Here is a 121896-nt window from a genome sequence, read left to right as displayed (position 1 = left end):
CAGGGAGGGGCAGGTTGGGCTGGGGGGTGAGGGCTTTTCACGAGTTTTGTCCCACCTCTCAGGGCCATGAGTCAGGGCTCGGCAGCACAGATGCCCAGGCCTGGAAGCTGGGGCAGGGGCTGACTGGCACGGGAAGATAGCAATGTCTGTCAGTGCTTTGCCATTCCCCAGCCCCTCCGCAAGAGGCTGTAAGCAGCAGTGTCGCCATGGGACAGAGGAGGGAAACTGAGGCACAGAACCAGGATTTCCCCCAAGGTCACATGGAGATAGGGTGACCAGATAGCAACTGTGAAAAAACAGGACAGGGGGTGGGGGGTAATAGGCACCTATATAAGAAAAAGTCCCAAAAAACGGGACTGTCCCTTTAAAAACAGGACATCTGGTCACCCTACATGGAGAGCAAGAAATAGAACCCGGGAGTCCTGACTCCCTTCCCGCTTTAACCATTAGACTTTATTCCCCTTCCAGAGCTTGGACTAAAACCCAGGAGTCCTGACCCCCACTCCCTTCGGTGACCACGAATCCCCAGCTTCCTTAGGAAGTTCACAGAAACCACGGTCCCAGCATGGGCAGCGCTTGCAGCTTTATATCCCGGGAGCAGAGAATTGGAGGGGGCGGGGGGGGGGGAGAATGGGGGCCTCCCGTACAAAAAATCTGAGCTGGGAAGGCAGGAGCCTTTCTCTGAGGGGTTCTTGGGCCATGCAACGCCTCAGCCCCAGGTTCTGCGCTGGACCCACTGACGCAGCCCCAGGGTGCCCAGGCACCAACTACGGGGGATGCGATGGGAGGGTGCAGGGCTGGGCTAGAAGGAAACAGGCTGGGGGATGCAGGGGGCAAAAGGAGGGATAGGAGGTTGCGAGGGTCATGCAGGGCTGGGGAGATGCTGGGGTGTGTGCAGGGATGCAGTGGGGGATGCTGGGGTGGTGGGTGCAGGGCTGGGCTGGGGATGCTGGAATGGGGAGGAGGGATGCAGTGGGGGGATGCTGGGGTGGGGGGTGCAGGACTGGGCTGGGGATGCTGGAATGGGGAGGAAGGTGCAGTGGGGGGGATGCTGGGGTGGTGGGCGCAGGGCTGGGCTGGGGATGCTGGAATGGGGAGGAGGGATGCAGTGGGGAGATGCTGGGTGGTGGGTGCAGGGCTGGGCTGCGGATGCTGGGACGGGGGGAAGGGATGCAGCGAGGAGACGGTGGGATGGAGGATGCAGAGCTGGGGACAATGCTGGAATGGGGAGGTCGGGGGGACAGGGCAGGGCTGGGGACATGGGTGGGAGGATGCTGTGGGGGTGCAGGGACGCAGTGGGGAGATGCTGGGGTGGGAGTGGTATGGGGCAATGCTGAGCTGGGAGGCCGGGCTAGGGAGATGCTGGGCTTGGCGGGTGCTGGGCTGGGGGTGCTGGGGAGTACGGGGCGGGGGGGGCAGGGATGCAGTGGGGGGATGCTGGCTGGGAGGATGCAGGGTGATGCTGGGGAGTACGGGGCGGGGGGGTAGGGATGCAGTGGGGGAGAAGTTGGGGTGGGGGTGCAGGGCTGGGAGGACAGGGCGGGGCTGGGGAGATGCTGGGATGGGAGGGTGCAGGTGATGCTGGGGAGTACGGTGCGGGGGGGCAGGGATGCAGTGGGGGAGAAGTTGGGGTGGCGGTGCAGGGCCGGGAGGACAGGGCGGGGCTGGGGAGATGGGTGGGAGGATGCTGGGGTGGGAGGGAGTTGTGGGGGTGCAGGGACGCAGTGGGGGGATGCTGGCTGGGAGGATGCAGGGATGCAGTGGGGGAGAAGTTGGGGTGGGGGTGCAGGGCTGGGAGGACAGGGCGGGGCTGGGGATGCTGGAATGGGGAGGAGGGATGCAGTGGGGGGATGCTGGGGTGGTGGGTGCAGGGCTGGGCTGGGGATGCTGGGGTTTGTGTAGGGATGCAGTGGGGGGATGCTGGGGTGGTGGTGCAGGGCTGGGCTGGGGATGCTGGGGTGTGTGTAGGGATGCAGTGGGGGGATGCTGGGGTGGTGGGTGCAGGGCTGGGCTGCGGATGCTGGGACGGGGGGAAGGGATGCAGCGAGGAGACGGTGGGATGGAGGATGCAGAGCTGGGGACAATGCTGGAATGGGGAGGTCGGGGGGACAGGGCAGGGCTGGGGACATGGGTGGGAGGATGCTGTGGGGGTGCAGGGACGCAGTGGGGAGATGCTGAGGTGGGAGTGGTGTAGGGCAATGCTGAGCTGGGAGGCCGGGCTAGGGAGATGCTGGGCTTGGCGGGTGCTGGGCTGGGGGTGCTGGGGAGTACGGGGCGGGGGGCAGGGATGCAGTGGGGGAGAAGTTGGGGTGGGGGTGCAGGGCTGGGAGGACAGGGCGGGGCTGGGGAGATGCTGGGATGGGAGGGTGCAGGGGGCGGGGTTGGGGTGCAGGGGGCGGGGCGGGCGTGGTTGGGGGCAGGGCGGGGCGGGGCGCCTCTGCCGCCCGCCCGCCGCTATTGCAGCCGCTGCTCCTCGGGGAGCGACTCCTCTCCCCTGCCCGGCGCGTCCCTCCCTCCCCAGCGGCGGCGGCACTCGGCTGCCCGGGCAGAGGCGCCGAGGGTCCGGCCCCAGCGCGCAGCGGAGCCCATGGAGCCCGGCGGCGGCAAGCGGCAGCGGGACGGAGCAGGCAGAGGTGGGGCTGGGGGGAGGTTGGCACAGCGGCCGGGCGCGCACGCGGGGAGCGGGGCAGCTGGCGAGGGGGGAGCGGGGGGTATCGGGGCAGCTGGCGAGGGGGGAGCGGGGGGTATCGGGGCAATTGGCGAGGAGGGAGCGGGGGGTATCGGGACAGCTGGCGAGGGGCGAGTGGGGGGTATCGGGGCAGCTGGCGAGGGGGGAGCGGGGGTATCGGGGCAGCTGTCAGGAGGAGGAGGGGTATCGGGGCAGCTGGAGCGGGGGGAGCGGGGGGTATCGGGGCAGCTGGCGAGAGGGGAGCGGGGGGTAGCGGGGCAGCTGTCAGGAGGAGGAGGGGTATCGGGGCAGCTGGCGAGGGGGGAGCGGGGGGTATCGGGGCAGCTGGCGAGGGGGAGCGGGGGGTATCGGGGCAGCTGGCGAGGGGGGAGCGGGGGGTATCGGGGCAGCTGGCGAGGGGGGAGCGGGGGGTATCGGGGCAATTGGCGAGGAGGGAGCGGGGGGTATCGGGACAGCTGGCGAGGGGCGAGTGGGGGGTATCGGGGCAGCTGGCGAGGGGGGAGCGGGGGTATCGGGGCAGCTGTCAGGAGGAGGAGGGGTATCGGGGCAGCTGGAGCGGGGGGAGCGGGGGGTATCGGGGCAGCTGGCGAGAGGGGAGCGGGGGGTAGCGGGGCAGCTGTCAGGAGGAGGAGGGGTATCGGGGCAGCTGGCGAGGGGGGAGCGGGGGGTATCGGGGCAGCTGGCGAGGGGGAGCGGGGGGTATCGGGGCAGCTGGCGAGGGGGGAGCGGGGGGTATCGGGGCAGCTGTCAGGAGGAAGCGGTGGTGGTGGTAAGGGGGTATGAGTGGTGGGGGCAGTTAGCAAGGGGGAGCAGAGGGCCAGTGGGTATCATGGTGGCTGGCGGGGAAGCTGGAGAGCAGCGGGCGTCCCTGGCAGGGCAGAGGCCCGTGGGCCTTGTGGCACCCAACAGGTGTCAGCAGGGCACTGTGGGCATCGGTGGCAGCTGCCAGGGGAGGTGGGCCGAGCAGCGCTGCAGGTGTCACGCTGGTGGGTGCATGGGAGTGGGCAGAGGAGGCACTGGAAGGAGACTGGGACCAAATCTGGCTGCGATGGATGGCTTGAAGGGATCGCCCTGCATGCACTTCCCAGCATGCCCAGGGACCCGGGGACAGGCTGACCCCTCTGCTGGGGGCACCTAGATGGGTGGGGGAAGTTTTTACCTTCTTGCCCCACTTTGTCCTGTCCCATTTTGTTGACTTAGCAACCTGGTCTCTGGCCTAGTGTTGTTTATTCTGCGTGCCGGGGCTTGGTTTTGCTTTGTTGCCGTGCCCCTCTGCTTTCCTGCCTGGTGCATCGGCAGTGGAGCTGTGCCAGCCAGGAACGTTCCCTGGGCGCAGCAGTGTACGTGTTTGTATGCAACATTGCCCTCTGCCAACAGGGATCAGAACTGTGCAACTGTGTGTCATGCACCCTATACTGCTCGGCCAGAAGGGAGAGTCTCCTTTAGACAGGTGGTAGCGGGGCTGTGTGTCCTACCCCCTTGCTTAGGGAGGGAGGATGGCCTAGTGGATAAGACACTCTCCTATAGCAGGAGAGCTTAGTTCCATTCCTTCCCCACTCTGGGCCTCAGTTTCCCCATCTGCACAGTGGGGACAACGACTCTTCCTTTGTCTGGCCTGTTTACCTGTGATCTCTTTGGGACAGGGATGGTCTCTCAAAGGGGACCTGATCCCAGCTGGGACCGTCCTAGGTGCTGCCATAATCCAGCTAATAAAGGTTTTTTTTTTTTTTAACAGTTCAGGTCTCTCTAGTTTGTGAGGTTCCCTCCCTCTTCTTTTCTCCCTGAGTTGTAAACAAAATCAGCTGCTTCTGTCCAGAACCTTCAGTAAGTGATTTGCACGGTGGCTGCGGTGCGGCGTTAAATCAGGGAGCGTCTGACCATAGGCTGTTTTCTGCACTGTGAATACAGATCTCGTGGCGGCCTGTCCGGTTTCCGAGTTACTGTTCCTGGCTCCTCTGCCTCTTGGAGGGAAGCTTCTTAAACGCCTTCCGCGTGACTAGCCCCCCCACCTGGTGTCCTCGGGGGGCGCAGGGGCCGGCACGCTGCGGGGTCAGGGACGCCGGGCGGCGGGAACGGCTTACGGAACTTTGCCTGATGCTTGCAAACTCCCTGCTGCCTGGCACCTGACAACAGATGCTTCCCCCGTGCAGAGGACAGAGCCAGGCCTGGGATAGGCAAGGGCCCTGCGAGGCGTTTTCCTTGGTGGCCTATTGCTTGACTCTGTGGTGCCTTTCGAAGGAGCTGTGAGGAGGGACCACAGGTCCCAGGCAGATTTTACAGACGGCGCCGCCCCGATCCCAGAAACCTGCTCCTGGGGAAGGTCGGGGTGGAGGGGTATTGCTGTGGCGGTCCATTGCTAGGCTGGGGGTGACCAAACCTTGGCTGGGCTCTGAGTGAAACCCTGCAGAGGCAGGATGGCCCAGTGGTATGGCCCTGGCCATTTGGGTGACCTGGGTTCACTTCCCTGCTGTGAAACCGGGCAAGTCACTGAGCCTCTGTGCCTCAGTTTCCCCACTGAGTCAGTGCTCACAAAGCTAAAGTCAGTGCCTCTTCACCCTCTTTCATCCCCTTATGGACCTGCTTTAAGTGCTGCCAGCAGTGTTGTCTAGTGGCTAGATGTGGGGACACAGCTGTGGGACCCCCTTCCCGGAGCTGAGACGGGGGAGTGTGGTCAAAGGGCAGCGCGTTGGGACTCCTGGGCACTGGGCTCCTTTCCCAGCCTGGGAAGGGAGCGCGGTCTAGTGGTTGGAGCTGTGGACTGGGTTTTAGGAATCCTCAGTTCTGTTCCGAGCACTGGGATGGGGAGGGAGTTCTGGTGATTCGGTGTTAGGGCTTCTAGGTTCTGCATTGGTTCTGGGAGGGAAGGAGGGAGCTCCAGTGGCTAGAATGGGGCGGAGACTGGAAGTCAGGACTCCTAGGTTCCATCTCTGGCCCTGTGAGAAAGGGTGACCTTATGGATGGAGCAAAGGGGAGCTGGGGGGTCAGGACTCCTGGGTTCTTTTCCCCAACTCTTCCACTCTCTGTGGGGCTTGAGCAAGTTATCTCTCTGTGCCTCAGTTTACTACTTCCCTTTGTCACTGTCCGGGAGGGTAGAGGCGTGTGTCATGAGGCTAAGTGAATGCTGGTGAAGTGCCCAGGGATCTCGGTACATGTGCTTGCCCCCAGGGTGCCAGGGCATTGGCTAATGCCGCCATGCAGGAGCAGCAGGTGGGTAGTGGTGGATGCACTGGGAGGTGCCGGGGTTACTGGCAGTGGCTGGCGTTGCCTAACACCGGCTGAGTTGCTGTCATGCAGATGAGGCTGTTGTTTTTGGGGGTGTGTGTCTCCTTGGAAAGGGCCAGCGCTGGCAGTATCGGTGGAGAAATATTGCCGTAGCTGTTCAGTGCCCGGCCGGGGGGGCCGAGCCCCAACTGGGACATGAACATGTTACTGGAGGGGCAGGATGGCCCAGTGGTTAGCACACTAGCCTAGGACTTGGTTTGATTCCAAAGATTCCCTGTGGGATCTGGGACTCGTCACTTAGTTGCTCTGTGCCTCAGTTTCCCCATCTGTAGAATGAGGATAATACTCCAGCCTCACATGGGGGCACTGAGGATAAATACGTTGAGATCGTGCGGTGTTCAAATACTATGTAATGGGAGACAGGTACGTGACCACGGATAGCTCCCAGCCGATGGGAGATTCAAGTAACCATGAAGCCCTGAGCCTAACGCCTCCCTTGTCCTCTCCCTCCGCAGGGCCCGGACCTCTCCTGGGGGCTGGTCTGCTAATGCATAATAGCCTACTGCTGCCGGGGGATGGAGTTCCTCCTGCAGCCCCAGTGACAGAGGGCCTGGGAGGCTGTGTCAGAGACCCTGGGTTCAAGCCGGGGTGCCCTTTCCCATTGGGAGAACTGCACGCCCTGGACGCTCTTATCTCCTCAGGGCAGAGGCTTTGGCGTCTGGATTCCCTGAGCCCTTGGGGATACCTGCGGACTAAGTTTCTGGCTGCCCAGAAATAAAAACCAAACCCATGGCAAGAGGCTCCCTTACGCTAGGTCTCAAAGGATCCTGGTTCCTTTCCTAGGGTAGTGTCTGCAGCGAGAGAAATTAGAGTTAGCTGCGCTTGGATACTAGGCTGGTTTCATTTACACAGAGGGAGGCAAAGGGTTAGAGCAGGGAGGATTGGGAGTCAGGTCATATTCTCGGCTCGGGGAGAGGAGCGGAGTCTAGTGGTTAGAGCAGGGTGGGGATTGGCAGTATGGAGTCCTGGGTTCTATTCCCAGCTCTTCTGCTGGCTTGCTATGAGACGCTGGGGCCGTGCCTCAGTTTCCCCATCTGTAGGAAGGGCATAACAATACTGGCCAAGCATACTTTACAAGCAGCATAACGCGGCCTGGATGAAAGGCGCTGTAGCAACGTATTAATAACGCCGTGTTATACAAGAGCTAATTGATGTTGTGAGTAGCAGCGAGGACTGGTCAGCTGGCCGAGAGCATGTGCCAGGTGCAGTTACTGGCGCGGGCGTCTGTAACCACCTCTGGGATACACAGTGGCACATACCGCTAGGGAGGTGCCTGTGTTTTTCATCCCATGCAATACTCAGGGTGGGGTCAGCCCAGCACAGCAGGCTGGGCATTGCCCTCCCCTGGGATCGCCATTTTCCCAGGGCTTCATTTCAGCAGGGACCCCAGCATTTCCTAAGCCCCAGTGACTGATCCGTGCCCTCATCTCTGGAGCTCGACTCCCAGCGTCGCCCTGGGAGGGACAGAGGACCCGGCTTTGGGCCGGGCCACAAAATTTGCAGCCAGGAAAGAGTCAACGTGGCTAATGGCAGCACGACCGAGTGGCTGGGGCGCTGACGTGGGGGACCTGGGTTCTGTTCCCCACGTAGGCAAGTTACTCCCCTCTGTGCCTCAGTTTCACCTCCCACCCTCTGTCCGTTTAGACTATCAGATCTTCGGGACTGTCTCTTGCTCTGTGTCTGTACAGCGCCTGGCGCAGTGGGCCGCGCTGGTGCTACCATAATGAACCTAATAATGCTCTGGTGGAAACCGAGGGGTACCCCCAGCCTCGCTCGAGGCTGGTTTTGATGGCTTGCTTCACAAACAGGGCCAGTGGGAGCGGCACCATCCCCTGCAAACTGCACGTGCTCATGCACCCCCCCCACTTTTATTTTTAACCAGAGGGATGTAAGCTAATTATGTTAATGCGCTGGCTGTGGCGCGGGGCAAAGCCGGCTCATGGCGCTCGACGCTGCCTGCTGCATAATCCCGTGGTAATCCCCACCCAAGGATCGCCCCCATTTCAGCAGCTAGGGCCTGGCTGAGGTGGGAGACCCAGGCAGCACCAGGGACTCGATCCTGCCAAGTGCGGCGCTCCCCCAGTCGATGAAGGCATTTGGCAGGATTGGGCCCGTCTGCACGGCTCCCCCTTTGCCAGGAGAGAGCCGCCCACCGGGCGAGATGGGCCCCTGCTCCGCTCCAGCCTTGCCGGCAGCTGCTGAGTGTCTGCACCCCTCTCTCCGTCCCTTCTAGTCAATCCAGATTTGGCCAGCGTCGCTAGCGATGACCAGCCCCACCGGGGCTACGCCGGCCCTGCTCAGCCAGGTGCCTTGTCCGAGGCGCCCCGGGCTAGCAAACGTGGGGTGAGCTGCGTCCCCAGCCTGCAGCTGCAGCACGGCCCGTGCTGCCTTCGGAGCGCCTCTTCCACCTTTCTAGGCTTTGCGCCTTCTTTAATTGGTGTGAAACTGCGCCCGAGCGGCCCACACCCACTGGGCGGCCTGTTGCAATCAGCGTGTGGGCGCCTCTGGCAGATGGAGCTCTTTGTTTTCCTTCGTGCGAGGGGGACATCCTCCTCCGGCCTTTCCAGCCCCCCAGCTGCAGGGGCAAGGGGCTTCTGCATTAGCCCAGCACCCGGGCTGGGCCCCGGCATCAGACTCAGGACATCTGGAAAGGGCGGAGACCAGCTCCTTCCATCTTTCAGGCCCAAGAAGCCCATGGTGCCGTCATCTCACAGAGAGGGGAGCCGCAAATAACCTGGCATCACTGGGGGCTGAGATGGAGAGATGGCACCCCCTCGCATGCGTGGGTGCAGTTCACAGTGGAGAACTCCAGGGGGCGTTTAGGAGAGGTGGCAGCAGTGGGATAGCGGCTCATAATTATCGGAGCGAGTTAAAATAAAGAATCTGGTGTAATCAAAGAGGTTCTTCGCATGGGGAGGGGGTTGCTAAAGGTGGCAGGGCACCACCCGGCCTGGGGTCCCAGTATGGCAATGGGGGCCCCAGCGTGGAACGAGGTCGAGCACCTGTTGGCGTCGTGCCCAGAGATCTCACCACGCCAGTACGACAGGCCGCGATCTGACCCTCTATGCAGACGCTGCTTTGGCTGCTCCTAGTATGAGATGCCGATGCTTTGCTTCTCGCTCCCTTTAGCCTCGTCTCGCTCAGTTATCTGGGACTCTGCTGGTGCTAGGGGCTGTACAAGCCTGGGACAAAGGGCTGGTCCCTGCCCCAAGGAATGAAGGGTCCCTCCGTCAGATCTAGGCCTCCATGCGAGCCAGTGGGAGCCCTCCCATCCGTTCCCAGGGGAGTCGCTCTTGTTGGGGCTGGATTAGATGGATTTGAGCCCCCTCCAGTGCTGGCTAGTCTCTGTTCTGCCTCTACAGTTTCCTCCCCACATCAGCCCCCTGGCCCCTTACCTGTAGGGCTAGTGAATAGCAGCCAAGGGGGAGAATTCACAAGTCACAGGCCAGCGAGGGCAGAGGAGCTTTCAGCCGAGTCTCGGAGCGACGTGGTGTTTTGGAGAGGGGAGTTGGATGCGGAGGAGAAGGCTCTCGCCCCACAGCGACGGGCTGGCGAAAGTGGCTGGCATTGGGGGGTGGGGGTGGGGAGGAGAGACTGGCAGGGTGCTTGGGAACTGGATCCTGCAATGCTGGGGGGGGCAGCGGGTGGGTGGGTGCTGTGCTTGGCCCAGGAGCGTGGAGGGGTTGGCAGGTGCTGTCCTTGGTGAGGGCTTCTGGGCACATGCTGGGCCTGGCATGGGCTCGGCATAGGGGCATGGTGAATGCCACGTGGGGCAAAGGCCAGCAGGCAGGTGCTGAGCTGTGCTGGGGCACAGACACTGGCAGGAATGTGAGCTGGCAAGTGGGAGCTATGGGTGCTGTGCATGGCACGGGTGCTGCTTGGGGGCAGGGTGTGTAGTTGCTGCATGGGGTGTGGTTTGCTGCTGCGTGGGGTGCAGGCTGGCAGGTGGGTGCTGTGTGGAGGGCTGGCGGACAGTTGCTGTATGGGGTGCGGGCTGGTGAACATAAGAACGGCCACACTGGGTCAGAGTAATGGCCCATCTAGCCAGTGTCCTGTCTTCTGACCATAGCCAATGCCAGGTGCTTCAGAGGGAATGGACAGAACAGGGCGATTATTGGGTGATCCATCTCCTGTCGTCCAGTCCCAGCTTCTGCCATTCAGAGGTTTACGGACAACCGGAGCATGGAGTTGCCTCCCTGACCATCTTGGCTAATAGCCATTGATGGACCTATCCTTCAGGAACTTGTCAAGTTCCTTTTTGAACCTCGTTACACTTTTGGCCTTCACAATGTCCCCTGGCGGTGAGTTCCACAGGTTGACTGTGCATTGCGTGAAGAAGTGCTTCCTTATGTTAGTTTAAAACCTGCTGCCTGTTAATTTCATTGTCTGACCCCTGGTTCTTGGGTTATGTGAAGGGGGAAATAACACCTCCCTAGTCACTTTCTCCGCACCGGTCATGATTTTATAGACCTGTCGTATCCCCCCTTAGTCGTCGTTTTCCCAAGCCAAACAGCCCCAGTCGTCTTAATCTCTCCTCCTATGGAGGCTGTTCCATCCCCCTAATCATTTTTGTTGCCCTTCTTTGCACCTTTTCCAATTCTAATAAATCTTTTTTTGGGCGGGGGTGTGTGTGTGACCAGAACTGCCTGCAGTATTGCAGGTGTGGGCAGACCATGCCTTTGGATAGTGGCGTTATGATATCTTCTCCCTTGGTGCCGTGCTGGGGGGGGGGTGGGCTGGCAGGTGGGCGCTGCGTGAGTTCACTTGCTGCGCTGGCACTGTGTGGAAGGCAAGCGCTGCGTGGGGAGTGGTGCAGGCCGATGGGCAGGGACTGGTGACGGGTGTGGTCCTGGCAAGCAGAGAGACTCGCGCGGCGCCAGGGAACCCCGCAGAGATCCGCTGGGGTCAGGGTCTTCCTGCTGCCGGCTGGGATCACGTCTCCATTGGCGCTGGCCCGCCGGAGGAGCCTGGTGCCCAAGCTGCCCTGGCCGGGCTATGTCGCCAGGAGGCCGCTGGGGAGCGGGGCGGAATGCGGCTGCCAGCTGGGGATTAGCACTCCAGAAGTTGAGCTCTGTATCATCAGCATCAGCATCTGGGCATGCTCTCCTCCCCTGCTGCACAGACACTGCCCGCCCCTCCCCACCCCCACACCTCAGCTCTGCCCCGCCTCCCCCATCCCACCCTCGCCTGCTCCCACAATGCCCTTTGCCACCCCTGAGCCACCTTCCGTGGGTCCCCTGCCCTGGGGGCTTTGTCCACTCCCCACCCTCAGCTCCAGCTGTGCTGGGCCAAACGCCTCCCTGAGGATTTCAATTGCATTGCCTCAGATACAGGTTTGGCAAGCAGGGGAGCGTGGTCTAGTGGTTAGAGGGGGATGGGGGTCCTGGGAGTCAGGACTCCTGGGTCCTAGTCTCAGCACTAGGAGGGGATTAGTGTCTAAGGGGTTAAATGAGGGAGGGCTGTGGGGGGGGGTGTTAGAACTCCTGGGTCCCATTCTCACCTCTCGGAGAATATATGGTCTAGGGGTTAGAGCAGAGGGAATGGGAGCCAGGACTCCTGGGTCCTATTCCCAGCTCTGCCACTGATTTGCAGAGTAATGCAGGGGAAATCATGTCTGTCTGTGCCTCAGTCTCCCCTTCTGTAGAACAGAGCAGCGTTTAGCTTAGATTCAGAAATTCCAAGGCCAGCAGGGACCTGGAGCTGTGACCATCTCCTCTGACCTCCTGAATGATAACCAGCCTGAGACCTGCCCTGAATGAATTCCTCTTTGAACTAGAGCAGAGCTTTTAGAAAAGCAGCCAGTTTCCATCGAAAGCCAGGGGACCCTGGCAGGTTAATTTATCTTTGTAAAGGACTTGTTAAACCCTATGCTGTGTAACTACTGGGCATTTCCCCCTGGGGAGCAGATAAATGTGTGTATGATCATGTGGGGAGAGGGGCCCCTGCTTGCCAGCTCGTAACCTGCCATGCGGGGCCGTTCCAGCCCTGTTTGCTTTGCACTGAGAGGCTCTTTGTGCCGGGGGCTGTCGCTTCATCCAGCTGAAATAACAGCCAGCTCTGGGGTGGGACCCGGTCGCTCTTTAACAGCCCACAGCAACAGGCCAGGGAAGCAAAGATCCAGTCAGACCAGCAGGGGCGGCTTGGGGAATGAGGGTGTGCTGGCTTTGGAGAGTCGCCCAGCGCGGTGTCCTGGCGGGGCCCCGGCCGTTTGGGGAACAGGGAGGCTGTGATGTTCCAAACTAGGCGCAGCTGAGTCAGCGCCATGGAATGCTGGGAAGGCTGCCATGGAAATGTTGGCTGTAAAAGCCCCGGCGGGCCGTGGCAGCACCTAATAGCACCTCTTTCCTCCTGAGCCAAGTGCAGGAGCTCCTGGCGGGTGCCGTACGGGTGGCAAGCAAAGCAGGGGCTGTTTCGGGGAAAGGGCAGCCCCCGGGCTCCACCCTCCCCGGGCACCTGCCCCCTTGGGAATTTACAGCGCTGGATAATGTTAGGGATTGCGGCCTCACGGGTCCATACTTGAATGCCCGTTTCACAGAAAAGGAAACTGAGAAACGGAGGGGGGGGTTGAGGGGGTGGAGCTGAGAATAGAACCCAGGAGTCCTGGCTCCCAGTCCCCAGCTGTAACCACTAGGCCTCACTCCCCACCCAGATCTGAGAAGAGAAGCCAGGAGTCCTGACACCTGATCCCTCCTACAGCTGGGATCTGGAAGTCCTGGCTCCCTCTGGGTCCTGTCTGCAGTCCAGGGATGGAGCATGCCCTGGTCTCGGGCACAGGGGCCGGGAGTCAAGGCGCAAGTGTTGTAGTTCTGCCTCTGCCACTCAAGTCGCTCTATTATTCTGTGCCTCAGTTTCCCCATCGGTGACCAGACAGGGGCTGTTTTCCCATATTCCTGGGGGGATTGGGAGATTTGCAGTGTTCCTGTCTGTCAAACTCTGGTTCCCCCTCCATCAAATGATGGGGTAGGAAGGCAGAATGCCGTCGTCAGACCTGTCCCATCGCGGGTGAGTCTGGGGGGGGGCGGGATGGGCTCCGAGAGGGGACGTTGTGGGTGGAAGATTTCACCCCAGGAAGGGGTCGGTGCTGAGTGCAATCCCATGCGGGGGTTCAAGGCATCACGTGTTGCTTGAGCATTTCACAGTGGGGGCTTGGAACAGAGTGTCCCCGCTGCAGAACTGCTCTGCATTATTCCCGTCAGTTTCCCTGCGGAGACCAGCCCTTTGCCCTCAGCAGGGAGCGTCTCCTGCCCTGGCTGGGTGTGCTGGGAACCTGCGCTTTCCTTGCATTGTAAATCAAACCAGACGTCTCCCCCTGCCCCTTTTGCAACCAGGCCTTTAGCCCCTTCTCTCTCGCCGGCTTGCACAGCCCTGAGCCGCCCGGCTTGGGGAGAAAGGGGAGCTGTTTGTAAAGGGCTTTTGCCACGAGCCGCTTTGTGACGCCTGGCAAAAATCTTTCTACTTTCGTCCCTCTTGCTTGGCAGCAGGGGATTAACCCGGAGAAAGGAAAGGAGTTTACTGGGTGGATAAGTTTTCTCCACTCCCCCTGCCCCCCCGTCCCCCATCCGCTCCTGCAGGTGGGAGATTATTGCATTGACGTAAGGGAGGCAGGAGGTTAGTGATGGCTAAGCAGTATCCTTTCCCAGGTCGCCTGCCTCTCTCCGGAGCCCCGATCGAAGAGCGTCGGAGCCGCGCTCACATCCTCGAAGGCGGCAGAACACGGTCATGCCTAGATGGGAGGCCCTGCCTCGGAGAGCCCACCATCCAAGCAGAAGGGTCACGATCCCCGTGTTACAGACGGGGAAACTGAGGCTTGGGGGCATGAAGCGATTGGCCAAAGGGAGTGGGCAGCAGAGCCAGGAATCGAAGCCGAATCGCCCCTGAGCTGTAACCCCAACACCCCATATCCCTTTCTGCCGGCAATATGCCTGGGTCCCTGGGGAACCGGGCCTCCATCCCAGCATCCCCTTCTCAAACCAGGCAGGGCCTAGGGTGGTCATTTATCCCTGGCTGTAATTTCACCACCTGCTCCTAATACCCCTGAGCTGGTGACCGGGACCTTGTATTGTCGCTTGGCCTTCCCAGAAGCCCTCAGCAAGGTGGCTGCTGCACAGCTGGGCTGTGTCATTGCAAACATCTGGGCCGTGGGACCGCACCACCCCAGCCCCACCCCTCCCTGGGCAGCCCAGGACGCAGCAGCCAGCCCTAGGAAGCCAGAATCCAGCCTGTGGCAGTGGGGTGGGGAGTGTGTTTGGGGGGGGGCAGGGTGTTGTCATGCCAACTGGCGCGTGGTGTTAGCAGCTCCCCAGTAATTTCACTACAGGGCTTTTAGTTATTTTTTCCCCCTCCTTGATGTTGGCAGGAATTTGCAGCAGAGCCCGGGGAAGGGTTGGGCGGGAGGAGGCTGCGTCTGGCCTGGCAGAGCCATGCAGTGGGCTCAGTAAGGGGTCAGGTTTACATCCCGCTGCGCACGGTGAACAGCAGGCTTCAGCCTGAAGACCCTCGGCCCACAATCCCAGCCCAGGGTTCCCCACACAGCTCTGCCGGTGTCCCTCAATCCTGCTCCCCAGCCCTGGGATCCCACGCCCCTGCTCTGCCAGTGCCCCTCAGTCATGACCCCCAGCCCCCTGCTATCCCAGACCTGCCCGTGCACTACAATCTCCTCTGCTGTTCCTGCCCTAATCTCAATTCGGCTCCTGCGGTGCTATGGGAGGGAAGCAGCCGCTAGTGGGTAGAGCAGAGGGGGGTTGGAGGCAGGACTCCTGGGTTCCCACGCCGCCATTGACTCCGTACAAATACACAATACTGGGCAAGTCACTCCCTCTCTCTGCCCAGCTGTGATGTGGGGTGAGGTTCCCATTTGAAAAGCTCCCAGTTATTCCTCCCGGCAGGTTTCTCAGCTCGCTGGCGGTCGCCCTGGTGCAAATGACGACTGTTCGATGGATGGCGTCTGAGATGTGGACATGCACTTCTTGGCAGTGCGAAATCCCCGCCATCCATCCCAATTTACCCTCCTGCGTTGCAGCTAACGCTACAGCTGGGCTTAGGTCTCCAAGGGTAAAAACTGTGATCTTTCCATTGCCTGTCTTGTCTGTTTAGGCTGTGAGGCAGAGACTGTCTCTCGCTGTGCATCTGTGCAGCACCCGGGGACCTGATCTCCGCTGGGCAGGGCCTGTCTCTGGCTGTATGTCTGTGCAGCGCCTGGCACAACGGGGACCTGATCTCCGCTGGGAAGGGCCTGTCTCTGGCTGTGTGTCTGTGCAGCGCCTGGCACAGCGGTGCCCTGATCTCCGCTGGGCAGGGCCTGTCTCTGGCTGTGTGTCTGTGCAGCACCTGGCACAGCGGTGCCCTGATCTCCGCTGGGCAGGGCCTGTCTCTGGCTGTATGTCTGTGCAGCACCTGGCACAACGGGGACCTGATCTCCGCTGGGCAGGGCCTGTCTCTGGCTGTATGTCTGTGCAGCGCCTGGCACAACGGGGACCTGATCTCCGCTGGGCAGGGCCTGTCTCTGGCTGTATGTCTGTGCAGCGCCTGGCACAACGGGGCCCTGATCTCCGCTGGGCAGGGACTGTCTCTCACTGTGTGTCTGTGCAGTGCCTGGCAGAATGGGGCCCTGATCTCCGCTGGGCAGGGACTGTCTCTCGCTGTGTGTCTGTGCAGTGCCCAGCACCACGGTGCGCCGATGGAAGCTGTTTGGGAATTCTTTCGACAAAATGGTTTTTTGGCAAAAAACCCTAATTTGTTTAAAGTGAAGTTGTCTGAAACGTACCAGGTTAGATGAAACTTTTGCCAGGCAGGTGTCTCAGGTCCGGGGTGGAATTTCTGGAGGGGGCGACCCCAGAATAGCCAATGACCTAGTGGGTAGAGCACTCACCGGGGCGTACAAGAGACCAATTCCCATCCCTTCTCTGCCTGATTCAGAGCAGGGATTTGAACCAGGGCCTTCTGCGCCCCATAACCACGAGGGCACGGGGGTATTCTGGGGTTCTGTAGAAGATTCCCAGAGCTCTCTGTGCCCCTCCCGGCGTGGAATCACACCGAATGCGACTCATTTTGAGGTTTTGCCGAAACGTAATGCTCGTTTTCCGGCCCTGATCTCGGCTGGGCTGTTTCTACGCTTCCATCGCACGGCCAGGTAGTACCCGTAACAGTCCAGCTGCTGAAACAGCCCATCTGCCTCTGAACGGAGGAGCGTCTTGGTCGCTGTCCAGCTGAGGGACCAGCAAACCAGCCGTGGGGTCTGCATCCCACCCACCCCCTTCCAGCCGTCAGTTGCTACAGCACCTTGCACAGCAACAATTGGCACATCCCCGACTGCCCCGCTCCTACGGGATCCTCCCCCTGCCTGGGGAGAGGTCTGATCGCTGTGCCAGCGAAGCCCTGGGAGCCAGCAGGGCGTGTGTGTGTTGGTCGTTATGTAATAGCTGCCTACCGAGGGCGTGTTGTTTGCCTAGGTGTGAGATTATACAAGAGCTGTGGGTTCTGGATACTCCCTGTGCCGCTCGCAGGAGCCAGATTCCTGAGTGCCGTCCATTACGCCGTGGGAGCAGCTCTCCTGGGCGGAGAGAGGGTAGCCGGCCGCTGGCCTGGGGTTCTAGAGAGATGGGTTTGAATCCTGGCTCTGCCACTGATTTCTTGTACAAGCCCTGGCAAGTCCCTTCCTCTCACTGGCATCAGTTCCCCCGTCTGTAAAATGGGGAGAAATCCGCCTGCCTTTGTGTAGTAGATTGTGAGCTCTGTGGGGCAGGGATTGTCTTGACTTGTGTCTGTGCAGCGCCTGGCACGATGGGGCCCTGATCTCAGCTGGTGCAGGGACCGTCTCTTGCTGTGTGTCTGTGCAGCGCCTGGCACGATGGGGCCCTGATCTCAGCTGGCGCAGGGACCGTCTCTCGCTGTGTGTCTGTGCAGCGCCTGGCACAATGGGGCCCTGATCTCAGCTGAGGCAGGCACTGTTTCTTGCCGTGTGTCTGTGCAGCACCTGATACGACAGGGCTCTAATCTCCATTGACTCTTCTAAGCGCTGCCGTAATATAAATTATAGTGACCTGGGATGTGGTTCTCTGTGGGCTTTTGCAAGGGCCTCAGATCATGGATTTCGGCTGTTTTCCCCCCTCTGCCATGTGGGCAGGGCTTTGGGCTCCCAGCAGTGAGCTACTGGCAGTATCCCAGCTGAGCCTGGCTGGGTATGAACCTGGAACATTCTGTGCTACAAGCACCATCTTCTACCCCGGAGCTAAAGGAGCAACACCATTAGCTGGTACCTATAGTAGACTCTTATCCTAGACAGACCAGCTACTAGAAGGGGGACAGAACCCCACACTCCCCTAGCGAGGCGTTATTATTACTGACTGCACTGAGCTCCAGGCATGGACCAGAACTCAGGGCGCTAGGCGCTGTACAAACCCAGACCAGCAGGGGAGTGGTAGGAAGCTCGCCTCTTGTCTGCAGAGCTGCCAGTCCAGCATGTAAAAAGCCAGGCCAGGGCTGGGGGGAGCGGGCGGCAGAGCCCTCACTGCCTGTGGTAGGGGGCTGCAGAGGGCCGTGGAGCAGGAATTGCATCCAGACCAGTCCCCTTCAGCAGCCGTGGCACGGCTCTCCGGCCCAGGCCCGTGAGCTCCCGGCAGCGCTGCTGGCTGATGTGAGGCCGCTCGTATCAGGAGCAAAACCTCTTTGGTGCTCCCTTGGAAGAGCCGGTGCCCCCAGTCAGCTCCCGGAGGACGGCTGGACGGCAGGGCCACTTGGCAAGCAAGTGGGGCACCAGCCCCAACCAGTAGCTGGGACTACCCGGCAGGGGCAGGCTGGGAGCTGGCGAGTCAAGGGGCACGGCGCGGGCTGTCTGGGCCCGGCAGCCTCCTTAGAGCGTCACCCTCTGGGCTCCTGCAGCTCAGGTTGGGTCGGCGTCCCTGTCGCTCAGCTGGAGGGGAGCCCAGTGCTGCCTCTTCCCCCTGAACGTCTGTGCAGCGTTGCTGTGAGACTGCTGTAAAGCCCCTGTTCCTCACCCCAGAGGTGGCTGCATCTCAGCGCCAGGCAGGGGATCCCTGTATGAGCAGCCCCTGTTCCTCACCCCAGAGGTGGCTGCATCTCAGTGCCGGGCGAGGGATCCCTATATGAATAGCCCTGGCACCCCACCCCAGAGGTGGCTGCATCTCAGTGCTGGCTGGGGGGATCCCTGTATGAACAGCCATGGCACCCCACCCCAGAGGTGGCTGCATCTCAGCGTGTGGCTCCAGACTGGGATAAAAAGCTATAGGGAGGCAGTGTGGCTGCTGGGAGTGCAGGCGATGGCTGCGAGGGGTCCCAGGCCCCATGTCTGTTCAGGTGCCTCCCTGCGCTGTGACTCAGACACGTGTGGCTGGCAGGCGGCCAAGGCCCAGGAGCCGGATTATGTAAGCAGGGAGTTCAGGCGAGGCCAGTGTGGGGGTTGGGCCACGCTCCCCCACCCTGCCCTGCTTCCCCTTAGTCAAACCCCGCCCAGCAGGGGGCAGCAGGCAGCTGAGTGGGCACGGGGTGGCACAGAGGGTCAGACCCTGGGGCAGCGTGCTGCGCCTTGACCTAGAGCGGGGTCCCTGTTGTGTCAAGTGCTCCCCAAACCCAGACCAAGATCAGGCTCCCCATGGGAACCCAGGGGTTGTATGGGCTCCAGTTCCGAGTTCAGGGAGCCAGGGGCCATACGGGACCCAGGACTGGGCCGTACAGGCCCCAGGACTGAGACTCTGGACCGTGGGCGGCCAGATGAGACAGCTGCTGTCCTGCAGAGCCCCTAGCCCAGGGGGTACAAGGCCGGGCCGTGGGTGGTGGTGGGGGGAATCTTATCTCTTTCGGCCTGAGATTTTTCTCCAATTCTTCGCTATCTTGTGCCGCTACCTCTTGGCCCCGCATATGGCCGGTACGTGAGTCCTTCTGATTGGAGGCGGGGGCCGCCTGCCACTGGCTGGGCTGCCTGATTGGACGAGAGCACCGTGGTGCCTGCCACAAATTCAAAAACTGCCCCCCCCCCCCCCACACACACACACTGTGAAAGGCCCACAGGCACTGGCTTAAACTGGGCCAGCTCCGCTCCAGCCTATGAGGGTGGGAGGGGGGCTTGGAAAAGGGAAATAAACTAAAATCTGCAGGAGTAGACTCTGGGATTCTCTGCCCATCAGATACCTGGTGCCATGGCTGACCCGCCCTGAGGGGGATCGGTCCCCCTGTTACCCACCCCCCGAGGGGGATCAGACCCCTTGATAGTCCCCAGGAACAAGGGTCTATGTTGGGCTCCGTCTCAGAGCTCCCTGCTCCCCCAGGCCCACCGGCTGCTGCGAAGCGTCTCTGCCCTTGAGTGGGGAGCACGTCCCAGATGGGGAGAGGGCCGTGAATCGGGGGGCAGGGGTGAGGGAGGTCCCCACTTCAAGCTTCAGCAAAGTGAGCCAGGACAGTCTCAGCTCCCCAGCCCCCCAAACCACCAGCTGTTTGGGGGAGAAAGGACCAGTGCCCCTTGCAGCCCCAACTGCCCGCCCTGGGTGAGTCCCTCCGGGGGGAGCTCTGCCCGCCCGGCCAGTCCCGTCCTGGGGAACCGGCTCCAGCCGTGCGCAGAGATGGCCCCGGAGCCACGGGGGTTAAGGCGAGGAGCGAAAATAGCAAAGCTGCTTAGGAGGGTGGCGTGGCGAACGTGCGGCTTTCTCCGGGCCCGATGCTCAGCCAGCTAATCAGATTGATTTTCCCTTTCGGGGGTGGGGGTGGAGGCACAATTAACCCTTTGTTGTTGTCTGCAGGTCGGGATTGAGGGGCACTGACAGGAGCTGCGGGGGGCAGGGCTGGGCTAGCAGGGGGCTGCGGGTTGGGATTGAGGGGCACAGGCAGAGCTGGGGGGCAGGGCTAGGATAGGAGGGGGCTGTGGGTTGGGATTGAGGGGCATGGACAGAGCTGGGGGGCAGGGCTGGAATAGCAGGGGGCCGTGGGTCGGGATTGAGGGGCATGGGCAGAGCTGGGGGACAGGGCTAGGATAGGAGGGGGCTGTGGGTTGGGATTGAGGGGCACAGGCAGAGCTGGGGGGCAGGGCTAGGATAGGGGGGGCTGTGGGTTGGGATTGAGGGGCATGGGCAGAGCTGGGGGACAGGGCTAGGATAGGAGGGGGCTGTGGGTTGGGATTGAGGGGTACAGGCAGAGCTGGGGGGCAGGGCTAGGATAGTAGGGGGCTGCGGGTCAGGATTGAGGGGCACTGACAGGAGCTGCGGGGGGCAGGGCTGGGCTAGCAGGGGGCTGCGGATTGGGATTGAGGGGCATGGGCAGAGCTGGGGGGCAGGGCTGGGCTAGCAGGGGGCTGCGGGTCGGGATTGAGGGGCATGGGCAGAGCTGGGGGGCAGGGCTAGGATAGGAGGGGGCTGTGGGTCGGGATTGAGGGGCATGGGCAGAGTGGGAGGGGGCAGGGCTGGGCTAGCAGGGGCTGTGGGTCGGGAGTGAGGGGCATGGGCAGAGTTGGGGGGCTGGGCTAGCAGGGGGCTGCGGGTCGGGATTGAGGGGCACTGGCAGAGCGGGAGGGGGCAGGGCTGGAATAGGAGGGGGCTGCGGGTCGGGATTGAGATGTTTCTCCCACTGTCCCAGCTGTGGGCTCTCTAGGTCTGCTGATGCCCCCTCAATCCCAGCCCCCACCCGCTATCCCAGTCCTACCCCTGTCCCCCAGCTCTGGGATGTACCTTGGTTCCTGGAGTGGGAGGGGAAGTGGAAACTCTCTAAGTAAATTACAAAGCATGGAGGAGGGGAGAGGAGGGGGGTGGGTGCTGTGGGAGGCTGACGGGGTGGGTGCTGCGTCTCTGTGGCTCAGTCCCAGGGGGCACGAGGTATCGTGCTGCCCGGGTCCAGGTGCTGTGGGGCGCAGGCAGGCTCTGCCCCACATGATTCCTAGTAGAACTGACCCCGCAGGGTCCTAGAGCATCGCAGGCCTGGCCCTGCCAGGAGCCAGAAGCCCCGGGGAGTGCCCACTGCAAGTCCTGCAGCGGGAGGGAGTGGGGCCCAGTGGTTAGAGCAGTGGGACTGGGAGTCAGGACTCCTGGGTTCCATTCCCAGCTTTGCCAGACTTATTGTGACCTTGGGCATGTCGGGGGGGTGGGGGGGGGCGCTGATCCTGCCCCATGTTTTGTAGCGCCCTCGGAGCCCCTCCAGCAGATGTGCGAGACCAAGGGGTGTCGATGCTGATGCCTCTGTCACCATCTCTCAGGTGCCCCCAGAATCCGTCCAGTCCCACGCAGGCAGGCAGCAGGATTTCTGCCCCACAGAGTGCCCTCGATGCCCGCTGCTGGCTGGGAGCACAAAGCCTTTCTGTGTGGCTTTAGCATCTCTCCAGTCCCCGGGGAAGCTGGCTGACCGAGCAGGTTGTCCCTGCCTGATTACGTCCCCCTCCGCCCTGCCCTAAGAGAAAACGAGCCGTCCATCCCCATACACCCCCTCTGTCCATCCTGATGCATCTCCTCCTGTCTGACTGTCTTCCCATACAGCTTCACCTATCCATCCCCATGCAGTCTCTCCATCTATATGCCTACCCCCACCTGTCTGTCCATCCCCATGCACCGCATCTGTCTACCCATCTATACCTATAACCCTATCTATCTGTCCATCCATCTCCACACACCATCATCTGTCTGTCTGTCCATCCACTCCTGTGCACTCCCGTCTATCTAAGGTACTTACCTGCCCCCCCTTATCTTAGTAACCAAGTGCTTCATCCTCACAGCCCCCCTGGGAGGCAAGACAGTGCGGTTAGGCTCATTGTCCAGGGGGAAACTGAGGCACGGAGAAGCTAAGTGAGTTGCCCAAAGTCACGCAGGAAGTTTATGGAAGAGCAGGGACTTGAACCCGGGTCTCCCGATTCCCAAGCTTGCCCCCTAACGACTGTGTGAATACAGGGGGTTTCTGAGATCCGCTACCGTCCCGCCTGGAACAGTGCGGCATAGTTTATTACTGAGTTAATTATTAATCAGTCTGATAATGCCTACCCAGTCACTGAGTTATTAATCAGGGTATTGGGTGTGTGCTTATGGGGAGAGATCAATCAATAAGCGATGGCTCCCACTGAATAATGAAAAGCTCCGGTCTTTCCTCTTGGCTCGCCCCGGCCCTCGGTGTCTTGTGGCACCCCCCTGCCCCCCTCCTCTCTGGCCTTGGTGCATGCAGGCCGCTGCAAGCCTCGTCCTCCGAGCCTGGGGCTTTCCCATCTCAGCTCCCTCTCTGCTTCCCTCCTCTGGCTGCCCCGTCCACCACAAGCTGCTTGGCTGCCCTTCCAGGCCCTTGGCAGCCTGTCCCCTCCCTCCCTGCCATCCCGCATTCGCTCCCCCCTCCGCTCAGCCCATGGTCCCAGCCTCCAGCACCCACCTGGTCCGTTTTCACACCAGCCCCTTGGCGCTCTCTCCCGTGCTGCCCCATGCGCCTGGGAGGAGCTCGCTGCGAACGTCCGCAAAACGAGCTCATCTCCTCCCGCACGGCCCTCCTTACACCTTCAGAACTCCTCTGCCGGCTCTGGCCTGCGGCCATGCTGCGAGCCCGGCCCCCCAGCCTGAGCGGGGGGTGCTCGCTGCGCTCCCCCAGCTGGCTGGTCTTGCGTTTAGATTGTCAGTTCGTTGGGGCGGGGGCCGTCTTTGTTCTGGGTTTGTACAGCGCCTGGCGCCGGGGGAGCCTGGTTTGTGACTGGGGCTCCTGGGTGCTACCATAATACACCTAATCAATAATGTACAGCGCCTAGCACCGTGGGGACTTGGGTCACGAATGAGACACCTCGGCACTACCCCAGTGCAAACAGTGATAATAATATTGTTTTGACACATCGAGCGCTGCGTGTGGGTCGTTCCCCAATGCTCTGACTGGTCTCTGCTGTAAGGTCTGCAGTGAGGCCTGGCCCCTGGGGCATTTGCACTCAAAGCAGGAGGTGCTGGATAAATTGGGGTGGGGAATGGGTTGTAGAGCATTTCTCCTGGAGGGGTTAGTGGTTAAAGCAGGGGGCTGAGAGCCAGGACTCCTGGGTTCTATTCCCAGCTCTGGGAGGGGAGTGGTGGCTGGTGGGTTAGTTGAGGGGAAATGGAGGCTGGGAGGACTGGTAATCAGTCCCCTGGGTTCTATTCTAAGGTGCTGATGGGCCCTCTTGGTGCTTCAATTTCCCCATGCAGCTTCAGTAGCCATTTGGGAGAGGTGGCAAGCTCTTGGGGGGGATGCCTGCAGGGGTCCTGCTGCTGCTGCCGTCTCACCCCGTCTCTCTCTTGGTTGCAGGCCCGATCGCCATGAAGAAGACGCACACATGTAAGTACAGTTCCCGCCAACGGCCCTCTCCCCCTTTGCACTGTCCCAGGCGTCCTGCCCCAATGGGGATCTCGGGCCCTGCCCCTAATTGGGGCACAAGGGAGATCTGCAAAGCCCAGCACAGCCTAGACCCTCTCGGCTCACGTGGGGATGTGCTGTAGCAGAGGCAGCGTGGCCTAGTGGGCTGAGCAAGGGGGACTAGGACTCCTGATATTGCTGAAATCAAGCCAGGCACCCGCACCGTGCCTCAGTTTCCCTCCTGTACAGTGCAGACAGTGATACCTGGCTGACTCTCGGGAGTTGGGCAGTTCTTTGCTCATGACTACGGTTCTGTTTATAAAGGGCTAATAAGCAAGGGAGAGGTTGGTTAATTAATTATAGAGTCTTGTAATACCCAGGATCTCAATAGCTGGTTGATATTAGTCTGTGGCCCCTTCTCGCAATGTAGATGCAGCCAGCGCGCGCCTGAAACGGGCTCCTGCCGTCTGTTCACCCTTTGTGACAGCAGGGTAGAGTTACCACTGAAACTCGCTTGCCACTTAGCAGCCGGCTTTGTCTCAGGGCTGTAAAACCCACCTGCTGGCTTGGATTGCTGCTGGGCCTCGCGGGGGGGGGGGGGGGGGGGGGAGGAGGGGGAGAGGGTTGACATAGAGGGGGAGGGGAGGGTGGCACCTTGGGAGCGGTTGGTGAAAATGGAGCGGTCCAATGAGCTCGGCCGACACAAACTAATCAAAGCGGAAGTGGGACGTTGGTCCAGAGTGCCCCAGGTTCCTCCCCACGCAGGGGGTGCCAGTGCTGAGCGTGGGTCTTTAGGAACTGCCCCACGCGGGAGGGGCGAGATTGTTAGCAGGTGGTGGAACAGTCTTGTCCCAGCTTTGATGAGCCGGTGTGTTGGGCCACAGGCGGGAGCTGTCGGGAGAAGCAGGACGGAGGCCAAGAACCTAGACACTGCCCCCCCCCTCGCTCACAAGAGGAGTGGATAGATCTTGCATGTATTACACCCAGCTCCTCCTGTATTTGCTGTTCCAATGTCTCTTTGGCTGGGCCGACGAAAATGGGGACAACGCTGGGGATATTTCCAAACAGGGTTGGGTAAACACCATCCTTGCAATATCGGCTTCACAAGTCTCTTGCATGCCAGATTTCTCTGGCATCTGTGCCTGCCAAACCCTGCAGCAGCAGCCAGCGCTTGGTGCCGCACAGAAAGGCCACGTGTCCAGCCCTGTGATGCCATCCAGCGATTCCTTCCTGACCCTGAATGCCTGAAGCATGGGAGTTGCCATCGTTAGAGTATCGTCTGGTGTGCTCTGTCTCCCTCTGGTGGCTGGATTATGCAAAGAGGTTGCGTCGGCCGCTGCCTCTGGGCTACCAGATGAGCTGCAGCTGAGGCTCGTGTGTTCGGAACGAGGGGGCTGTGGGTTCGGTGCCTGCTCAGGGGTATTGTGGTGTTAGCTGGCAGAGTGGCAGATGGAGGGTCTCAACCCACAAGGAGGGAGATTAAGGGTGCAACCAGCTGTGGGGTCTTAACGCACACCCAGCTACGGGGTCTTAGTGCCAATGGTTGTTTCACCCCCTAGTGGCAGGCCCTGGTGACTGCAACAACTTGCCCCTGAAGACTAAAGCCTCCGTCCTGCACCCACTCCTGGCCTCGCCACTGGCTTAGACTGGGCGCTCAGGGCAAGCTGTGGCTAGCCAGCCCTGAGGTGCTCAGAGCCAGCCCTGCCTTGGCAAGCTCCAGGTCTGGGTGCCTGCCTGTCTGCAGCCCCTGCCTTTCCTTTTCTCCGCGGGCTGCCCTGTTTAACCCCCTGCTGCTGGGGCTGGCTGGGCCTAGTTGTGCCTGGCAGCGGGAGGGGAGGGGGGCCGTTTCTCCCTGGCTCTGCCTGGGGGCTCCCTCTCAGCCAGAGCCCCTGCCGTGCACGGTGGGGGGTGGGGGGGCGAGGCAAAGGCAGGGCAAAGGCAGGCGCTGCGGTGAGCGGCAGGTTTGGTTTTCACAGCGCTGCGGTTAACTCGTCCCGAGGTGTGAATGCTCCTGAGGCCGGGGTGGGGGGGAGAAGGAAGTCTGGAGGGGGGGGGGGGGCTCTCTCCCCAGCCCACCTGCTGCAGAGGCTGGTCCCCCTTCCCCCACCTTGCCACAGGGAGAGAACTAAAGCACAGCTGCCCCCCCAGGGCTGAGCTGGAGGGGGGAGGTGCAGGCCACTTCCTCAGGAGGGTCCCGGGGGGGTGGGGATCTGGCTGGGGGGATGGGGACCATGCCAAGGCAGTGGGCGTTGTATTAGCTGAGCCCTTCCCAGCGGGCTGCGCGGCTCCGTTGGTGTCTGCGTTGTGCCTGGGAGGGGGTGAGTGAGGGCGGGCGTTAGCAGGGCCCTGGCTGGCGCAGGGGGTTGTCATGGGGCTGGAGAACCTGCCGCCTCTCCAGTTCGAGCCCTGCTTCCGTGAGCTGAGGGGGGCCAGGTCCCATCTGGCTCCTAGGGGACCCCTCCCTGCACCTCCCCCAGGACGAGGACCCTGAGCTGAGAGACCAAAGGACTTGGTGAGCCATAGGCGCCCATCTCACCCCCTGCAGGGCCTAGGCATTTCAGGAGACGTGTATTGTTGTGGGGTGCCCCTCGGCCAGGGCCTGCTTTGCTGCTCTTCAGAGACAGCAGGCGTCTGTGCCCCCGGGAGCTGCACGCCCTGCCAATGCATCGGGCCCCTGGCGCTGGGGTTGGGAACTGGCCGGAAACCTTTCTGTGCAGGTGCAGGGCAAACCACAAGGGTTTCCACTGCAGGTGTGCGAGCGCCCTCCCTCAGCCCAGCCCTTCCCCTGCAGCCAGGCGCACGGCGGGTGTGCACTGAGCTTCGCCATGCACACCATCAGGGAGGCAGCACTGCCTAGCGGTCAGCTGAAGGGGCTGGGCGGCAGGACTCCTGGGTTCTAGTGCCGGTTGTAGGAAGGGAGTGTGGTCTAGTGGTTATAGCAGAGGGTACTATGAGTCAGGACTCCTGGGTTCTAGTGCCAGTTGTAGGAAGGGAGTGTGGTCTAGTGGTTATAGCAGAGGGTACTATGAGTCAGGACTCCTGGGTTCTAGTCCTGGTTGTAGGAAGGGAGTGCGGTCTAGTGGTTATAGCAGAGGATACTGAGAATCAGGACTCCTGGGTTCTATTCCCAGCTCTGCCTGGGACTTGCTGTGTTATCCTGGTCTCTGAAGCGCCATCTCCCCACCTGTAAAACAGGATGATGTAGGCCTCCCAGCAGCTGAAGGCACTAATGCTTCTCCTTGGACGGACCTTGTTAGAGCAGAGCAGAGACGGTTGCCGTTGCTTAGTCTGCCGTCTGTCATCTCCCTGCCGCCCCCTGATGGCGGCTCTGGTGCCTCGCGGAGTCTCCACTTGCCCTGAGCTTGCCGGGGAAGTGGCCGGGCCTGGGTCTGTTGACGTGAGTGCGCGGCGTTTCCTGTGTCGCCGGCGCTCCAGGGTTAGACGTGCTGACTTGATACCTGCACCGTGCCATGGCCCGGCCAGGATCAGTGCTCTGTGTATGCCAGGCGGCGACGCTGGGGAAGCATGAGCAGCATGGAGAGGATCGGTAGATAAAGAGCTGTGGCCCCGGAACTCAGTGTAATTCACTAGGAGAGAACTGGAGGGATTTTAAAGGGCTGGGATTGTATTTAGTATTTTTTTGGTTACCCCGTTTGGACCAATAGCGGTATAGATTTGCCTCGCACCCAGTAAAACCCACATTAACCTCTGGCATCTTCCTCCCCCCCGCCCCCATCTATAAAACCCTAGTTCATTCCATTCGGCCTCGCTAATATTCCCTTGCATACAAAATTCTTCTCAGTTCCCTTGTCCCACACTGTTGTGTTGAACGGCTGCCACGTTCCACACCAGAGGTGGCCGCATTGCAGCGCCGTCACACGCCCAGAGTTCCTGAAGTGTGCTGGGCTGCAGGGTGCTGTAGACAGGGCGGATGCAGTGCTGCCGTTCACGTCGGGGGGTTGGTTTTCCCTGTGTCACTGAGGCTCTGGGATGCAGAGCTGAAGTGCTGTTGTGTCTCACGCCTTGGGCTCGATCCGCACGTGGGTTACCAAGACGGCACACAAACCGCACGGCCGCTCGCTGTGGCCCCGCCGGCCTCCACGTCCTCCCACCCTGCCGATCGGTGGCAGCTAACAACTCACCACATGGCCAAGCTGGGGCCCTGGGAGCGAAGTTGATGATTCTGCCCTCTGGGTTGTGACTGGAGGGAAAGCAGGTCCCAAAATGACACCAGAAGTTAGTGGGGGGGGGGGGGGGAGGAAGATGCGTGTATCTATATACACACACGATTTAGTTGGGGTTGGTCTTGCTTTGAGCAAGGGTTTGGACTAGATGACCTCCTGAGGTCCCTTCCAACCCTAATCTTCTATGATATAAAAAAGACTTAGTTAAATTCACTGAGGGATTGAGGCGCCTGGGTTCTGCTCCTGACTCTGGGAAGGGAGTGCGTCCTAGTGGTTAGAGCACGCTGCCAGGAGCCAGCACTCCTGGGTTCTCTTCTCAGCCCTGGAAGGGAAGTGATTAAAATAGGGCAGCTGGGAACCAGAACTCCTGGATTTGTCTCTTGCCAGCTCTGGGCAGAGAGTGGGGGGCTAGTGGGTAGCGCCAGCAGCGTGGAGTCAGGGCTCCTGCACCCTTTTCCCTGCTCTGTACAAGGGACGGAGTCTAGAGAGGCTTGAGAGGGAAAAGCCGGAAGAAGCCCGGAATACCTGGCCTCTGATCGTAGCTTGACCCGACTTGTTGCAGGGCAAGTCACCCCCCCCACACACACACACACTTTGTGCAGCGCCTCAGTTTCCCTGGTTTTGAAATGGGGAGCCTGGTGCCCAGTGCTTAATTTGTGCCAGAGTTTGCCAGGGCTGAGCCCCGGCGCCTCTGGGCCTGGCGGTTCAGAGCCCCGGCGCCTCTGGGCCTGGCGGTTCAGTTATGAAGGTAAAATATTTGCTTGAGCCCCGTAGGGTGACCAGACGTCCCGATAAAATCGGGACCGTCCCGATATTCAGTCGTCTGTCCCGCATCCCAACGGATGTATGGTCAGGATGCCAGTTATCCCGACATTCTGGCTCGGGGCTTTTATTTTTATTTTATTTTTTTTTGCTTCGGCGGCACTCCGGACCTGCCCCCCCCCCACGTGTCCCGATATTTTGTTCATGTAATCTGGTCCCCCTAGAGCCCCGGCATCTCTTTCATTACAAATCAAGCACTGCTGGTGCCGACCCACCGCCCGGGGCGCTGCGAGTGTGTCGGAAAGAGCCCTGTGCTGGAGAAGGGGGCACAGGTTTTAATGCAGGAGAGAGTCACGGGCTCTTGCCAGAGAAGCACGGGCTGGCCGGGCCCAGGGCTCGAACCCCCAGCCATGCCGCCCCCCTCTCCCTCAGCCCTTCGAACTCAGCAATGGAAACTCGGCCTCTTGTGGCTTGTGGCTTTGGAACTTTCCAGTCAGTTGCCATTGGTTAGCCCCAGTGCATGGCGGGGGCCCTGATTGGCCGGGGGGGACGCCTGTCAACCGGTCTTGCAAAGCCACCTGTGCTGGCGAGTCTGCTTTCAAATGCAAGCAGCCCTGGGCAGAGCATGGCACCCCGGGCCCCGCGCTGAGTTCCCCATCTGGCAGCCATAGGCAGGTGCTGCCGGTGTCCTCCCCAGCCGAAGCCGCCCCGCAGAGCCGCTCGCGCCGCCGGCACCATGAGAGGTGGGTGGTTTTGGGGGGAGATGGGAGATAAAGGGCCACCTGGAGCAGCGAGCTGGAGGGCTCTGAGCTGAACATGTGTGGCACGGACGCAGCCCTGTCTGCCTGCCTGTGGCGGCGAGGGGGGGTTACGGCACAGGGCTGGCAGGCGGGACGCCTGGCTTCTCGTGCCCTGCTCTAGCGGGGAGCGGGGTCTAGTGGTTAGAGCAGGGGAGATTGGCGGTCAGGACTCCTGGCTTCTCGTGCCCTGCTCTAGCGGGGAGCGGGGTCTGGTGGTTAGAGCTGGGATGTGAGAGTCAGGACTCTGGGTTTCTCTTGCCCCTCTCTAGGAAGGTGTGGGGTTTGGTATGTAGCAGACGGGTGGCAGTCAAGTCTCCTGGGCCAAGATTGTCCAAGGGGGCTAGTGATTTTGGAAGCCTGACTTGAGACACTGTGACGGGGCCAGACGGAGACCATTCAGGACAGCTGCCCCATGTAGATCAGGCTCCTTTAAGGGGCTCCCCGAATCAGTAATTATTTTTGGAAATCTTGGCCCCTTGTTCCTTGCTCTGGGAGGGAAGTACGGTCTAGCAGTTAGTGAGTTAGACAGTGGAGTCTGGAAGTTAGGACACCTGGGTTCTGTCCTTGGCTCTGGGAGAGGAGTAGGAGTTAGTGGTTGGAGCAGAGTGGGGCCAGGGAGTCAAGTCACCTGGGTTCTGTCCCTGGTTCTGCCGCTCGCTCACTGTGGGACCTTGAACAATCACAACCCCTGTCCGCGCCTCAGTTTCCCCATCTGTAAAATGGTGATAAAAGTCCGCCCAGCTCGCTGGGGGGTTATTGCGAGGCTGAGTCGATTTGCATTGGCAGGCCGTTTCCTGCCCCTCGGATGGAAGGTGCTATGTACGATTCCCATCCAAAATCTTCCTTCAGGTGGGGAAGGCCTGGCTTGGGGGGCTGAAGTCCGGCTTCTACCCATCTGAATGCAGCTTTTCAGAGCAGCTCAGGGTGTCGGATACATGTGGGTGCCGAGTCTGTTTGCTGATGTGCATGCTAGGGAATGGTGCGCTGACTGAGTGGCAGGGCTCTGGCCAGATGTCTAGGGGCTTCTGGGTCATTTGCATCCCGGAGGGGTCGAGATCCAAATGGACCATGGAGATTGAGCTCCCCTCTCTCTCTAGGGCTGAGGCATGGACGGCAGGCTTGGAGGCTACCGCTTCTATGCCGTTCCGCACTGCCCAGCTGGCTGTTTGACAAGCCCCCTGTCTGTCATTGCGACCACGTCCCCCATGGCCTGATTTCCCCCCGCAAACCGGATGCTGATCTCAGTCACCCCCGCCGTGTAAATGTTCTGGCCATCGGTGGGGTCACTCCGCATTGATGCGGAGAACAGGAGCCGGCCCGTCGGGTTCTGAAGCTGGCATTTGGAAGGCGGAATGTAAACGGTTTCCCAAACTGGGATGTCCTCTCCTCTCCTCTCCGTTCCGAAAGAGCCATGCCAACATCACAGCCCACGTGGGTTCCCGAGGACTTCCCAAGGCAGGGAGCTATGGACCCTCCCTGGGGTTTGCAGATGGGTTGGAACAGCTGGTCTGTGAGCTTGGAGCTGCACGTTAGCAAGGGGAGCCTGCTTTTCATGGGGGGCGGGGGTGTGAGAAGTGTCTTGTGTGTGTGTCTGTCTTTGTCTTTTTTATATGTGTGTGTCTTTTTGTGTGTGTGTCTGGATTAATTGTGTGTGTGTTTGTGCATGTCTTTGCTTTTGTTTGTACCTGTCTGTGTTTTGATATATAATATGACTGTGTGGGTCTGTCTGTGTCTTTTTTTAATATGTGCGGGGACCTTGTCTCTGTGTGTCCTGATACAGAATGTGTGTGTGTGTGTATGTGTGTGTCTAGGTTGCGATAGATAATGTCTTTGGTTTCGTGTGTGTGTCTGTCTTTGTTCGTGTGTGTATGTATGTGTGTGTATGGGGGGGGGGGACAGGGCGCATCACAGCAGCTGAACCTGTCTAAAGCTGCCCCATACAGCGGAGTTTCTATTGTGTTGATACACCCCTCCTTTCCCTTTTCCTTTTCAACGCGGATTGGCTTCCGGTCCCGTTTCCCCCCCTTCAAAGGGATGTGTGTCAATTACATGCATGTCACCCCCGGCTGTGGAACAGGAGGGTGTAGATCAGCCCGCAGAAGTATTGAGGGCGAGGCGGGGAGCCCAGCTCTTAAGCTGGCTTCTGCAGGCCTCGCAGCTTTCTCCCGGCTCCGAGCAGTGACGGACGAATCCCCGGCCCCCCCCGGCCCCGTGCGCTGTGGCACAGCTCCTTGTCGGCTAACGAACAGGCCGAAAGGCCCGGAGAAAGTGGACAAGGACAGAACCAGCGCGATTGCCGTCCTGCTTGTGCTCCTAGCTGATGCCCGGTGCTGAGCCAGCAACCCATGGCTGGGAGCAGGGCTAGATTTTAGAGAGACTGGGGTTGATGAGGGGGCACAAGGAGCTGGTATGGCTGGGGGGAGCCATGCGGGGAGCTGGGGGGGGCAGGCATGAGGACCCAGTGTCCAACAGGGTGATGGAGGGAGGATCTGAGGGGGGCGTGAGGAAATGGGGGGCGTGAGGAAATGGGCTTGTGGGAAGCAGAGAGGGCACAGGCATGAGGGCATGAGGACCTGGAAAGGGGGGTGGGTAGCCTGGGGGGGGCACAAAGGTGCAAGGACTCAGTGTCAGGGGGATCAGAAGCTGGGGAGGTGAGGAGTTGGGTCTGGCGAAGGCTGTGGGAAGCTGAGAGGGTGGGTGCAGGCACCTGGGGAGGTGGGAAACCTGAGGGAGGGGTGTGAGGAGCCAGTGTCAGAGGGGGGGCACCTGGCATTGGGGAGTTGGAAAGTGGGGGGGGGGGGCAGGTGCGAGGAATCAGTGTCTCAGTGAGGCATGTGGGAAGCTGGGGGGCGGGCACAGACACGGGGACCTGGTGTGGGGGGGGGGGAACGTATAGGAAGCGGGGGGGGGGCAGGCTATGTGCGAAGTTGGGGGGGGGCATAGACACGAGGACCCGGTGTGGGGGGAGCGGTGTGGGAAGCGGGGGGGTGGGGGCGGGCGCAGATGCGAGGACCTGGTGTGGTGGGGATGTGGGAAGCTGGGGGGGATGCAGATGTGAGGACCTGGCCGGGGGGAGGGTGTGTGAGAAGCGGGGGGGGGGGGGGGGGGGGCGCACAAACGCAAGGACCTGATGTGTGTGGGGGAATGTGTAGGAAGCTGGGGGGGTGCAGACGCGAGGACCTGGTGGGGGGCGCACAGACACAAGGACATGGTGTGGGGGAGGTGGAAAGCCTGGGGGGCGGGGGCGAGACTGAGGCCAACGTTTTCAGCATTCGGGTACCTGACTTTGCCGGCCTCAAAGGGCGCTGATTTCCAGGGGGGTGGGGGCTCAGCACTGTCTGAAAATCAGTCCCTTTACGGTGTCTCAAGTGGGGCCCAGAAAACCAGAAGCCACCTTTGAAAACCTCGGCCTAGCAACCTGTCCACACGGTCGCCCAGGGAGACTCTGGGAGAGCCAGGAATTGAGCCCAGCTCCCTCAAGTTCCAGAGCAGGACCCTAACCACCCCAACCTCTCCGTTGAATTTCCCAAGAATTTAGGCAGCTCCTTATGCAAATCCCGAGCTTAGGCTCCTCGAGCCAGATAATTCCCTCTCACCCTGGTAACTCCAGTGAGCTCATCCCGGAAGGAAGTAACCCATAGATAACAGAGACAGGGCAAGCCCCTATCGGGGCACTGAATCCATTTCCCTGCTGTGCATGCTAGCCCCCAGCTACCGGGGATCCTGCTTCTCTTCCCTTCGTTCTGTGGTTCGGCTCGCCACCCTGTTTGAACCGGGACCCCCCCATAGTTCAGAGGGGCACTCCCTGCTTCCTGCCCTGAGGCTGAGTCTAGGCCCAGTATTGGAGATCTCACCCTCCCGCCACCCGCCCTGAAAGAATCGGGCCTTTGGCCCCAGGGGAACAAAGATCTCCTCACCCACAGAACCTTTGAATTCCCACCCAGGCTCCCAGCCTGTTCTTACGTCACTGACTCTTCAGGGACGTTTTAGTCTCACTAGGCCAGATGCTGGGCCGATGTGAATCGGTGTCGCTCCGTCTAAGTCCCATTAGCTGGGCTCTGCCCCGTTCGTGTCAATGGGGCGATGCGGATTGCCACCAGGTAAGGGGCTGGCCCATTGACGTCAATGGAGCTGTGCTATTTTACTCAGGTTGAGGATCTGTTCCATTGACGTCAGTGGAACCGGCTGGGGAGGTGGCCCGTTGACGTCAAAGGAACTGCGTCCATTTACGACAGTGGGGTTCTGGTCCAACACGTTGTTCCATTTTCGCCCCTGTGCGAGTGGGACAAATGGTCTAATTTAAAACCCCAGGGAAATTTTATGGAGTGTCCGATGTCACGCCCCTCTCACAGGCTTTTAGCAGACCCTAAAATCGACAAGGTACAATAAAAATATCCAAAAAGAAATTAACGAAGCTAAAATAGATAAAGGAATGGCCCACCTAGAGCTAGTGTAGACACCGCTGAGACTGCAGTCCTATTCCTTCAGCCCTCGACTGAGCTCAGAAACGCCCCGACACGACAATCCTCTGGCAGCGACCTTGAGCAGTTCAACCCCCAGGTACTTGAAGTCCCAATCCTGCAGTTGGATCTGTGCTGGGGGACCCCTGCACCCATGTGGATCTGACCAATGTTTGTGATCTCGCTAGCTTGGCAATTTGTCACATCCTTGCCCCGGCCCTGAAAACTGTTTCTTGTGCATGACAGAGGGAAATGTTGGTTTGTGTTTCTAAAGGTTTAAAACAACAACAACAACAAAAGCAGACGAATTTAGGGGTTTGGAACAATTTAACTCCTTTGGGGAGGGTGGATGTCTTTGTTCCTCTTTGCCCCACGTATACAGCGCTGACCTCTCTTCGGGCTGCAAATACTCTGTAGAGTGCATTGGTCCTGGGAAACCTGTAACCTTGTCCCACTTCCCCACCTATGATTATGATTTATTTATATTTCAATAGCATCTCACGGCCCCAGTCAAGATCTGGGCCACATTGTGGTAGGTGCTCCATGAACACAGAGAGAGACAGACCCTGCCCGAAGAGCTCACAGTCTTTAAATAGGTTTCAGAGTAGCAGCCGTGTTAGTCTGTATCTTAGAGACTGACACATTTATTTGAGCATAAGCTTTCGTGGGCTACAGCCCACTTCTTCAGATGCATAGACTGGAACAAATATTGAGGAGATATATATATACACATACAGAGAGCGTGAAAAGGTGGGAGTTGTCTTACCAACTCTGAGAGGCCAATTAAGTAAGAGAAAAAACTTTTGAATAATTTTAAATAGACGAAACAGGCAAAGTGTGGAAGGGGAAACGGAGGCACTGCTCGGGGAAGTGATTCGCCCAAGGTTGCATAGCAAGTCGGGGGCATAGCAGGGAATAGAACCCAGGAGTCCTGGCTTCCAGTGCTGTGCCCAGATCATGAAACCTCACATACACACACACACACACGTCCTCTTGGGTCTGCGCTCGCTCCCGGCATGGAAATTCGGCTGGGTTTAGAATTTGCGTTAATGCCTTCGGCTCAGACTAGCTCACGGGGAGTTTCGTTTAAACAACTTTCTGAACAGTTCCTTCAAAAGAGCCCACCCCAGCCAGCCACCAACAGCTTTCCGGCCCCTTGTAGAAGTCAAGATGGGGCTGGGCTTTCTCTCGGCTCCGGGTTCAACCAGACACCCCAGCTCTGACTTGGCTCAGCCCACCTGAGCTGGAGACCCTTTGCCCCTCACCCCCTTGCAGCCACTGCCCGTGGAGGGCCCTGGCAGCAGGCAAAACGGAACCGCGGGGCGGGAGGGGAAGGTTGTGGGTTTTCTGCATTCGATGCCACACGTACAGGTTAGTGCTGAAGAGGTGGAGGGAAAGTTGCTGATTAAGGTTTTTTTTGATCTGCGGAGGGACTCTGTGGTCTGGCTTTCTGTTCACCTCCCCTTTGCTCAGTTCATGCGCTGCTCCCAGGCTGGGGCAGTCAGATGTGTCAGCGCCTTTAACTGCGCTGGCCAGGAAGGGCAAAGCAAGCGCTGTAGAAATCTCTGATTATCAGCCCAATGGGCTCCTTCCTTCCTTGGTTTGTGGCTAGCAATGTTCAGCAGTCAGTAGCCAGATTCCCCTTTGCAGGGAGGTGCAGTGTCTTCTAAGGCAGTGGAGCCCTGTGGATTTGAACCTCCTCCCCCTGAAAACAGCGGCAAAACTACGGCCAGATTCCCCCATCTCCATAGCTGGGTTAAATTCGTTTGAACTGCCCCTGTTTACGCCAGCTGAGGATCTGGCCTGGGCTGGTTTCGCTAGTGTGGGATCGGAGCCCTATTCACCAATGCAGTCTTCCTCCCCGCCCGTCTGCCTGCCCGGCTGTTGTGGGAATCTCCTGTGTCCCTCTGCCACTTGCCGTCAAAACCGGTTCCAGGCCCACCCTCGCCCGTTGCCGTTCCTTTGATGACATAACTCGCCCCACTCCACCGCGTGTGTCTGTGGGTGGCAGGAGATGGTTTCCTGAAGTCGTCTGAGGGCGTGGGAGCAGCAACCCCAAGCAGAGAGGGCCCTAATAACAACTGTGGGCTGCTTTTCAGACCCTGCTGTCCCGGGACCAGGACACCTGGGTTCTATTCCTGGGCCCTGGGGGAGGTTGCCCCTGCATGCGTCCATGTCTCCATGCAGATAACACCCAGCTTCCCAGGGAAAAGCCGTGGAGAATCACCCAGTATTGTTTGTTGTCCTTGCCTCCAAATTCCACCCTGTGGATTCCGCTCCCCGTGGGGAAGTGGGTGATGGAAAGGGTCAGATGTCCCCAGTTTAGCCTATACCCTTCCATCTATCCGGGCTCTTAAACAGCTGCTGCCTCCCCTGAGTCTCACACACCTCTCCCCTGAGCCGTCACCTGTCGGCTGGGACTCCAAGGGCAATGAGCAGCCCGAAACCGGAGATTCCTAGAGGCCAAAGGCAGGGAGACCCCACTGAGCCTCCTGCAGTCCACTCTCTCCAGGGCTTTGGCCAGGCCTTCCGTTAGGCTCCTGGGCTGTTAGATGTTCCCAGCAATTTCCAATTTCCGCTTCAGCCCCCAGCAGCATCCCAGGAGAATATCACTGCACTGCGGAGAGGGGGCCCCTCAGAAAATCTGGTTTAGTGTTTTGTTCTTGTTTTCTTCCCCCTAATCTTCTCGTGTGTGTTGTATACACCTGGGCAGAGCAAATGTGCTACTGTCGGAACCACAGACATAAAATCAACCCACCAAGCAAAGGGATTAAAATGTTTATTCTGTGTCTGTACAGCGCCCAGCACAACTGGGTCCAGATCTATAACTGGGGGTCCTGAGTACAGATAGTATATGAGAAAAATTAGCTTATCAGTTTCTGCTCCCCTACATTTAATATCCCCTATTACTCACCCAATACCTCTGCTGGGCTCTCAGCCCACTTCATTCTTCTCTTAAAAACCATTCCAATTAATAATTGTCTGCTCCAGTAATTTGTGTGTTTTTAGAGTTGATGAATTTAAAAATAAAAAACCTCAAAGCCCACTCCCCCAGTCACAGACCTGACCTTGGCTTGCCCTAGATACAGCGACTTACAGGATCTCTGTAAATTTGCAATAGGAAATTTCAGACCCTTTTTTCTTTCCAAGAGCCTTTTGAGAAACAACAGGCCAAATCCTTAGCTGGTGTAGATCAGTGTTGTTCCGTTGAAGTCAAGGTAACAACCTGCTTTATACACTCTGAGGATCTGACCCAAATCCTTTGCTTCAAGATGTGTTGGGGGTTTTTTCGATTCATATTTTGTGTTACCAGAAAGAAAAATATTGCGACTCATAATAATGTTTCTAAGTGTGTCCCAGGTACTCGTATAGTTTCAATAGAATCGCTTTGAGGTTTTGCTTGTTGCGTGTGTAGAAAATGGGGAGACATCAGGGTGGATTGGTTTAAAGAGAAGCGATTTAAATCACCACTTTTAATCATAGGTTTCAGAGTTGCAGCCGTGTTAGTCTGTATCAGCAAAAAGAACAGGAGTATTTGTGGCACCTTAGAGACTAACAAATTTATTTGAGCATGGTTTAAATCAGCAAATAGGAAACCTTAATTTAAATAATCAAGTTTAATTGTGCTTTGTGTTTGTCCCTTTCAATTATCTTCCTAAAGAAAAATTGATCTCATTGGTTAGTAACCATTAAAGCATGTTGCTTTGCAACCGAATATAGCCTTCACACTAAATTTGGTGCTGTTTTAGCTAACCAGGAGGCTACACTATGTCTACACACATTTATTTAAGCAATTTATTTATAGCACTTAACTTACTTTTATTCAAATTTTTACTTTTTTATGATGTTAGAAAATGGTGAATGATGCCTTTCTCATTTACTGACAGGTTTCAGAGTAGCAGCCGTGTTAGTCTGTATCCGCAAAAAGAAGAACAGGAGTACTTGTGGCACCTTAGAGACTAACAAATTTATTAGAGCATAAGCTTTCGTGGACTACAGCCCACTTCTTCGGATGCATATAGAATGGAACTCTATGCATCCGAAGAAGTGGGCTGTAGTCCACGAAAGCTTATGCTCTAATAAATTTGTTAGTCTCTAAGGTGCCACAAGTACTCCTGTTCTTCTTTTCTCATTTACTGTATGTGTTTAATTTTTTATTCATGATTTGTATCAAGCTGTATATGGATGGAAATTGCAATTCAAACAAAACTGCATAAAAGCAGCGTTTTCCATTTTTTTAAGTTAGTTAAATCAAAATACCTTTCATGTGCTGGATTCATAAGAAACAAAAATAAGTGAATCAAAACATGTTTTGTATTTCAAACTAACTGATTTTCCTGGAAGATTTTAGAACTAATAGAGTTTGTCCTCTCACATCTTCGCTTTTATTCATAGATTGGAAAAGAGAAAAACAAGCTTTCCTGCTTTGTCAGCTCTCAGTTGGTTTCTTAACTTTGAATGAACTAGCCATTGAATTAGCTGAATAAACTGAAATGATGGAAGTGTTCTCTCTGCCTGTGCTCCAGAGGTGGCTGTTGTCAAAAGCTGATGTAGAACTACTTCAAACTCTGGTTGCAGGCGCTTAGCCGGTAACTTACACGAGTTCAGTGGTTTGACTTTCTTTAAAATTTGGCAGCTGCTTACTGCTTAATATTATTTTCTGCATTTCACTGAAATGATTTTAGTAGATTATAATGAGCGTAGGTCTTAACGTAGGTGCAAATTTATTTTTTAAATAGTTCACTTAAAAAAAAAATGAACCTGTCTTTAATTTAAATTTAAAAATATGATTTTTTTTAAAGTTATTGATAAGGCAGGTAGAACTGGAACTCTGAGGTTAGGGCCTGATTCTGCATAGCACTGAGTGCCTTCAACTTCCACTGAAGACGTTTTGCAATCTTTATAATTATGTGTATTGTGGTTGCACCCAGGCACCCAGTCACCATGGTACTAGGTGGGGTACCGAGACAGAACACAAAGATGATCTGAGTTTTGAGGAACCCATCATGGTGAAGCCATGCCACATGTTTTCTGCCTGGGGATTGTAGCGTTTGTGGTGTGGTTTAGCGCGTGTGTAACCCAAGAAGTAGATACAGCTGAATTCTGCCTTAGCTCTGGTAGAATTTCCACTGATCTAAGAATTCAAAGCTCTTAGGATAACGGGTTCCCAGACTGCATCTTCTTTGTTGTGTGGTTTTCTCTTAATGTTGTGAATCCCAATAACCATTGTAGTTTCCTAAAGGCAATATATAGAAGTGACTAAACTAGCTAGCCGTCTAGCCGTGCCCCGAATCAGGGTATTTGAAATGTTGTTCTGTAGTGAAAGCAGTTGTAATAACGTAGTTTGAACTGATTTGCGAAAGTGATTTCATCTCCTGTGATCAGTTAACGCAAATATATTTAACTCTTGGGCAAAATGTAGTTTCCTTGTCAGTGATGTTCAAGCCTCTTATCTGAGGCACTGAGAATATAATGAAAGTGTATTCATCGGGGGAGAGTTTTGCTTTGAAAGGAGGTGATAAACAGATACAGATAGAGAGAAAAATAAAGGGTGGTAGCAAGAGCTGAGGTTTCAGAGACTATATTGATGCGCTGGGTTCTTAAACCTGAAACTGCTTTTAAAATACATCTCTTTTCCATTCCCACATTTCAATTAGTGATGCCGTATTCAGAGACATACTCAGTGTTTTTTCCCAAAGCCTGTCAGTTGTCAGGGTGGGACAAAGAGGAGTGGGGTTCGTAGCAGCAAGTGAAATTTCACAGTTGTCTCTTTGATGGGAGCGCATATTTTGTCAAATTTCATCTCCAACTACATGGATATTTCCAGTAAGATCCAGAGCGACAGCTCTTACAGGAGAAGCCATGTTCAAATCAGACACGGTAGGAATTGGATGAAGATGGGCTACAAAAGATTTACAAGGAATAGTTCTGCAAGCAGATCTTTCTTTCTTTCTTAGAAATGGTAGCGATTTGGGCTAGACCAGACTAGACCTCTAGCCCCACCAGAATCCAAATGTGCTTGCAGACAAATTTATTTTTGATGCATGATTTTACCTCTGCAAACAGGAAATAATTCTATTCTCTCCTCCGATATAAAATGCGTTGAGGTCTATGGATGAAAAGTGCTAGGTAAGAGCTAGGGGTTATTATTATTTCTTTATATTACACACAGAGGACGTGATGATGTGACTTCTAGAATCGGAGTCCCCTGGGATCTAGTGAAATGATTTAAGGTCTGGTGACCAAATGATTTAGAGGATTGATTAGATCTGCTGATTGAGAAAGGGGGAAATGAAATAGCAGGGTTATAGTGTAAGAGTAAGGAGTAGATCTACAAGAATGGGCTGAACTCTGGAAAACGTGCCTGAGAGAGAGAGAGAGACTGAAGAAGCTCAATCTACCGGTATTTCATTTATCCAAGAGAAGGTTAAGAGGTATCTTGATTATGGACAACCTGGGGAAAAGATTTTTGATCGTAGATGGTTGGTTAATCTAGCAGAAAAAAGCAGAATTAAATCCAGTGTCTGGAAACTGAAGCTAGACAAATTCAGACTAGAAATAAGTGCACATTTTTAGCAGGGAGGGTAACTAACCATTGGATCAGTTTACCCAGGGCTGTGGTGGATTCTCTGTCTTGTGGAAATTCTCAGATCAAGACTGGATGCCCTTCTAAAAGATAAGGTTGAGTCTTTAAGGTGCCACCGGACTCCTCATTGTTTCTGAAAGTGATGCAAAAGGTCAAACTAGAATAGAGGATCATAATGGTCCTTTCTGACGTGAACTCTATGCAAACTTTAGCTACCACAGCCCGATCCTGTGATAGGGGGAGTCAGCCTGGCTAGGATCTGTGGCACAATTATAGTTTTCTGTGAGTGTGGAGGCTGGGAGGGCGGGGGAAAAATGCATTTGCAGTAAGGGGTTTGAGCATAGAATAATAGAATCATAGAATATCAGGGTTGGAAGGGACCTCAGGAGGTCATCTAGTCCAATCCCTGCTCAAAGCAGGACCAATTCCCAACTAAATCATCCCAGCCAGGGCTTTGTCAAGCCTGACCTTAAAAACCTCTAAGGAAGGAGATTCCACCACTCCCCAGGGAACCCATTCCAGTGCTTCACCATCCTCCTAGTGAAAAAGTTTTTCTTAATATCCAACCTAAACCTCCCCCACTGCAACTTGAGACCATTCCTCCTTGTTCTGTCAATCATAGAGTGATTGTTGATGTTTTGGCATGGTTCTGAATTCTTTTCAGCAAATTGGGGACCTGATCCTGTGGAGGGCTTAGCTTCCTGATCTCAGACGGGTAGGCGCTCAGATACTTTAGTGATTGATCACTCCAAGTCACTAGAGAGAGAGAGCGAGGCAAGTCAGTCAGTAATAAAAGAGACAAATTAACTTTTTTAGAGACGGGTCCTAGAGATTGCTGAATTCTCAACCTGAATTCTCTCTCTAGGGGACCTAGTGTGTGTGTCTTGCCCGGCCATTGGTAACTTACCTATTTTGAAATTGACTAAGGTCAGGATTTTCCAAAAGATCCCAGCACCCATTTAATTATGATCATTTATTTCAGTTTAAACCACAATTTAAAAAAATGCCCGTGCAAAATGGCTCTAAAATTAATTAGTCACCGCCACAAATGATTACTATCCAGAAGCAAAATAAAACAAACTTCGGGCACAAAAATATTTAGACACCAAACTAAGTGGCTAGATCTTCAAACAAGGTCTCAGCGTCGGGAGCTGAGCCCATGAAAATCTGGTTTTGTATGTCATAACTTTTTGGGTTTCTTTTTTTAGTGTCTGATTCAATCTGTTACTGAAATAAACCTCTGATCTCGGTCAATTCATCTCTCGCCTTAACTGACTGAAGATGTTTCTATGTGTTCAAAATCCCAAAATCAATAAGATGGAACAAATAAGACTTAAAATCTTTTCGCTTCTTTCCAAGAAGTATTTCAAATCTGCATCAATCGGAAACTTGGGGACATCACAATTAGGTTTTGGACAGTACAAAAATATCCTGAATGTATATCTCCACCAGTTGCTGTTTAATAACACAGCAGAATGCAAAAAGTTGACTTTGTTAATAAAAGCCACTTGCTATGTTGTGAATAAATTTCATTTTCACAGACTATTTGAGGATCTGTTAGTGGGGGGAGCTGTCCCAATGGTCCTTTTAATTCAATTATAAAGACTAATTAAGTCCTACTCAAATCCAGCTGGTATCAATGCTAAACATCGTTCTAATTAGTGTAGTGCTTAATGTAAATTTAAAAAAAATGTTTGAGATGCAAAATAAAAAGAAATACTCAGAGGAAAAATGAGATTCCTAAAGATGCAGTCAATTTAACCGTAGTGAAGCAGTGTTGTATTAATTAGAATATGTTGATTATTAAAACACTTTATTTAAGAATTAAACATATCCATATCTTGTGCGCAGTTATGCAATTGCTTTCATTTTAGCATAAATGAGTTTGACTTTAGAGAATAATTATCGTGTGTTAATTAAACACCACATTATGGTGGTTAGCAAGATACACATCTGTCGGCTCTTGAATCCTCCATTGTGTTCAAACATCGGTTTGCTTAACATCAATTGCTTTTTGATGATAAGAGATTATGAACTGTTTGATAATGAAGTTTCACAGTCAAACCGAAGCGACTCTTAGACCCTCTGAGCAACGGCTATGGAAAAACAACACGATCTGTCAATTATTCTGAGCTATGTACATCTTTCTTGGGTATAGTGGGTGTTTAAAAATTCTTTGGGCCAGATCCTCAGCTGATGCGATGTCAGCCTCGCTTTATTGGCTTTGGGTTCTGGTTGAGGTCTTTTGGGGAAATCTCTCCCCTATTGCGGATGCCAGACCACTTGAGAATCTGCCCCAAAATAAATGCGTGATCCTGCAGCGTTGAAACTTGAATTTAGTACGAGAAACAGCATCATTCTACAATGTTTTTATTTGAAATCAGTAAAACAGCGTCAGATGCAAAGGCACAACCGAGACTTTTGTCAAAGAGTAAAAACGGTGCTGCTCCCTTTGCATGTAAAAGGAACAGAAAGGAAGGGTTGAACTTTAGAGCAAGATGCTGGATTGATCAGACACACGTCCTAGATAAATAAAAATACCTCTGCGTCAAATACACAATGGAAAGTAGACCCCGCTGAGTGCAGTATCTTGCTGCCTCTGTTAACAGCAGAAGCTTAAGAAATGTGCAATCTAACTAGCATGCTGCTCCTCTTAGCCCAGGTCCACACTTCAGAATTGTCCCAGTATAATTTACGTTGGTTTGGAGTGCGATTTGCTTGCTTGCAGATATAGTTATATCAGTATAACCCCTAGTGTGGGTCCAGTTATACTGGTATAAAGATACCTTATGGGATAGCTTCTTCCCCAAAGTGGTACAACTTTCTAGTGCGGACAACCCTGTAAAGTGTCGTCATTTTTTAATGTGCAAAATTCTCTTGGAAGTTTGTACGCTGTCCTCTTATTTCAGCTGTTTTCCGTTGTGAATTTAAAGAAAGCTTTCGCTTGGTTTGTTAATTTTATATATATTAAATCTTGCATTGCCTAAGCAGGGACAAAACTGAGACAGACAACAAAAGTCCTATAGACCGTATTTAGTTGATGAATGAGGATTATTTTTGGTAACAAATGACCTGATTTTTTTTCAACACTAGCCCAGTTTATAGAGCCAGGCAATCGACTCCTTAGTGAATATTAATGTTGTGTCATTTGTCAACTATAATATGATGCCCAATCTCCCCTTTATTCATAATTTATCTGGATTCAACATACCTTTAACTTTTATTTTAAACTCTGGCTGTCTAATCTAGTTTATCTACCTTATCTATCAGTCGATCTGCCTGCCTGCCGGTCTAACCTGTTTTATCTTAATATACCCCATTGCCATGGTATCCGGGTGCCTTTTGCATAACACCAATAGCATATAGCTGGGTCTCAGTGGACTTTCTCCATTTTTCGTCGTCAACATCCTGCTTGTGGTTCGGTTTTGGGGGTTGATTTTTATTTATTTTTTCAAATTTCAACTTTTAGCTTCGCTGCAGTTTTATTTCAAAACTGTCAGTTACAAAGACTTTCAAGAAATAATAATGGTGTTGAGAGACCCACCTGGGGGGCCAGATATTTAAAACCAGCTCAGTGCCCACTTAGAGACCAAAATAACAGGCCGGATTTTCAGAGGTGCTCAGTATATTGGGGTTTGGAAAATCAGCTGCTTGGAAAACCTGGCTGTAAGCGGGTCAGTGGGAACTGGGGACTTGAGACTCTGAATGGGAGCTGCAAAAAGCAACAGAGGGTCCTGTGGCACCTTTAAGACTAACAGATGTATTGGAGCAGAAGCTTTCGTGGGTGAATGCCCACTTCGTCAGATGCATGGGAGCTGTGCTTTTTGGAGGACCGGGCCCCTGGGTATGACCGTGAAAGAGGCTGCGTGTAGCCAGGGCTATGAGTAAACACAAGCCCTAAACTTGTGGGTTTTTTTGCACAGCTGACCCGTGGGAGGTTCCTTACCCTCTCAAGTGGAGACGGGGGGGGGGGGTGGCTATTTGACTTTTTTCTGCAGCCCGTCTTGTCTGCCCTGACCGGTTTGGCCCCCCCAGAACAACACCTGTCTGAGGCTCTGTCTCAATCTCCAAACCTAAACTAAAAAAAAAACCCCACTCTTTTTAAGTTGGGGGGTAGGGGGGGAAACCCAGCCCGAGACACCGCCTCCACGTCTAGACCCTGTGGGCTTGTTTTCGAAGCTGTGGGTCTCACAGGGCCCCCAGATCTCGGGAGCTGCTTTGTTCTGCAGACACCCAGAAAGCTGAGTAACTGGTTGGGGGCGTGGAGTGTGCCTTGACATCGCCAGGAGTTCATACTCGGGTGTTTTCAGTTTGATTAATGTGGGGAAAGTGTTAACAAGTCACCCTGCCCTTGTGGATGCTCAAACCCAGTCCAATAAGTCACTTTTACTCAAACAACCCGGCCCGAGCCACGCACCGAGTTGTTTGCCAAGCAAGAGAAGTAAAAAAAAAAACCACCTCTCAATGCTTCCTCGCGGGTGTCCCCATCGTTGTGTGCAAGGGAGAACATTTTGCCTGTCTCTCCAGCCTGGTGATACTGAGAGCACATGGGTGTCAGCGGGGCGGCTGCACCACTGGAGAGATCTGCCCGAGGGTATCGCAGGCTGCTTTCTAAGGCCAGGCCAGGTGGCAGAGTTGCAAACGGTGCCTCGTTAGGTCACGGCCTGTCGTCTTTGCTGATTTCAGGGAGAAAACGGTAAAGACCCCTCCCCATGCTCTTATCTAGATAAGAGAGCTCTTCACTAGTACATCTCAAAGCCCTTTCCCGAGGAGGTTAGGATCATTAGCCCCATTTTACAGATGGGGAAACTGAGGCACGGGGAGGAGAAATTGCTTGCCCGAGGTCACCTAGCAGTAGAGCTGTGAATAGACCCCAGATCTCTTGAGTCTGAGAGTCTGTCTATGCTGCAGTCAGAGGCGTGACTGCAGCCCGTATAGGCATACCCCTGCTAGCTTTGATCTAGCCGGCTCCAGTGCCAACGGCAGGGAAGCAGCACAGACTGTGTGAGGGTGCTGGGAATCCTGGGGACGCCCTCGAGCGGTGAGCCCATGCGTCCAGGGCTTCGCTGCTGCTGGTATTTGAGCTGCCGAGATCAAAGCTAACCCAGGGGTTTTCTCTGCATGCTGCGGTCACAGCTGTGTATGCAGGGTAGGTGGATTCCCGTTCCAGGACTCTATCCATTAGGCCATGCTGCCTTCCTGCTACAGCCTCTGCGCCCACGCTACAGAATGGACTCAAGTCACCGCACGTTAGCTTCGTTACCATTCTCTGCCCCTGGCCTCTGAGAGTTAAATTCCCCCGAGGGGTCTGTCGGGAGGCTAGGAAGGCCTGTGAGTTCCCCGTGGCAGTAGGGAGTCCCAGGCCTGACCCTCCCGGTGTCGCCTGGCTCCAGGTAGGCCGTCTCCTCCTGCCGCGCGGCCGGTACCAGCACCGCGGCTAAGCTCCAGCCGCGGCCTCCCTTTGCAGGTCTGACTCGGGCCCCTCCGTGGCGAGCAGACGGGGTGGCGGAAGGTGCACAGACGTGGGCAGCGGGGAGACGGGGCTACCGGCCTGCCCTGGCTCCGTGCCACGTGGGCAGCAAGCAGGGAGCTGGCCACAACAGCAGACGGGCACCTGCCCTCTCTGAACCGGGCCGGGCCCTGCATTTGAGTAGGCAGCCAACCCCGTTGGAGTCACTCAGCCCTCAGATTGGCAGCTCTTTAGCGCTGGGTGGGGAACGGGGCACACAGATTGGACAGGCCTGTTGGGGGGTAGTTGGGAAAGAGGAGAGTGTAGTGGGTAGAGCAAAGGATTTTGGAGGTGGGGGCTGGGAGAGAGAGGCAAGAGGGCTGGGTTTGGTTCCAGGCTCTGGAAGGAAGGTTGGTCCAGGCTGGTGGTGAGAGCGGAGGGTCAGGACTCCTGGGTTCTATTCCTGACTCTGCCAGGGCAGGGCCGGTGTTACCATTAAGGCAAACTAGGCGGTTGCCTAGGCCGCCAAGATTTGGGGGCGCCAAAAAGCGGTGCCCCCAATTTTTTTTTTTTACAGCGTTCCTCCCTGAACGCGCGGTCACCGCTCCACTTCTCCCGCCTCCCAGGCTTGCAGCACCAATCAGCTGTTTGGCGCCGCAAGCCTGGGAGGGGAGGAGATTTAGAGCGGGGGCGGCGTGCTCGGGGAGGAGGCGGAGCAGAGGTGAGCTGGGGTGGGGAGCTGCCTCACTGGTCCCCTGGGGGAGGGGCGGGGGGGAAGCTGCCATGGGGGGGGCACCTCAGGGCGGGGGGGAGCTGTCGCGGGGGGCGCCTCAGGGCGGGGGGGGGGGCGGGGAGCTGCTGCAGGGCTGGGAAGGGGGGCGCAAGGTGGAAGTTTCGCCTAGGGCGCGAAACTTCACCGGCCCTGCGCCAGGGGCTGCTTTCTATCAGCAAACCAGCAGGGATGCCCCTGCCTGTGAAGAGCCTGCAACTCAGCTTGGCAAGGAAGCCAGCTCCTGTTGGTGCCAAGTGAGGGGAGGGTAACCCTCCTCCACCCCGCCCTGCCCCTGGTTTTCCTCCGGGGCTGCTGAGTTGCTCAGTTCTGTTTTACGAGTCTGCCTTGGCCCTGGTGCTGTAACATTTTGTTAGGACGCATCAGTCACCTGGTATTAACTGAGCCTCGTGTAACACCCCCCATCCCCACGCCCACGCTCCCCTGGCAGCCAGACACCCTCCCTGCAACCATGGCTAAGGCTGCGCCGCTGAAGGTTATCGTCCCCCCCGTTTCAGGTGGGGGAAACCGAGGCACACGCCGCCACAGTGACTCGTGCAAAGTCACACGGCAAAGTCAGCGGCGGCGCAAGGGAGGGGACCCAGGAGTCCTGACTCCCGTATCCACGAGACCTCTCTCCCAGCGCTGGCAGTAGAACCCAGGACTCCTGACTCCCAGTCCCCTGCTCTAATCACGAGATTCCGTTCCCAGACCTGTGGAAGGAACCCAGGAGTCCTGGCTCTGCCCCCTTCTGACAGATTCTGCTCGGGTGTCAAGGTCGACATTTCCACCCCTCAAGTGAGGCTCCCGCGTTTCATAACGAGCCACCTCTGTGCAAGGGGCCTGGTTTGCAAAGGCACTGAACTGTGTGCTTTTTGGCTCCTTGGCAAAGCAGGTCATGTTGGACACCAAAATCTGAGGTCTAGGAGTTTAATTTCGGCCTTCGAGTGTGAAGGTAAATCTTAGTTTTCAGCAATTAAAGCAATCGACACCAACATTAAATACACAGGGCGGGTTAATAGAGCAGCCGGCTGGAAGTCAGGACTCCTGGGTTCTCTTCCCTGCTCTGGGAGGGGAGTAGGGTCTAGTGACTAAAGGAGGGGCAGAGGGCTGGGAGTCAGGACTCCTGGGTTCTCTTCCCAGCTCCGGGAGGGGAGCGGTGCCTAGTGGTTAGAGCAGGAGGGGGCAGGGCCTCCAGACTCATGGGTTCTATATCCAAATGTGTGACCTTGGGCAAGTCTCTTCCATGCTCTGTGCCTCAGTTTCCCCATCTGAGGCATTCCCTCCTTATGCAAAATGCAGTGAGATCCACGGGCCAGGGGGCTAGGATTATTTTGCTGGCCATGGCCTTGGCTTGCTGGTAGGTCACGAAAACCCCGTAGGTTCTGCCCGAGACCTGAACCACGGCCCGGAGCAGTGGGGAAGGGAAACACACCGAGCTTCAAAGCAACCTGTGATCTGATCAGCCCCTCCCCTGGTGGCTGCTGCACGGATGTTTTTCTGTTTTCTATTAATATGTAAATATGCTGATCTTTCCTGGAACTCAGGGCGGGGATCACCGCTAAACAGCCCTGTGCGCCCCACAGCTCGAACTGCAACCCCCACAGCCACATGGTTTTGAAAAGTGGGGCAGGGGGAGTGCATGCTGGGGGGGAGGGTTAAACCACCAGTTAAAGTATGGATCTGCCAGGTTCTTGTGCGGTTGATCTAAAACGCTCCGCTGCTAACTGGGATCAGGGCAAGGAAACCAGTGCCTGCTCAGGATTATACTGGCCAGGAGTGCCCTTCAGCTGGGGGATCTCACGAGCCCCATTTTACAGGTGGGGAAGCTGCAGCACAGGGAAGCGGGGAGCGGCTTGCCCAGTAATTTAGCAGGCAATGCAGCCCAGGTGTCCTGACTCCCCTCCCACCCCTGCACTAGCTGCTCAACCCCCAGAGCTGAGAAAAGAACCCAGGCATCCTGATTACCAGTCTCCTGATCTAACCACTAGACCCCACTGCCCCCCAGAGACTGGGAGACGAACCCTGGAGTCCCCTGCTCTAACCATTAGTTCCTCCGCTCCCCAGTTAGTGTGAACACCTGCATAGGCTCTGAGAGTTTTGCAAGGGATCCTCAGAGTTTAGTCGGTGTATTGTAATAGCACCCAGGGGCTCCAGCGTGAGACGGGGGCCGGGGCTGCCCTCATGCGTGCCGTCACTCTCCAAGCCGTGGAGCAGAGGCGACTGGGTGCTGAAAGGGCCGGGACCACCTGAGTAGCTTATAAGAGGGGAGGAAGAATAGAGAGAAGTCCCTCCACCTGGGCCCATCCCCATAGCATCTGGGCTTGGGCTCCCTCCCCTCTCAAGTGTCAACACGGCACATTGCACAACACTGCGGGGCGGCAGGCTATTGGCTCACGCAGACAGGGAGCTGAGCCTTAGAGAAGGTCACCCAGGGCGCGTGTGGTCAAGGTAGGCCCATGCCTGGCCTAGTTGCCTAACCACCGGGCCATCCTTCTTCTCCTGCGGGCTGGGGCGGCGGGGGTTGGGCCATTGCTGGCCCCACTACCTCTGTGCCTCTCCAGTGCGCCCCGCTCTGCAGGGCATACGCCCCTCAGCTCCGTAGCAGCGCTGAGTGTGCCCGGCTTTCCCTTCTCCCAGGCCAGGTCCTGGCAGGCCCCGGCTCGGCGCAGGCCCCTCAGACGGACAAAGCCGGCGTAAGGAGCAGTGTGCACCTAACGGGGCGGCTCGGCCTGGCCTTAAGTAGGGCCGTGCCGTCCCCCATGGGCCAGCAAAGCCTGGGGGGGGGGGCAGGAGCAGGTTAAATAGCAACATGGCAGATGGGGGGACGTGGGCCCAGATTCTCAACGGTCTGTGGGCTCCTCATTTCCACTGGCAGGAGCCTGCGTCCCTTTGAGGACGTGGGCCTTGGAGACTCGGCTAGCCAGCCACGCTAAAGCTGGGAGCCCCAGTTGGGACTGATGTCTACATGGGAGCCGCCGGTCCGTGCATGGGGCCGTGGTCCCCTTGCGGGGGGTGTTTGGCTCTTTAGCTGGGGCTACCCTGACTCTTGCCTTTGGTTTTGGAGGTCCCTGGAGGTGACGGGGGGCAGCCGCCACCTATCACCCGCACACGTGCTGGGTTAATTAACGCGCTGATTTCGGCCGATGGGTGGCTTGAGCCCGCTCCTAATTGACGCAACGTAGGCCGGGTTAAACGGGACCGAGAGCAGCCCCTCTCCGGCCTGTTGCACTGGTTTCGCTGAGCGGGTTGAACGCCACGCTCCGCATTAAACCGCTGTCGCCCGTGTGTGTGTGTGTGGACAAGGCCGCGGAGGGGAGAATTCTGCTTTCCTGTCCCATGCGGTATCCGCTTCCCTGCTCCGGTACTCGCATCTCATGACTTAGCATGTTTTCCCACGTGACCCCCATTTCAGTAAGTTCCATGTGCCCTCCCCCACCCCCACCGCGGGCGCGTGGAACTTCCCGTGACGCCACGGGAAGCGTGACACGGACTCACCCGCTGACGCCCCTCGGTGGTTAAAGTCAGGAACGTTGGCCGGGGCTGGTTCCCGGCCGGGTTACGCTGCACTTTTTTGGTATCAAAGGATTTTTTTTGGAGGGGAAGGGGGGTTGCTTCCTCCCCTCCGAAGTCTTGGCTTCATCCTCTTACTCAGCCACCCGCGGGCATCACACGTCGATTATGGGGTTGCTGTGGGGGAATTCGCCTGAGACCTCGCTGACCTTTCTCAGGTTGAATTTACTGCATGAGCCATCACCTGAAAATGAGAGTTACTGGCAGCTTGCTCTCTGGCTTTTGAGTTTTTTGACTAATTCAGGCACTGGGTTCCTGTTTCTGAGTCAAACCCAAGCCCATTCCCACCGATTTGATTTGCTATAGATAGATTGAAAAGACCCAAAAAAAAAAAAATTACAATCATTCTGTTGTGAGGTTAGGGCGAATCAATTGAAGCTTGTGGTTTTTTCTTCTCGTTGGGTCTGAGTAGTGGGTAGTTGCAGAGAGGAAATGGAATGCGTAGGATAGAGGATGATTGTTATCAGACAAACTTACTAGCCCCCGTGTTGTTTAAGGAAATACAGGAATGTATCAGCACGCACAAGCCAGCCCTTGCTGCGTAGGGCAACCTGAAAGAATTCCCTTCCTGGCCCCGGGCTTAGCTGATGCCCTGACGCAGGAGAGTCGACAGAGAGAACTCTGGCTAGTCTCGTTAGCCCCATAAGAGTCCAGCCCCTTCTGCTGTGCTGCGGAGCTCTTGGCTTCGGGGAGATCTTGTCTCGGCGAGTTCCGCAGGCTAATTCAGTGCTGGGGGAAGAAGTGGGTCGAGGGGGGTTGAGAGTGTGCAGGTGTGTGCGCACCAATTGTACATGCGCAGTGTGTGATGTAAGCACAAAACAGCAGTACTGGGACCAAAGGAACCCCTGGTGTAACGGCACAGAAGTCCCTGGGTTTGGGCTAGTTCTCTGCTCCTTTTTAATGGGCTGCAGAGCCCTGTTGTTTTCTCTGGGGTGCCGTGGATTGTCTGAGTGTACTTGTGCCTGGTGAAGGACACCCGTAGCTTGTCCACAGCAGGTGGAGCAGGGAAGCGGATACCGCATGGGACAGGAAAGCAGGGTCAGACACACAGTACCCCCTGCCCACCTGGCGAGGGGAAGTCAGTCTCCATTATGACTCCACCCATGGGAGTCAGGCACCTAAATCCCTTCAAGGATCAGGGCCTTAGTGTCTCGGGTCAGGGCCAACTGCAAATGCTCTCAAACATGCTCCTTTTTGTGTCCGTCTCCTCGCAGCCGCAGTCTGGGCTCTCTCCTTGCTAAGGGAGGGATAGCTCAGTGGTTGAGCATTGGCCTGCTAAACCCAGGGTTGTGAGTTCAATCCTTGAGGGGGCCACTTAGGGATCTGGGGCAAAATCAGTACTTGGTCCTGCTAGTGAAGGCAGGGGGCTGGACTCGATGACCTTTCAAGGTCCCTTCCAGTTCTAGGAGATGGGATATCTCCATTAATTTAATTTAATTTAATTTAGTTAATAAATCCATCCCGAAAGGGGTAACCTATGAATACTGCTGTCTGTCTAACGAGCCGCGGCCCAGCAGGGGACGTGGCTTATAGAACGGCGACGGGGTGGGAGCTGCAGGGTGCAAAAGGCTTCTGGGTGCCTCCGAGTCACAAGTGGCTGAACATGGTCACAAAGGTCTGTGCAGCCGCGGTTGCAGCGGGCTAGGAGCTCTGGTGTTGCTGCTTGCGCCAGGCCGAGGGGAAGGGCCTGAGGTTCAGCCCATCTCGCCACAGCCACACCAGGGCATCTCAGCGCTCCATCCCGCCTGCTCTCCCAGCTCCCCGCCGCAGCAGATCAGACCATGGACCCACCTTGCCCTGCCCCCCTTGGGACGTTGCACTCAATATGATTTTATGGAAGTATTCTGATGAGTGTGAATATAATGTAACTAAAATATGCTTCATGCAAAAGGTCTCTTGTAAGGTATCATTACAACGCTTATAATCTACTGAGTGTGATCATCCTATTTGTATAAATGTACCACTCTTGTAGCTGAAACTAGAAATAGGAAATATAACTCTGAGGGTCTATTGTAATTATGCAAAGTGTGGGCCATTAATGGTGGTTTGGAATCTTGATGGCTCCCATCAACCAGGACAATTGACTGTGGATGGCTCTGTTGGCAGGCAGGCCTTCCTGTGAGTCAGGCTGGGAGGAATGAAGGCTTGGGGTCTTACAGTGACATGTGATCATGTCACCTGAAGTGGAATCCATCTTTAACCTGGTGTTTTTCCATTGAGATGGAGGGGTGGGAACCCAGAGGGATAAAGGATTCCTGCCTTATGCAAAAGATATATAAGTGGGTGAAACAGAACAAAGGGGGCGGCCATCCTGAGAAATCCCCTAGCTGCCACCTGAGCTGGAACAAGGGCTGTACCAGGGGAAAGGATTGTGCCCAGACTAGGAAGGCGTCCAGTCTGTGAAAGAATCATAGCATCATAGAATATCTGGGTGGGAAGGGATATGGAGGTCATCTAGTCCAACCCCCTGCTCAAAGCAGAAACATCTCTGAAGGTGAGATTTTATCTGTATTCAGTTTTATTACTGTACTAGGCTTAGACTTGCATGTTTTATTTTATTTCGCTTGGTAGTTCACTTTGTTCTGTCTGTTACTACTTGGAACCACTTAAATCCTACTTTCTGTATTTAATAAAATCACTTTTTACTTATTAATTAACCCAGAGTATGTATTAATACCTGGGGGGGGGGGCAAACAGCTGTGCATATCTCTCTATCAGTGTTATAGAGGGCGAACAATTTATGAGTTTACCCTGTATAAGCTTTATTTGGGGTTTGGACCCCACTGGGAGTTGGGCATCTGAGTGTTAAAGACAGGAACACTTCTTAAGCTCCTTTCAGTTAAGTCTGCAGCTTTGGGGCACGTGGTTCAGACCCTGGGTCTGTGTTGGAGCAGATTGGCGTGTCTGGCTCAGCAAGACAGGGTGCTGGAGTCCCAAGCTGGCAGGGAAAGCAGGGGCAGAAGTAGTCTTGGCACATCAGTTGACAGCCCCCAGGGGGTTTCTGTGATCCAACCTTCCCCCGGCTGAATCACACCTCGAAAGGCTGAGGGGAGCGGACTAGACAGGGCCGATCAAACATTGTGACCCATCTAAGCCAGGATCTGGCCCCACTTGCAGCCCCGCCGATTCCATCTAGTCCCATGTCCTGCTTTGGCTGGAGGCTAGGAGAGAAGCAACTCCCTTCCTGACCCCTGCCCATATAATAGCCCTGGAGCCTGCAATTTGCTAGCCCCTTTGCCTTAGCCTCACGGGGCCTTTAAAGCCCTGTATCAGCATGTTTGTGCCAATGGAAAATTGTGGTGCTTCCCCCGCCTCGTGGCCCCATTAGCTCGCTCCTGCCGGGGGGTGATGGAGAGTTGTTTACTGGTACCTGCCTGTGAGCAGCAGGTAGGGGTTTTCACCTGTTGGTGTGTGGTGAGCAGTGGAGGGGAGGCTGTGAGATTTCTCTGCCCTGGAGAAGTTTCTGCCTTCCTGCGCGGTGGGAGGTGTGTCCCAGTTGTGGGTTAGCGTCAGGCGATCTGCTGCCTGCTGAGGTTTCGAAGACGATGGGGGGACGAGTTCTCGGTCCTTATTTAGGGCGCCGATCGCCTGGGTTCATTACACAGCGGGGGGGGAGGGGGACATCGATAAGGGAAGCTCTAGAGAGGAAGAGCAAACCAAATGGGCGCCTGGCGTATCGCAGAGCAAACCAGCGCAGGAGCTGGGCCGGTGCCAGGCGGCTGCCTGTGGGGGGCAGGGAGGAGATGCTCGGGAAAGCAGCCGTTGGGCCTGGAAGGTGCGGGATGTGGTTACGCGCGCCCCTTCACAAGGGGCTTTCATCTGAGGGACTCAGAGCTCTTTGATGCTCACAGCTCCCTGTGGCCAGAGGCCCAGAGGGTTCAGGAAGACGCAGAAGCTGCTGTCCTGCTTCTCATCCCTGTTGGATCAGCCCCTCCCAGAACTCGGCATGTATCCCAGGAGTCCTGATGCCCTGTCGCCCCGCTCTAACCACTAGATCCCACTCCTCACCCAGAGCTGAGGATGGAACCCAGGAGTCCTGGCTCCCAGCCCCCCTACTCTAACCACTAGATCCCACTCCCCTCTCAGAGCTGGGGATAGAACCCAGGACCCAGATTCCCAGTCTTCTGCCTCACATACCCTCTCTCCCCCTTTCCAGCTTAATTTTTGGCATCACATTCCCACCACAAAGCAGCAGGGAACTCAGCATGTCAGTCCCCACAAACCCTTTGCTGTCAGCAGAGCCCCCAACCCACAGGCCTCGACCCTTGGATACAAGCAGACTTGGTGCCAAAGACTCTAAGCCCCAGTGACACTGGTCGGACCCCGGGTGTGTACGCACGAGCAGGGCATGATTCCCCGGTTTGCTCCGGGCTGTTTATTCATAGTCCCGACCCTCCTTTAAAATTGTGCGCCAGCCCCCAGTCCCTAGCAGTGACAGGCCTCGGGTTTTTGCAGGAGTTAGTTCAGGGGTAGAGTTTCTTGCCCTTCTGGGAAAAAGTTTACCCTGCACCGGATTCCATGAACGGCAGTCTAGGGCCTGACACATGCACAGCCATCGCTCCGCCCCAAACGGCAGCCCCGCCCCTCCTTGGGCCAGCAGGAGGTTGGAAGCCCCGGGAACGAGGTTCCAGAGCTGTTGGTGTAGGCTGTCTGCAGACTCAGGCAGGCATTGGTTACACTCGGGGCCCGTTTTCAAGCTTTTCTGTGCGTCCTTGAGGAGTAACTTTTTTCTTTTTTAAATCAAAGCTGAATTTCGGCGCTCATCCCCTAACTCCAGCAGCTGGGGCATTAGGACAATCAATGGTGTCTATGACTTAATCCAGTCTTGATCCCCACAATACACCCCTGCTTATTACTGCAAGATCCTAGGTGTCTCAATGTCTTCTGAGACAGTTTGTCTCTGTCCCAGTGGTTACAGCAGGGTGTGCCGGGGAGGCTGGGAGCCAGGACTCCTGGGTTCTGTTCCCAGCACTCATAGGGGAGTGCCAGGGCTGCCAATCCAGCTCCCTAAGGAAAACCCCCTGGCGAGCAGAATGCCCAGGCAGCAGCTGCCTGCGAAGGGGTTAAGGGGGCCCCCGCAGGCCTGGCTGGCCGATTATGAGATGATCTCCAGGTTATGTAACCGGCCATCATGTGACGATAATCTCCGGGGGGGTGGGCAGGGCGCTTATCAGTGTGGAAGAGCTTTGCTCCGGCTGGATAAATAACCCCTGGAAAGAGGAGCTGCTGGGCTGTACGATGGGGCGTGGCTTAGGCCCAGGGGGCAGCTCTGGCAGAGGGGAGCATGCCCACAGGGTGACCCTCCGGACTGGAGCAAAGGGGCTATTGCCAGTCTGCGACTTGCCAGCTCTTCCCAGCACCCCAGGACACACTGCTGCCCTCCCGGATGGGCCCCCAGCCCCACGGCCCTCCCTCCCCTTCAGGAAGCTGGTGCCCTGGCCCATCCAGAGCTCCAGCTGCGTGTTGTTCTCTCCACGGCCCCGCCGAAGGGTGGGGATGGAGACCCTAGTTAGTTGGCTCTTGGGTGAGTGTGTGGGGTCGCTTTCCTGCCCTGGCTCCCTCTTATGACCCGCCCCTTCTCCCTTGCTTTCCCCACCCTGTGCCCTTGGCTAGATCAGCCAGCCCCAGCCCTGCACCACGGCCCGGCTCAGAGAAGGCTTCATCGTGCAGAGAGGAGTGCCACGGAGCCATGCTGTCTAGTGGTTAGAGCAGTGGGATGGGTGTCGGGACTCCTGGGTTCTGTGCTCTGCCTTCGGAGGGAGTGGGATGGGGGGTGTGGGGTGTTAGGATATCAGGATCCCGGCAGGTTTCTGTTGCTGACGCTCAGCGGGCTGGGAGCCAGGACTCCTGGGTTCTATTCCCAGCTCTGCCCCTGCCTCGCTCTGTGCTTGAGCGAGTTCTTGCTGCTCCCTGTGCCTCAGTTTCCCCATTTGTGAAATCGACCTCTCCCCCTCCCTCCCGAGGCCACTGGGAGTGTGGCTGGGATCTGCCCCTCTCTCCCTGCTGAGTTTGGCAGCTGGCTGGAAGGCAGAGGCGGGATTAGCAGAGGTACGCTGGCCTGCAAATTGGTATCCAGCCGGGCAAGCACCCCTGCGCCCTGGCCAGTGCCTGGAATCCGGCCATGGGAGGAAATGTGAGACGAGGGTGCCCCAGTGTGGGCAAACTCTGCGTAACACGCAGCACTTTCCTGGGGAGTTGGCAAGATAAATTCTTCTTCTCTGTTGGCACCAGCTCCCAGCCAAGCTAGTTTATTCACATAAAGGCTCTACCCGCAATCCTGATTTAGCCATTTAAGGACCCCAGCTCTGCTCTCTCTTAAATGGAGTCACCCCCCGGGGTTCATTGAGGTGGTATGTGTAATAGAACCCAGGAGTCCTGGCTCCCAGCCTCCCTCCCCAGCTCTAACCCACTAGGCCCCGCTCCCCTCCCAAAGCTGGGAATGGAACCCAGGAGTCCTGACTCTCAGCACCCCCACCCCGCTCGCTCTAAGAAGCATTAGACGACAGTGCCAAAGAGCCAAGCAAGGGCATGCAGGGAGCAGCACACTCCGGCCAGTGCTCATGTTCTCTCTCTCTCTCTCTCTCCATCCTAGCACAAATAGAAGTGATCCCGTGTAAGATCTGCGGGGACAAATCGTCAGGGATTCACTATGGGGTCATCACCTGTGAAGGCTGCAAGGTGAACAACACCCCAAATCCCCACTCCCACTCCACCGTCCTGCCCCCGCTTGCCTGATCTCTGCCACCAGGGGGCGCCCCGGGTGTGGGATTCCGTTCCAATTCCCTTAGCGCTCCCAAATACACAGAGCCCTGGAACAGCGCCTCTCCTCCCCCCCCGAGGGGGCCGTGGGCCAGCGCTGGAGCAGATGCTGCCCAGGGTCTGCCAGCGGAGCTATGGGACCATTGGAGTCTTGGCCCTGCTTAGCACCCGCCCAGCAGCTAAGCAAGCATGCCCTGGGCCCTGGGCCCTTACCACCACATCGGAGCAGAGATCAGCCCATCGTGGCTTGTTCAGCCCTGGGACCAGTCAGCACCAGCCACTGTGTTGATTTTATGCCGCAGATGCCCCTCCCCCGGGCGTTGGCACCCCCAGTTGGCTTCACACACAAGCCGCTGAGCCACCTTGGTCAGTTTGTGTGTCTCTCTCTCCCCAACCCGTTGTTTCAGGGGTTTTTCCGCAGAAGCCAGCAGGGCAACGTGACGTACTCTTGCACCCGCCAGCAGAACTGCCAGATCGACCGGACCAGCCGCAACCGCTGCCAGCACTGCCGGCTGCAGAAATGCCTCAGCCTGGGGATGTCCCGAGACGGTAAGATGTCTGAAACAGCTGCCACGCTCCAACCCAGAGGTGGCTGCATTTCAGTGCTGGGTGAGGGATCCCTGTTTAAACAGCTGCCACGCTCCAACCCAGAGGTGGCTGCATTTCAGTGCTGGGGGAAGGATCCCTGTTTAAACAGCTGCCACGCTCCAACCCAGAGGTGGCTGCATTTCAGTGCTGGGTGAGGGATCCCTGTTTAAACAGCTGCCACGCTCCAACCCAGAGGTGGCTGCATTTCAGTGCTGGGTGAGGGATCCCTGTTTAAACAGCTGCCACGCTCCAACCCAGAGGTGGCTGCATTTCAGTGCTGGGTGAGGGATCCCTGTTTAAACAGCTGCCACGCTCCAACCCAGAGGTGGCTGCATTTCAGTGCTGGGTGAGGGATCCCTGTTTAAACAGCTGCCACGCTCCAACCCAGAGGTGGCTGCATTTCAGTGCTGGGGGAAGGATCCCTGTTTAAACAGCTGCCACGCTCCAACCCAGAGGTGGCTGCATTTCAGTGCTGGGGGAAGGATCCCTGTTTAAACAGCTGCCATGCTCCAACCCAGAGGTGGCTGCATTTCAGTGCTGGGTGAGGGATCCCTGTTTAAACAGCTGCCACGCTCCAACCCAGAGGTGGCTGCATTTCAGTGCTGGGGGAAGGATCCCTGTTTAAACAGCTGCCACGCTCCAACCCAGAGGTGGCTGCATTTCAGTGCTGGGTGAGGGATCCCTGTTTAAACAGCTGCCACGCTCCAACCCAGAGGTGGCTGCATTTCAGTGCTGAGTGAAGGATCTCTTAAAACAGCTGCTGCCTCCCACCCAGAGGTCCCTGCATTTGACTCATTTCTTATGCCCTGATGTTAAAAATACCTGGCTCTGGCTGTAAAAATATGGAGATTTCTTTTGCTTCTGCCCTTTACTCCATCTAACCCAGTCTCTCATCTCTGACAGGGGCTGGTACCAGCTGCTTTTTGGGGTTTTCAACAAAAAACTAAAAACTGTTTTGTTTTTTTGGGGGAGGGGGTTTAAATGTTTTCAGTTAAAGAAAAAAAACCACAATTTTTTGTTGAAAGTAAAACATTTTAACCAAAAATGTTCAGTTCTTGACCAAAAATTGTTCCGTTTTTGGTTGAAAAAAACTGAAAAATGGCATTGGAAAAGTAGCAATGTTTCTCTTTGCCCACAAGCCATTCATCACCGAAAATCCATGATGATGGACAAACAGCAGCCACTGGTTCCCAAGTCCTCCAGTTCAAGAGGGTCAGTGGGTGAGAGTCTAAGGTGCACCCCCTGCAGGTGCTGATGAGAACCTGCAGCCCAGGTGCCCACCCTCTTCCTTCTGTGCTGCACCTCCCAGTGTAACTTGGAGCAGCCTCGCTGGCCTCTAGGTCTGTGCTATTATCCCTGTTGTGCAGATGGGGAAACCGAGGCTCGGACAGACACAGCTTGCTCACAGTCTGTAGAAAAGCAGGGAATTGAACCCAGGTGTTATGAGTCAGAGGTTAGCACCTGAACCAGTGGGCCAAACTATCTCTAAGTTATAGCCGCTTCTTCAGTGCTACCTGTGGTGCAGGGCAACTTAGCCATAGCTGCATGTGCTCTGGCCCCGCCCCCAGCATGCCCCCTACGCCAAGGCTTGAAGTGGGGGCGGGGTCTACGGAAGGCAGCCAATGGCAGTCCAGCGCAGCGCCGGAGCCTGCAGAATCCCCCCCTCAGCCCTTTGCGGGCTGCAAAGGCCTCTGACCGCCAGCAGAGCGGTGTACAAGAGCAGGGGAACCGCCCTCCTTTCCAGCCCAGAGAGGGGTCGAACCTTCATTCTCTTCCGCCCCCTGGGCATAAAAAGGTTCGACACCAGACTGCTTAGCAGAGGAGGAGTCCTCGGGCTGGGGATTATTAAAGGTGCTAAAAAAGCTACAAGCGGAGGCTGAAGGAAGTGAAAGAGAAGTGCAGATAGCGAGGGTTCGGGCTGGTTAGGTAGCACCGTCAGCGCACAGCCCTGAGCCAGGCAGCGGGGGAGGCAGGGGGGTTAAACCAACCAGGAGGAGAGTGAAAGTCACACAAACACCCCCCCCCCCCACCAACCCAATCCAAAGAGGATGGAAAAAGTAGCTCAAGCCTTTAGCTGGGTTTCTCTCGGTGGTGAGTATGTAGGTCGCTCGAGAGAGCCAAAGAGCCCGACCACGTGGCACATGCGATCAGCCGCCCGCTGCGACCGCGGTTCCTCTCTGCAGCTGGGTAGATGAGGCTTCTGCTCAGGCACGCGACCACATACAGACCACATGACCACCCGCAGAGCACGCACCATTGTCCCTGCTCCCAAGTGAGTGCGCCGAGATCCTGAGATAGCCGTCCCCCCGCCCTAGATCCTGGGCGCTTCTCTAGCGTGAGGGATCTCAGGCTGGGAGTCGCTCCCCCTGCCTTTCCCAGATTGCTGGAGGGGAGGGAGAAGCTGCCAAGGTGGGAGCTTCTGGGGGCAGAAAGTCTGCGAATCGCTGCTCTGGGGCCTTTCATCCTCAAGGATCCCAAAGCATTTTATGCCCCCCCGGTGATCGGCTACCTCTGAAATGCAGCCACCTCTGGGGTGGGCGGTGGGAGCTGTTCAAGCAGCCGCAGAGCAGTGTTGTCCTAGGGCGAGAAGTGAAAGGGATTGGAACTGCGGGGCAGAGTGTAAGTGACCCGAATTGGGATACGGCCAGCAGCCCTGCTCCAGGGAAAACGCCCTGGTCTCGCTTGTGATCCAGGTTTCATCCTGTCCGCTTGGCGTGCTTTGCTGCTGGAGGGGAGCGATGGGGGTTGGTTACTGACTTGTTGGGGGGAAAGCACCCCTGTTAAGTAGTCACCCCCCTGCTGCACCATAGTTGGTGTCCCCCCATCCCACCCAAGTGCTGCCCGGGCCCCTCGCTTAACAAGACAAACTTGGTGGGTCTTGATAGGCACAAGGAGCCAGACTCCACCGCTCTCAATGAGGGCAGCTCCTTCTGCCCTTTCCATCCCTGGCAGCTCGCTGCAGGCTCCTTATGGGACCCGCTGCCCCGTTATGTCTCCTGGATTTCCCGACGGAGGGAGCCCAGGGCCCCTCACAACGGCTCCAGCCGTGAACACAGGGTCGGTCTGAGCCCCGACTCGACTCGTCCCTGCCCTTTCGTTCTCCAGCCGTCAAGTTCGGCCGCATGTCCAAGAAGCAGCGCGACAGCCTCCACGCCGAGGTGCAGAAGCAGCTGCAGCAGCAGCAACAGCAGCAGCAGCAAGGCGGCGAAGTGGTGGCCCCGGCCTACTCCCTGGGCCTGGCTAACGGGCAACTCAAGCTGGCCTCCTCCCCGGACCTGCTGGAGTCCTCCGCCTGCTCCACGGCCCTCCTGAACGGACAGGCGCGGCTGAGCCACTCTCCGGACGAGACAGCGGTTCTGGCCTACCCCAACGGACTGGCCAAGGGCCACAGCCGGCTGAGCGACAACCTGCGCGGCCCCTTCGCCAGGGACTACAGCCCCGAGCGGATCAAGATGGAGAGCAGGGCCAGCGTCTTCTACGCCCTGGAGATGCAGGCGTCGCCGGACCTCTCCCGGCTGGACATCGGCGGGGGCAAGCGGGGCCAGGCCGGGGGCGACGTCGGGGAGACCGTCGACTTCTACACGAGTCCCAACTTCACCAGCCTCCTGGAGTCGCCCAATTCCTCGGTGACTGAGATCGGTGAGTCTCCTGGGGCAGGAACGCTCGGCTGGGCAGCCTCGGCCTTCTAGGGATCCCCACTCAGGCCGTATTCCTGGGGGGCGGGGCTGGGGTTCACCATCCACGCAGGGATTACAGGTCTTCTCCAGCTGTCAGCAGCAAGCCCAGTCTCTTAGCTTCAGCTGCTCTTTGTTCTCTTGGCCTTGGATTCGAGCCCCGGTGACAACTCAGATGATGGTTCTTACACTCAGCTCCCATCATTCCCGAGAATCAGAGAATATCCGGGTTGGAAGGGACCTCAGGAGGTCATCTAGTCCAACCCCCTGCTCAAAGCAGGACCAACACCAACTAAATCATCCCAGCCAGGGCTTTGTCAAGCCAGGCCTTAAAAACCTCTCAGGATGGAGATTCCACCAATCTCCCTAGGTAACCCATTCCAGTGCTTCACCACCCTCCTAGGGAAAAAGTGTTTCCTAATATCCAACCTAAACTTCCCCCACTGCAACTTGAGACCATTACTCCTTGTTCTGTCATCTGCTACCACTGAGAACAGTCTAGATCCATCCTCTTTGGAACCCCCTTTCAGTCCATGGGATGTCCTTGGGAACATCCTGCTCCATATCAGAGGATAACAGCCTACTGCAGCTACCAGCTAGTGGAGTTACTCCCCCACTGACGCAGGAGAGGCCCATGCTTTTAACACTGCAGAGTCAAACCCTGCTAAGTGCCGGGCTGGGGGGAGGGGGCAGATCGTTACACACAGGGGCCTGCGTGCCAAGGCTGGCAGTGCAGGGCGATAGATTCAGGAAACCACAGAAAAAACTGAAGGGAGAATCAGGGCTGCGGCCCAGGGACAGGCCCCGCTGTTCCCTGCGCTCCCCCTCTGAGCCTCGCCGCCTGCCGTCCGCAGAGCACCTGACCCAAAACGTCCTCAAGTCCTACCGGGAGACCTGCCAGCTGCGCCTGGAAGACCTGCAGCTCCTGAGGCTGGAGACGTTCTCGTGGGAGGAAGTCAGGAGCTACCAGAAGAAGGTGAGGTGGGGGGCGGGGCTGGGAGCTGGCGGAGACGCCTGCCACGGGTAGTGCAGTGACTTCTATGCTCGACTGATGCCCGGCACGGGATAAGCTGGTAGCCAGATAACCTGGGAAGCCAGCCTGCCGGGGTATGAGGCTAGGATAAACACCTCCCTTCCGGCTCGCTAAGGGATCAGTGGGGAATGTAGGCAGAGCAGCAGGAAGGCTTCCCCACCACAAGATCCGTTACGTGGCCCAGTTAAGGATGGGCCGGCAACTGGCCAGGAGGCAGCGTCTCTGGGGATTGGCCGAGAGAAACGACCAACGTTCTACTCTTGGCTCTGATTGACTCTCTGGCTTTTGGGCAAGTCCCTTATGGCCCAACTTGTTCCAAGTTTTCCCAGGAGCAGAATCAGACTGTCCACCTGGAAATAGCCCGGGGGGATTTAAACAGAGAAGGGAGGGATGGTTCTTCTCCAGACGTTCTAGACCAGCCTCCAGGATTTTCTAGCAAGGATATTAAATTCTATACGGTTGGCTTAAAAATGGATGATCTCCTCTGTTCAGGTCTATGGGACCTTACTGAATTTTGGAGGACTATTCCGTAGGGGCTGCCTGTAAATTGTCTTCCTAAATGACACCAGTTCCTCTGCTGGTGTTTCCTCTTGTACTGCGGTGGCAGAGCGTAGCGCAAAGAGTTCTTAGCTGGCACGGAGCCCTAGCAAGTTTGCGGTCAGGGTCTGCTCAGCACCGGCTGCAAGAGGGGACTCGACTGAGTGACCCAGCGCGCGGTGTCTCTGACCTTTTGTGGCACTTTGGGGTTTAACATCAGCCGCATAGAGCCGATGCTGCCCCTTTATTGTTTATCGGGACTTCATTCAGCGCGCAGGGTTTTGGGTGAGTCACTGCTCGCTCGGTTGGGTTCAGATGAGGACTTTGCAATAAAATCAAGGGATGGGTCAGAGGGAAGAAAATGAGTTTGTTTGATTCAGCAGCTAATTAAGGTCCATTAACTAAATGGGAACTTCTGTCTGGTTCGCTAAATGCTTCATCAGCTTTCCAGACGCGGCCAAGTCGTTTCGGAGCAATTCATAATGGCCCTGGTATAGGAACATTGGGATCAATAGAGACCCAGCTTTGGGCCCGGTGGGGAGAGGAAAGGAAAATGGATAATGTATGCGCAACCGCTGGGTTTCTGTCCTCTGTGGAGGAGACTAAAGGGTTAACTGCCCTGGCAGGACTCCTGGGGTCACAGGTGCAAGTGCAGTAAAAGGGGCAATGAAAACCCAGAAAGAACTGGGGCGGGCTGGTTGAAAATATTCCGTTTAAATGGTTTGGGGCAGAAACTTGGGGTTTCGACTCAGTGACATTTTGCGAGGAAAGTGCCCCCTTTTCACGGGAAATTTCAGTTTTTCATCAAAAAAACGAATGCCCCCCAAATGGAAAATTTTGGTTGAGAAATGCCCCCCGCGGCGACTCATGTCTCTGTTCTCTGGTCTGGGCTCTCCGGCCAGACTTCATCCCCCACATTCCACCAGGGCCAGGGACACCCATGATGCACCACCTCCCCTGGCCAAGAGGGGAGACAGTGGTGCATCATGGGAGATGTAGTCTAACCAGGGAGTCCGGCCTCTCGAGGAGAACGGGTGTCTGAGGCACCCAGACTACAACTCCCATGAGGCACAGCGGCTGTATTTCCAAATTGAAATATTCATTTCTTTGATTGTTCGCCAACAAGTGGGCTTATGGGGTGCTTGCTCCACATGGGGTGGGGCACATGGGGTGGCCGCACCAGGCATGGCACACGTTTATGGGGCAGCCATGCCATGTGGCATGGGGCACGTGGGGTTTTGGGGCAGCCACACTAGGCCTGGTGGGTGGGGTAAGGAGCAGCTGCGCTCTACGGGGCGTGACGGAGCCAAGGGGCTGCAGCCGTACATTGTGGTGCAGCCATGGCCTTCTCTCTTCCAGTCCATGGAGGAGATGTGGGAACGCTGTGCCTGCCGCATCACGGAAGCCATCCAGTACGTGGTGGAGTTTGCCAAGCGGATGGGCGGCTTCATGGAGCTGTGCCAAAATGACCAGATCGTGCTTCTGAAAGCAGGTACGCGGCTGGAACTGCTGCAGCCAGGCCCCCGCAGGGATGCCCCCTTCCCCCGGCTGGGTCAATAAAGAGGCCATCCCTTGAGCTCTCAGTGAGAACAGCCTCCCTGGGAAGCAGACCCCACAGGCTCTGTATTCGGAGGCACAGCGCCCGGCCTGCAGGGGCTGTTTGCACCTGGATCTGTGTTGCTGCAAAACCCCGTCGTGCAACCGGGGCTGCCGTGCCGGGCTCCAAACCACGAGCGTCCTTGGGTGGGAGCCGTGGGTTCGGCCCACATCCTGCATGGCCGCCGTCTCCGATCGCGCCTCCGGGGCGGACCGTACCCTGCGAATTTCCCAGATGCTCTGGACGGGACAGCGTGACTCAGGCCACATCTGCGCTGCAGTCGGGGGGAGACGGGGTGACTGCACCCCGGCGCCAGCTTTAACCTAGCTAGCAGGGCTAAACAGCAGCGAAGCCATGGCAGCGTGGGGGAGGTCCCTGGGTATGTGCTTCCATTGCTAGCCAGGCCCATGCCGCCACGTCATGTCACTGCTATTTTTAGCCATGCTAGCGTGGGTAAAACTAGCTCAGCCATGCCCATCCGAGCAGCGGGCACCCATTTGATAGCAGTGTAGATGTAACCTCAAAGGCTGTGACACTCAGCCCCTACCCCCCAAACGGGCGCATGCCTGGGGCTAGCTTACTTCCCTGGACCTCCCTGCTCTCGTGCATAAAGGCAGAGATGTTGGGACTTCCGCTAAGTCCGTTTACATTTGCAACTTCTTCACTCCCCGCCCCCCCGGCTCTGTTTTTGCAGGCGCCATGGAAGTGGTTCTGGTGCGAATGTGCCGTGCCTTTAATTCGGAGAACAGGACGGTCTTCTTCGAGGGCAAATATGCAGGCCCCGAGCTCTTCAAATCACTTGGTATGATATCCGCGGTATTACGGTAAAGCCCAGAGGCCCCACTTTGTGCAGATACAGCACAAGAGACGGTCTCTGCCCCAGAGAGCTCCCAGGCTAACGCGACACGGTCGTCCTCCTTTTAACAGATGGGGAAACTGAGGCCCAGAGAGACAGACCAAGATTTTCAGATGGCACTTGCTTCCATTTAGGTAGTGAAATGAACCAGCCAGGTTTTCAGCAGTGCTTCCTTTGTTGGGTTGCTGAGCGTATTTGAAAACACCTTGCCCAGGGTGTCAGCAGCCAAGCCAGGACTTGAACCCCCATCCCCTGAGTGCCCGTCCGGTGCCTTAACCACAAGGCCGCCCTCGCTCTCTTGCTCGTGGGACCCCTCACTCACTCTATTACCCCAGCTGTTGGGAAGCCTCCTCTCCGTTGTAAATGGAATTTTCACTGTTCTGCTTCTCTTCGAACCCTGGGTGAGAAATTTCTCTCAAGGAAGAGGCTGCACTAAGGAGTAACTGCAATTCAAATGCGGCAGGCCGTGCCCAGCGCCCCACCAGTACATGTGTCTGCTTGGCAAACACGTGTGTCTCTCTGCCAGCAGCTAATACTAATGTCTCTGCAGAGATAATCTCGGGATGGGGGGGCTGATGGGCCCAAAAGACACCTGCACTGGGTCATGTCCAGTATGATGCTCTGCTGTGTTCGATCCGGAGCGGTGGCTTTGATTTTTGCCCAGCCAATATCCGAGGGACTGGTTGGCAACAAGCCGTGGAGCCGTTTCCTTTCTAGGTCCCTGGTTCAAATCTAGCTCGGGGCGCTAAGGCCCAACCAATGGCCGCTTAGGCTCCTTGGGCCAGCGGGCATCAGTTACTGTGTGTCTGGGCAGTGCCTAGCGAAATGGGGTCTGACTGGGCTGAAGCCTCTGGGAATATTAAATAATATCTTTGGGGGCCTCTGACCAGTTCCCGGTGGCCAGGCGTTCACATCGCAGCAAACCCCCGTTGTTGCCAATCTCAGAAGAGAAGCAGAGGATTATATGAGCCCTGGAGACTAGACTTCCCTCCCAGCCCCAGCGGGTGGAGGCTTCTCCTGTGATCCCAGGGGGGACAATGCGTAGTCAGCGATGCCTGTAGACCCTGTGGGAGGCTGGTGAGAAAGGAAGGCCACTGGGTGGCGCTGGAGAGGGGGCGGGGCCGCCTGGGAGGAAGCCGCAGGTGACTGACGGCTCTGCTCCGTTTCCCAGGGTGCAACGAGCTCATCAACTCCATCTTCGACTTCGCTCACAGCCTGTGCTCGCTGCACTTCTCCGAGAATGAGATCGCCCTCTTCACCGCCCTGGTGCTCATCAACTCAAGTGAGCGTCTGCCGCTGCTGCTGGCCTTCAGTCCTAGGGCCGCAGCCCCCATTGTGGGAGTGGGGATGCCGCATGTTAATTGCCAAACAGCCACATAAGTAGAGCTGGTCAGAAAATAGCGGGGCGGGGGTCCCTGGGAAATGTTGACTTTTTGACCCCTCCCCCATTCTACCTCCCCGGAAATATTTCACTTCATAATGGCACTGAGTAGGGATGTAAAGAGCGGTTTAAAAAGTTCACTAGTGAAACGATTATAATTATAATTAAAATTAAATTAATTAAATTAAATTAAATTAAAATTGAAATTATCCGGCTCTGGAGTCCCACCAGCCCCTCTGGTATGGTGTGGCCAGGGCTGGGGTCCCGCTGGCGCGGCCAGGGCTGGGGGTTTTCCTGCCAGTGCAGGGCTGCTTGGGTTAACAGTTAAGGTTGGCAAAAAGAAGAACAGGAGTACTTGTGGCACCTTAGAGACTAACAAATTTATTAGAGCATAAGCTTTCGTGGACTACCTTTTACATCCCTAGGACTGAGGTGCCTCCTGGGATTTGTAGTTCAAGTGCCTCATGCTCCCATTCTCCTCTATATGCTCTCTGGCTGGACTACATCTCCCATGATGCACTACACTCTCATTTGGTGAAGGGAGGCATCATGGGAAATGTAGTCCAGCCAGAGAACCCGGTCCATAGAGGAGACGAGGCGGATGAGGCACCGAAACCACCGCTCCCATGAGGAACCGCGGCACCCTTGTAAATTGAATTATTTCAGTTTTTGGCCAAAAAATGTTTGGTTTTCGAGCGGTCGGTTTAATCAATGAAATATCACAATTTTAATGACAAAATTCCTGCAATCAAAACCCCCGTTTTCCATCAAAAAACGACAGCACATTTTCAACCAGCCCCTGCCCCAAAACCTTTTCCTTCCTGAATCCGGTGCCCTCTGCTCTCCTGCCAGCACAGATGGGCAAGCGTCTGGGTTTCACCCTGAGGTGCCCATTTCCAAGTCAGCGCTGAGAATGCCACCCCCTTTCCTTCCCCATCTGGTCATGCGAATGGAACCAGAGAGAGACTGATGGGGCTTTAGAGTCACCCCTTCTCAGCCTGCTGCATCCTGCAGGCCATGCAACCCCAAGCCACCGTCCTCAGGGACCAGGGCTCAGATCCTGAAGGGGCACTAGACGGGGTTATTATGGAGGGCGAGATGTCACTCCAATCCCATTAGGAGGCCACTGACTAGCATTTGGCCAGGACCCCAGGGCTGAAACTGCAGAAGAGTTCTGCGGGAATCTCTGTGTTGCCACGGTGGGGTGTTCGTGGCTGGCCAGACGCTGTTGCAATCCTCAGCTTCAGTGTACGGTCGCTTGGATAACCCCAAGCACTCAGCCAGCCTGGCCTGACCGCAGGGGGCTGAGATCCATCCATCCTGCACCTTAAACTGTCATGCAGCAGAACGCCGGGCTCTAGGGAGGCAATGCTCTCCCTCCGTCGTTCAGGTAGCATTGGCCCATTAAGAGAGGCGGGCGTGGGCCGAGAGAGACCCCGCCCCCCAGTCGGGCATGGGAAATGCTGCTCAGTGCCTTCTCCTGTCTCCGTGCAGATCGGCCGTGGCTGCAGGAGAAGGGCAAGGTGGAGAGGCTGCAGAATAACCTGGAACTGGCCTTTAAACACATGTTACGGAAAACCCACCGGGAAGGCATCCTGGCCAAGGTAGGTGCACGGGCCCCACGGCCTTCCCTGACTCCTCTGTCGCAAGCCACACGCCCTGCCGGCGTAGGGCACCTCTCGAATGCTGCTGGTGTTGTGAAGCCCAGGAGCAAGGACTTGAGGGCCTGCTTCTGGGTCCCTTTACTGTGCCCCGTCTCTGGGGCTAGTGGGCCCCCAGCGCTCCCTTGCCGGAAGGAGACGCTCAGAGCCAGAGGGGGAGGGAGGCTTGAGCTGCTGGAGCTGGAGCTGGTTACACGTGTCCAATGTGGATTGGGGGCTGGGTGGCTGAGGGGAGAGGTCTACACTGAGCAGACGATACGCTCAGGTTGGACATTAGGGACTCTCACTAGAGGATTCTGGGTAATTATGTAAATATTCGGTAGAGGTGGAGGGTTCCAAAAATGGGATCATGCTCACAGACCGGCAGCAGAGCACATACGCACAAGCACACACACACACACACACACACACACTCTGTCACACGTACGTGAGCACACGCATACTCTCGCACACGTGCACATGCGCACGCACACTCTGTCACATTCTGTCACACACACATGCTCTTGCACACTCACACATGTACCATGCACAAACACAAACTTACACATGCATGCACACATGTGCGCACACATGCACACGCGCATGCATGCACATACGCTCTCACACTGTCACGCACACACTCTCGCACACTCAAATGCACACACACACCTTTGCACGCACACATGCACGCACACTCTCGCATGCACGCACATGTGCTCACACTGTCACACACATGCACTCACACACTCACATGCACCCATGCACGCATGCGCACACGCACACTTTCACATGCACGCACGCACATGCACGCACAGACACGCGCACACTCATGCATGCACATGCGCTCACACTGCCACACGCATACACTCTCGCACACTCACATGCACACATGCACCATGCACACACACACTTTCACACATGCATGCACACACTCTCGCATGCACACGCACGCACATGCACACGCACCCCAGACATGTTCAGCAACATCACAAGAGCTCACAGAAGCCCCAGGCATTGCCAGACCAGTTACTGCCCTGATCCCACCGAGCGGCTTTGGGTCCCCGAGGCCCCATTGCCGACGGACTGTCTTGTTGGTCTGTGAGTGCACAGCAGAGGGGCGGGGGCCTGGAGATCTGCGTTTATACCGCGTGCCTCTCTCCCCTGTAGCTGCCGCCCAAAGGGAAGCTGCGCAGTCTGTGTTACCAGCACGTGGAGAAGCTGCGGTCCTTCCGGCAGATGTACCCCATCATCGTCCACGCCGTGTTCCCCCCGCTCTACAAAGAGCTCTTCAGCTCCGAGTGCGAGCTCCAGGGAGCGGTGGCAGAATGATCCCCGCGGGAGGCCGGTGCCCAGAGACCGACTCCCATCTCGCGCCGGTCTGTCGCCCCCGCCACCCCGGGATGGGAGGTTGCGGGGGAGAGGGGGGTGGACCAAATTAGAACCTGCTCCCTCCCATCCCCTCCCAAACAGCACAGCAGAGGGCTGCGGTGCAGGAGGGGGTGCGGGCAAGTGATCAGAGCAGACAGCTGGGAGCCAGGACTCCTGGGTTCCATGCCCGCCTCTGCCACCAACCTGAGCAAGTCACTGCCCCTTTCTCTGCGCCTCGTTCCTCTCTCTACAATGCAGGGGGGAGGGAGACCCCCTCCCACACACTCCATGGAGGTGGTGGGGTGATGCTTAAATAACCTCGTGCAGCTCTTTGAGGGTCTCAGCTGGCAGGTGCTACCGAGGCACAAAGTATTACTGGGGAGACGCCCCAAGCCGAGACCCCAGTGGGGCTGAGATCAAGGAGGTCGCTAGCTTTTGCTGTAACATATTCAGGGCCAAGGAAAATACACTGCCCACCATATTACTCCAGTGACTAGAATCTAGTGACCGGCCCGGGTAGTTCAAATACCTCAATTTTTATTTTTATTTTTTATTTTTTTTGGGTGTCCTTACAGATTTATGGCAGGAGACTTTTTAACCAAGCTGTTTTAAAATAATAATTGTACATAACATAGAGATCTATTTTTAAACGTTTGCCTTTACGTCTATTCTGCAGCGCCAGGGGACCAGCCCCCCCTCCCGCCCCCTTGCCCAAGCTCTTGTATTTCTTATTAATATCCAGCAATTGACCAGAAAGTTTGCATTGCACTCTGCTGCCCCCTGCTGGAAAGAATCCTCATCCCCATGAAATTCTCAGGGTTTGAAACCCAACAATATGTTTTTACTCATAGTAAAATAGATATATATATAGATACTGTATAAAGTTAATATAATAAAAGGCTGGTTTTTAATGTTAAGGCTATTTTTGGAAAGCAACAGATTCTAATTTTCTTAAGTACGGGGCTTTTACTGAGTGGGAGCTGATGGTTGTTTACAAGGGGAGTGATGTTCAAAATCGCCTTTTTCTAAAAGAGCTTTTGTAACCCAGTAAAAGGATTCGGATTGAAAATAGCTGGGGGTTTGTACAGCTGGGATTCGGAAGTACAGCCACCGCGGCGGGAGTCCGTCCATGGACCTCAGCCGGCCTTGGATCAAGCCAGTAGATCAGGCAGGCACATGCCTAACTTCAAGGCCATGGTTGGCCCCGTTGATTTCACAGGCCATTGCCCCATAGACGCTGCGTGACATCGCTCTGAGGGGACAGCTTGGTCAAAAAAAAAAAGGTTCTCCGTGACTTAGGAGCTAAGTCCCATTTTCAGAAGGGGACTTGGGTACTTCGGCCCAGCACTTCAAAGAGAGCTAGGCGCCTAAACACCATTGGAGAACTGGGCAAACATCCTCCTGTGCACGCGTGTGCGAGAGTGTATGCGTGTGCTCACGTACGTGTGACAGAGTGTGTGCGTGTGTGTGTGTGCTTGTGCGTGTGTGCTTCAGGAGTCAGTTCTGTTGAAGTCCACAGAGGAACTGGAGTAAGTGAGATCAGAACCTGGGTCATTAAGGGGAGTTCACCCCAGATTTGTAACAAACACCCAACTTCCTAAGCACCTTTGAACCTTGCGCCGTCTGGATTCCAGAGGAATTAAATTGATCGACCCTCGAAACCATCTGCCTCTTTAAGAGCGTCACTCAGGACAGTCCTGTTTCCAGCACAGTAAAAGACAATCAGACCCTCTCTGGCCTTAGGTCCTTTCTGACCATCTTCTAGCTTGATCCATAGCCGACTCTTAACCCAGCAACCCAAGGTATCTGCTTCACCGAGCCGCTAACCGCTTTGCATTCAGGTCTAGTTTACCGTTGCTTTTTGGTTGCATTCTTTTAGTGTAAAAAAACCCAATAATAATCTAATACATCTAACCTGCAATACTTTCATTTTGTAAAATTGTTTTAAATATTTAAATATGTTGTCATGCCAGGTTTGTAAATATTTGAAAGTTGTAATTTTTTTTAATAGAGCGATCAAGAGGTTTTAGGTTTCGTTTAATTTAATTAAACTGATGGTGCATTTTATTTTGTGTTTGTTTGTCGCCCAGGGTTATATGTTTACTTGCAAGGGTTTAAAAAAAAATATTATTCAGAATGCACATTGTAATGAACAGGTTGTTGAAAAGTGTCCAGTTTTCTCTGCTATTTTCAATAAACTAGGTTGCCAAGAAATGGAGCCCGGCTGTTTATTTAGGTATTTATCTGCGGCTATTCCTAGGGCTGCAAACTCTTGTGGTTTTATCGCGAGTCTAGGGCTGTTTTGTTATTTACTAATTTTCACCATCCTCTAGGTCATGGAGCTTGGTTTGCCTGCTGAGCGTATCTCACCAAGCCAGTTCCCTGCCACCGCAAGGGCCTTGGGCATGGTCCGGATGGCACTTTGGTCCCTTCCTGGTCTCTGCCTGTGCCGCACAACGCTTCAGTCTCCTGAGGACCAAAATGCTTTAGTGTAACTAGAATTTTGGGGCTTATATAGGGCTGTTTGAAGGGACATTTATTGGCCGGTGATACACAAGGGGCCAGGCTAATGGTCCTGTCTGGCCTAAAACTCTTACGAAATCTCCGAGAACCTAGGAGTCACGGTCACAGATCAGAGCCCCACTGTGCTAGGCACTGCACAGACGTGGCCATGATCATCAAAGTGTTTTATTAAAGCCCCAGCTTCTAGAGTCATGGGATGACCGGAGATTTCATTTTTTTAACAAAGCTGCTCGCCCTTGTGTGTGCAGAGGAAGGTTTGAAAGGCACAGGAACAGCCCCCCCAAATGATTACTTTTAAAAGTCTCAGGACTATTAAGCCGCGCCCGGGATTTTCCAAACGCTTGGGGCTGGCGAGGGTGGGGGCTCCCCAGGCGGGCTCGGGGCCCCTTTGCACTAGTGCCCACTAGGTAGCTGCCCCAGAGAGTTCCCAATCAAAGTTTATAACAAGGCGGAACAGCTGGACAGAAATAGAGTGATGGGGTGGAGGGGAACACGGGGGTTTGCCCCTTAGGCTGGGGTGCCTGGGCTAAGCCAGCCTCATCACAGAACGAGCCGCACCTGAGGGGAATCAGGGACTTGCCCAAAAAGAGCCAGGCTAAAGCCCTGATGCAGGGCAGCTGGGGACAGAGCTGGATGGCGAGTTAGGGCAGCTGAGAGCAGGGACGGGGCCTGGGACCGGAGAGACCCTGACTAAACGGGAGAGACCGGGAGACCCAAAGGGACAGCAAGAAGCCCCATAGCCCAGGTAAAACTGCAGCCCCAGTAAAGGGGCGGAGCTAGCTGTCCAGGGCAGGGCCACATTGCCCAGCGATGAGGGGGGAGCTGGGTTTCCCTACCAGCCCCAGCAAAGGGGGCTGCAGGCTGAACCTCGAAGACGACAGCCCCAGAGAGAGCAGAAGGGTCTGGTTTGCGTTCAGACATTTCCGGGGACTTTTTAGTTGGTGACCCCCAAAGAAACTGCCTTAGGATGGTGCCCTCGGGTGGGAAACCAGCACAGCGCTTCAGCGGCCGTCGGCAGGGGGTGCCCCGCGGTGACGGGACTCAGTGACCGGGGCAAAAGGGCACGGGCTTTTGTGTGACGTTTGTGGTGCTGTAGCACGTGGGGGCCCAGCGTGGGGCCCCGCTGCGCCAGGCGCTGCACGTGCAGACGACACCCAGACACCGAGGAGCTAACAAGCAATAGTGAGGCAAGTTACAATCTGCTCACGTGTAGGAAGGGCTAGGGCTGGAGAGCACTGGCCCATCAGACCCGTCTGTCAGGCTGGCCCCAGTGCCCTGGCTGCAGGCTGCACTCTAGAGAACTGTCTAGTCACGTTGCAGACGCCAGAGTCTTTGCTACAGTAGGGCGCCTCCCCCCCACCCTTTGTGTCAGGTTGTTCCACCATCCGGATGGCCACAGGCTTCCCCCTGACCCAACCTGCCATCCCACAAGTTCCTCGCTACAGATCTTCCTGGTTTGACACCATAGCGGGGTTAAACAGGCCCAGGGCAGGGACCCCACCAGGGTGAGAGGCGGCCAGTGATCTGTGGGCAGCACCCGGGAAGGGAAGCAGATGCAGGGCCGGCTCCAGGCACCAGCTTCGCAAGCATGTACTTGGGGTGGCTGCTTGGGGGAGGGGCGGCACGTCCAGCTATTCGGCGGCAATTCGGCAGACGGTCCCTCACTCCCGCTTGGAGCGAAGGATCTTCCGCCGAATTGCCGCCACAGATCGCGATCGCGGCTTTTTTTTTTTTTGGCTGCTTGGGGCAGCCAAAACCCTGGAGCCAGCCCCGGGCAGATGGCATAGGCGGGAGAGTCCCTCGCTGGAACTAAGAGCTAATGCAGTGTCACTGAGCAGTGAGGCCTCTCGACTAATGGTGGGTCTGTCTTTGCCCTGCCAGGCCTGGGCTCTGCCCCTGCAGTCTGGGTGGGAGCAGGCCCTGGGTTCCTCGCAGCACTGCCTAGGGGCATGATATTGCCAGATCCCACCAGCCAAGCAAGGTTTGGCCAGTTCAAAGTGTTGGCGTCCTCCGGAGGAAGGGGGCATCTTTCCTCCCAAATCTGCCTTAAATCAAGCCAGAGTGTGCTGGGGTGGTAGGAGACGTTGCATTTCTGATAAGGAAGGATGGTCCAGTGGTTAGAGCACTCACCTCATGCTTGGGAGAGCTGGGGTCACATGCTAGATGTGGAGAAGACGTTTACCGGGGAGGCTGGCCTGCTTCCTGCCCAATGGGCTGCCCCCAGAGAAGGCCATGCTGCAGCTCCCAGGAGGTCTCCGTACAGCATGAACCTGGCCTGAGAATGTTGTTATTTTGCCAGGCTGCCAACTTTTCCCTGGCCTGAGGTCATTCACCCTGCTGAGTAGCAAAGGTGTATTGCAAACAATGAGCTTCTCAAAGAAAACATAGCAAGAAGCCATTATAATGGAAAACGTTAGACAACGTAAATATAGGGTGCACTACCAACTCACCCTATGCGTATGTATGCAACACAGGTGAATGCAATGGAGTCGTAACAAAAGCCAACTTAATGCACCATCCTAGTTGAGACTTTAAACACCTGCCGTTTGGAAAATTCAAATCCCAAGACTAAAACCTTGCTTGCGCACCAAGAACAATGAACTTGGAAGACCATGCATCACAGCGCCACCTGGTGGTGCCTTCCCCTTACACCCCATGTCCGGCCTTCCAGCTGCACGCTCAGCTCTGCACTTTGGTACACTGCAGACTCCTTGGTAGGAAACATTGTAGCCTGGGGGTTTCAAACCAACTTTGTGAGCTCTGCACTGAGCATCTTCAGCCCTGTCCAAGGCCCTTGTGCTCGTTAAGGACTAAAGGGCTGGGATATATTCTGCAGGGAAAATGGATCCCTGAGATATCAAAGATTAAGGAGGAAAACAACTGTCCCAAAGTGTCTTATGGGGAGAAAAGCACCATTTTAGTCCTATATTTTTATTACTATTCGCCGCGGGTTCTTATACTTCCTATCACAAGGTATCTGAGCAGCTTATGGTGTCACTAAGTCTCCACCGAGATCAGGGCGCTGTTGTGCTAGGTGCTGTACATACACATACCATAGGAGACCGTTTCCAAAGCTTGCGATCAACAGTCGAAGAAACTTACATGATCCCCATTTTACAGATGGGGAATTGCGGAGCACCGAGATGCAGCGACTTCCCCAGCATCATCCGGTGAGTCGATGGCACAGCAAAAGGGCTGAAGCCAGGTCTTCTGTACCCTACTCCCCTGGTTCACCCCGAGACCATCTTTTCCCTCTCCGCGTGCAGGAACTCAAATAGAAATCAGTATTTGCCACACAAACCCACTTTGGAGTGAGAACAGCCTAGAGGGTATTTTTAACTATAATGTTTTAAAGGTTTGCAGGTGGGGGTCCCTTCTCATTCATAGCTTCAGTCCCTAGCATGAAGCTGCTATAAGCACCAAGGCACTTGTCTTGCTCTGTCCTGAAGTTTGGCACAGCGTTCCTGTGCGCTGCTAGCTGCTGCGTTCCACCCCCGAGGTGGCTGCATTCCCGTGGAAGTGATTCCTGGGCGGAAAGCACTCTAGGCTGAATGGCCCTACGGAATCATGATCCTATTAGTCACATATTTTTAACGTCACCCTTTCTATTGGGTACCAACTCCCAATCTGGTAGCTTTTGACCCTTCCAATCCCTCCCTTCGTACCCCGGCAGATGCAGCATGAGTCAATGCAATGTTCATAGGCTTTTGCTGCTCTGATATTCAGTGCTTAATTGGTTATGAACGAGGTGCTGGGGCTCAAGCAATTTTTTGTACATTCATCCCTGATGCAGCAAACCCACAGGTGCCGGGGCGCTGAACTGCCGAGCCTAGAGGTGCCGGTGCTCAGCATTTCATGCCAGGCCAGCAACACCAGAGCTTCAGCGGGAACAAGGAAAAGGTGACTGTCATGTTCTCTTTTGTTACAAGGGAATCCCCTGGCTGACAATCGGCCGTCTTGGGGTTTAAAAAAAATTGCTGGCTCACTGGGGACCGATCCTGCGAGATGCTGAGGACCACAGATCTCAGGGAAGACTTGGTAAAGGGACCACTAAGTAGGGTTGCCAGGTGTCCGGTTTTTGACCGGAATGCCCAGTCGAAAAAGGTCTCTGACGGCTCCGGTCACTACCGCTGACTGAACTGTTAAAAGTCCAGTTGGTGCAGGGATGGCTGGCTCCCTACCCAGCTCCACGCAGCTCCCGGAAGCCACCGGCATGTCCCTCCGGCTCCTAGGTGGAGGCACGGCCAAGGGGGCTCCGTGCATGCTGCCCCCACCCCGAGCGCCGGCTCCGCATCTCCTATTGGCCGGGAACCGCGGCCAATGGGAGCTGTAGGGGCGGCACCTGCAGACGGGGGCAGCGCTCTCAGAGCCTCCTGGCCACACTTCCGTGAGTTGAAGGGAGCTGCCTGAGATCAGCGCCGCCTGGAGCCCGCACCCCCTCCCGCATCCCAAGCCCCTGCCCCAGCCCTGAGCTCCCTTCCACACCCAAATTCCCTCCTGGAGCTCACACCCTGCCCCAGCTCACAATCCCCTCCCACACTCCAAACCCCTTGGCTCCAGCCTGGAGCACCTTCCTGCATCCTAAACCCGTCCTCCCCGGCCCCACCCCATAGCCCGCACCTCCAGCCAGAGCCCTCATCTCCCCATTCCACACCCCAACCCTTTGCCCCAGCCCCCTGAAAATGAGAGAGTGACTGAGGGTGGGGGAGAGCGAACAACCGGGGTGGGAGAATGTAGTGAGCAGGGGTGGGGGCTCGGGGAAGGGGCAGGACAGGGGGTGGGGCAAGGATGTTCAGTTTTGTGCGCTTAGAAAATTGGACGCCCTACCACTAAGTACAAAAAAAGGAAAAAAATAAGTCCACTCCCAGGACTGCAGGCAGGGAACTTGCTGCTTTATTTAACTGCATCACAACAGAGAGTTGGCGGGGAGGCGGGGGAATCTTTATGCAACTAACCAAACAGGAACTAAGGGGGTGGGGGGTGTAAGGAGCATGCCACCAACCCATAATACTCTGCGTAACCCAGTGAACCCTTGATGACCCCCGTAGCTACAGAAGTCAATGAGAGTGGCCCTTTCAAGGTGATTAACTCTATGCATGCTGCAGCCAACCCCCAGAGCAGCAGGCAAGTTGCAGCCTACCTCCCTGTCCCTCCTTCTATTTTTTGGCAACCTTTCCATTTATATAGGGAATGGGTGTGGGGGGGGGCTGATTTCTGAGGGAGATGCTGTATGAAGAAATCTTTCCTGCAGGCAGCAGCCATGCGACAAGCGAGCTCGCCTGGGGTGGCACATTGCCTGGGAAAAGTGAGAGCCACGTGGTTGAAAGGCAGCAGCAGAGGAAAGCAGGGATAAGACACACACTGACGACTGTCATCATGCAACCCAGAAGCATCCTCGCTCCCACAGGCACCAGAGGCTCCAGGTAAGAGGCTGCCGGGCGCCCTCGGCTACCTGTTAGCAATGGCCAGAGGCTCGAAGGCACTGCATTCAGAGCCACACAGAGCTGCGACAATGGGAAGAAGGCAACCGCTTTGCAAAACGGTTCTTTTGCCTCCTGGTCGGGTTTTGGCTTGGGAATGGGGGCAGGAGCATGTCGCTGCGAAGGCTGTTGTGACAGGGCGTGGGGGTGGGTTTGGGGGTGTCCTCTCTGGAAAAGCCCAGACTTTGGGGAGATTGGTGCTTGGAGCTGATGGGTCGGGGGGAAGGGGGGGATACTTGCATTGCAAGAGCCTTTACAGAGCTCCATTGAGAACCAAAAAAGACTCTGGTATCAGTCAGAGCATCACTGAAAATTATGGAGAGGGTTAGAAAACACAGAACTCAGCTTGTTCCATGACCCAGGACCCACCTGTCACCGGCATGTCAAGCTCAGTACTCACAGCTGTCCCTTCTGGAAAAAAATCAGTGAGTGGAACTCCCCGGGCTTAGGAGAGAGATGCCAGCCGGGTCAATATTTTGTAGAAATTGAGATCCGGAAATGGGGCAGATTGCTATGAGGAAAAGCGATGCAACCTTGTTCCTTAAATGCAGCTGGTTCATTTTACTCGTGCAGCCCGGTTTTTAAATTCTGCCCTTTCCGTTCTAGCTTTTCCAACACCCAACGGCTTACCTTAAAACAGGGAGGAGACATTGGTTCCAGTTGCCTGTCGCCAAACTGCGGGCTGGCTAAATTCTCCGGGGAGGCATGGTCGATGTTTTTGTCTGGCGGTTGGCAGACTGATCACTTGTTCAATATGTTTTTAATATCCAGGGCAAGGATGTGATCAAGTTCAACCTGAGTTAAAATGCTTAGCGGCAGCTCTGCAAATAATGGGTTGTTTTGTAGGCTCCAGGATAACACACAGACTTCACAAACATCCATGTGCTACTGCTTGTAGTCAAATGCCATCCAGAATGAGAAGCGGTGTGATTTTTCTTTAGCCTCTTGTTAATCAATCTTTTTCTTGTTTGTAAGGGCACACGCCTGAGACCGTGTGCGAATATCCTGATTTCTAATGCACATTTCTTAGCTTTAAGGGGAACTAAATGGCATTGCCGGCTGGAGGAATATATAAGTCTTTAGTGTTAATCCAGAGGATGATAAAGCTAACACATCGGGGTAGATCCTCAATGTTTGCAAACCAGCAGGGCTCCGCTCACTTCGGAGTTTGACTTGCCAGTGTACATCAGCTGAGGGTCTGGCTCGGCGGGTTTTAAAAATAACCGGCATTTACATTTTGATCAGCCACAAATTCAGCTGTGCAGAAGGAAAGGCGGGTGCGTTGAGTTAAGATAGTCTGTTCTGATGCGTTAAATAAACTCAATTATCTCCTACAGCCTCATCCAATTGATTCGAACCAGACTATTCATGGAGGAAAGCGTGAGTAAGGATGGGTAGGGCCATCTAGTCCAGTACCCTGTCTCTGACACTGGCCAGCACCAGCTGCTATCAGACGTGCCTTAGAGATTGGCTTAAGCCCTGAAGCACCAGGGGTAATATCTCTGCCAAAGGGATCATTAGCAATAACTACGCTAACTCTGGATCTTCTAGTTATCCATATCAATGTCCAGTCCCTCTTTGAATCTTGCTAAGTTCTTGGCTTCAGCCACGTCCTGTGGCGGTGAGTTCCACAGGTTTGTCGCACATTGGGTGAAAAGGTCTTTCCTTCTGTCACCTTTTCATTTCATTGAGCATCCCCTTGTCCCGGCGTTGGGACACCGGGAGACCAAAACCTGGGCAGCTGGAGGGTAACTAGTGTCCGGAAATCTTCAACGGGGCAGAGATCTGCGGGAGGGCTACGAGTCTTTGGCCACGGGGCCCTTTAAAAGGGTTCAGCCAGTTTCTCCGGGCACTGCTGCAGATTGGTGAGGGCAGTGTGCAAATAACAAGGTGTGAGCTGGTTTCAAAGCAAAGCCAGGAACCGTCATATGGAGAGCGGCATCATAAAAAGCAGCAAACTTGCTTCGCTTGGGCTATAATTAGCACCGATCAAACTTCATGATGTAAATGCAGCATTGTGCCAAGGGTGGCTATTTAAAGCAGTCGGTAATGTGCAATCCCGTCTCGGTCAATAATCCTGGGTGGCTCTGTGCTGTCCCTGGATTTCTGGGAGAAACGCGTCTCTCTTGTGCACTGTCATAAACTGCGGGTCGCCACTTCCAGGGGGTCATTTCCCGGCTGGCTCCTTCTGCTGGGATCTGGGCTCCTGGAGATGAAAAGGATGGTTTAGTGGTTAGGGCGCTAGCTAAGGGCTTGGGGAAGGGATAGCTCAGTGGTTTGAGCATTGGCCTGCTAAACCCAGGGTTGTGAGTTCAATTATTGAGGGGGCCATTTAGGGATCGGGGCAAAAATCTGTCTGGGGATTGGTCCTGCTTTGAGCAGGGGGTTGGACTAGATGACCTCCTGAGGTCCCTGCCAACCCTGATATTCTATGCTTCGGAGAACCAGGTACAATTCCTAACTCTGCCACAGGCTTCCGGGGTGACCTTGAACAAGTCACTTCGGGCGAGATTCACACAGGGGACTTCCGTCTCTGTGCATTGCATGGGGAGAGGTAGGCACCTAGGAAAGGCAGCCCCAGGCATTGAGGACCTGCATAAGCTAGGTAGCAGAGCAGAGGTATCAGTGGGGGAAGGTGTGAGAATACCCAACAGCCCTGTGGTTAGGGATACACCTTTAGCATGTAGGAGACTCTGGGTCCAAGCCCCTGCTCCAAATCAGAGATTTGAAGCTGAGTTCTTCTGTCAGCTCGGGGGAGACACACGTGTCATTGTCTGATCGCCCCTCGGTCGCTTGTGTTCGGGCGAGGGGTGCTCAGCGCTCGCCTACTGGATCGCGCCCCGCAGGGGAGAGAGACAGGTGGGGAATTGCCTCGTTTGAAAATCACCCCGGGGGCTGAGCGGCTCGTTAGGTGTGGGGCGGGGTCAGGACTCATCTTTGCTCAGGCTTGACCGCAGAAATCTTGTGTGCGCGGGGAGAGGGGGGACCCTCGCTGTGGCAATGAACGGGTTAATGGGGGCCTGGGAGGCCGGTTCTGCTCCCTGGCTGCACCAGGAGGCTGGGGACGGGGCTGAGCGGGGAAGAAGCTGCAGGAAAGGAATTCCACAATCCCTCTCTCGGCCTTGGAGGGCCCAGGGGAGCTGGCCGAGCCCTCCAGGATCTGGGCTTCCAGTGGGCTTGGTTGAGGGTCAGGTCGAAGGTCAAGCCCCAGGAGGGCAGTAGCTGGGTTAATTTGCACTTTGCGGGTTCCCGGGGGGAGCCCTGTGGGTTTTGGCCCAGAGAGAAGGGTGAACCTAGAGAGGCTGTGGGAGAGGCCCAGCTGACAGAGGCTACGGGACAGACCTCAGCTGATGGTTACAGGGTCCCTGGCTTGGAACCCAGTTTAGAGGCTGGGCCGGGCTTCCCCCACCAGCCGCTGGGGAAGGTGGCGTGAGGCCCGTGAGAAGGGGATAAGGATGGCGGAAAACCCAGAGAGAGGGGCTGTGAGGCCCATGGGACCGAGGAGCAGACCTCAGGTTGTTGCATCTTTCTCTTGGGCGTCCTGGTCCCCCAGAAGGGGTGGCCCCAAACCGTGACCTGGCCAGCGGGCTGAGTCGCGAGATGGGGCCTCTGCAGCGCTCGAGCAACCATTGCCAGGGAGTGCTAGAGAGGAAAGAGCTGCTATGCTATGCCCAGCCACCAGTCAAATCTTCGACAGGCACGTATGGCGTTAAGCGACAGCGAGGAGCATGCCAGTGGTGCCTAAATGTTGGACTTAGGTGCCTAAACCCCTTTGTGTAGCTAGCCCTTCTGTGCCTCAGTTTCCCCATCTGTACAATGGGGATAATAGCACCGCCCGACCGCACAGGGGTGCGTGAGGATAAATACAGTAAAGGCGGCGAGGCGCTCAGATACTACAGCGAGGGGGCCAGATAAGGGCCTTCGACTCGCCTCCACGGGAACTATTGGATCAAACAATCCCCGCTCCTGCTTAATGAGCGGCCATCTTGGAACTGCAGTGACAGGGTCGGTCAGAGGAGGCGCAGGACCAGGACGAGGCGGTGGCTGCTGAGGGCTGGCTCGGGGGGTGGTAAAGGGGAGCTGACGGTGCAGAGGGTTAGGCTAGGGGAGACTGGGGTGGGCCCAGAGCACAGAACTGTTCCGGAGCCTGCTCCTGCTGAAATCAAGTGGGAGAAACTCCGGGTGATGTCAATGGAGAAGCACTGGGGCCTGAACCCCTCGGACGGGGGTAGCTGTAAGTCGGAGTGGAACAGTCAGAGGGGGCGGGCGGCCGCTACTGTAGACAGACATTGGGCCCATCCCCTGCCGATGGAGATCAGCTCGCACAGGTTACCTTGGTGTAACTGAGTGGAGGAATTGGCCCTTTGGCTTTAAATTCTATGGAAAACTGCCTCCGGGTGAATTTTAGAGAGGCGGGTGCCCTGAGTTACCTGCCTCTCGGCCTTTCAAACCCTGGAGTTAGGCGCTTGTTTCATCTGATCTGCCAGATCAGCTGCTGCCCCTCTAGAACCCGTACCCAGGTGGACAATTCGGGGACCCGTTAGCCCAGTGCGAATGCAGCAGCCCTGTCCCCTCTGCTGATCACCTGGGCCAGTTTGGTGCTAGCGGAGACGTGGCCAAGATGAAATGATTCAACTAGCCCAACCGGCCAATCCCCTGCCCTCCCACGGTGCCTTCTGGAAATCAGCCAGAGTCCGCTGCTTCTTACCCCGAAGGCACGGCAGCTGAGAGGTGAGGGCAGTGCCACTGAGGCTGGTTTGGGTGTATTCGACCACTGGGGTTGAAATTAGCAGTTCATGTCTCTAGCCTACACCCAGAACCCTCACATTAAAACACTGTCCCCAGCCAGGATCGCGAGACCCTTACTAGCAAATGAAGACTCAGCCTGGAAGCTCTGCAGGGCAGGTATCATCTGGTTTTGTTCTGTTTGTACAGCCCCGAGCGCGGTGCGATCCTGGGCCATGACTGCTGCAATACCGATACTAAATTACAAAGCCCCATTCACATCGCACGGGCCACCCCCGCGTGGCCGATTGGCCAGATTCGAAAGCCCAGCCGGCAGGGGGTGGCTTTCCAACCCTGCGACTGGATCGACCATTCAGACAACGTTACGTTGTGGCAGGAGGATTACAGAGCCCGGGGGAGCTGCTGGCATGGACGCAGTGCGTCAGATCCTCTTGTGTGAGACAGAGGCGGGTATTTGAGGGGTGGCCGAAGTTCTGGGAAATGGAAGAACATTAATAACCTTCCCGAACTTGTGAAGTCACTATTGGCAACTTAGTGACTGGCAGAGTGGTGCTAATTATAAGTGATATAGACACGCATACAGCTGAGCTGTCCTCCAATGATGTAATGTAGCTTATGGTATTTTAACAAGGCCGGCAAGGTTGTAGGGTCAAGATTCCTGGGTTCTTTTCCCCAGCTTTGCTCTTCAATCAAAGGCAAGTCACTCTTACTGGGTTGAAATGTCTGTAAAACGGGGCAAATGAGACGCACTGTTCAGTGACGATCCCCAGCTGTAAAATCAGACCCTTGGACGTTAACGAGGTGATTGGGTGAGGCGTGGGAGAGTCTGGGATATGGAGTTCAGATCCTCACTCTAGCCTCCTTCCGTCATTAATTCTAATTAATTCAAGCATATCTAATTAATTGACGAATTCATTAAACAGTCACTCCTGTTTCCGAGTGAACGCGTTGCGTGGGACTGTCGGTGGCGAGGGGGTAAAGCTGTAAGAATGCCACTGACTTGATGGGAATCACCCTGAACTGACACCTGAGCAGGACTGACCCTTCCCCACCTTCTTGCTTATTTCCCCATTCAAATACCCCTAGTGACAAAACACGAGTTAACTGGGGAAGGCCGTACCTTCTGGCTCCTCCGGAAAACACCCCCGTGTGAAGGAGTGTATGATCTACCCCTTTAAGATACAGGCTGCAGCTTGTACGTAGCCTTTTTAACTCCTGTGAGTTGCACAATGTTCTGATGTTTGATAGCCCCAGTTCCTGGAGCTGTGATTTTGGGGAGCTTTTATTTAAACTTCTTTAAAAAGCAAGTTTCCAGCCCCATGACTAGGGAGAAAAGCTTGAACACCTGCCCCCAAAAGGCTCACGAAGCAGACGGCAGATCAAAAGCATTCGACATCCCTTCTGATCTTAAAGTCTATGAGACATTTATTTAAAAAAAAAAAACTCATGCTTTTTAAGCCACTCTTTTGATTTTGTTTAAGGGCCTGATTCATGCTTTCTGAACAATGGTGGGGTTTTCAGTGGGACCCCCAATATCTCCATCTATCAGCTTCTCTGGGATTGTAGTCTCGTGCTCCTCAAGGGGTTAACTGGGTTATTCAGAGAATTATGGGTTGGTGCCACATTCATAAATCCCCAGCACTTCTAAGGAATACTGCCCCCAGGCAACGCTCTGTGTACATGGGATCAGACTTGGGTCACCAGATAGCAAGTGGGAAAAATCAGGACCGGGGAGAGGGCAATAATGTGTGTGTGGGGGGATTAATAGGGTCCTATATAAGACAAAGCCCCTAATAATCGGGACCGTTTTGATGAAATCGGGACATCTGCTCAGCCTAGATCAGACAGGGAGTAAGTTATTGGATGGGGAGGGGCATCTTTCTACTAGGCGACAATCAGGAGTTGTATTAGATGACTGGAGCTGCTGTGTAAAATCAGGTGGGTGGGGGCGGTACTCTTTCCAGGCCCCACCCACTAAATAGGCTCCACCCACACGAGTCACACAAAATATGCTTGTGTTGCCACCATCTCACTAAGTTCCTTGGACTCAGCTCCTCCCAAGTTGGGGGGAAAAGTAAGTGGTGGCCCCTCCTGCACATTACCCATTTGGGGCACAAAACGAGACGCCACTCACACTAGACGGTGCTGATCTATGTCCCGCCCTCTGCTCTCACACTAGGAATGGAAGGGCTAACGTTTAAATTCTCGTCACTCGGCGTCACAGTTCGCTCCTCACCGAGGCGACCGGGGCAGTTCACACCTCCCCAAGGCATTGTCCCAAGTTCCCCGCAGACCATCGGTGAACCTCCAAAAAAGCGAACAAAGCGTTTCTTCCCAGCCGTGCCTGACCTCTTAAGAAATGAAAGCGGAGACTCTGGAGAACAAGGCTGTGGGCTCAGAGCGGTGGTGGGAGGGTGAATGGGTGCGTGCCAGCCGTTCCTGAGCGCTGGGTACGGTGCCTGAAAGCTAAAGGTTATCTCGATTGATTCAGAGCGCAGGAGGTCTTTGCAGAGCTCTCGTTACTTGAGATGACATCCAAGGTGTAGCACCACGCCGGCCATGCTGATGCCCACAAATAGGACCACAGCATTGCGGGGATGAATTCCACCCTCCCCTTGACGAAGGCTCCTTGCCTGGGGAAGGCAAACAGAGTTTCGCCATAGATCCCTGCAGTGTTATCCTGGGTCTGAATACTTGGGTTAGCCTAGCCCGGGCGTGAGCAGCCACACGGCAGAGCCCTGCCCAAGTTACTGTGTCCTCATTAGTGCTGCATCTCCCTGTGGACTTCTGGGGGCGCATCCCACGGTGCTTTGTGCTGCCCTGAGCAGAGCCGCTCTTCCCTGGTCAATTGGAGGAGAACTTATCTGTCCTTCTAGGCACACGGAGGGGAATTGTGGGAAGGCTCTGGAGGGCTGTCAGCACTGGAGGGGTTTAACCTGCGTCCTCACTGCCAAGTGAGCAGGGTCCCAGCCCGAGTGAAAGGGGGACCCGAGCTCTAATTTATAGCCCCAGCCAGGCCAGCTAGCCTGGGGTTGGAAGCACCAAACTTGGGGGAGAAGGTTTTGTGTATGGACAGGAGAGGGGGGAAGGGCAACACCCAACTTAGCCCTGCAGTGAAGACGTATCATGAATGCCTCCCACAGCCCTCCCCAGCCAGACTCTCACCCTGCAGGCACCAGCTCTGCTGAGTCCATAGAGAGGGAGCAGCTCTCTAGCTTTTATTTATGGTTTTAAACACCAGCAGCGAATGGGCTCCACCTGGCAGGTGAACGTCAGCCCTACGTCGATACTTAGGGTGCGGCTTAAACCCACTACCGGGCAAATTCTCTCTGTTCCCCACCCAGGAGGCAGCTCAGAGACATGGGTGCAAATCCTAATGGAGGGCAGGATCGGTCCTGTCGTGGAAGCCCAGGGCAGGATCAGGCCCGTCGTGGAATCCCAGGGCAGGATCTGGCCTGTCGCAGAATCCCGGGGCAGAATCCCGGGGCAGAATCGGACCCATCGCGGAATCCCGGGGCAGAATCAGGCCCGTCGTGGAATCCCAGGGCAGGATCTGGCCTGTTGCAGAATCCCGGGGCAGAGTTGGGCCCGGGGCAGAATCCCGGGGCAGAATCAGGCCCGTCGTGGAATCCCAGGGCAGGATCTGGCCCGCTGCAGAATCCCGGGGCAGAATCGGGCCGCTGGGTCTAAGCCAGTACATTTCTTCCTGTGCACTGCAGTCCCTGCCCCCACCCGCCCCCCACCCCGTTTTCTCTTTGGCCAACACACCTGCATTAGCCTGATTAAATCTCCCTCGGCTCAGATCTCTGAATCTAATCACCATCCATCTGCCTCCTGGGGCTACTTCGGAGTTGGCAGCTCTGCGCCTGGACACTCGGGCGGTGTTTTTACTGAAAAGGGCCTTTTAAAAAAATAATAATTAAAACTGTGTTGCCAGCACAAAATGATCCCGGCCGGATCGGTTGTTCTCAACCCGTCAGCATTGGCAAAACGAGGAGGCGAGAAATTGACGGTTTCTCTTGGGAAATGCCGCAGCATAGCTGTGTCGGGCAGGGATATGAAAAAATCAGCCCCGCCCAGTGACACAGCTATGGTGACACCCCGCCGCAGTGTAGACACAACCATACCCACAGAAAACTGCTTTGAAGGATCCAAAAGAGCTTTGCAAACGGCGACCAAATCCTGCAGTCCTTACTCAGGCAACTTTACCATTCAAGTTTTGTCCAAAAATAAAAATGCACTTTGCCTGGCACCAAAATGCAGTCTGTTCTGGGGTAGAACACGGCAGCACACAACAATGCTACGTCTTTGATTTGTCATATCTATATATTTCTTTATCCTAAAAGCAAGGAGAGAGACAGTCCAGTTCCTGCCGTGTGTACAATCTAAACTCGTCAAGTGAGGCCTGGACAGACTAGATCGGAATAAAGCCCCAGCAAGTGCGCTCAACAGACAGAATGGGTGAGTATTGGGCCACGACATCAAGAGAGAGACCCTCTCTCTTCCAGCAGCTGCAGTTCGAGGGCGTTGTCCTTGCTCCGGGCCTGGAAGACTTCACCAGCATCGAGTGGAACTCGGATCCCGTTGCAAAGGGGATTCTGTACGTGGAAGTTGGATTGGTAGAGGATTATTGAGCCCCGGGAAGGTGACTTTATAGTGTTTTTTAAAAGGGGGGGCCGCCTCTGCTCTCTGAGAACATCTTGGGGAGGGATGGTAAACTCCAGCCGAGCTGCACAGTCCTTGCTCCTCTCTGAAAACAGGGGACACCTTTCAATTATACCCACAGCCCAGTCCTGCTCCTCCAGTGTGCCAGGATCTACCCGGAGTAGCCCTGCCGGAGTGACGCTGAATTTACACCAGCGTCACGGAGATCAGGATCTGTCTGTCCTCTAGCCGGTGAAGAAAGACAACATTGGGAAGCGCCAGGCGTGCCAGACCTTATTTCACCAATGACATCCTAGTCGAGTAGGGAAAGGCGACGGCTCCCATTCCAATGAATTCTTGTCCTCCCACCCCTCGATGAATGTTCTCCCCCTTTTCAATCATCCCTTGCTTTGATATCTGCGTTTTAATGCATGTGCTGGCGAGATGCCACAGGGGCACTCAAAGGAGATTGCATTCCTTGGCCTGACTTGCGAGCCACAGCGTCCCGGCCTCTGCAAACAGAGAATTGCCAGCCGGCAGGCTAGGAGGAAGCCATGCCTCTGGGTTGGAGATGCGACCGTCTCTCAGTGTTTGCACAAGCGTGGGCACATAACAACCATCTCCGCATTGCCCTGCCCACGGTCACCGGTGTTAGACAAGAAGCGCTAAAATCCAGCGTCCAGCCTGAATAATAGTGCCCTGCCTATAGAGCAGAGGTTCCCAAACTGTGGGGCGCGCTCCCCTAGGAGGGTACGGAGGCTGCTCCCAGCCCCCTTACCCCTGTCCACATTCCCCTCCCTCCGGAGCTGGGGCTCCGCTCCCAGCCCTGGCTTCAGGGGATGCAGGGGGGGACCCTGAAAAGTTTGGGGACCACTGCTCTAGATGGTCTCCCTCTCCAGCCTGCCAGTCTGTTGCTGCGTGCTGTTAAAGGCTGCGTACCCCACCCCAGAAGAGGCTGCTTGTTAGTAGCTCTAGGTACACTTCTAACGGGCTTTGGGGTGGAAGGTGCTCATGGAGGGCAAAGTGGCTGGGAAGTATCGGTGGAGGGGGAGGTGGTTGGTTGGAGCGGCCCAGGGGGAGGAAGGAGGAAGAGTAATGGGATGAAGTTAGGGAGAGGTAAATCTAAGCTGAATAGCCAGGAAGATGAAGATATGGGTTAGGGGCACAATCATCTCCTGGGGGCCAGTGGTAGATACAGCTGGCGAATAGACCATGAGGCAGAGAATGGGCACGAGGCACCATGCCCTGGCATTGGAGCGAAATCAGGGTCTTGTGTCTAACCCGCTGAGCGACCAGCCAAAAGATTTGAGTTCAGTTCCCAGCTCCGCTACAGATTCCAGGGCTGACCTTGGACAAGTCACTTAGTCTCTGTGGGCCTCAACTTTTCGTTTTCTTACAGTCAGCCCCATTTCCTTTGCTCTGGGCCTGTCTTGTCTGTTCAGACAGCGAGTGCCAGTGGCAGGGACTGTCCCTCCCTGTGGCAGTACAGCGCCTGGCACAATGGGCTCTAGATCTCAGTTGGGTTCTCTGATCACAGGGCAAGACAGGGTGTTTCTGGGGCTAGAGCACTGGATTGGGATTCAGGAGACCTGGGTTTGAGTCTCAGCTCTGCCACTTGGGGACCGTGGGCAAGTCCCTGACCCTCTCCATGCCTCGGTTTCCCCCTCTGTACAGTGGGGATAATGATCCTGACCTCCTTTGTAACACACTTGGAGAACTGGGGGGGAAGAGACAGGTAGTACTGTTATCCCTGTGTACAGAGGGGGCACTTGTGACTTGTGCAAGGTCACACAGGAAGTCTGTGGCAGAGCAGGGAGATGAACCCACATCTCCTAGGCTTGGGCCCTAACCACTGGGCCATGCTGCCGCTCTAGTAGCTGTGTTTCTGCAATGCAGCCTCCTGCTTGCGGCTATGGTAGCAGCCCTTAAAGCCTGGGGGGTTTTAAGGCTGCAGCGTCAGATCTCTGCCCATTTTGTTTCCAGGGGCTCAGCCTCACGGGGTGCAAGTGACAAGCACTCACAGGGACCCGAGCGTATCTTTGCCCCCGTCCTACAGAACCAGCTGGTTCTTACTGATGGGTGTCTCCCGGGAGGGGTGATGAGTCACCGACTATTTCTGTTCTCTCTCCGCAGCGGGCCATGACCTGCGAGAAGGACAGCGTGGCCGGTGGAAGCCCTGGGGAAACGGGGAAGTCGAACCGGAATCTCTTTGCCGCGATCTGAGCGGGCCGTGCACACAGACACCCCGCCGGGGTCATGATTACAGGCAAGTGTGTCGTCCGGGCGGACACCGGATGGTTGGCTGGAAAGGCGGGTTGGAATTAAATGATGAAAGCCGCCCGTCCCTGGGAAATCACATGCAACGCGTGTCTGACGTGCCGGGCTGCCGCGGGAGAGGCCTGGGTTTGATTCTGCGCTCTCGCACAGGTTCCTGGGGGCACCTAACCCTGCAGCTGGGAGCACGCCAGCTACCGCTGGAAAAGACCCTTTGCCGCGCCCCGAAGCCAAACCCCCTGCCATGGGAGTGGGGTGTGTGCGCTGGGGTAGAGCATTCCTCTCAATACTGGGGATATAAACCCCTTGTTCAGGGCTTAATGCCAACCCTTTGTGGGGGAAGGGGCGGGGGCAGCTACAGGGTTTGTTGCACCTCCCTGTGGCAAACACTAGATGGGGCACTGGTCCGCTTGAGGGGCTATTTCTGCATTCCCGCAGGAGCAGCAGTGTCCCTGGTCAAGGGCCACACGACCGCAGTCACGTCCGAGCGAGGGGCAGGGTTTTCCACGCCCGTCTGGGAAAAGCACGTTTCATTCCCGCCAGATCCAGGCACAGACTAGCAACGACTCTAGTCCCCAGGGGCGTCTCCGCGGCAGCAGCAGGGGCAACGTCCAGCTTGGGCAGACGTTCCAGCCCAGTTCCCCGGCCCTCCCCGCTGGGACTCAGTCTCGGGTCACTCACTTGCCCGACCAGATCCCGTGTAGCCTTGGCCAAAAATGAAAGAAGCTGGATCACTGGTCCCTGGGGACAGCTCCTGCTCTGGGATCCGACTGATACGGCTCCGTACCATCAAAAGGCATCTTGCAGCAAGTGACGAGGATGGATGCCGGTGGCCTCTTTACCAACGCCGGGGCCCGTTAGTGACACTTTCAAGGTGCTTGGTGCAACACAACAGTGGATAAAACCCATCAGTAAGGCTAAGCTTTTGTCACAGATATTTTTAGTAAAAGTCACGAGCAAGAAAGAAAAATTCACGGAAGCCCGTGACCTGCCCGTGACTTTGACTAAAAATATGCCTGACAAAATGGGGAGCTGCGGGGTCCCCACACTGCCCCCCGGTGGCCGGACAGCTGCGGGGGCCCTGTCTCGGCGCTCCAGAATCCTCCGCCACCCGGGCTCAGAATTGCAGGGTCCCCCTCCCCTCCCCACCCGCAGAAGGTGGGAGCTGCGGGGTACCCCTGCTGCGGCTCGGAGCTCCAGTGGGCCCCCGCCGCTACGGGCAGCGGGGACCCTGCAACTCCTGACTGCCATGGGCTGAAGTCACAGAGGTCTCTGGAAGTCACGAATTCATAGCCTCACCCACCAGCCCTGCAGGAAGCGATGCTCTGAAGCCTTCCAAACTTGTCAAACGGCAACTGCGGAGAACACGGTTTTCTACCCCTTGGGCGTTCGTTAGAGGGGGGGGCTTGCGTTTTAATAAATGCTGGGAAAGTTCCTGGCATCGTCCTCTGCTTTAAAAATAATATATCATATCCCAGGGTCACTGAATTTCAGCGCTGAGCGAGATCCATTGTCCTTCACCTGAAATGCCAACATGAAGAGGGTGAAAATAAAATACAGCCTTGGGTGTGCGTGTCAGTCACGGAGAGACATGTCAAGCCCATGGATAGGGCCAGCTCTGCTGCCGGTTAGCCGACGTTCTCCAGAAGGCAAAGGTTTTATCAGCCGTGGTGTGACCCAGCGGGTGGAAGGCTGGACAGCGACTCAGGAACCCGGGTTCTAGTCCCGGCTCTGCCACTGATGTGCTGCGTGACCTTGGACAAGCCCCTTTCTCCTCCTGGGCCCACGAGGGACTCTCCTCCTTTAAGTGTTCTGAGGTCAACGGATTGCACCCGTCTCAGGCGCTATGGAGGAATTGTGCCTTAGGAGCACCCCTGCAGGGAGAGAGAGTCAAACGCTGACCCTCTCCCGCGACCAGACGGGCAGATGGGGAGGCAAATTGGGGCACAGATTTGGTCCTTGGGAGATAGCACAGTGACTTGCCCTGGCCAGATGCCATGGTGGTGGGCACCAAGGGAAAGAACAAAGAGCCAGCCCCCCACTGGTATTAGGTTCGTGAAGCTGTGCTGTCTGGCCCTTAGATAGATGGGTCTGCTGCATGGCTCTCCCAAGGCGCCCGTGGGCCAGGTGCTGTCTAGGGGCAGATCTGCTTCAGTTCTCTAACTGTGGGATGTTCTTGTTTTGCAGGAAGCAGGTAAGATGGTGGCTGGGGCTTTCCTAGACTCCCCCTTCTCTTGGGCTTGTTGGCATCCCCTGTTCTTCCTTGCCCTGGAGGCCCTCCTGACGGGATCCAGCTGGAGCTGCCCTTCCAGGTGCCACTGCTCCTCCCAGGACAGGTCTGTCTTCTGCAACCGCCGGCGCCTGACCACCGTGCCGGGCGGGATCCCCCCAGAGTCTGAGCTCCTGGACCTGAGCAAGAACCGGATCAGGACCTTGCACCAGGGCATGTTCTCCCGCCTGCAGCCCTTGAAGGAGCTGGACCTGAGCGAGAACATCATCTCCAACATCGAGCCCGGAGCCTTTAACAGCCTGCAGAAGCTGATGACCCTGAGGCTGAAGAGTAACCAGTTGAAAATCGTCCCCCCTGGAATCTTCACCGGCCTCCCTAACCTCACCATCCTTGACATCAGCGAGAACAAGATCGTCATCTTCCTGGACCATTCCTTCAAAGACTTGTTCAACCTTAGGAAGCTGGAGGCCGGGGACAACCACCTGGTCTTCATCTCACCGCAAGCCTTCAGCGGGCTTCTCCGCCTGCAGCAGCTCACCCTGGAGAAGTGCAACTTGACGAGCGTGCCCCAGCTCGCCCTCTCCCAGCTTCACCACCTGGTCGAGCTCCGGTTCAAGGTGCTCAACATCAGCGTCCTCCACAACTACTCCTTCCAGAGGCTGCACCGCTTGAACGTGCTGGAGATCAACCGCTGGCCTTTCCTGGCGACGCTGGAGCCCCGCAGCCTCTTGGGACTGAACTTGACCTCCTTGTCCATCACCAAGTGCAACCTCAGTGCCGTCCCTTACGAGGCGTTCAGGCATTTGGTTTATCTCCAGTACCTGGATCTCTCCCACAACCCCATCTCGGAGATCCCTGGCAAGAGGCTGAGCGACCTTTCACGCCTTCAGGAATTCCACCTCTCCGGAGGCAGGCTGGCCACCATCGCCACCAGTGCCTTCCAAGGACTCAACTACTTCCGGCTGCTCAATGTCTCGGGTAACGTCCTGAGGACCTTGGAAGAAGGGGTCTTCCACTCGGTGGGGAACCTGGAGATCCTGCGGTTAGACAGGAACCCCCTGGCCTGTGACTGCCGGCTCCTATGGATTATCCGAAGGCGACGCAGGCTTAACTTCGGAGGGCAGCAGCCCGCCTGCGCGAGCCCCACGACGGTCAAAGGGAAAGTCTTCAAGGACTTCTCCGACGTCCTCCTGCCCAGTCACTTCACCTGCAGGAAGTCTAAGATCCCAGACAAGACGCCTCAGCAGGTGAGCGTGGAAGAGGGGGGCAAAGCAACCCTGAGCTGCAAGGGCGAAGGGGATCCACACCCCATCGTCTACTGGGTGTCGCCTCATAACATCCGCCTGGACTCCAACCACAAGGGGCGGATGAGGGTCTTCGCAGATGGCACCTTGGAGATTGACTATGCCTTAGCCCAGGACAGCGGCACCTACCACTGCGTTGCCAGCAACGTAGCAGGGAACGACACTTTGCTGGCGCACCTTCGCGTGAGCAAGCCCTCCTCCCAGTTGGGCAACGACTCCTTCCTGTTCTCCAACAGTTCGGAGGCCTTCCAGCCGTCCCTCATCGACGTGGGCACGCTGGTGGGAGTCTTGGCCATGGGCATCCTGCCGTTCCTCAGTTCGGTCGCCGTCTGCTTCGTCTTCATCTTCTTCTGGAGCAAGAGCAAAGGGAAGGTCAAGCATCACGCCACCTTCGAGTTCGTCCCTCACTATCCCCACGCGGCCTGGAACAAGCCACGCAGCAGCGGCGGCGGCGGCAAGTTTGCCATGAAACTCATGTGACGAAGGGGCCATTTTCTCGCCTCAGGCCCCCATAGCTTTGTAAACCCGGAAACGAAAAATGCAGGGAACTTACAAAATTGGTTCATCTTTGTGAGCTGCCGATGCCAGCACCACGCTCCACCTGTGTAGCAGCGCGGGGGGCCGGGGAGTCTTGTGGTCAGCATGAAGCAGAGATCGTTTATAGTGGACCTTTTTGGCCGACTCTCAGGGACCTGGCAACGATACCGGTGCAGGTTTGGTGCAAAGATTACATGCTAAGGCAGAAGCTAGAGGCTTGGTGGCATGGGGAGTTGGGCCTGGACTATACAGCCTTTCATCTCTAGGTCACTGGTTCTAACACTGCCTAGGTTGGCAGGGGCTGGAGAACTGGAGACTTCTGAGGTGTGGTGAAGTTCCCAGGGGGGCAGCGGTCACATCTCGATAACTGGACGAGCCATGGTCCTTACTCCAGGAAGTGGTCAGGTTTGAGGTGGGCAGCATGGGGGGAAAACATAAATGTCCCACAGCTGTGGAGAGAGGACGTGTTCTAACGGAGCGAGGTAGAGAAGGAAGGACTTTGGGGGATGTCGTAAGATCATGACTCCTTCCCCTGGAGTGGAACAGCTCTCACACCATGGCAGAAAATAATAAGACGGTCCGAGCGGGGTAATTTATCAGGGGTTTGGGCAGCTCTGCTATAAAATGATGGTGGTAAACCGGGGAAGGGGGAGGGTTAAAAATTGGAAGCGTCTTTGCCAGGCCTGGAGTCATCTTTGTCCCTGAAATCACCCAGATCCTTAATGGGCTCCCAGAGGGGAGACAAAATGCTCATCTTTCCCCTCCCCCCGGTCCCTTTTACAACCTCTCAATCTGCAGTGAATTATTCATGTCAGGCAAAAACCAAGCGTGCTGCTCAAGGCAATCTATTAAAACCACTGTGGTTGAAAGTCTTGTCTAACGCTTAACCAGATCATTGAGAGCAATAAATAACACTCCGCACTTCTATAGCAACCGCAAACCAAAGAGCTCAAAGCCCGTCACAGTCATTACGGGGTTACACCTCAGAACAACCCTGGGACGCAGGTAAATAGCACAATCCCCGTCCTGCAGATGGGGAAACTGAGGCACAAAGTGGGGCGGCGGCGTGGCCTTTGCTCTTTATGCTACAACACTACGAACAAGCCACCCAGGCAGAGCTGGGACCTAAATAACCACTTTCAGTCACTATACAGGAATGTGCCAGAGTGTGTGGCTCTGGCTGGTTTCTGACAGCTTCTCAGAACTTAGACCACTGTGAGTGCCACTAGTATTAACACCTAATTGGGGAAACTGAGGCACAGAGAGGGGACACGATTTGCCTTGAGCTCACACAGCAGAGCTGGGAATAGACTAGACCATGCAGCCTCCAGGAATCCTGACGTGCATCTCTGCTCTAACCACCAGCGTCTGTTTCTCAAATGCGGCCACTGTGGCTGCCTGAGGCCACCAGGGGCTTTTCTTGTGGCCACGGCCTCCTGGGCTGTGACTGGGAGGAGGAATATAGCAGCCCCTCCGACTCCCTGTTGGTGGCCACACTCTGAGGCCACCAAAAATTTTGTCCTGAGAACCCCTGCACTAGACAACCCTCCCCAAGACACCCGATGGCTGGGGAATAACTTATTTTCCCCACTAACTTTGCCAGGTGGCTTCCCTGCAACTCCAGACCTGGCCTCCCAGCCTAGGGAACCAGGGATGACTTGGAGACACAGAAATTGAACTTCCGTTCCTTTTCCCTGTGTTTTGTTGGACTCATTGCCAAAGATATTGGCTCGTAGGAGCTAAAGCCGGGCTGGGAGCGCTGTCGCTTTCCAGCCGCCGGGTCGAGAGCATCCGTCCTTGGGCAAGCAGCGCCCAAGTCCGAGCCCGGGGACATTTATGGTCTGTCTGTCCCAAATCGTTTTCCCTCCTTGGTGCAGTAAACAGAAACCGCTCCGGGAATCCAGGGGGCAAAGGAATTTCAGGCGCGGATGATATTTTTGTGGCAAGTTACTGGGCATGACGCCGGAAGCCACGTTCGCTCGGGGTGACGGTCGTGCTCCCTCTAGGGGTGGCATTGGCCACACAGCGAGGTTGATGGGTCAGCTCCTGGACTTGTGCTAACGGGATCTATTTTAGCAGAGAGCTCAGGTTTGATCCCTCCTGCCTACGACTAGCCAGGTGCTTTGCATTAGCAATGTGCGTCCTGAAGAAGGAGCCTTGTAGCCCCCCCAGCCCCAGTGCTAGGTGCTGTACGCACACAGTCCCTTTCTCCTACTTGTAGCCCACCTCTCGAGCCAAAAGCCATGGGCTTGGTCCATCACGCTGCTCCTGGCTTGTGAAACGTATGAAGCTCCCAAGTCATTTTTCTCAACTGCATTTTTTCGCTACTTCCTTGGAGAAGTTGGAGCATGGCTGGGGTCCAAAATCCTGGGGGATTTTGTCCCCTGCATTTTATACCAGCTTGGCCGAGGTATGAATTTAGCCCTGTAGGTTCCTAATTTCATCCCAAGAGAATTCTGTCAGTTGTGTGCTTGGGTGGGAGGCTAATTGTCTAAGGGGGAAATTGACTCCTAGGCCTGGGTGCCAGCACACAGCAGGAGCTCTCAGACTGTGATTCTCAGTTGCTCTGTTCCCGCACCAGGGACAGGGATGAAAGGCCGGGAGCGGAGAGAGGAGGCACAATGGTAGCTCTGAGCTTTAAGCCATCTTTTTGCTCTCTGTATCCTGGAGCTGTGCCTTGCCTGATCCCTGGGGTCAGTTAGAGCAGCCTCAGGGCTGCGTCCCTGCAGGGGCATACAACGCAGAGAATAGCCACAGCCCCGAGCACTCCAGCTCCCCCTCTGACATGCTCCCCACACCGGGGATGAAGGCCAGTTTGGCTCACTGGACATGTCTGCAAACAGCCCTCATCCTCCAGCTTGAAATTCCCCACTGGATTCTCTCTCTTCGCCAGGCCCAAATCCACGAGCCCTTGGACTGGGGGCAGGGTGGTCAGAGACGGAGTGCGCCATTGTGACGACTGTTCTGGGCCCTCTCTCAGGAGCTCAAGGCTCGTCAGAGGTGTTAACCCTCCCCATATTCCCCCTGTGAGGGGGGAAACTGAGGCACAGAGCTCCCCTCCCAGAGCTGGGAATTGAACCCAGGAGTCCTGACTTTCCTTCCTCCTCCCTGCCCCACAATATGCTGTAGCAGCCATTCCCAGCCCAGGAACAACCGGGCTGATTCCCACGGGGCCTGCATTGTTCCCAGCATTTCCCTGGAGCAGGAGGAGGCCTTGGCTCTCACAGGAGGGGAGTGCAGGATACACCGACCCAACCGTCACTGCAGGAAGCAGGCTGTGACCTCCCCCACTCTTTTGGATCTTGCCACAGCCCTGCTCCCCAGCTGGCCCACCGCTGCCACCCTCCTCTGCTGGTCCGTGGCATGGCTGCGTGGGGAGAGTCTCACCCCAGTCCTCCGGGCAGCAGGACCTTTTCCAGCATCAGTTCGTGCCTTTGCCTGGATCGGGCCCTGATCCGAAGCCCACTGAAAACCAGGCCCCAAAGTCACCCCAGGGTGGCTCCACACACACTGGGGCCAGCAGCGGCTGGCGCCGGTGGCTGGCTGTTTCCCAGCGGACGCTGGCAGATCAGGCTGGGGTTTTCGAGGGCCTGCCTGTCGACAGGGTAACCGATTTTCCCCCACCAGCCTTGTCCGTTTCAGCATGCGACGTCTCGCCATACTCTCTCTGGGAACGGAGCTGCTGGTGATGCCGATAGCTTTCCCAGGGAGGGGGCGGGGGCTTGCCGGCTGGGATTGTCCGAGGCGTTGGGCAGACTGCCAAAGCCCATTGGGCTCCATTGAAACTCCAACCAGGACTCTCAATTCAATTTCCAAGGATGGCTCATTATCCACCAGGTATACATGGGGAAACTGAGGCACGGAGAGCCCAGGTCATGCTTGAGCTCATAGAGCAGGTCAGTGGTGGAGCTAGACCAGACTCCCGGTCTCCACAGACTTCCCCTCCCCTCCCCATTAGGCCACCGAAGGCAGCGCCTATCTGGTTGTTGTATATTACCCACACTCTCAGCAGTATTTATCGTGAGCCAATAATCATAGAATATCAGGGTTGGAAGGGACCTCAGGAGGTCATCTAGTCCAACCCCCTGCTCAAAGCAGAACCAATCCCCAGATAGTTTTTTACCCCAGTTCCCTAAATGGCCCCTCAAGGATTGAACTCACAACCCTGGGTTTAGCAGGCCCATGCTCAAACCACTGAGCTAGCCAGTCTGCTCTAGGATGTGTGCCAACCCCTGGGGCATGGATCCCCTGCTCCTCCAGTGGAGCTCATCAGGGGGCTTTTGTTGGTTCTCCAAGTGTCTTTCACATGCACCAAGTGGAAGCAAAAAAATCCCTAGAGCTGGGGACTTCTACAATCGCTGCAGGCGGAAGGCATAGCTGACCAATCAAAGGGTGCCCTTATAAGGTATCTTATAGCTGAGGATCCCAGGGTGCTTATAAGTCTTAGTTCTCGCACTGCAACCTGGGGGGTAGGTCACATTTCACAGGTGGGGAAACTGAGGCACAGAGCAGGGACGCGAGTTGCCCACGTTTACACAGCAAGAGCTGGGAAGAGGAGCCAGGAATCCTGCACCCTTGTCCTGCACTGGGTCCCCTGTTCCCACCACTGTCCCCCACAGCCAGGAATAGAACCCAGCTGGCCCAGCTCCCATTCATCCCCCAACCCGCAGGGCTGGCTCTAGGCACCAGCAAAACAAGTTGGTGCTTGGGGCGGCACATTTTTAGGGGCGGCATGGCTGGCGCCAGAATGCCACCCCTGCCGCCCCTAAAAATGTGCCCCGGCCGCCCTAGCTCACCTCCGCTGCTGCCACGGTGCGCGAAACAGCTGATTCGCGCGCCGCTGCTCACCCTCCCTCCCAGGTTTGAGAGCCTGGGAGAGAGGGGGAGATCCCGAGTAGCCGCGGCACGCAAAACAGCTGATTCGCGCGCCGCTGCTCCCCCTCCCTCCCAGGCTTGGAAGCCTGGGAGGGAGGGGGAGATCCCGAGTGGACGCGGCGCATGCGCCGCTTCTCCCCCTCCCTCCTAGGCTTGAGAGCCTGGGGGAGGAGGCAGGGCTGGGGATTTGGGGAAGGGGTGGAGTTGAGGCGGGGCCGGGGGGTGGGGTAAGAAAAAAACGGGGGGCGGGCGGCCAAAATTGATTTTGCTTGGGGCGGCAAAAATCCTAGAGCCGGCCCTGCCCACCCGCAAACCAATAGTCCACCCTCCTCCCAGACCAGACTGGACCCTAGGAAATCTGGCTCCCAGGGCCCTGCTCCAACCACTAGACAATATTCTCTTTGAAAAGCGCTAAGAGAAGAGAGGCACAAAGGTGGATGAGGACACCCCCCACAGCTGGGAAGCAAGCGCTGGATCCCTGCACGGGAATCTCACCTAAAGCACAAGAGACCTGACAGGTACCAGAGCAGGAGACGCACAGGTAGCGGGTAAGCATGACAGACTTTGCTTGCCGGGATTAGATTTTACCTTTTGGCTCTCACTGCCTACCTCAGTGGCAGTCCGGCACAGCTAGGGAATCGCTACTTCGAAAGCACTTCCATGGGCAAAAGAGAGATTGGCCCTAGCACACAGATGAGAGAGGAGAAATAGAAATAGGGGGTATAATAATTTCCTGTGGCGCCACAGACCTGATTCGAATCCCTAGTTTAAAAAAGAACCAACTCCAGAAATGTTGTTAAGGATTATATCCAGTGCTTGTCATCAGGAGAGCGCAGAGTGCTTTATGAAGCAGGTCAGTGTCATTGTTTTCATTTTAAAGCTGGGGAAACTGAGGCACGGGGCAGGGCCGTGAGATGCCCAAGGAATAGCACCCCCATCTCCCAAGTCCCACGCCAGTGCTCTAGAAGCACTACTCGAGACTGGGACCCCAGCGCGCTAGGCCCTGTGCAAACGCAGCCCAAAAAAGGCGATGCCCCGGCCCCAAAAAGCTTCCAGTCGACGTATATGGCAAAAGCCAACAGTCGGGTAGAGCCAGACAAGGAAACAAATACCCTTTACAGTCTATTGTGCCAGCCGTTAGCTGGCGTAAAGCAGCAAAACTCACCAGCGTCTCTACACACCAGCCGAGGCTCTGGGGCTCTTGAGCAACCTCCATTCACACTGGCTGGGAATTTCAAACCCCTCTGAAGACTTGGCGTCCTTCTAATGCAGGGCTGGGCACATCTGGGGGGGGGAATTGCATGCAGGCCATGAATGTAGGGCTGGGGCATGGGGTGGGGGGGCAGAAGGGAGTGCAGGGTGTGGGAGGGGGTGTGGGGTGCAGGAAGGGGCTCAGGGCAAGGGGTTGAGGTGCAGGAGGGAGCACAGGGCAGGGGGTTGGGGTGGAGGAGGCAGTGCAGAGTGTGGGAGGAGAATCGGGGGGGGGCTCAGGGCAGGGGGTGTAGGGTGCAGAAGGGGCTCAGGGCAGGGGGTTGGGGTGCAGTAAGGGGTGTGGCAGGGGGCTCAGGGCAGGGGGTTGGGGTGCAGGAGGAGTGTGGGGTGCAGCAGGGGCTCAGGGCAGGGGGTTGGGGTGCAGTAAGGGCTATGGCAGGGGGCTCAGGGCAGGGGGTTGGGGTGCAGGAGGAGTGTGGGGTGCAGCAGGGGCTCAGGGCAGGGTGCAGGAGGAGGCTTAGGGCAGGGGGTTGGGGTGCAGAAGGGTTGTGGGGTGCAGGAGGGGGCTTTGGACAGGGGGTTGGGTACAGAAGGGTTGTGGGGTGCAGAATCGGGCTTAGGGCAGGGGGTGCTCAGGGTCCCCCCTGCTCCAGGGATCGCAGGGACGTGGTGCCGGCTGCTTCCAGGAGCGGCGCGGGGCCAGGGCAGGCAGGGAGCCTGTATTAGCCCTGCTGCACCATGGGGCTGACAATCCCGCAGGCCGGATTCAAAGCCTTGACGGGCCGGATCCGGCCACGGGCCATAGTTTGCCCATCCCTGTTCTAATGGGAAAGGAGTGTCCGGCCGCCCCAGACAGCTGGACCAGGAGCTGGGCCATCACCTATTTCCACTACAGCCAAAGACTCGGCGAGCCAGTTTTAACAGATATATTAATTCGCTCGCTGAAAATGCGTTGACTATGCCATTGAGTCCGTGTGTTATTCTCTGCACCATGCGACGGGAAAAGGTTTTACATGCATCTCAGCAAAGCACAATTCGCGCTATCAAGCAAAGGGTCAATCGTTTCTTCTCTCTGCTCCCCCCGCCCCACGGGCTTCCTGACAAACAGTTACAAACTTTGCTGCTCAGTCCCTGGCCAGGACGCCGGGGTTCTCTTTCCAACACTGCCACGTGATTTGTGACCTTGGACCACTCCGCAGGCCTCAGTTTCCCTGTCGGTACAACAGGAGGTAGGTGGGTCTCATTCCTCCAGGCCTCATTGTGAGCAAAATGTTCGGAAGCTCTGGGCTGACAAGGGGCTGGAGGGATTTTAGGGTTTGTTATTCTTGATTCTTCCCAGGCCTTTTCTGTCCCCGCGTTACAGCCAGGCAGGACAAATCAGTACAAATGAAACGAGGAAGCTGCTTCGTGAGCCGCAGCCTAAATCCAAGACACCAGCAGCGATTTGGAAGAGAGGTTCCAGGACACCCGTTGAATTGCCTGACTCTGCGAAACACAATCTCTCATAAGTGCAGGGTGCGCAGGCGGGCAGACGAGGGAGCCCATGGTCACAAACGGCCCAGGCTGCTGGGAATAAAAGGTAAATAGCTGAGGGAGACTGGGCTGGGCTTAGAGAAGAAATCAGGACGGGGGGTGCGGGGGGGAGAGTCAGCCCCGTGGGAAGGGCGCAGACTGTGTCAGCAGAAGAGATGCTGCTGCCCAGGGTTTAAACACTGACCAATTCCCGAGCCAGGCGCCGGTTGCCCAGAAATCAAAGCAGGGTGAGGAATGGACTAGCTACGGATTGTACCATGAGTCAGTGATGGGGGTCGGAATCCCAGCTCCCATTCCCGCCCCTTGCTGTAACCCCACTCCTCTCCCAGAGCTGGGAATAGCGCCCAGGAATCCTTGGTCCCAGCCCCCCTGCTCTAACCACTAGCCCCCATGCCCCTCCCAGAGCTGGGAATAGCCCCCAGGAGTCCTTGGTCCCAGCCCCCGTGCTCTAACCACTAGCCCCCACTCCCCTCCCAGAGCTGGGAAGAGAACCCAGGAGTCCTTGGTCTCAGCTCCCTGCTCTAACCCCTAGCCCCCACTCCCCTCCCAGAGCTGGGAATAGCCCCCAGGAGTCCTTGGTCCCAGCCCCCTGCTCTAACCCCTAGCCCCCACACCCCTCCCAGAGCTGGGAATAGCCCCCAGGAGTCCTTGGTCCCAGCCCCCTGCTCTAACCCCTAGCCCCCACGCCCCTCCCAGAGCTGGGAATAGCCCCCAGGAGTCCTTGGTCCCAGCCCCCGTGCTCTAACCACTAGCCCCCACTCCCCTCCCAGAGCTGGGAAGAGAACCCAGGAGTCCTTGGTCTCAGCTCCCTTCCCAGAGCTGGGAAGAGAACCCAAGAGTCCTGACTCCTCACCCCCATGTTTTAACCACTCTCCTCCCCTCCTACAGCTGAGAATAAAGCCCAGGGCGCCTAGCTCCCAACCCACCCCCAACCACTAAGAAGACCTCTCCCCTCGCGGAGCTGGGATCAGAACCCAGGAGTCCCGGTGCCCCTTCCCCATGCGCTAACCCAGGGGTCGGCAACCTTTCAGAAGTGGTGTGCCGAGTCTTCATTTATTCACTCTAATGTAAGGTTTCGCGGGCCAGTCATACATTTTAATGTTTTTAGAAGGTCTCTTTCTATAAGTCTATAATATAGAACTAAACTATTGTTGTATGTAAAGTAAATTAGGTTTTTAACATCTTTAAGAAGCTTCATTTAAAATTAAATTCAAATGCAGAGCCCCCCCGGACCGGTGGCCAGGACCTGGGCAGTGTGAGCGCCGCTGAAAATCAGCTCGCGTGCCGCCTTCGGCACACGTGCCATAGGTTGCCGACCCCTGCGCTAACCACTAGCCAGCAGTGCGGACGGGACGCTCAGCCTGAGTCGCTGCCCTGCCTTCCAGAATGCAGCAAAAAAAGCGCGGGAGCCACTGTAGATTTACAATAGCTAAAGCCCTGAAGAGCTCTCCCGAGCTGGGTCAACTCCCCAGGCCAGGCGGGAAGAAATGAGAGTCCCGCTGGGCGCCCTGGGCCCTGACCCAGCCCACCTGCGGTGCTTGTCCAGCCTGGAGATGGGTGGGGCTTCGAAGGGAGGATCCGGGCTCAGTTTGGGGGGGTGCCTGGAGGAGCGGGGGACAGGAGCCCAGGGAAGAAGGGGTTTCTGCTTGGGGAACCTGCTTGAAAGTCTTGACTGCCCAGGCCCTCGGGGGGACTGGTTCTTGTCTGGGGCTCGGCCTTGGCATGCTGGGGAAGCCCCCTGACTCTTTGTGGTTGGATTACGGGGCGGGGGGGCAGATGCCCTGAGCAGCAGGGCTGGACTCTGGCAGGAACCATGCCCACCCTTTCCTCATGGAGGGTCTGGAGGGATATAACCCATTACAGGCCCATTCCTGGGGCGGTCACCCGGCTCCCTAAATTCCCCCTTTGCTCCAGTTCAATAACACGTTTAAAATGGCTGCTGTGCTCCACCCCAGAGGCAGCTGCATGTCAGCACCTGAGAAGTCTGTCTAATATACGGACTCAAGCACTTTCAGCCCCCCTGTGGCTAAGGGGAGAGGTACAGGCACTGACATGAGACATAGTGGTTGGGGATGGGTGGGGGGAGGAGCTTATTCAGTCTAATGCTGCTGAAAATGCAGAAGTCAGGCTGGGAAAGCATTCGAACCCGGAGTCACTTCCAACAGAACCAACCTGGATCGGGGAGCATCGCCAAGGAGTTGGAGAAGCTGAAATGCTGTCCGGAAAGGTACAGAGAAAGGCAATGAAAATGATTAGAGTATGGAACAGCCTCCGTACGAAGGGAGATTGAAAAGACGGGGACTGTTCAGCTTGGAAAAGAGGCGACTAAGGGGGGAGAGGATAGAGGTCCATAACATCATGACCGCTGCGGAGAAAGTGAATAGGGCCATGTTAGTTACCCCTTCACAGAACACAAGAACCAGGGTCACCCGCCGAAATTAATAGGCAACAGATTTAAAACAAGTGTACGGTATTCTTCACAGAACACAAGTCTTCACAGTCAACCTGTGGAACTCACCGCCAGGGGATGTTGTGAAGGCCAAAAGTATAACTAGGTTCAAAAAAGAAAAGTTCCTGAAGGAGAGGACCATGAATGGCTATTAGCCAAGATGGTCAGGGACGCCATCCCATGCGCTGGGTGTCCCTAGACTCTGACTGCCAGAAATTGGGACTGGACAACAGGGGATGGATCACAAAAATTGCCCTGTTCTGTTCATTCCCCCTGAAGCATCTGGCACCTGGCCACTGTCAAAAGACAGGATACTGGCTAGATGGGCCATTGGTCTGACCCAGTATGTTCTTATCCTCATCTTGTGTGTCTAGGGCTCACTCGGGCATTCAGAATGCAACATCTTCATGGCTTCGCTCCATGCTCTGTTGTCATGGGGAAGGCCCAGCAGGAATAACCCTTTGGGAAAGTGCAAAGATAAAGAGCGCCACGCTGCGGGCGGCATCGTTTGCAAAGCTGGTCTAACCCAAAATGAGACTCCGAGCAGCCACCTGTGGAGAGGTTGGCGGGCGAGGCTCGGATGTCGGCAGTTCTAGTCCCCAACTGACTCCCACAGCTGACATCTTCAACCCAATCCGAGACATCTAGAGCCTGATCTTCAAAGACGTGGTGACCCACAAATCTAGCTGACGGCCAGGAGAGCCACATCTCTGAAAAGCGGGCCCTGGGCATCTCAAACTGGGCCCCGAAAAATGGAGGTGTCCAAACCTGAGTGGCCGTTTGGAGGTTTTGCACTTGGCCTCCTTGTGCCATCAGTGGAGCAGATAAACCGGACACGAGCAAAGGTCCCGGGCCTGGTTTTAGAGTCGGGTTTGCGGGCACAGTTGGGCTCACGTAGACCCTTGCCCAATTTTGCTCACCAACCAGGTGGTCAGTCCTTTAAGTCCCAGCAGCTGAGGCCACGTTTGGTTCTGGCCCCAGAGCAGGAGGCTGGGTCGCAGCACCTGGGGAAGGCAACAGTCACACAGCGGGAGGAGTGCTTGTAACCCCACCGCTGTGTGTATGCCCAGTTTTTAAATGGCTTTAATGCCATGGGCCTGCCTCTGTTCCTGCACTCGGGGGAGAGACAAATCCAGTGTAACCCCCACACCCCTGGGTGTTGCATACAGTAGGTGTGGTTAAGGCTGGCTTTGCCTTGAAGCCACCTTTCTGCTCCCAGTATTCTGGGGCTGTGCAAGGCCCTGCCTCAGCCTCAGGGCCAGTTAGAGCAGCCCCGAGGCCGCTCTATTCTACGCTCTACTCCCCATGGAAGCAGGGGCTGGGCGCAAGGCAAGTGCAGAGGCTAATCTCAGCTCCAGAAAGGTCCCCTGCACAGGAGAGAGTCTTGCGGAGAGGGGGGGGGGCAATTTCAGCCCCTTGTATGACTCACCAGAGCCCCTGGTGTAGCCAAGAACCAGGCCCCTTCTGTCTAGCACTGCGCCCATCACCATGGCAACCTGTTCCTGTGGCAGAAGCCTTTTAACGAGGGGAACTAAAGTCCCTCCTCGGCTTTACGACACCCAGTGCCTGGGTTAGCACCAGCTCCTGCCAGCTTCAGAGCTCCCCTGTTCCGGAGAGCATCATTTACTGGGCAGCCCTCCTGGAGTCCTCGCGGAAGATATATGCCGGGGACCGACCTTCCGGCCTCAAGTGATCGTGCTAAGCGGTGGGAGAAGGGGGGCACTGATTGGGCTCAAGGGTAGGTAGCCTTTCTGCACTAAACGAGGCTTCACGCTGAAACCAGGACAAAATGCAGAGCCTGGTGTCTGTGCCTCCAGTGCAGGGCTGATGCTTGGGCTAGGAAGTCCCAGGGGCAGGGCGTGCCCTCTTCCTGATGAGCAACCCCCAAATGGGTGGCCTTTAAAACCATGCTGCTCCGGCACCCTGTGATTTTCCCATCCTCCCCCACAAGAGCAATTTCTTGCTGAAGCTGTTTTGTGGAGCTCCATTTTGTGGAGCTCGGAGGGGGTTATTTCCCCCCCCCCCCCCTTTGAAGGAAGTTATGCTGACGTTACATCTCCTGGCTCAGGACAGCAGGTATAAAATGCGAAACTGCAGAACAGCCCGCCAGAGAGAGCCCAAGGAGCAGAACCAGACAGACAGCACCGCGCCAGCTCTTGCAGAGTTAACATCAGAAAGAAAATTCTCTCCGGAGACGCTTGCATGGGCACAAATATGAGATCTCTCTGTTTATTCCTCCTGTCAGCGTTCTGTTCAGCCCAAAAGATACCAAGACTGAAGTTTACCCTTAAAGGTGAGATAAGATCTGATGCTTCTGCTGGTGCCATATGCCTGATCCACTCGGTATGTTTCATTTCATGTTGTTTTCGCTGTTTCCTTGACTTGGCTTGTATGACATGGGGGATAATTTCCTTTCGGCCTCCTGTGGATTTGAGCATGGGAAATGAAAGGTGGGATTGTTTAATGGGGGGCGAAAGGCGGACGGCATGGTGGGTTTAGAAAGCAGCTTTTGAGGTGGGGAGGGGAGTTTTGTTGGGGGAATATTTTACTTAAAGACCGCTCCACACATTGATTTGATTAAAGAGATGACAAGAAGGACACTTTTATTTATTTTTTGGCTGCCAGTTGCAATCAGGGCTCTTGGTCTGACAGGTGTTACAACTGTAGCCTGATCAGTGATTTCATTTGGAGTCACTTCCCATCTGATTCAAAACTGACAGGCTGAGGGTTAACGCCTAGCTGTTTAAAGAGCCAGCGGGTGCCTCTGTTACTGAAAGATGGACTAGGGATATTATAGACTAGTCCCTGCACCCTCTGCAATGCAGATAAGCGCCTCCAGCTGCAGTCTGATCCATGCCTTCCTCTCCAAAATAGCCTCTTCCAGGAGACCAATTCCTCAGCACAATCCAGTCTGAACCTCCCTCATGAAAAAGCCATTGTGAAGTGCTGGTGGCTTGCCAGGGGGAGAAAAACAACGTCTGAGTAATGCAGTAGCTGCAGTTTTCTGATGGCTCTGCGGTTTCCCGGAGCAGAGTGGGGTCTTTTTTTTCCCCTTTGCCGCTCGACGCACAGAGAACGAAAAAGCCACATTGCACAAACCCTGGCCCGGTCCAGCTCTGCCCATTGCTCCGGTGGGAAATCAAAGCCTGTCTTTGCTTGGCAGCAAAAAACCCAAGGGGTGCCTGGTGCAGGGCGGGGCTGAAAACGTTTGCCCTGAAAGAGGCGCTGGGAGGGAAGGAAGATCCGTTGCTTTGGTAGTGACATGTAAGTGGTAGGGCATGGGAGGCAATGGAGGTAAAAGTAATGGACCCCCTGGGCTAGCCTGAGAGGCAATCCCTTAGTAGGAAGGCATTTTAAAGGAGTTGCCAGTGATGGGACCTAAGAATCAATTTCCCCCCAGTTTCCTCCAAATCCTCCCATATCTGAGGGGGTGGGAGGCTGTCTGTCGGAATCAGAGGCAGGGCCCGCTCCCCTGAGCTCAGCACGGGGCAAGATTGGGCCCCCAAGTCTGCTCTCTCTCTCTCTCAATGCCTGCAGCCCCCACCCACTGATGGGGGAGGAGAATTTTTGCTGCTGGTAGGGGTGCGCTCCTTGCCAGAGCCAGAGATGATTTAACCCTCCGGAGCCTGATGCCCAGCCAACAGCCACTCCCCATCCCTGGTGTGGGTGCGTCATGATGCCCCCCCTCTCCCCGATCCTTAGTACCAGAATCAGAAACTCCTAAATGCCTGTCACTACTGCACGCCCATCCCATGATCACTACTCTAGTGAAAACATAATGGGACTCCCTGCTGCATGATCAGCTGTGCCAAGGGGAGGGCAGGGACCAGCTTTCTGCATTGGCTTGTACAGCACCTGGCACCATCCCAGTTACAGAGCAGGGCGTGTAGGCGCCTGGATCAGCTACTGTGGGCACACCGCACTAGAGCGGAGTGCTTGTCCACCAGTGCCCCCTGCGTTCGTAAGATGTGGATTAGGCCGGCCGGAGCTAGCTTTTCCCTCTGCTCCGGTCGCAGGAACCGAGGGTGTCTCTTTAAGCCTTCATTAGGCAAGGGATGAGTTTGGCAGGTCTCAGTCCAGTCTCTAGTGTCCACACTACAAAGAAGCCGCCATTCAGTTTTGGCACCGAGTGACCGGAAAGAGAGACTGAGCATCAGAATGGGCCCTGAAGAGTTGCCTCAGGGAGAGTCTGGCGACCACAAGAGAAGCTGTGCGGTCTAGCGAACTGTGCTGCGAGCCGGGTTCTCTTCCCACCACTGCAGCTTGCCCACTGTCAGTCCCCAACTATGGCCCTGCTGGGTGCCTCAGTTTCCCCACCTGTAAACGGGCTGATCGCAACATATTTGCCTTAGAGAGGAAAGAAACCAGCTGGTTTGGCGGTGGGAAGGACAGGCAGGGGGTAGAGTCTGGATTTCAGCCTTCAGCAAACTTCATCCCCTCCTTTCCCGTCCTGCCCCCCACTTCTGCCCCCCCAGACTCTCCTGTGCTGAGCTTCGAGAATGGGGAGAAGGCCACAGTCCTCTTCCATGACGCCGGATCTGAGCAGCTGTACGTTGGGGGCAGGGGAGCACTGCGCATCTTGACATATAAGGAGTCGGAGGTCAACCAGACCCAGGTAAGAGGTGGGGTGTGTAGGGGTCTCTAGCTCCTCATTGGGTTTATCCTGGCCCCTGCCAACCCCACCCCCCCCCCAGCCTGCAATGATGATGTATGGTCAGCCAGCCTCAGCTGGAGAACCCAGACAAGCCAGCAAAGAGATCCGGCAGCTTCCAGAGAAGACCGGCTCGGGCACAAAGAAGAGACTCCCAGCAAGGACAGGCTCCATCAGATCCTACGGGCGAGTTTCCTCTCCTTGGGCTATCAGCTCGGCCTGGGGAAGGCAGTTACCAGCCGAGACCGGGCTGGGCTTCGAAAGGAGAGCCCCTTTGATCTCACTTGCTGGGCTCAGGGGCCACCTGCCGACTGGCCAGGTACCCACGGGACGGCCACCTGCCATCCCACAGCAGGGCTTTCCTCTCGCGAGGCCGCAGGGCAAGAGAGATCTGGGGCCATCTCCATTTGCAGCGGGTCCCCCTGGGAGCACAAGGGGCCCCGATAAACACGGGGTTAATGCCACATCCCCCCTCGGAGCTGGGCCACGAGGTCTGTGGGAAGATGGGGTATGGCCAGGGTCAGAGGCCTGCGGGACCCCTCCTGTGGCTGATCAGAAGCACCATTCCCTTGAGGGCTACCCCGCTGGGCCTTTCCACCTGTGGCAAGGGGTGGGGTGCAGATCAGGGTGTGATCAGCTTTGTTCCCCGTCTGCCTCCCAGGTTCCCCTGCAGGCCGACGAGAAGGTGGAGAAGAACTGCAGGAGCAGGCCTGGGGCGGTGCAGGTGAGAGGGGACCCTGGCGAGGGACGGGCCTGAGCTGTGAGCGACCGACACCCCCAGCCGCATGTTGAGCCCCCCAGAGATGGCTAACGGGGCTTAGAGGCCCCCCCACGGTGCTGAGCATGGAGGGACCCCTTGCCTCTGCTCTGGGCAGGGCTGGTGGTCCCTTCACCGCGCCAGGGTTCAGCTCCAAGGAGCTGGGCAGTTGCTTTGAGCTTCCTTCACCGCCACAGTTTCTCCATTTCCTGGGAGTGTCCCGCTACCCACAGCACAGACAGCATTGCAGCTGTTGCATGGGGGTGGTGGGGTCTAGTGGGTAGAGCAAAGGGGGGGCCGGGAGGCAGGACTCCTGGGTTCTGTTCCCAGCTGTGGGAGGGGAGTGGGGTCCAGTGGTGGGAGCAGAGGCCAGGGAATCAGAACTCGTGGGTTCTATCCCAGCTGTGCCCTGGCTCCGTCACCCAGGGCGGCTCTATCGTGGGTATATAATCACACACAGGGGCCATCTCAGATCTACCTGCTCAGTGAAAGGCTGCGGGCTGGGTCTGTTCCTGCCATTAACGCCGGGTCCGTGCAATGAGCACTAACCGCTGTGCATCGGGGCTGGTTCTCCCACAGGCCGAGTGTGACAACTTCATCCGGGTGATTCAGAGGCTGAACAGCAGCTCCATCATCGTCTGCGGCACCAACGCGGGGTCCCCCAAATGCTGGTTCCTGGTGAGCATGGGAGGCTGGGGGAAATGCATAGAGAATGGCCCACGGGTGTAGGGGGCACCAGTCACCTCACTCGTAACTGGACTGTGACATTTCCATCCCCGGGTCTGTCATATTGCCCTGTGACCTGTCAAATCTGGGCTCATTCTTCTATGGCATCTCTTAAGGACGCGGTTCCATTCCCAGTTCTGGGAGTGGAGTGGGGCGTAGGGATTGAATCAGGGGGGAGTTGGGTGCCAGGACTCCTGGGTTCTATTCCCAGCTCCGCAGTGGACTCCTGTGTCCCCCTGTGTGTAAGATGGGCACTGCCTCGTGGGGAGACTAGAATCAGAGGCATGTCAGTCTGCAAGAAGCCAGCTGGGCTGAGGTCTGTGAAGCTTCTTGGGTAAGAAGATCTATAGAAACAATTAGAACTGTTGGCTTGGGTTTAACCCCCCCTTCCCGCCCCAGACCAATGACAGAACGCTACAGCAGGACAAACGGGGCCAAGCCCTTGCCATCAGCGGGGAGAGCCTCGCCCCGGCCTCACCGTCTCAGCCGGCTGCAGCCATCGCCGTGGGTAAGGAGATCCACCTCTTTCCATCCCCAGATAGAACGTGGGGGGAGGAGAGCCACCTAGGGTCCCCCCAGGCCTTGCCTTGGGTGTGTTCTCTGCTTGGATCCCAAGTCCCAGAGCAGCGGTGTTGGAGAGGGAGGTGGCACTGGACCCGGGCAGTGGGCTTCCCCACTGCAGCCTGTGATAGCCCCAGACGAGCCAGCCCCATGGGAAGGTCCAGCGGACAGGGGAGGTTGGGAGCAGGACTAGTGCCAATAGAGGAGTTTCCTTCTTTGGAGGAGATCCCACCTCAGCCCAGATGAGCTTTGGAACTCTGCTGAGAGGTGATGGGGAGCCTGGACTCTGGGTTCTGTTCCCAGCTCTGGGAGGGAATGTGGGCTAGTGGTTAGAGCAGGCAATTGGAAGCCCTCCTCTACCCCTGTCTCCCAGTGTGAACTGGGGCTGGCCATGAAGAACAAGCCTTGTTCTTTGCTGCCCATAGAGCAGGGTCCTCTGTTGTCTTGAAAGTGGACATTGGCATTCCACTTGAGGCTGGTGGGGCTTCCCCCAGAAGGTGGGGAGGGGGCAGGGGCTCCTCCCCCGCCCCATGGAGAACACCCATCCTGTTTTGTCTTGGGTTAATATTGCAGAGGGCAGCCTGTACTCGGCATTGTCCCGGGACAGAAGCACCATCCAGAGAAGCTACGGCCCAAGGAAGCTGCTGAGGACAGAAGACAAATGGCTCGCCAGTAAGAGAGGCTTTTCCTATTGACCAGTCCCAGGGAGGGTCAGAGCAGCCAGGCTGGGCCCGACGCTTTCCCCAAAGATCCGTCACCTCCAGCAGTGGCCAGTCCCTGATGCTGCAGAGGAAGGCGGATCTCGCCCCAAGGCAACGCACTGGGTCAAACCTTGCACGGGCCGGAGGTTGTGTGCCACTCCATCCCGCTGGAGTGATCATCTGGTTCCCTTTAGCATCAAACTCCGTTACCCCAGTCTCAGCTGAAAGAGCTCTGTGTTATATTGGCCATAGAACTGTCCAGCCCCCACAGCCTTTGCCTCGCTGAACCCCTGCAGCAGGGAGTTCCACAGGTTGGCATCTCAGACCCTTCAGCTCTCGCAATCTAGGCTGGAAAGGTAATAGGAAGAAGGTTCAAAGACTCATTTGCAAGCATGGCAGATGGCATCCAGAAAAAGCTGGCACATCAGGGATGGGCACACTGCCCCTCACTGCAGAGAGGATACAGATTCTCTGCCAGGAGAAGCTCTGATTCCCAAACCAAAACGTGGCCTAGGGGATAGAGCACTGGAGTGGGGAACAGGAGACCTAGATTCTGTTCCTGGTTCTGCTGCTGGGTGACCTTGGGCAAGTCCCTTCCCGTGCCTCAGTTTCCCCATCTGTGAAATGGGGATAATGATACTGACCTCCTTTGGGGAGAGCTAGCGATGATCACTATTATTCTATGAAACAGACGCAATCCAGCAGAGCCAACTCACACAACTATCTTGCAAGCCTCACAGTAGTTAAAGTCCTTCTTCAAGCCCCAGCTCATCGAGTCCTGGCGTTGCAAGAGAATCTCAGCTTGCTTTAAAATATAAATTATTTAGCTCTCCTGGTTGCAGAGAAAAGCTGGACAATGTGATTCCTAAAGGCTCAGAATAACCAGAACCCCACATTTATTTATTTTTGTCAACCTCATGATTTTAAAGCCAGTCTCATTGTTTTGAGGGGCCTGGGGTTGGTGACACGCATGACCCCCCTCCATGCCCATATCTTGACTTGGCCAATCGACCAAGGAATTAGTGGTGGTGCTGGCACACACACGGCTCCAGCCAGGTTTCTTTACACACTTTGATCTCTTTTCTCACCCCGTCCCCCTTTCCTCCCGCAGAGGCAGAGTTCGTCACTGCCGCCTTGGTGCCGGAAAAGGAGTCCCACCTAGATGAAATCTACTTCTTCTACAACGAAGTCAACAAGACAGCAGGGCTGGATGAAGAGCCGGTCAAAGCCCGGCTGGGCCGCGTGTGTAAGGTACGGAGACCCCACGGGCCGAGAGCTGGCAGTGAAAGGCAAATGTCTCGGCTAGGTCTCCAATCTCAGGCCTGGTATGGCTGCGAGGGTGATGTCACAGTGTCAGCAGCAGGCCCTGGCACCATGAGCTGGTGTAGCTGGAGCTAAAAGGACCAGTTTTGTGATCCGTGTGTGTGAGCCACATCTGTGTCATTATAACAACTCTAGCTGTTAGCACAGGCCGGGGCTGCGCGCTTTGGCCAACGTGGTTCAGGCCACGCGTGGATCTGGTGGCGGGGAGTGGGGGGCGGGGGTTGTGGTGGAACGTCTGTGCTTTAGGCCTGAAGAGCTCTGGGATTTTTCCTCCCCGACCCTGCTCAGGTGGATGAAGGTGGGAAGAGCCTCCTGGTCGATTTCTGGACCACGTTCCTCCAGGCCAGGCTGGTGTGCGGCGGCCCCACCCATCCCCAGCGCTTCAACCAGCTGCGCGACGCCGTGGTCCTGGGCGAGGGGAAGAGGCGCCAAGGGATGCTATACGGGATCTTCGCCAGCGCCTGGTGAGCGGGGGCCGCGGCCGGAGCCGGGCAGGGCTGGGACCACGCTGCAGGCTGGAGTCACACAGACTCCTTGCCCCACGGCTGGTGATGGGGGCAGAATGTTGCCTAGGGGTGCAGGGAGGAGGCAGGGCCATGGGGGGAGGGGCTCTCACTCACCCTGTCCCATGGAGTATGTCTCATGAGACAGATGGGAATCACAGTGCCCCTTTGCCAGAACCTCACCCCATGACCGGGGGAATAGCATTGGCATAGTTTGATGTCTATATATGGGGGGTGGGGGCAGCTCCAGTCAGGCCAATGGGGCCAAGTGTAGGGGGGGAAATTCCGTGCCTCCCCCAGACTTGCAGTTTGGGGGAGCAATACCCCCCCTTCCCCAGCTCCATCCCCAAACTATGCCTGTGAAGAATAGGCCAGGAAGTTGCCCAGCCTGGAGCTGCTTTAGGGTGACCAGATGTCCCGATTTTATAGGGACAGTCCTGATTTTTGGGTCTTTTTCTTACACAGTAACTCCTCACTTAACATTGTAGTTCTGTTCCTGAAAAATGCGACTTTAAGCGAAACGATGTTAAGTGAATCCAATTTCCCCATAAGAATTAATGTAAATGAGGGGGTTAGGTTCCAGGGAATGTTTTTTCACCAGACAAAAGACTATATTAATATATATATTAATATAGTCTTTTGTCTGGTGAAAAAAAATATATATATAAGAAACACACACACAGTATAAGTTTTAAACAAACAATTTAATACTGGTACACAGTGATGATGATTGTGAAGCTTGGTTGAGGTGGAGGAGTCAGAGGGTGGGATATTTTCCAGGGAATGCCTTACTGCTAAATGATGAACTAGCAATTGGCTGAGCCCTCAGGGGTTAACTCTGACAGTCTACAAGGCAGCAGGAATGGAGGGAGGGGAGAGAGCATCGCAGACAGAGACAGAGACACACACTGTGTGTGAGAGAGAGAGATGCTCATTGCCCCTTTAAGTACACTGCCTTGTTAATTAGATCCGCTCGCTGAGACTGCAGCTGCTGCTGCCAGCAAGCTCCCTCTGTCCTGAGCCCTGTCCTGTGTCCCCCCTGCTCTATGGAAGATGGGGTAAGCGGGGTGCAGGAGCAGGGGGGAGGGGGGCATCCTGACATTAGCCCCCCCCTTCCTCTCCCCCCCTCCCCAGCAAGCAGGAGTCTCGGGGAGCAGCTCCAAGGCAGAGGGCAGGAGCAGCACATGGCAGTGCGGGGAGGGACAGCTGCAATTGGTAGCCTGCTGGGCAGCTGCTGCACAGGGAACTTAGGGGAGTGGGGAGCTGATAGGGGGCTGCCGGCCCACCCTGGTTCCAAGCCCCAACCAGCTAGCGGCAACCGGCTGCCCTTCCTGCAAGCAGTGGACAAAGCAGGTGGCTGCCAAATGACGTTAGACGGGAGCATTGCACAACTTTAAACGAGCATGTTCCCTAAGTGATCAGCAACGTAACGACGAAACAACGTTAACCGGGACGACTTTAAGTGAGGAGTTACTGTATAGGCTCCTATTACCCCCCATCCCCGTCCCAATTTTTCACACTTGCTGTCTGGTCACCCTAAGCTGCTTAGACAGGCAGGACATCCATTGGGCAAAGATGCGGAAGACAATGACAAGGCGTCCGAGCTCCCTGGCCAGTCTCCTTCTCCACCCCCCCTCCCCGAGCAGGGAAAATAACTCAGCGCTGGCTCCCCCATTCGACTCCAGTTCGGGTCTGCCGCGCCTACCAGTCATTTCCATTGGGTGGGCCTCAGAGCTCAGGACCTAGCACAAAGCGCCCAGCGCCAGCGGTAACCGGCTCTGCCTTGCCAGCCGCCAAAGCCTGAAGGGAGTGTTTTCCCCCTGCAGGGGCACGACTGCCGTGTGTGCCTACTCCATGGACAAGGTGACCCGTGCCTTCAAAACCTCCAAGCTCAAGGGTTACACCAGCGTCCTGCCAGCGCACCGACCTGGCACGGTGAGGCCCGCACGGGGTGTCCCAAAACAGCTCCCCAGGAGTAACGAAGGGACCCCCGTTTCTGACAGCGAACGGAGGTGCGGTGGGGACTCTGAGCTTCTGTGGCTTGCAGGGAATTACCAGAGAGCTGCCCGGAGCAGTCAGCAGCCGCAAAGGGCCCGGTTTCAGTCACAGGGGTCTGCAAGTGGCCGCAGGGTCATTTTGAAAGCTCAGCTTTGCCCTTCTGCTTTCTGGGAGCTGCATGAAGTTAGGCGGGAGGGGTCCAGGCCAAGCACTGAGCACCCCTTTAAACGCTTGCAAATAAAATGCGGCCGCAACCCAGAGCTCTTCCTCCTTTCCACGGGAATTTGTAAACAACAAATTATCTCCACAGGACCGGGGTTGGTCCCTCTGCCCCACATCCCGCCCTCTGCCCACAGCCCCACATCCCTCCAATCGAAAACCAGCCATCTCTTCCCCTCACCTCCTGCTGCCCTCAGCACCTCACAACTGCTGTCTCTCCTCCACTCTGCCAGCGCCTTCTCCACAGGACCCCCTAGCACCAGACGCCTGGGCCCTGTCACATCTTTGAGAGCAAGCTGAACCTGTGGCAGGGAGAGGGTTAGTAGCTGCCGTGCAGTGCTCTGGAGGGAGGACTGGGAAGGGGATGGGACTGGCCCAAGGTCACCCAGCAGATCAGTGGCAAAGTTAGGGATGGAACCTGGTCCCCTTGAGTCCCATGTGGGTGCCTGAAGGGGGCAGGTGCACATGAACAGGGAAGCATTTAGGGAGGACCGATTAGCACAGAGACCGTTGCAATCTCATGGACACAAGAGCTGGGTGAATAACACATTTTTCGGTTCACTGGCAAATCCAGAAAATTGGGGGAAGAATCATTTGGGGCAACCCAAAATTGAAATAAAAAAAAATAATTGGCACGTCAAAAAGTCAAAAAATTTTCATTTTGGGGCGAACAAAGTTTCATGTCACTTTGGGACTTTTGCCTCCTTTTTTAAAAGCGAAATTAAAGGGAATTTCAAACCAAAAAGTTGGTTTGAATTGAGACATTTTTTGAGAAAATTGTTAGGGTTTTTTTTTTTCAACCCAGAACAATTTGCCGAAACCAACACGAATTCACAAAATGTTTCAATTGAGCCGATCCTGCATTCTGATTTTTTTTTGGTTAGAAAAAGTGTTGTCCGAAAAATTTCGCTCAGCTCCCATAGCAAGCACTTACGTCCAGATCCTCAAAGGTATTTTGGTGCCTAAATCCCTGTGACGGGGTCCCAGGGAAGCCACACCCCGGTTACTTAATTAGGGCAAACAGCAAAGAATGGGGCAGACAGTCCCCAAAGCTGGTGGTCATTCCAGTACTTAGATCCACCAAGCTAGCCTCAAATCAGCTTCTAGAATACCTTACTGGTTACCCAGATGCCAAAACTCAGTTCCCTTAAAGCAACCCACCCAGACACCCAAATCAAATATGATGAGGATTATTGAACATCTTATTCACCACAGAAGAAAGTTCTACCAATCCCAAAGGATCGGACCCATTACCTCTCAGCTTAATGAATATTTCAGATCTTACCCAAATACACGCTCACAGCCAATTCTTATTAACGAAACTAAAATGTATTAAAAAAGAGAGAGAGTATGGTTAAAAGATCAGTATACATCCAGACATGAATACAGTTCTGAGATCAGGTTCACAGTAGAGAGGGTGAGTTTTGTAGTTGCAAAGAGTTCTTTCAGAATTAGTCCAGAGGTTATAGTCCAATGTTCATATTCAGGGTGGTCCAGATGGGACTGGAGATCTCCGTCTTATGACTCAAGTTTCCCCTGCATAAAGCATCAAGCAGATCTGACATGAAAGGATCGGATCCCAAGAGCCTTTTATACAGTTTTCTAGCAGCCTCTTGACCATACAGTCCTGGGTGAACAATAGGCTTTTGATGTAACCTGCTGTTTCCTAAACATCACCAGTAATCAACTACCTGGATTAACATTAGATAATTTCTCCATTAAGCAGTTCATATACAGTTTACCACAAACTTTAAAGAGACATAGAGACAATGACATTATTTCACCCAAAATTCATCTAAATCAGGGCTGGCCACATGCGGCTCTTCAGAGGTTAATGTGCGGCTCCTTGTATAGGCACCGACTCCAGGGCTGGAGCTACAGGCGCCAACTTTCCAATATGCGGGGGGGGGGGGGGGGATGTGTGTGTGTGTGGGTGCTCATTGCTCAACCCCCTGCTCTGCCACAGGCCCTGCCCCCACTCCACCCCTTCCCACCCCCTCCCTTGAGTGGCGCCTGCCATGCCCTCGCTCCTCCCCCTACCCCCAGCCTCCTGCACTACAGGTGATCAGGAGGTGTGGGGAGGGAGGGGGAGGCGCTGATCAGTGGGGTGGGCAGGAGGCGCTGGGAGCGGAGGTGGGGGAGGGAGCTGATGGGGGCTGCTGACATATTATTGTGGCTCTTTGGCAATGTACATTGGTAAATTCTGGCTCCTTCTCAGGCTCAGGTTGGTCACCCCCTGGTCTGAATCATAGGATATCAGGGTTGGAAGGGACCTCAGGAGGTATCTAGTCCAACCCCCTGCTCAAAGCAGGACCAATTCCCAACTAACTCATCCCAGCCAGGGCTTTGTCAAGCTTGATCTTAAAAACCTCTAAGGAAGGAGATTCCACCACCTCCCTAGGTAACCCTTTCCAGTGCTTCACCACCCTCCTAGGGAAATAGTGTTTCCTAATATCCAGTCTAAACCTCCCAACTGCAACTTGAGACCATTACTCATAACATGTTAATATTCCCTTTTGATCTCTATAATAATAGACAGGAACTGTCTGTTTACAGAACTAAAATCTAAAAAAAGATATAAGTCAACACACACAATTGGAATTACCTCTAGTTTTCTAACAAGACAGGTTTGCATTTCAAAGTTCTAGCCTATCTAACATAGAATGGCCCTAATCACCATTTACATACTTTTCTAACATGTCTCTATAGGTTGACTCTGGGTCATTTAGCCTGCGAGCTGCTTAACCCTTTCTGGCCTTGTGTCACACTCCCATTGATTCTAGTAGGAGTTAGGTGCCTAACTCTCTTTGACCCTCTGCTGGATAATGCCCAGAATGAGCTCTGCCATTGGGTGGCTCCTCGTAGACATCACTGGAGGAGCCTGAGGGTCTGTCTGTGCAGAACTTGGCCTCCCTCTTTGTTACCCCCCTTCCTTTTCCGTTCTTTCCATAGTGTGTCCCCTACAATTCCCCCAGCGCCCCCTCCAAAGCCGTCCTCAGCATCGTCAAAGATTACCCCGAGATCGAGACCGTCATCTACCCCGAGGGGCAGCGCCCCCTGTACGTGCTGCAGACTAATGACACCTACACCAAGGTGGTGGCTGACAGGGTCCTGGACGCCAGCAACAATTCTCGCACTGTCCTCTACCTTGGGACGGGTAGGTGTGGCGGGAGCTGGGGAAGTTCCCTCTGGGACTCAGCCTTTGTGGAGCCACGTCTGGGTGCTTAGGCTTTGTCAGTGTGGGGATGCAAAGTGGCCAAGGCCACACAGTAGAGCCAAGAACAGCACCCAGGAATTCCCAGCCCTCCTGCTCTAACCACTAGATCCCACTTCCCTCCCAGAGCTAGGACCCAGGAGTCTTGACTCCCAGCTGCCTGCTCTAAGCACTAGCCCCCACTCCCCCAAGAAGTCAGGCAGCTGAAGATCCCAGGGCGAGATACGTGCTGCATCCGCCCCACGCCAGCCACAGGTCAGGTGGGGTCTATGCCTCCTTGGAGGGCCTGGTCGTTGCTGAGCAGACACTGACCTTGGTGATTCCTCCCCCAGGAGAGTCTCTTCTACCCGACGGCGCTTGTGCTGGCCCTGTGAGGTGAAGTGTAGGCCAGGACACAGCTGGCTCAGGGCTTGGCTCGCCTCCAGGTCGCCAGTTCGACTCTAGCGCCGGCTGGGGATGGCTTTGTGCCATTCTGGTCTGACGGCTGCTTGCTGGTCCTTGTGATATGAGCTGGGGGGCGGGGAAACCCAGGTGTCCATATCACAAACCCGGGAGCACCACAGGCAGCACGTTGACCCCTTTCTGGGCAGCCCCAGCAGAGGCCAAGGGCTTGCTTGGGCCCCGGAGATGGTGCTCCCCTCCAGTGGGTCCCTCCAGGGCAGAGCTGGGGCATGGGGGCAGGCCCATGGAAGGCAACTAGCCCTGTCCCTGCTCGGACCCTGCCTGTCCTGGGCATGCAGAGAGGCCTCTGGCTGTCTGCAGGTGAAACCCTGACCAAGCTCCCATCGCCTTCGAGAGGGCCGGGCTCCTTCCTCTGAGTTCCCCGTGTCTCTGGCCGCTGCAGATAAAGGGAAGATCCACAAAGTCCTGCAGAGTGGAGGGCAGACGGTCATCATCGCCGAGCTGAGCCCTTTCCAGAGAGACGCGCCCATCTCTGGGATGGCCCTGGATGCCTCCACAGTAAGCGCCCTTCCCCATCTCTATCTATGCTCTGTATTTAACACTGGGGACTGCGACATATTGCAAGCTGTCTCTCTAAATGCAACGGGGTTTTCTTGGTCCTGCTGGCAGGCTGGGTCTAGCAGCAGTTAGTCTGCAGAGAGGCAGCCTTGAGTAAAGCGGAGTGGGTTGTGCCTCGCTGTCTTAGGGAGCAGCCTGCTTTGTCTCTCACTGCTTTGGGGTTCTTATGTGTCAGGGTTCTGGATTCTAAGCAGGAAGGTCGTGTTATGCTGCAACCTTCCAGCAAGAGTATTTGGTTTTGTCTAACGTCTCAGTGTGTATGCCGTGAACATAACACCTGTTTCTAAGACAGACCCCCACCCCCACCCCCAACAAGTGCTTTTGCTTGTGAAGTCCATTACGGGCATAATCCTGCTGCCAGTGGAGATTTCAATGGGAATTTTGCAAGTGCTTCTGCTTGGAAAGGGATTGGCCCCAGTTTGCATCGCACCCGTCAGTTCCAGAGCATGCGGCCTCCTCTCTCGCTTGTTTGAACCTTTGACTAACCCGGCCCCTCCTTGGCAGGGGCACCTCTATGTAACCACTGAGTTCGAGGTGACGCGCCTGCCACTGGCAGACTGCGGGCAGTACAGGGAGACCTGCTGGAAGTGTGTCCTCGCCAAGGACCCGTACTGCGGATGGGATCCAGACAGCAAAAAATGCTCGTCCATCTCCCGAGAGGCAAATGACACTGCCAGGTGTGCTTGGGCTTAAAGGCGGAATGCTTGCTCCCAATCCCCCATCCATTCAATGGTCTTGTCAAGTTGGGGAGAGAGGGAGGAAATGAAAGGAGCTGGTAGTTGTAAACATACACACAGTAATATGAAGGCAGAATGGCCTATTGGTTAGAGCATCTGTCACACAGGGAGATCTCAGGATGCCTGGGTTCTGTTCCCAGCTGTGGGAGGGAGAGATGTTTACTAGTTAGAGCATGAGGCTGGGAGCTAGGACACCTGGGTTCTATTCCTAGCTATGCAACTGATTCGCTATATAACCTTAGCCAAATCACTTCCCCGTGCCTCAGTTTGCCCATCTGTATAATTTCTTCTCGTTCACATTTTTGGAACACAACTTTAGGGCACCTCCCATACTATGAACCTAGACAAAGGCTATGGCAGGGGAATGGCTTGGCTGTAGAGCTGGTCAGGAAATGAGATTTTTTTCCTATGGCAAAAATTCAAATAATGAAAAATTCAGAAATGCTACCATGGTGCCTCACGGGAGTTGTAGTTCATGCGCCTCAAGCTCCCATTCTCCTCCCTAGGCTGTGCGCCACAGCTGGGCTACAATTCCCATGATGCACCTTGGTCCTGCCTTTTGGAGCGGCAGTGCATCATGGGAGTTTTTCGCCGTGGTGCATCATGGTAGACTAGCTGGGGAGCTCAGTCTATAGAGGAGAATGGGGAGATGAAACAATCAACCTACATCTCCCATGAGGCCCTGCATTGCAGCAATATATCCAAATTGAGCTATTTCAGTGTTCCAACAAACAAATGACTTTTGCTAGAGAAAGCCGACCCTTTTTGTGAAAGGATAATAACTTCTATTTATATAGTCATCCATCGTGAAGGGTAAATAAGAAATGCAGCCACCTCTGGGCTACAGCAAGAGAACTAGAACAGGGCCCGGCAGTGCTGCACAGTAGGACCCAGAATGAAGGAGAATCCTGTATCCTAGCAGGAGGTCTGGCTAGATCCCCACAACTCACCTTAAGCTCTTGTATGTAGCGCTAGTTCCTGATTTCTGTGTTGCAAGAGTGAGCTTCCGGCAGTCAGCTTGGGGGCGGGAGGGGGGAAGCTGTGCCTTCCTGGGGGGCATTGGCCCTTGTTAAAATGACAGTCCCTTCTCAATCCCCTGGATGAGGATGCGGCAGTCACGGGTCCCTTGCCACCCTCCTGAATGATTTCCCCTCTCTCTGCCTTTCCCTGCAGCAACTTCCTGCAGAGCTTGGACCCAGAGGCCGAGGACGTGTGTGAAGGTGCAGCAGGTAGGTGCCTCGGCCTTGGCGGAACCCGTGGAGGAGTCCCTCCCTGAAAAGCAGATGACAAAAGGCCCATCTGCCCGAGGGAATCTCGCTGTTGCCCCCGTGGGCATGGAAAAAAACAAGCGGCGTCTCTCAGGACTGCGAGGCCTTGTCTGAGCTAGACCTGGCTGCCTCCAGTCTCCCGTTGCAGCTGCAGCAGTGGGATTTTCCTACTCTGCACCGGTTAGCCGGCAAGGCCATTCAAGTGCCCGCTCTCACTACCAGCAGGCCTCAGTGCTGGAGCAGTGGAGGGAGACAGCCCCAAAACTCTAGTGCCTTAGCGAGAGCCTAATGTTACTCTTTCCCCACTGCTAAGCTGCGTGAGGACCCAGTTGCTGGCAAAGTGCCTCCCCCCTCCATTTGAATTGGTGCATTTCCAGCTTCAAAAGCCAAGACCAAGGTACGGCAGGAAAATGGTTTGGTCGAGACCGTGCCATAAATGCAGGGTTGTGCTAGCTGCCGTGAGGAGAGAGTCTGTGGTAATGGTTCAAACACCCCAGTAATAGGGTGCGGAGTGGTAGAATGGTTGGAGCAGGGGGAGCCGGGAGCCAGGTCTCCTGGGTTCTCTTCCCAGCCCTGGGCCAGGGAGAAGCGTCGAATTTTAAAAATGGCTCCGGGCCAGATTTGCACGTGCTCATCACTCCCAACCGGGATTAGATTTTCCCAAAGAGTTCAGGTCCCCTTAGGGCATGTCTAGACTGCAATCCTGGGGTGCGAGTGACGGCCGCTCGCGTGGACGGACCCGACCTAGCTTTAATTTAGCTAGCTGAGGTATCAAAGCAGTGAAGCTGTGATAGCCGGCGCTCCAGTGTGGGCTAGTCCTGCGAGCAGTCACCCAGGGTGGGGCTTGTACAGTTTGTGCATGCGGCCATGGTGTCCTCCTGGAGCCAGGAGAGCTAGATTGAAGCTGGCTCACGTATATCCACACGATCTGGAATCACATCCCCGGACTGCAGTGTAGACATACCCACGGGCGCCTAAACAAGGGCTGAATTTTCCAAAGTTCCCAGCAGCTGCCACTGCGACCCCCAGAGCCAGATTGACAGCAGAGTTCAGCCCCCGGCCTGCAGCCAGTGTGCTGAGCACTGCTGCTAATTCCCCCCTCCTGCCCAGAAGAGGGAAACTGGGACTCCTGGGTTCTCCTGCCAAG

At 55.9% G+C, this 121896-nt stretch overlaps 3 protein-coding genes across 6 annotated transcripts in view; all 3 read left to right on the top strand.

Annotated features, from left to right (window-relative positions):
• The first annotated feature begins 2457 nt into the window (after positions 1-2457).
• Positions 2458-71478, top strand: RORC (RAR related orphan receptor C). 4 transcript variants are annotated; one of them, XM_065573610.1, is made up of 11 exons: positions 2458-2633; positions 23201-23230; positions 56424-56509; positions 56998-57139; positions 60284-60817; positions 61707-61828; positions 63782-63914; positions 64714-64821; positions 66047-66157; positions 67751-67860; positions 69064-71478. In XM_065573610.1, the coding sequence occupies exons 1-11, from the start codon at positions 2588-2590 to the stop codon at positions 69223-69225; spliced, it is 1584 nt and encodes a 527-aa protein (XP_065429682.1). In that variant the 5' UTR covers positions 2458-2587; the 3' UTR covers positions 69226-71478. The 4 variants fall into 4 exon arrangements, with proteins under 4 accessions (XP_065429682.1, XP_065429680.1, XP_005293763.4 ...); XM_065573608.1 differs by lacking the exon at positions 23201-23230 and having other exon boundaries at positions 2462-2633; XM_005293706.5 differs by lacking the exon at positions 2458-2633 and having other exon boundaries at positions 23143-23230.
• Positions 71479-76551: 5073 nt separating this feature from the next.
• LINGO4 (leucine rich repeat and Ig domain containing 4) lies at positions 76552-93958 on the top strand. Its single transcript, XM_065573882.1, has 4 exons — positions 76552-76867; positions 77039-77210; positions 88791-88927; positions 91123-93958. The coding sequence occupies exon 4, from the start codon at positions 91131-91133 to the stop codon at positions 92943-92945; it is 1815 nt and encodes a 604-aa protein (XP_065429954.1). The 5' UTR covers positions 76552-76867; positions 77039-77210; positions 88791-88927; positions 91123-91130; the 3' UTR covers positions 92946-93958.
• A 10689-nt stretch (positions 93959-104647) lies between these two features.
• The window catches only part of LOC101936538 (semaphorin-7A-like), a 21623-nt gene continuing 4374 nt past the window's right edge, over positions 104648-121896 (top strand). Inside the window, exons 1-13 of the mRNA XM_005293708.5 lie at positions 104648-105364; positions 107547-107686; positions 108384-108446; positions 109059-109157; positions 109605-109713; positions 110340-110438; positions 111579-111718; positions 112079-112254; positions 114120-114228; positions 117463-117667; positions 118569-118684; positions 119249-119421; positions 120655-120710. Of these exons, the coding sequence (XP_005293765.2) occupies positions 105274-105364; positions 107547-107686; positions 108384-108446; positions 109059-109157; positions 109605-109713; positions 110340-110438; positions 111579-111718; positions 112079-112254; positions 114120-114228; positions 117463-117667; positions 118569-118684; positions 119249-119421; positions 120655-120710 (1576 nt within the window). The 5' untranslated portion in view covers positions 104648-105273. The remainder of the gene's footprint in view (positions 105365-107546; positions 107687-108383; positions 108447-109058; positions 109158-109604; positions 109714-110339; positions 110439-111578; positions 111719-112078; positions 112255-114119; positions 114229-117462; positions 117668-118568; positions 118685-119248; positions 119422-120654; positions 120711-121896) is intronic.

Source organism: Chrysemys picta, chromosome 20 (genome assembly GCF_011386835.1).
Source record: "Chrysemys picta bellii isolate R12L10 chromosome 20, ASM1138683v2, whole genome shotgun sequence".
Taxonomy (NCBI): domain Eukaryota; kingdom Metazoa; phylum Chordata; order Testudines; family Emydidae; genus Chrysemys; species Chrysemys picta.
This window is presented reverse-complemented; position numbering and strand designations above follow the sequence as displayed.

Bases quoted from the DNA above. Each gene is read 5' to 3' on its own strand.
- LINGO4 (XM_065573882.1), top strand. From the start codon at position 91,131: ATGGTGGCTGGGGCTTTCCTAGACTCCCCCTTCTCTTGGGCTTGTTGG.
- RORC (XM_005293706.5), top strand. From the start codon at position 23,143: ATGCCTGCAGGGGTCCTGCTGCTGCTGCCGTCTCACCCCGTCTCTCTC. The intron at 57,140-60,283 runs GTAAGATGTCTG...TTCGTTCTCCAG, and splicing joins CCTGGGGATGTCCCGAGACG to CCGTCAAGTTCGGCCGCATG. The intron at 63,915-64,713 runs GTACGCGGCTGG...CTGTTTTTGCAG, and splicing joins GATCGTGCTTCTGAAAGCAG to GCGCCATGGAAGTGGTTCTG.